At 43.2% G+C, this 121,450-nt stretch overlaps 1 protein-coding gene across 1 annotated transcript; it reads right to left on the bottom strand.

Moving 5' to 3' along the window:
* Positions 1–23,595: 23,595 nt before the first annotated feature.
* On the bottom strand, positions 23,596–113,547 carry si:ch211-250c4.3 (uncharacterized protein LOC100535981 homolog). The gene is given in 10 exon segments (XM_039739313.1): positions 23,596–24,370; positions 27,128–27,233; positions 30,487–30,605; positions 36,091–36,245; positions 41,422–41,557; positions 49,429–49,590; positions 67,156–67,808; positions 72,929–73,420; positions 73,423–73,668; positions 113,141–113,547. Coding segments are annotated over 9 exon segments (2,139 nt in total). The 5' UTR covers positions 113,220–113,547; the 3' UTR covers positions 23,596–24,370; positions 27,128–27,136.
* Positions 113,548–121,450: the final 7,903 nt, after the last annotated feature.

Raw genomic sequence — 121,450 nt, 5'->3', positions numbered from 1 at the left:
TTAGCTCCTCACACCATGAATAAATTAACCGAACCACAATCGTGAATGGTAATCAGGAATTCTCCAGCCAGTTCCCTTGTCGGATGGCGACTCTTGTGTGGCAAGTTTTCCTGAAGAACCTCCACTGTACCCAGTCGGAAAAATATAATTTCATAGGGTGGTTTCAGGGACACTGTCTTTCTATAGGAAGAATACCTCTGTCTTGAAGAAAGGACACGGATGTCTCCTTGCTAGTTGGTAGTTCCCAAATTTTCATTGTTCCAGGGTACACTCCACTATCAAAGACATAATGTGAAAAGATTAGTGGCAAGGAATTAACTGTCAACATGGCATGCTGCACAAGTGTGACTCACAGTGGAAGACAGTGGGGGCGGCATTCCCACCGATTTGCATCACGATAATAGAAACCCGATATAAATCCATTAAGTGGTTCTCTTGTGAAAGCGGACAGACATACAGACAGACGTTGGATTATATATATATATATATATATATATATATACAGTGGTGTGAAAAACTATTTGCCCCCTTCCTGATTTCTTATTCTTTTGCATGTTTGTCACACAAAATGTTTCTGATCATCAAACACATTTAACCATTAGTCAAATATAACACAAGTAAACACAAAATGCAGTTTTTAAATGATGGTTTTATTATTTAGGGAGAAAAAATCCAAACCTAAATGGCCCTGTGTGAAAAGTAATTGCCCCTTGTTAAAAATAACCTAACTGTGGTGTATCACACCTGAGTTCAATTTCCGTAGCCACCCCCAGGCCTGATTACTGCCACACCTGTTTCAATCAAGAAATCACTTAAATAGGAGCTGCCTGACACAGAGAAGTAGACCAAAAGCACCTCAAAAGCTAGACATCATGCCAAGATCCAAAGAAATTCAGGAACAAATGAGAACAGAAGTAATTGAGATCTATCAGTCTGGTAAAGGTTATAAAGCCATTTCTAAAGCTTTGGGACTCCAGCGAACCACAGTGAGAGCCATTATCCACAAATGGCAAAAACATGGAACAGTGGTGAACCTTCCCAGGAGTGGCCGGCCGACCAAAATTACCCCAAGAGCGCAGAGACGACTCATCCAGGAGGTCACCAAAGACCCCAGGACAATGTTTAAAGAACTGCAGGCCTCACTTTCCTCAATTAAGGTCAGTGTTCACGACCACCATAAGAAAGAGACTGGGCAAAAACGGCCTGCATGGCAGATTTCCAAGACGCAAACCACTGTTAAGTAAAAAGAACATTAGGACTCGTCTCAGTTTTGCTAAGAAACATCTCAATGATTGCCAAGACTTTTGGGAAAATACCTTGTGGACTGATGAGACAAAAGTTGAACTTTATGGAAGGCAAATGTCCCGTTACATCTGGCGTAAAAGGAACACAGCATTTCTGAAAAAGAACATCATACCAACAGTAAAATATGGTGGTGGTAGTGTGATGGTCTGGGGTTGTTTTGCTGCTTCAGGACCTGGAAGGCTTGCTGTGATAGATGGAACCATGAATTCTACTGTCTACCAAAAAATCCTGAAGGAGAATGTCCGCCATCTGTTTGTCAACTCAAGCTGAAGCGATCTTGGGTGCTGCAACAGGACAATGACCCAAAACACACCAGCAAATCCACCTCTGAATGGCTGAAGAAAAACAAAATGAAGACTTTGGAGTGGCCTAGTCAAAGTCCTGACCTGAATCCAATTGAGATGCTATGGCATGACCTTAAAAAGGCGGTTCATGCTAGAAAACCCTCAAATAAAGCTGAATTACAACAATTCTGCAAAGATGAGTGGGCCAAAATTCCTCCAGAGCGCTGTAAAAGACTCACTGCAAGTTATCACAAACGCTTGATTGCAGTTATTGCTGCTAATGGTAGCCCAACCAGTTATTAGATTCAGGGGGCAATTACTTTTTCACACAGGGCCATGTAGGTTTGGATTTTTTTTCTCCCTAAATAATAAAAACCATCATTTAAAAACTGCATTTTGTGTTTACTTGTGTTATATTTGACTAATGGTTAAATGTGTTTGATGATCAGAAACATTTTGTGTGACAAACATGCAAAAGAATAAGAAATCAGGAAGGGGGCAAATAGTTTTTCACACCACTGTATACAGGGGGTCCACGCATTACGACACAGTTCCTTTCCTACAACAGTGATGTAACCCGAATTTTCATGTAAGTCAAAACACACCCTAACCTAAGTCAACGACCTATTCTAACATATTTGCAAAATCATAATTTAGAACATAAAAACACAACTAAGCCACAGAAAAAGGAAAATGTTGTATGTCGAGATGTTGTAACCCGAGGACCCCCTGTGTATATATATATATATATATATATACAGTGGGTACAGAAAGTATTCAGACCCCCTTCAATTTTTCACTCTTTGTTATATTGCAGCCATTTGCTAAAATCATTAAAAAAAATTTTTCCTCATTAATGTACACACAGCACCCCATATTGACAGACAAAAAAAGAATTTTTGAAATTGTTGCAGATTTATTAAAAAAAAACTGAAATATCACATGGTCCTAAGTATTCAGACCCTTTGCTCAGTATTTAGTAGAAGCACCCTTTTGAGCTAATACAGCTATGAGTCTTCTTGGGAAGGATGCAACAAGTTTTTCACACCTGGATTTGGGGATCCTCTGCCATTCCTCCTTGCAGATCCTCTCCAGTTCTGTCAGGTTGGATGGTAAACGTTGGTGGACAGCCATTTTAGGTCTCTCCAGAGATGCTCAATTGGGTTTAAGTCAGGGCTCTGGCTGGGCCATTCAAGAACAGTCACAGAGTTGTTGTGAAGCCACTCCTTCATTATTTTAGCTGTGTGCTTAGGGTCATTGTCTTGTTGGAAGGTAAACCTTCGGCCCAGTCTGAGGTCCTTAGCACTCTGGAGAAGGTTTTTGTTTAGGATATCCCTGTACTTGGCCGCATTCATCTTTCCCTCGATTGCAACCAGTCGTTCTGTCCCTGCAGCTGAAAAACACCCCCACAGCATGATGCTGCTACTGTATTGGACAAGTGATGAGCAGTGCCTGGTTGTCTCCACACATACCACTTAGAATTAAGGCCAAAAAGTTCTATCTTGGTCTCATCAGACCAGAGAATCTTATTTCTCACCATCTCAGAGTCCTTCAGGTGTCTTTTAGCACGCTCCATGCGGGCTGTCATGTGTCTCGCCTCTCCTCGGTGTGTGGGTCTGAATCCGTACCCACTGTATATGTGTGTATATATATGTGTATAAATATGTATATATGTGTGTATATATATATGTGTGTATATATGTATATATATGTATATATATATATGTATATATATATATGTATATATATATATATATATGTATATATATATATATATATATATATATATGTTGTAAAAGACTTAACAAGAGACAACATAAAGGTTTGGGGTTTCCGGCCCCGTATATTGTAGACAACTCCACAATCAAATCTGGTCAAAATTATATAAACAAAACAGTTCATATGCGCGACGCCATTCTAGGTGTCGGCGGCCATTTTATAAGGGAGGAGCCGGAAGTGGAGGAATGCTGGGAAGGAACTGTGAGGGAGGATGGGACTGATGACGTCAGGAAAGATGGCGGAGGAAGGGCGGAAGTAGCGTACTGCGGGAAGGCTTATGGTGGCGGAGCGTCTTTTTTCCTGGAAGAAAGCAAAGGAGAAAGGTTAGTACCCCGCCACTCCCTGCCGGCGAACGTCTTCCGAAGCGTTTAAGGTCCGTCCGCGGTCTCCTATTCGCGCGTGCATGACAATGTATATATATATATATATATGTGTATATATATATATATATGTATATGTATATATATGTGTATATATGTACACTCACCTAAAGGATTGTTAGGAACACCATACTAATACGGTGTTTGACCCCCTTTTGCCTTCAGAACTGCCTTAATTCTACGTGGCATTGATTCAACAAGGTGCTGAAAGCATTCTTTAGAAATGTTGGCCCATATTGATAAGATAGCATCTTGCAGTTGATGGAGATTTGTGGAATGCACATCCAGGGCACGAAGCTCCCGTTCCACCACATCCCAAAGATGCTCTATTGGGTTGAGATCTGGTGACTGTGGGGGCCATTTTAGTACAGTGAACTCATTGACATGTTTAAGAAACCAATTTGAAATGATTCAAGCTTTGTGACATGGTGCATTATCCTGCTGGAAGTAGCCATCAGAGGATGGGTACACGGTGGTCATGAAGGGATGGACATGGTCAGAAACAATGCTCAGGTAGCCCGTGGCATTTAAACGATGCCCAATTGGCACTAAGGGGCCTAAAGTGTGCCAAGAAAACATCCCCCACACCATTACACCACCACCACCAGCCTGCACAGTGGTAACAAGGCATGATGGATCCATGTTCTCATTCTGTTTACGCCAAATTCTGACTACCATTTGAATGTCTCAACAGAAATCGATACTCATCAGACCAGGCAACATTTTTCCAGTCTTCAACTGTCCAATTTTGGTGAGCTTGTGCAAATTGTAGCCTCTTTTTCCTATTTGTAGTGGAGATGAGTGGTACCCGGTGGGGTCTTCTGCTGTTGTAGCCCATCCACCTCAAGGTTGTGCGTGTTGTGGCTTCACAAATGCTTTGCTGCATACCTCGGTTGTAACGAGTGGTTATTTCAGTCAAAGTTGCTCTTCTATCAGCTTGAATCAGTCGGCCCATTCTCCTCTGACCTCTAGCATCAACAAGGCATTTTCGCCCACAGGACTGCCACATACTGGATGTTTTTCCCTTTTAACATCATTCTTTGTAAACCCTAGAAATGGTTGTGCGTGAAAATCCCAGTAACTGAGCAGATTGTGAAATACTCAGACCGACCCGTCTGGCACCAACAACCATGCCACGCTCAAAATTGCTTAAATCACCTTTCTTTCCCATTCTGACATTCAGTTTGGAGTACAGGAGATTGTCTTGACCAGGACCACACCCCTAAATGCATTGAAGCAACTGCCATGTGTTTGGTTGATGAGATAATTGCATTAATGAGAAATTGAACAGGTGTTCCTAATAATCCTTTAGGTGAGTGTATATATGTGTGTATATATATATGTGTATATATACTGTATATATATGTGTATATATATATATGTATATATGTATTGTGACTGCATATGTTCCGGGGGAGCCACCATTGACAGCTCAATACCTCCCCCGGGACGCTTGGTGGCAGCCTCCCCGGCCATTATTAGTTTCCCCGTCTCCCACGTGGCTCCATGAGATATGGAGTCCTCCACAGCCTGGTTGGGAGATGGGGTGCTGCCAAGAGCCAACAACCCGGTTGGACGAGTTATCAGCCCCACCCGGAGATGTAATCAGGGCCAGCTGGTCAAGCACCTAGAACACTTCCGGATGGGCTATAAAACGGGCCAGCCTCCCTTCATTCGAGGCCAGAATGGGGAGGAAGAGGACGAGGTTGCCTGGGAGGAGTGGTGGTGCCAGGAAGGGTTGTTAAGACAGTGATTGTGTGCTTTTGGGACTGTGTTGGGCCTGTGGGACACGGGGAAGACGTGCACCCATGGATGAAGAAAAAATAAAAGCCTGTTTATTTTACACGTGCCTCTGTGTAAATCTGTGCCGGGTCGGGCGCTATATAGCGCCTTTTACAGTATATATATGTGTATGTATGTATTGTAATGGATGGCCGGCCATTTATCCCGGCCAATACCCCCAAGCCGCCAGGTGGAGCCCTCCTTGCAGCGAGGAGGTCCCCAGAAGACCAGCAGGGCATCATGGACATTGGAGTTTTTATGCAAAGCCCTGCTGGATGCCGTGGGGGCCACAGGAGGGAGCTGCAGGGAGGACCGAGGGCTTCTTCGTGCCCTGTGACCCGGAGGTTCGTCACAGGAAGAGCGACGGACTTCCGGGTTGAAGAAAGGGACTATTTACCCTGACCCGGAAGGGAAAAGGACTTGTGGACTATTGGGCAGAAACACTTCCGGGTCAGGGATTATAAAAGGACTATGGGAACTCCCAGACAACGAGCTGAGCTGGGTGGAAGGGTGGAAACGCGTCTGGGAGCTGGAGGATTGGTTATTTGTTTATTATTGTGGTTTATTGTAATTTAATGAGTATTGTGGAGGAGAGTGTGCTTTGTACACTGTGGGAGAAAAATAAAGTCAACTTGAGGACTTTTACCTGGTGTCTGGAGTCGTGGACAGGGGTTCAAGGGAGCGAGAGTGCCTCCTATCGTTCACAGTATGTATGTATGTATATATATGCGTGTATATGTGTATATATATATTTATGTATATGTGTATATATATATATGTATATGTGTATATATATGTTTATGTGTATATATATATGTATATGTGTATATATATATATATATATATATGTATATGTGTATATATCCATCCATCCATCCATTAGCTAACCCGCTGAATCCGAATACAGGGTCACGGGGGTCTGCTGGAGCCAATCCCAGCCAACACAGGGCACAAGGCAGGAACCAATCCTGGGCAGGGTGCCAACCCACCACAGGACACACACAAACACACACTAGGGCCAATTTAGAATCGCCAATCCACCTAACCTGCATGTCTTTGGATTGTGGGAGGAAACTGGAGCGCCCGGAGGAAACCCACGCAGACACGGGAGAACATGCAAACTCCACGAACCCGGGTCTCCTAACTGCGAGGCAGCAGCGCTACCACTGCGCCACCGTGCCGCCCTTTTGTGTATATATATATATATATATATATATGTATATGTGTATATATATGTATGTGTATGTGTATATATGTATATGTGTACTGCTCAAAAGAATTAAAGGAACACTTTTTAATCAGAGTATAGCATAAAGTCAATGAAACTTATGGGATATTAATCTGGTCAGTTAAGTAGCAGAGGGGGTTGTTAATCAGTTTCAGCTGCTGTGGTGTTAATGAAATTAACAACAGATGCACTAGAGGGGCAACAATGAGATGACCCCAAAACAGGAATGGTTTAACAGGTGGAGGCCACTGACATTTTTCCCTCCTCATCTTTTCTGACTGTTTCTTCACTAGTTTTGCATTTGGCTACAGTCAGTGTCACTACTGGCAGCATGAGGCGATACCTGGACCCTACAGAGGTTGCACAGGTAGTCCAACTTCTCCAGGATGGCACATCAATACGTGTCATTGCCAGAAGGTTTGCTGTGTCTCCCTGCACAGTCTCAAGGGCATGGAGGAGATTCTAGGAGACAAGCAGTTACTCTAGGAGAGCTGGAGAGGGCCATAGAAGGTCCATAACCCATCAGCAGGACCAGTATCTGCTCCTTTGGGCAAGGAGGAACAGGATGAGCACTGCCAGAGCCCTACAAAATGACCTCCAGCAGGCCACTGGTGTGAATGTCTCTGACCAAACAACCAGAAAGACTTCATGAGGGTGACCCAAGGGCCCCATGTCCTCTAATGAGCCCTGAGCTCACTGCCCAGCAGCATGCAGCTCGATTGGCATTCGCCATAGAATACCAGAATTGGCAGATGCACCACTGCATCTGTGCTTTTTACAGATGAGAGCAGGTTCACCCTGACCACGTGAAAGAAGTGAAAGGGTCTGGAGAAGCCATGGAGAACATTATGCTGCCTGTAACATCATTCAGCATGAGCAGTTTGGTGGTGGGTTAATGATTATCTGGGGAGGCATATGCATGGAGGGTCACACAGACCGCTACAGGCTTGACAAAGGCACCTTGGCTGCCATTAGGTATCAGGATGAAATCCTTGGACCCATTGTCAGACCCTATGCTGGTACAGTGGCTCCTGGTGCACGACAATTCCTGGCCTCATGTGGTGAGAGTATGCAGGCAGTTCCTGGAGGATGAAGGAATTGATACCATTGACTGGCCACCACACTTTCCTGACCTAAATCCAATAGAACACCTCTGGGACATTATGTTTTGGTCCATCCAATGCCACCAGGTTGCACCTCAGACTGTCCAGGAGCTCAGTGATGTCCTGGTCCAGATCTGGGAGGAGATCCCCCACAACACCATCTGTCATCTCATTAGAAGCATGCACCGATGTTGTCAGGCATGTATACAAGAACACAGGGGCCATACAAAGTGCTGCGTACAATTTTGAGTTGCTGCAATTAAATTTTGGCAAAATGGACTAGCCTGCCACATAATTTTTTCACTCTGAATTTTGGGCCGTCTTTGAATTCAGGGCTCTGTAGGTTGATCATTTTCATTTTCATCAAACGATGTGCCATCCTTTCGTTCCTAACACATTACCCAGTCTATATCAGTATAGATATCCAGGAGGATTTCTTTATCCCATTGAGATCTGATGTGTTTTCAAAGTGTTCCTTTAATTTTTTTGAGCAGTTTATATATGTGTATATATATGTATATATGTGTATATATATATATATATGTATATATATGTGTGTGTATATATATATATGTGTATATATATATATATATATATATGTGTGTATATATATATATATATGTGTATATATATGTATATATATTTATATATGTATGTGTATGTATATATATATATATTGTGGCCCCCCGGACGCCAGGAGGGGCGTGAGGAGGGCTTGTGCCTCCTCCAGACCGCGAGGCGTCCGTCCTGGTTCTGTTGGGGCCACGGGTTGAGGGCATGGAAGCCCTTCCTGTAGGGGCCCGTGGTCACCGCCAGGCGGCGCCGATGCGGTTTATCCGCGCGGTTGCCGGTTGGGGCTGGAGCCCGCCGGGGCGCTTGGAGGACGGAGGAGGGCAGTGCCTCCTCCAGGCGGAGTGGGGCGTCCGTCCTGGTTAGGCAGGGGACCTCGGGTACAGGGCTTTGAAGCCCAGCCCTGTAGGGACCCGTGGCCACCGCCAGGCGGCGCCCGGTGCCTAATTATCCCGGGAGCCCGGCACTTCCGCCACACCAGGAAGTGCCGGGGGGAAGACTTTGTGTGGCGCCCGGAGAGCTGCCAGGAAGGCAGCCGACACTTCCGCCACGCTGGGCGTGGCCAAGGAACAGATGGCGGAAGCACCTGGGGCTCATCCTGGGGCATTATTTAAGGGGCCGCCTCCCTCCAGTCATTGGTGGAAGTCGGGAGGCAGAAGGACTGAGCTGGAGAGCAAGGACAGGAGGCGGCCAGGAAGCAAGGCACAGAACTGTGGGCCCTGGACTTGGGGGAATCAGTGCAGAAGGCACTGGGGTTTTGTGAGTGCACGTGACTGTTTATATTGTTTGTAAATAGAATAAACGAGTGTGTTGGGTGCAAAACATGCTGTCCGTCTGTCTGTGCCGGGGCCAGCGTTCACAGTGGCGTAGTCGGCAGGATACTCCGCCCGGTTCAAGGCGGGGACCTGAGTTAAAACAAAATATTTCTGTGAACGGCCCGGCGCAGCAGCGGACCCCACACACTGGCCGCGGGGCGGCCGTTACCGCACAGCGGGGCGTTCGCCCCAGAAACCGCCTCCGGACAGCGGAATGGCTTTCCCCGAGTGCGGAGGAGAACCCGACATCGCCGGACCCAGCGGGCTCAGTCGCGCTGTCGGAGCGGACAGCCAGGCGGCGTGGCAGCACCGAAGGCCACACCGGCGGGGCCTCGGCATGACGGATCCGGGAGGTAAGTGCCCTGCCCTGCAATCGCCGGCCCCCGGGTCGGTCTTACCTCTATCCTTACAGGGAGGGACGAACCGGATCCACGCCCGTGGCAGGAGCACGCCGGACCACGGGCTGTCGGCAGCGCGGCGACGGCGGCAGCAAGGAAGGCTGCGGAAACGGAGCCGCTGCGGCTCGAGGAATCGCCGCAACACACGCGGCGAAGAGGCACGTCTCCGCACTCGGAGCAGGGAAGGCAAGATGGCTGCGGGCCGGATGTCCCGCCCGCTGACAGGGCGGGATTGGCGGTGTGTCTTGCGTGCCGCCGATGATTGGATAGAGGCGGGCCCAAGGAATGCCAGTCTCGTGCCAAACCGAGACCCGATTGGGCCAGAGGGAGTGGCCCAGAGGAGGCAGGCGTCGCGTGGAGCTGATGGACAGGTAAGCCCACCGGCGTCCTGTCTCTCTCCACCAGCGGCTCGGCGTGCGTCGGAGGAGTCCTTCGCCCGCCAAGCCGTCCTTAGAGGAGCTGCTCGTGTTCTCGCCGCTCAGTGTGAGCAGCTGATGGAGATGGCGGTCGCGTCGAGAAAGACACCGAGTGAGGCGGAGGATCGGCGCGGCGCTGGAACCGGAGGCAGGCAGAACACGGCGGGAATGGTGAGTGTTGCCGTTCCGTAGAGCAAGTGGGGAGGTTTGCGAACATGGCTGTGACCGTTCACGGGATGATCAGCTCAAGTAAGCAACCTCCCGACAGCAGGCGCCGCGGTGCAGGCGGCTAGCGGCGAGGAGCTCGAATATGCAGGGGCTGGTAGGATCGGGGCTGCTGAGTGCCCTGGGTCCTAGCGCCCTGCGCATCAAGCCTGCAGCTGTCTCCTGTCGCTCTGCCTGGACGCAGACGGGGCTGGATTTGAGCTTTCGCTGTGCTCAGACCCAGACCGCCAGCGCGTCCAAGAAAAGAAGGAGGAACCGAAGGGTGAATGCGGTTCCTCCGATAGGAAGACGCGGCACTGGGTGCGCGTCCGAGAAGGGCGTCCTCTGTGCGGGCAGAGGAGATCCCCTGGGCGGATGGGCGAGCTGCCTGCGAGCGGTGCCGAGGCCGGCGAGCGGACGGGCATGGAACCTGCGGCGGAGGACTTCAGCAGGCAAGTTGGGGGCTGTCGGAGGGGGCAGGAGCACGGTCGTACGGAGACCGGACGGGCTCGGGATGAGTGTCCTGGCTGTGCTTCTGGCCCTCTTTTCCTTTATTTTACAGGCCCAAAGCCCGGCGGCGCTGAGGCCGGCGTCGACGGGACCTGCCCGCCTGGAGCGGGCGCTCGCTGGAGTGCTCCACGCCGGGAGGCCTACAGTGACCCGCTGGGGAACAGCGGGCGAGGCGGCGCAGACCACAGGGGCGTTTGCGCGGCGAGGGTGCGAAGACAGATGTCCCAGGGTGCCGTGTTGGACCCTGGGGACATAGTAGGACCCTCGCTGGGGGCGTGCTGCCCTTTCGGGTTGTGCCGTTGGACCCGTGTCCTCGCTAGCGGTGGGGCACTGTGGCCCCCGGCCGGGCCCAGGAGGACGTGAGGAGGGCTTGTGCCTCCTCCAGACTGCGAGGCGTCCATCCTGGTTCTGTTGGGGCCACGGGTTGAGGGCATGGAAGCCCTTCCTGTAGGGGCCCGTGGTCACCGCCAGGCGGCGCCCGATGCGGTTTATCCCGTGCGGTTGCGGTTGGGGCTGGAGCCCGGCGGGACGCTTGGAGGACGGAGGAGGCGAGTGCCTCCTCCAGGCGGAGTGGGGCGTCCGTCCTGGTTAGGCAGGGGCCTGGGTACAGGGCTTTGAAGCCCAGCCCTGTAGGGACCCGTGGCCACCGCCAGGCGGCGCCCCGGTGCCTAATTATCCCGGGAGCCCGGCACTTCCGCCACACCAGGAAGTGCCGGGGAAGACTTTGTGTGGCGCCGGAGAGCTGCCAGGAAGGCAGCCGACACTTCCGCCACGCTGGGGCGTGGCCAAGGAACAGATGGCGGAAGCACCTGGGGCTCATCCGGGGCATTATTTAGGGCGCCTCCCTCCAGTCATTGGTGGAAGTCGGGAGGCAGAAGGACTGAGCTGGAGAGCAAGGACAGGAGGCGGCCAGGAAGCAAGGCACAGAACTGTGGGCCCTGGACTTGGGGAATCAGTGCAGAAGGCACTGGGGTTTTAATGAGTGCGTGACTGTTTATATTGTTTGTAAATAGAATAAACGAGTGTGTTGGGTGCAAAACATGCTGTCCGTCTGTCTGTGCCGGGGCCAGCGTTCACAATATATATATATATATATATATATATATATATATATATATATATGTATAGATGACTAGTTTTGAAACTTAAAATTTCTGGGCTAGCAATTCGATGCACAATGCTTGTCTTGGTTTTTAGCTATTTTTTTAAACATTTTTTTAGCATCAAAAGCTATGATTATACAGTGCCCTTCATAAAGGTATCTTTATATATAATACGCTACCATGGCTGTCCGTTTGTCTGTCCAGGATTTTAAATCACCTGTAGCTCTCAAACTGTTTGACCTATTGACCTGAAATTTGGTACACATACTAGGTGATGTCTACTATCCGCTTTCCGGGTGATGATTGACCTCTAAGGTTATTCCTCTTTTTATTTTTATTTTATTTTATTGTAGAATCAACTTTCAGCAGTGGCCAGCAGGGTGGCTGTGCGGCTCATGTGTACCAGCACTGTTCTCATTCCCTACCACCTTCACCATCACTTCCCCTACTTCTTCATATCTTAAATCATTCTTGAGGCAGACTGAAGACTTAAGTGCCAGCTTAAGTGAAAAATTAAAGAAAACATACTAAGTAATTGCAACACAAACACAAACTTAATCAGTTTTAACGTGAAAAGATGCCGACGAAAGAAGAGAAGAAGTGGGCCGCTAGGGTGGAGAAAAGAAGAGCTGCTCAGGAAGCAGCAAGCGCATCAACCTCTGAGCAAATTAATGCTAAACATACAGATAAAGAGTATGAAAACAATGAATGCTCAAGTCAAGGTGCAGTGCGCCGTTACTGGTCTTCATTTATTTTGGTTACAGCATGTAGAAATGACAACTCTTTTTCTACATGGTCCCCACAATTCAGGGCACCATAATCAGGTTAAGTCAGTTTAGGGAGCATTAACTGGTACAGCGCATTGCTACACCCACCACACAAAGAAACAGCTTGGGATCCCATTTGGCAACCCCCCAGGCAGACACACGGTCCGGTCCAGTCATTCTCTCAGGAAATGACCATCTATCTGCCACAGCCAGGTATTACATGGGTGTCCCCTTGGCCTGGACCAGGCACTTGGATCCTGAGAGCCGGATTATATTATTGGTGTCAGAGTTGTTTGTGATCACTCAGGTGTGTTTCATTGCTTCATGAGACACCTTGGCTTGCTTCTACACTTTGGAGTATGGTGTTGCCACTGTTCAACATGAGGACAAAGCTGTACCAGTGAATGTCAAGGAAGCCATTATGATGCTGAAAGACAACCATTATGGACATCATTAAAACTTTAGGATGACCTGAACCAACTATCTGGAATATCATGAAAATGAAACAACACACTGGTAAGCTCCGTAATCGCATAGGGACTGGTAGGCCATGGAAGACCACCACTGGTGATGACAGAAGAATCCTCACTATGCTAAAGAAAAAACCCAAACGCCTGTACGAAAGATCAGAAATAGTCTTCAGGGAGCAGATATATGTGCGTGTTAAAGACGACTATCAGCAGAGCACTTCACGATCAGCAAAACAGAGGCCACAGTGCAAATCACTAGTTAGCCCCAAAAACACAATGGCAAGATTATAGTTTGCAGAAAAGCACTCAAAAGAGTCTGCAGAATTCTGGATACAGACGAGACAAAGATGAACCTCCATCAGAGTGATGGCAAGAGCAAAGTGTGGAAACAAAAAGGAACTGCCCAAAATCCAAAGCAGACTACCTAATCTGTTAAATATGATGGTGAAGGGTGTTATGGCTGGCACAGGTCCTGGCACACTTCTTTTCAACAATGATGAAACTGCTGATTGCAGACGCTAAATGAATTCTAAGGTGTATAGAAACATCTGACCTACTCAAGTTCCAGTAAATGTCTCCAAGCATATTGGACGGTGCTTCATCCTACAGCAAGATAATGATTCAAACATACTGCTAAGGCAACACCGACAAGCCAGTCACCTAATTTAAATCCAATTGAGCAGGTCTTCCATATCACAGGAAAATTAATGGAAGGAATTATTAAAGGTAAGATTGAGCAGCACATGGCAAGGACAGGAGTTATTAGGAACAGTCAGCATGGGTTCAGAAGAAGGAGGTTGTGTTTTACTAACATGCTGGAATTCTATGAGAAGGCAACAAAAGGATACAACCAGAGTGGAGCAGATGATATTATTTATTTGGACTTTCAGAAAACATTTGATAAGGTGCCACATCAGAGGGTGGGCATCAAATTAAAAGAAGTGGGAGTTCAGGGTGATGTTTTTAGATGGGTGCAGAATTGGCTCAGACACAGGAAGCAGAGGGTGATGGTGTGAGGAACCTTATCAGAATTGGCCGATGTTAAGAGTGGTGACCAGCAGGGGGCAGTGGTGGGGCTGCTGCTGCTATTTTTAATATACTGTATATAAATGATTTAGATAGGAATATAAGTAACAAGCTGGTTACGTTTGCAGATGATACCAAGATAGGTGGATTAGCAGATAATTTGGAATCCGTTATATCATTACAGAAGGACTTGGATAGCATACAGGCATGGGCAGATGTGTGGCAGATGAAATTTAATGTCAGTAAATGTAAAGTATTACACATAGGAAGTAAAAATCCACCTTATGAGAAGGACTTAGGAGTCATAGTGGACTCTAAGCTATCGACTTCCCGACAGTGTTCAGAAGCCATTAAGAAGGCTAATAGAATAATAGGTTATATAGCGCCTTGATGTGTGGAGTACAAGTCACAGGAGGTTATGCTCAACCTTTATAATCCACTGGTGAGGCCTCATCTTGAGTACTGTGTGCAGTTTTGGTCTCCAGGCTACAAAAAGGACACAGCAGCGCTAGAAAAGGTCCAGAGAAGAGCGACTAGGCTGAGTCCAGGGCTACAGGGGATGAGTTATGAAGAAAGATTCAAAGAGCTGAGCCTTTACAGTTTAAGAAAAAGAAGATTAAGAGGAGACCTGACTGAAGTGTTTAAAATTATGAAGGAAATTAGTCCAGTGGATCGAGACTTGTATTTTAAAATTAGTTCTTCAAGAACACGGGGACACAGTTGGAAACTTGTTAAGGGTAAATTTCGTACAAACATTAGGAAGTTTTTCTTTACACAAAGAACAATAGACACTTGGAATAAGCTACCAAGTAGTGTGGTAGATAGTAAGACGTTAGGGAATTTCAAAACTCGACTTGATGTTTTCTTGGAGGAAATAAGTGGATAGGACTGGCGAGCTTTGTTGGGCTGAATGGCCTGTTCTCGTCTTGAGTGTTCTAATGATTACATATACTAAAGAGAAAACTTAACGGGGACAAGCCCCCGAAACAAGCAGGAGCTGCAGATGGCTGCACTAGTGGTTTGGCAGAGCATCGTCAGAGAAGATCCTGAGCACCTGCTGATATTTATGATTCACAGACTTCAAGCAGTCATTACAGATGAGGGATATATGACAAAAAATTAAATATGACACCTGCTTTATTAGACCTGCCATTGCTGTGTCTCAGACGTTATGGTGCCCTGTAATGAATGTAGAGAAAGTGTTGTCATTTTTACATGCTGTGACCGAAATGTATGCAAATCCCCTTAAATGAAATTCTGCAATATGCACTTTAATCTCGCCTGAATTATTTGATTTGTAATTTTAAACTGTGGAGCAGAAGGCGGAACCAAGGAAAAATGTGTATTTGTCCCAGTCATTATGGAGGACACGGTGTTTCTGAGGTTATGGCATAAGCTACACAATATACATTCAAGTTCAGATAAACCATGCAGGATAGGTTTTAATACATAAACATGTTTTAATACTTTATTTTTGAATTTAAATGTGTTAAAATGACATAAATATGTAAAACAAATTTATAGCACAGACTTGAAAAAGTTGTAAGGCACTAATGGGCATTCACTGCTGCTACACAAATGACACGGTCAGGCCGAAATAAGAGAAGCACAAATCAACATTAATTTGGTAGGTGTGCATTTCCAAGACTTTGCGATGAGTTGGATGAACTCGGGAGAGAAGTCCATTAACTAATACTGTGCCTATAAAATCCATTCACCACTTGGAAGTTTTCATATTTGTCTTAGTACAGCATTGAACCAAAGTGGATTTAACTCTACTTTTTTGACTTTGATCGACAAAAAAGGACTCTTTAATATCAAAGTGAAAACAGATCTGTGCAAAGTGGTCTAAATTAATTAGAAATACAAAACACAAAATAAATGATCCCATTCGTTTCAGTTCCTTTAATACAGGAGTGTCGAACTCCAGGGGCCTCATGTATAATGCTCTGCATAGAACTCGCACTATAACATGGCCTAAGCACAAAAGCTGAAATGTGCTGACGCACAGAAAAATCCAGATGCAGGAATCTGTGCGTACTCCAACTTCCACGTTCTTTCGCTACATAAATCCCGATCAGCGTGAAAACTAACGCTCGTGCACGCTTTATGTAACGCCCAACTCCTCCCAGAATTACGCCTCTTTGAATATGCAATTCAATATAAATCGCCCTTAAGTGCAGCCTTCTGTGAAAAGACAATGGGAAAAGCACGGGGGAAATATAAGAATTTCAGCGAATACCAAGTGGAGGCAAAGAAAAAACATACTATTTGTTCAAATAAACCGTGGTATAATCAACAAAAGGAAGTTGATCGAGTGACATAGCGTGGTTGGAGAAACTTGAAAGCTCACATTCACAAAATCGCACAGTGCCGGAAATAAAAAAGAAGTCGCATATCAAAGTTGCCGTGAAAAGGCGAGTTGTAGCCCACTGTCTGAGTGTCATATGAAAGCTTATTAGGGTACAGAGAAAAAAAGGCACACAGTGGGGGAAAAAGCACGAAATGTCAACTTCAATCTCAACATTTCCACTTTAATCACGTAGTTTATTTTGTCATTAAAGTAGAACATCATAAACTTCATCTTAAAATCGTTTAATTAACCAGTTTCTCAAATCACATCGTAATTAAAGTAGCACGTTAAATGCTTTGTTTTGTATTTGATCTTCTACTCGTATGTAATCTATGTGTGTGAATCACTACTTGTTTCTTAAACCGGCTCTCTTCCTCCAACTGGACACAGAATCCATTACATTCGTGATATTACAGCTCTCTGAATAACTAAAATACTGAGATGTATACAAGATATCATTTTCGTGATGATAGGAGTTAAAGCACGTTATTCAACATGTGTTTCACTTCGATGAAATAATTTATTGCAGCAGTACTCAGGGGCGGCTCTAGTCTTGTGGTGACACTGGGCAGAGGAAGAATCGGTGGCTCCTTCGTCCATCAATGTCAGTAAGGCAGCTTATGCACGGTGGATGGCCACGTCCGTTGCAGACACTGCACAGCCGCCTCGTGCTCATGACACAAGCATTTAACTTTTACCGAAATTTGTCGCTACGTTTTTAGCTGAGTTGTTATTTTCTCTTTCTGTTTTATATTCAATATATATTGGCGTAGCCGCCACTGCAGTCAGTGCTTTTCTTTCCCCAAGTAACCGATCGCCATAGGCCTACAATCAGCTCTGTAATAGACATTAAGCCATCTGTAAGCTTAGTGCCGATTCTTCAAAACGTTTAAAGAACATTGAAATATCTTCGTAGTACATGTTTAATTATTCTATTCTTAACGACACTCCCAGTGAAGAATATAGATTATTTAAATGAAGTTAAAGTTTTATCTGTATAATTTAACAAACATATTTTACTGCATTTCACCTTAAAAATGATATCGTCATCATATGTAAATACGCGCTTTATAAAGTGGCTCAGGTTGTGCGATATTATAACTATAATGCAAGTTTACAGTGGGGTGATTGTACTTATAAGTACAAACAGTTCTACAAGGAGCAATTGATTGAGTGCATTTAAAGTTCTTGGGATTAAACTGTTTCTGAACCGCGAGGTCTGTACAGGAAAGGCTTTGAAACGTTTTGCAATGGCTGAGACAGCGTGTCCTTGAAGCTGTGTACCGATAATTCTCTTTCCGATCAGCTGTTGCTGTGATTCACACTCAGATACAGTGATATAAATACTCTGAGTCGTGCAGTGAGAGTAATATGGAAAAAGATGATCCGCTGTGGCAACTCCTAACGGGAGGAGCTGAAAGAAGAAGAAGAAAAATAAGAAGAGGAGGAAGGTGCAGTGAGAGTAACAACGCTAAATCAGTTCTGGTATTTGAAATACTATGGCTGTTCCCTGGACCATTATATTGTTACAAGTTAATTACAATCAGATGCGTTACACTAATAAACAATATGCAGTTAGTTTCGGTGTATTTATAAAGCCACGTCAGGAAAATAAGGTGTAACCACACAGGAACAATACCACTGCTTTGACGCTGGGTGCCGCCAGTCTGCAAAACCAAGCAGAGAACTTGCGTACGACAAGGTATGAGGTACCGTGGAAAGGTGCGTGGCTTTATGCCAAGTGTAGGTTCTATACATCGCGATTTGAACGTGGAAAAGTTCTTACGCAACATTTCTGTGCGTACGCACCGTTTATACATGAGGCCCCAGGCCTGGAGGTCCGCAGTGGCTGCACATTTTCATTCTAAAACTTTTCCTAATCAGTGACCAGTTTTAACTGCTAATTAACTCATTTTCCCTTAATTTTCATAGTCCTGTTTTTAAGGATTCAGTCCTCTGAATTGATTTGTTTCTTCAGTAAATGGCAACCAAACAGAAATGAGATATGAAATGAGCCAATAGATGACCAGCTAAAATGGGATTTCAAACTCTATCCAATTTCACTCCAACCAGTTTCTTAATGAGAAGCCAATTCTTGCTTTTAATTAAGCCCGTTTTTTAACTCCATTGTTGCTGCTCTCAGTCTGCCACAGCTGACTGTAGATTTTCTGTTTCTTCTAAGACCATCATAAAGATGTTTTGGTGACATGCGAGATCAGTCTTACCGAGACCTTCACCTTTCTTTATTTTCAGATATTGTGTGATGGGCACAGGTGAGCTGGTCATGTGGCGGATCGTTTTGTGTCTCATTATTGTTTGGTTGCTAATTAAGGAAAAATAGGCAACAAAGGGGCCTGAGTCAAGTTAATTAAAATGAAGGCAAAAGAAGTTAATTAGCAGCAAAAACTACTTACTAATGAAAAAGATGAAAACCTGCAGCCAATGTGGCCCTCCAGGACCGGAGTTTGAGACCCTTGCTTTAATATGACACACCTAAATCATCAGTGGTGCAGCCATTTGGTTTTAGAAGGCACATAATTAGTTTAAAGGAGATCACTTCTCTGTAGCCAGAGGGTTTCAATTGATTGTTGTGTAAATGCCCATTTTAATTTATCTGGAAGGTCTGTCTTGTGTGAGTCAGTATCATGGCCTAACCTGCACAATGAATACAAAAGAACACATCCAAGCAACTCAGTGACAAGTTAATTGATGAGCTCCAGTCATTATGTCAATGAGTAACAGTAAAAAAGTGAACATATTACAATTAATACTTAAATGTGTAATCCAGACAATGAATACTCACTGAATTCATCCATATTCCTGCCTGTGTTTATACATGACTTCATCCCTGTTTATGTTTATTAACTCAGCAATAGAAATGAGCCACACTGTTGCCAACACTCTGATGATGAATCTTTCAGCCCCAAGGATGCTGGTAACTTCTATCAGGGGAACTTTGTTGTAGAATTAAACCCCAAACCAGTAATCCCCAAAGGCAGGAAATCCAAAAGCCTTCTGGTTTCAGTTTAGATTTTTATCTGTTTTCTGTCTGAGGAGAGAGCCGCTAGACCTTGGATCGAAGGCATTTTTATTCATTTCTTAACACAGATAAGATGCTTTGACACTCCTCATATACTAATGGACACCACCTACTGGCATTCTGCCATCTTTATCTGGTTATCCTTCAGTCAAGCCCACTTCTCATTAATTTCTGTCCATTCATGCCCCTTATTCATTATGACAATGATTAGCACCTCTTTGCATTTTTCTTGCTTTGTCTTTTACCTTTTTAAATTATGCCCCTTTAATATTAATCTTACACACATTCTTTGGCATTTCTTACAGGGTGTCAGTTTATTGGTGGAGTGGCCACTTCTAAGACTTTCTGCATATCAGTGCATTTCAGTATTTTAAGTTTCTGAAGTTTCGGTGCTATTCAGTGCTTAAACTATATTGGTAAGATTACATTATGATAATAATGTAAGATACAGAATCACTAAGTAAAACAAGTGCTTAATTTAAATAAGTGCTTAATCATATTATACATTCTAATTTCTATGCATACTATATTCTAATTGTCCAGTGTATGAATATATATAAACATCCAGTAAATATTCATGCAGATATATCTGCATACCTTTAGAAGGATCAAACCTCTATCAGAATGTTCCATTTGTGGACACAACAAGCTGGAGCTGTTCTGCCCAAATGCAAACCTGTGGCAAAATTAGGCACATCTGAGTTTATCTCACCCTGTCTACAAGCCTGGTATCAGACGACAGCAGCTCTCTTATTATCCAAGCCAGAATTTCTTGTATAATCCTTATTTTGTTCTTTAGTTTCTATAAAGTTTTAATTTCCCCTTAGGGACAAATATCTATCTATCTATCTATCTATCTATCTATCTATCTATCTATCTATCTATCTATCTATCTATCTATCTATCTATCTAGTCTGGAGTTTGTTTTTTTTCTGTCCACCCTGGCCATCGGGCCTTACTCCTTTTCTATGTTAACCAATGTTGTCTTATTTTAATTTCTTATTTTGTCTTTTATTTTTCTTTTCTTCGTTATGTAAAGCACTTTGAGCTACTTTATGTATGAAAATGTGCTATATAAATAAATGTTGCTGTTGAAAGTTTGTGAACCCGTTAGAATTTTCTATATTTTTTTGCATAAATATGACCTAAAACCTCATCAGATATTCACTCAAGTCCTAAAAGTAGATAAGAGAAACCAGTTAAACAAACAATTGAGACAAAAATATTATACTTGGTCATTTATTTGTTAAGGAAAATGATCGAATATTACGTATTTGTGAGTGGCAAAAGTATGTGAACCTTTGCTTTCAGTATCTGCTGTGACCCCCCTTTGCAGCAATAACTGCAACTAAACGTTTCCGGTAACTTTTGATCATTCCTGCACACCGGCTTGGAGGAATTTTAGCCCATTCCTCTGAGCAGAACAGCTTCAACTCTGGGATGTTGGTGGGTTTCCTCACATTAACTGCTCACTTCAGGTCCTTCCACAACATTTCAATTGGATTAAGGTCAGGACTTTGACTTGGCCATTCCAAAACATTAACTTTATTCTTCTTTAACCATTCTTTGGTAGAACGACTTGTGTGCTTAGGGTCGTTGTCTTGCTGCATGATCCAACTTCTCTTGAGATTCAGCTCATGGACAGATGTCCTGACATTTTCCTTTAGAATTCTCTGATATAATTCAGAATTCATTGTTCCATCAAAGAAGGCAAGCCGTTCTGGCCCAGATGCAGCAAAACAGGCCCAAACCAAGGTTCTTATGCTGGACTGCAGTGTTTTCCTTTCTCCAAACATAACGCTTTTCATTTAAACCAAAAAGTTCTATTTTGGTCTCATCCGTCCACAAAACATTCTTCCAATAGCCTTCTGGTTTGTCCACGTGATCTTTAACAAACTTCAGATGAGCAGCAATGTTTTTTTGGAGAGCAGTGGCTTTCTCCTTGCTACCCTGCCATGCACACCATTGTTGTTCAGTGTTCTCCTGATGGTGGACTCATTATCATGAACATTAGCCAATGTGAGAGAGGCCTTCAATTGCTTAGAAGTTACCCTGGGGTCCTTTGTGACCTCGCTGACTATTACACGCCTTGCTCTTGGAGTGATCTTTGTTGGTCGACCACTACTCCTGGGGAGGGTAACAATGGTCTTGAATTTCCTCCATTTGTACACAATCTGTCTGACTGTTGATTGGTGGAGTCCAAACTCTTTAGAGATGGTTTTGTACCCTTTTCCAGCGTGATGAGCATCAACAACTCCTTTTCTGAGGTCCTCAGAAATCTCTTTTGTTTGTGCCGTGATAGGCTTCCACAAACGTGTTGTGAAGAGCAGACTTTGATAGATCTTGTTCTTTAAATAACACAGGGTGCCCACTCACACCTGATTGGCATCCCATTGATTGAAAACACCGGACTCGAATTTCACCTTCAAACTAACTGCTAATCCTAAAGTTTCACATACTTTGTACATTTGCTACTCACAAATATGTAATATTCGATCATTTTCCTCAATAAATAAATGACCAAGTATAATATTTTTGTCTCACTTGTTTAACTGGTTTCTCTTTATCTACTTTTAGGACTTGAGTGAAAATCTGATGATGTTTTAGGTCATATTTATGCAGAAATATAGAACATTCTAAAGGGTTCACAAACTTTCAAACACATCTGTATCTATCTATAATATTGTGCCTTTCACATCTATCTATCTATCTATCTATCTATCTATCTATCTATCTATCTATCTATCTATCTATCTATCTATCTATCTATTATATAGTGCCTTTCATTATCTATCTATCTATCTATCTATCTATCTATCTATCTATCTATCTATCTATCTATCTATCTATCTATCTATCTATCTATCTATCTATCTATCTATCTAGAAGAAGAGGAAGGGGCCCACAGAGACAGCTTATTTATAGGGCCCAGAGTTCTATATTACACCCCTGATTGAAGGGCATTGGGAGATGGCAGGTTTTGGAAATGAAGTCTTACAAAGAGTCGGTAGCAGCAGGGAGGGCTGGATTGAATGGCAGTCGACTGCAGTTCTGTACACACTTATGAACTTCCCAAGCTAGGAAGCTTGTTCATTTAACCAATAGTGCATGTCTTTGTGATGTGGCAGAAAAATCAGAGTACCCAGAGACACCTTCACACGTACATATGTGGATCAGGTGCTAACCTGACACAGACGGTGACCATATAGGGATTTCAATCTATTCTTTCAGAGCCTTGAAGGAGTGCCAGAACACCACCACACCTTGCCTCCTCCCCAGCCAGACAACTATTATTGGAAGTTTCGCAACATTTGAAAAATGCTTTAAGGATCTGAATATTTTTTGCAGTTTGCTGTAAGTGTCGTCACATGCATGTGCACGAGAGGCAGTTTAAGGGCTTTGGTGACAGTAATTCTCCGCAGATCCCGGGGATGGCGCTGTGGGACAATGGCCTCACTTTTCCTCTCTCTGCAGGAAGGCAGACTGGCAGCTCTCCTCCTCAGATGATGTCACACCCGGACCCACGTCTTCTTGCCAGTACACATCATAACCAGAGGAGCCACCATTATAGTCAGTCACCTGAGAGGACTTTGTTGGTTTTAGAAGACTCAAATTTCATTTAACGCTTTTTTTTAATTTTCTTTATTCAAATTATTGACTCATTAATGCTGTCTTGTCTTATTGCTACGGTGTGGAGGACAGATTTGGGTGTGTAGGGCACGCAGGAGTATTAAAAACTACTGCAACGATAGAATGGGCACCTTCAGGACAGAAGAGCTCATGAGTAAATACTGTTAGGTATTTTCAGATCAGTTAGGCACAAATTGCCTGTTCATGCAGAGATGAGGTGAGCAGCATCAAGAAGGAGAAGCACACTTTTAGATTAGCTAACGAAAGTTGCCAGATTTCTGATTGTGGTGCTGAACCAGACAGTACCTCCTACTATATCATCAATGTGAATTTCTTTTCCATTCAGAATTCACTTACCTTGACTTCCAGACTTCTTTATGACTACTTTTTTTATTTACCACTCACAGATGTATAAATAAGACCCAAAGCCTCTTTACTTAAGTACATCTTTTATTATTAAAAAGTCCTCCCACCCCCAGTTACAACAGGAGCAGATTTTGTAATGTACATTGAATCCACTGCACAGAGAGTGTAACAGTGCTATTTCTACACAACTGATGCAAGTGACTTTACAAAATACAAATGAAAAGACATCTGAAAGTAGAGGTTTACCAAACAGAGCTTTTAAATTTCATAAAAAAAGTGTATGAGAATTTACAGCATGCATGAAAAGCAGCATACCTTTTCAAGATGTAAACCGGAGAGATGAGTTGAGAAGCGGACATCCATTATAAAAAATGTTTCCAGCATAATACATAAAACAAATACAGTATATAATTTATATGAGACCGTACGTGCAACAGGACCTGATAGTAGAAAAAGAAGATAAATCCAAAGTACACTGTATCATATTTTACATTTAAATACTAGATAAATACTGAGCAGAGGACATTTTCTATGGTCTTCTCACTTCCCACCCACAGAGGGCGCCAGAGACCGTTGTTAGGCAGCCATATTTTGTTGGACTTGCAGTTTGTGTAGCTTGTTTTCTACTTCACCCTACTCAACAGTCTGATGGTGGTAAGAAAATACTTCAGTTTATTTTTGTACCACCCCATAAAAAGAGCCTTCCCACCCTATCATTCAATCAGGGAGAACTTGTCTTTCCTTGTCTTTTGTTTCAACACCACTTTGGACTTCCTGCCTTGTATTTCATATCAGCAGCTCATGTAACGTCCTCTTCCTCACCAAGAACTCTTCATTTTATCTGAAAGGAAGCAAAAGCACATGGGGTTCAAAACTGGGCACATGTGACCACAAAACGTGCAGAATTACTTATTTAAGCTTTGCAGATCATGGGCTGGATAACAAAAATGGCCCAGTAGTTAGCACTGCTGCCTCTAATAGCAGGGTGTACTGTTTGATTCCTAACCAGGTCACTTGTGAGAGTGGAGTCCATGCTGTATTCACGTTTGCATGGTGTCCTTTGGAAGTTCCGGTTTTCTTTCGTGTCTCAGAGACATGCATGTTGAGTTATTTTGTGACTCTAAGCAGACCTTGCATACATTAATATGGTACCTATCTGTGCTACTGACATAGAAAGCAACATCGAGCTAGCCTGAAATGTAAAGAGACAGTTTGAAAAATGGATGATGGGTAAAATCGACTGAGATTTAGAGAGTCATTACGAAGGATTCTGCTTCATTGGGACTGAAAGAGCTGCAGACTGCGGCAAAAATTAGAAAATCTTTTAATATTCATTGGGCCTGTTTGTTGACAATTAATATTCCCACTTATTTTGTTTAGGTGCACTGTGTGGGCATTTACTTTTGACTAAATGGATGGAGCCTACGTTTACATTTCATTAAGTGGATGGCACCCTGATTCACTGTTTATTAAGTACAAAAAGCTCCTCCGGCTAAAAACCTGAGGGTGGACAGAACTTGCTAAGGAGCAGGTAGAGCACAAGTCCTCAAAGTCTGCCTTTGTAAAGCCGGCGCCAGTTCAGCTCACAGCGCCAAGAGGAGAGCTCTTGGAAATCGAAATCGACTAAGAAACTAATCATCATCGTCATCTCTAAATACACGCTGTCTTCTAATTCTTCTATTTGTGATGTCTTCTAACAACACTAAAGTGGCTGTGATAGTTGGAATAGTTTACAGAGTGATTACAATTAAGTGAATTACATTTGTAAATGATATGCAATTAATTTCAGTGTATTTGACAAATCTCATGTCATTGATGTGAATTTAAAAAAGAAAGGGAAACGAGGCAGAAATTGTAGGGCTGTTTTGACGCTGGGTGCCACCCGTTCACTAAACTGAGCAGAAACATGCATACGCAAGGTAGGGTACTACCGTGAAAATGTGAGTAGTGTTACACCAAGTTTAGTTTTTATACATCTCAAAGTGTGTGTGGAATGGCTTATGCAACATTTTTGTGCGAATACAATGTTTGAATAATGAGGTCCAAGAAATGTTGCTTTCTTCAAATAAAATAAAATAATAAAGAAATAAAAAGAAAAATTATATAATGTCATAATGCAAATCTATAACAAAAAATAACTGAGTAATTGAAATCTTTATATACAGAAAAATGGAAAAAGGTTAGAGAAGTTGACAAAGGGGGTGGCATGATGGCGCAGTGGGTAGTGCTGCTGGCTCGCAGTAAGAAGACCTGGGTTCACTTCCCGGGTCCTCCCTGCGTGGAGTTTGCATATTCTCCCCTTTTTTGTGTGGGTTTCCTCCCACAGTCTAAAGACATGCAGGTTAGGTGCATTGGTGATTTTAAATTGTCCCTAGTGTGTGCTTGGTGTGTGGGTGTGTGCCTTCATATCTCTCTATCTATTATATAGTGCCATTCTTATCTATCCATCTGTCTATCTCTTATATAGTGCCTTTCATATCTTATATAGTGCCTTTCCTCACCTATCTATTATATAGTGCCTTTCATGTCTATCTATCTATCTTTCTTTCTATCTATCTATCTCTTATGTAGTGCCTTTCCTCATCTATCTATCTATTATATACACTCACCTAAAGGATTATTAGGACCACCATACTAATACAGTGTTTGACCCCCTTTCGCCTTCGGAACTGCCTTAATTCTACGTGGCATTGATTCAACAAGGTGCTGAAAGCATTCTTTAGAAATGTTGGCCCATATTGATAGGATAGCATCTTGCAGTTGATGGAGATTTGTGGGATGCACACCAAGGGCACGAAGCTCCCGTTCCACCACATCCCAAAGATGCTCTATTGGGTTGAGATCTGGTGACTGTGGGGGCCATTTTAGTACAGTGAACTCATTGTCATGTTTAAGAAACCAATTTGAAATGATTCAAGCTTTGTGACATGGTGCATTATCCTGCTGGAAGTAGCAATCAGAGGATGGGTACATGGTGGTCATGAAGGGATGAACATGGTCAGAAACAATGCTCAGGTAGCCCGTGGCATTTAAACGATGCCCAATTGGCACTAAGGGGCCTAAAGTGTGCCAAGAAAACATCCCCCACACCATTACACCACCACCACCAGCCTGTACAGTGGTAGCAAGGCATGATGGATCCATGTTCTCATTCTGTCTACGCCAAATTCTGACTCTACCATTTGATTGTCTCAACAGAAATCGAGACTCATCAGACCAGGCAACATCTTTCCAGTCTTCAACTGTCCAATTTTGGTGAGCTCGTGCAAATTGTAGCCTCTTTTTCCTATTTGTAGTGGAGATGAGTGGTACCCGGTGGGGTCTTCTGCTGTTGTAGCCCATCCGCATCAAGGTTGATATCTATCATATCTATCTATCTATCTATCTATCTATCTATCTATTATACGGTATAGTGCCTTATCTATCTATCTATTATACAGTATAGTGCCTTATCTATCTATCTATCTATCTATCTATCTATCTACAATAGCCCCAAAAATCAGCTTTGCCCATATTCTTTATTTAAAAAGCCATTTCTGCCTGCTTTCATTTACCAGTTTGGCAATGCCAGCATTCCTTCCCTCTTAAGTATACTTACCAGCTGACGTTAGTGGGGCCAAAGGTACTCCTGTCTCACATTGTGCCCAAGTGCAATCATGGAATTCCTGTCCCTTTTAGGAAGGTCATATGATCCTAAATCTGGTCTGTGGTAGGAAGAAAAATGGTCTAATTAGATGAAGAATTTACACTCAGATCACATGAAAGAAATACTGAACGGGTTCATCTTTGCATGTCCAAGAGACGGAGGAAAGAGGAGTTTGGAAGAGAATGGGTATGCCAGTCTCAAGCACCTCTCGTTTTATGCCCTTTACCTGCATTGTACTATGCTGCTGATGCTCTTATCATATAAACACATTACATTTTCTAAACTGACCTCTACCAAAGCTCAGAAAGCCTTTGATAAGGTGCCCCAAGAGATGTTGGGCATCAAACTAAAAGAAGTGGAAGTTTGGGGTGTTTGTAGAGGGGTGCAAAATTTGGTCAGACATAGGAAGCAGAGGGTGATGGTGCAAGGAACCCTATCAGAATCGGCTGACGTTAAGTGGCGTCCAGCAGGGGTCAGTGCTGGGGCCGCTGCTATTTTCATTTACTACACTGATTAAAAAATGAAGGGAACACATAAATCATACATTGGAGCTCAGTTAATGAAATATTCAAGTGGAAAATCTTTATTAATTAATATTGTGTAATTTGTTGAGAACAAAATGCTGTACAAAAGTCAATGGAAACCAAAATCCCCAACCCACTGAGGGCTGATTCAACATCACACCAAAATTCAAAGTCAAAAATTGAAATCGCTGGCTGATCCAACTTGAGTGAATTTCATCACAGCAACTCCTAATGTGACGAGGTAGTGTGTGTGGCCTCCAATGTGTCCATATGCACTCCCAACAATGTCTGGGCCTGCTGCGGATGGCGTCCTGGAAGATTTTCTTCCAGACCTTGATCAGGGTATCAGTGACTCCTGGACAGTCTGTGGCACAACTTGGCGGCGTCAGATGCACTGATACATAACAAAAGAGATTCTCAATATCATTCAGGTCTGGGGAACTTGCAGGCCATTCACTGGCATCAGTGCCTTCGTCACTGAGGAACTGCCTACACACTCTGGCCACATGAGGCCGGGCATTGTCCTGCACCAGGAGGAACCCCAGGGCCCACTGCACCACCATGACATCTGACAGTGGCTCTGAGGATTTCATCCTGGTACCTAACAGCAGTCAGGGTACATTTGTGTAGCACATGGACCCTTCAAGGATATGCCTCCCCAAACAATCACTGACCCACCGCAAATTCGATCATGCTGGATGATGTTGCAGGTTGCAAAATATTCACAATGGCATCTCCAGATTCTTTCATGTCTGTCACATGTGCTTTGTTTGAAGATCCTGTCATTTGTGAAGAGAAAGGGGCACCAGTGACAGAGTTGCCAGTTGTGGTATTCTCTAACGAATGCCAATTGAACTGCACAGTGACGGGCTGTAAGCACAGGTCCCACTAGAGGACGCAGGGTCCTCATGTCACCTTCATGGAGGCGGATTCGGACAGTTTGGAGTAGCCAGCCGGAGGTCATTTTGTAGGGCTCTGGCGGTGCTCCTCTTGTTCCTCCTCGCACAAAGGAGCAGATACCAGTCCTGGTGCTGGGCTGATGCCCTTCTAAGGCCCTGTGCAGCCCTCCTTGTGTAATGGCCTGCCTCCTGCAGACACAGTAAACCTTCTTGCGATGTGCCATCCTGGAGGAGCTGGATTACCTGTGCAACCTAAATCAGCTGCAGTATACCAGTAGTGACAAGGACACTAGCAAAATGAAGAACTAGAGAAGACTCAGTCAAGAAGGATAAGGAGAGAGCAAATGTCTTTGCCCGTCATTCCTTTTTTGGGGTTGTCTTGCTGTTACCTCTCCAGGTCACCTGTTGTCACTTTCATTTGCACCAAAGAAATGTTAGGTCTGAAAATTGAGTGTACAGCTTATGAGAAGGACTTGGGAGTCGTAGTGGAGTCATCACTAACATCTGCCAGTCAGTGTTCAGAAGACATTAAGAAGGCTAACAGAATGTCAGGTTATATAGCGCCTTGATGTGGGGAGTACAAGTCCAAAGAGGTTCTGCTAAAGCTTTATAACTCAGTGGTGAGGCCTCATCTGGAGTACTGGGTGCAGTTTTGGTCTCCAGGCTAGAAAAAGGACACAGCAGCACAAGAAAAAGTCCAGAGAAGAGCGATTAGGCTGATTCAGGGCTACAGGGGATGAGTTATAAGGAAAGATTTAAAGAGCTGAGCCAAATCAGCTGTTGTTGTTGTAAGCAAAAGAACATTAAGAGGTGATATGACGGAAGTGTTTAAAATTATGAAGGAAATTAGTCCAGTTGATCGAGACTGTGATTTTAAAATGAGTTCATCAAGAGCACATGGACACATTTGGAAACTTGTTAAGGGTAAATGGTACACAAACATTAGGTAGTTTTCCTTCACAAATAACCATAGACACATGGAATGAATGACCAAGTAGTGTGGTAGACAATAAGACTTTAGGGACCTTCAAAACTCTACTTGATGGTATTTTAGAGGAATTAAGTGGATAGGACTGGCAAGTTTTGTTGGGCTGAATGGCCTGTTCTAATGCTCTAAAGTAATGTGCTTTCTGTTATAACGTTCTCATTATAAGCACCTTGAAGCTTTCACTTCTAGCTGTTAACTTTAGTTTAATAACTTAGAGACATCTCCAACTATGCCAGTCAGATCTAACTGTTATATAATCACTTGTGACAACTTACATGTAATGTATTGGCAGGCCCATTAATAATGTAATACAACTGGAGTCTTCTGTTTGTGTACATTCTGTAGTTTGCCTGAGTTGTTGAGCCAAAGACTTTTGCACAAGTGACAGCCAGACTGCAATATAGTGGCCAAGCATTACAGGTGACCGGGGACTATGCATGTAATGCTCTATGTTTGATTTTTCCAAGCAGCTGAGCTTAACATTTGTCATTATGCCACCATTTTTATATTTATCCTTTAGTTGTTCAACTATGAAGAATTATCAAAAGAAACTTGAACATCACTATAGTGCTTTGAAAGAGATAATTTAATAAAGAACCAATCAAAATGTTTCAGATTTAAAAAGAGTTCTACCAATATGTGTGTATGTGTATCATTGTCCCCTGTTATGGACTGGTGTTTCCTGTAGGATTACTTCCTGCCTAGTACACAATGCTGCTAGGATAGATAGATAGATAGATAGATAGATAGATAGATAGATAGATATGTGAAGGGCTTTATATGATAGATAGATAGATAGATAGATAGATAGATAGATAGATAGATAGATAGATAGATAGATAGATAGATAGATAGATAGATAGATAGATAGATAGATTAACTCAGAGGGGAGATGCGTACCTGTAAAGTTGTGGGCATGAACTCTTCAGTGCACTGGATGACAGACCTAGACGGCTCTGGTTTCTCAGACGTGTCTTCTTCACCAGGTCCTTCACTTTTCCCCATGGGTGGTTTTCAATCTGCAAATACAATAAAGCAGGCTGGCTGAAAGGGTTATTGCTGACTCTTCTCCCTATTGCTGGAGGTTGGAGGATTGAAAGGAGGTGACCAATGACCGCTATCTGCCTGTTTTTTATACATTATATGTATTTGCAGCAAATTCAAGCAAATCATAAAGGAGACGCTCTAATTTGAAGTGTCCCACCACTAGCACCATTGACTGACAAGTGTGCAAAGCTGTCATGGTCATTTGATCTAGAGATGAATGATGGAGTTGGACTTGAAATGTGAGCAGCAGAGAATCCAGGATAAACTGACAACAGTAACCAGAGTGAAGCAAGGTTCAAAATATTAATGATATGAGAACAGTAAACTCATTCAAAGGACAAAACTGAAATTGCTTAAAAAAAACAAACGTCCTGGATCAAGGAGAAGGAGACCCCATGATCCTCTTAGCTGTCCTCACTACATGCTACAGGATCTTGTGCTCATGGGCTTTGCTGTTCCCAAACCACACAGTAATGCAGTTTGTCAGGATGCTCTCACAGTTCCTCTGTAAAAGGTGATAAGAGTGGAGTATGGCAAGCTGAAAAAGGCGTTGTTGCCCCTTCTTGACAACAGAGTTGCTGTTGATTGCCCAGGTGAGGTCATTAGAGATATACACACCAAGAATCTTCTTGCTGCTGACTCTCTCCATGGCACAGCCACTAATTAAAAGTGGGGATGTTCTCCTAAAGTCGACAGATATCTTGTTTGTCATATCAACATTTAGAGGCAGATTATTTTCACTACACCACCTCTGCAGATGTTCAACCTCCTCTCTGTAGGACGTGTTATCATTGTTGCTGATGAGGCCCACACTGGTTGTACCATCTGCAAACTTGACGATGACAATGGACTCTGACTGGGCGGTGCAGTTGTGGGTGAATAGCGTGAATAATAGCGGGCTCAATGAATCAATGAAGACATAGGGAGAACGTGCAAACTCCACACAAACGACAACCGTCAAAGATGTTGGATCCACGAAGCAGCAGTACTAATTATAATGTGCAACAATATTTTTTCAAAAGTTTTGCATTCTGATTTTTATAGACAGCTTCAAGACAAACACAAATATAATTTCAGACTGATTGTATCACATAGAAATGTGAAAAAAGATGAAATTAACTTTTATTGAATCTAGAGTGTTTAGTCTCTTAATGTTGCTGACACTTTGCATTAGTTCAGCTAAAAATGTTTTGCTGCTGATTTCCATTTGTGCTTGGCATCTGATAACTTCTCATTTCAAGGGTCAGCAATAGTCAGCTGGCACTCATTGATTCCTCTTGCCCCAATTCTTCTTTTCCATCAATGCAATATCCTGGTAAAGCCAGTAATTAACCTTTCACCATGTTTGTCAATGGCTGCACCAAGGCTAGCAGGGAAGAAGTCCCAGTGAATCTTTAGCGATGTGTTGCACATCATAGTTTTGTATTCCTGAAGCATGTTGTCACCTAGCTGGACATGGTTTAGGCGCCGAGTAGTTGTCAAGAAAATTCTCAACAACATCCTTGAATGCCTTCCATGCAATTTCCTCTAGCAGATCTTCAAACTGCTTGTCCCTGATGACATGTCTGATTTGTTCACCAACAAAAATGCCTTCCTTAATCTTGGTCCACGTCTGCTTGCCTTCATCTCATAGTGTCATCTCTTCCCCACATAAATGATGCACACGCACCCAGCCATCCTCACAATCTAAAAGAAAACTTTATTCATCAGAACAGGCCACCTTCTTTCATTGCTCCATGTTCACATGCCCGTGGTAGGGACTTCCAGCAGTGGACAGGGCTCAGCATGGGCACTCTGATTGGCTTCTGACTCCTTTCTCTCATGGCCAGCCTTATGTTTATCAGCAATATGCGCTACAGTAATTATTTTGTGGGATTGTGCCATATGGATCAGCCTTCACTCCCTACACATACCAATGAGTCTTGGGTGCCCATGACCCTGTCACCATTTCACCGGTTGTTCTTCCTGGGACCACCTTTGGAAAATACTAACCACTGCATACCGCAAACACCCCACACGAGGTGCCATTTTTGAGATGCTTTGAGCCAGTCGTCTAGTCATCACAATCTAGACCTTATCAGATCCTTGCACTTGGTATTTTTTCCTGCTTCCAAAGCATCACCTTCATGAACTGACTGTTCACTTTACTGCCTAATATATCCCACCCCATGACAGGTGCCATTGCAGTGAATTAATCAGTGCAATTCATGTAACTTCTCAGTAATATCAATATTGTAGCTGATCAGTATACATTGTGGTCCCCACATTGGGTTGCCCAGGAGGACCAGAGGAGGGCTTGTGCCTCCTCCAGACCGCAAGGGGGCGTCCGTCCTGGTTATGTTGGGGGCCTCGGGTACAGGGCTTGGAAGCCCAGCCCTGCAGGGACCCGTGGTCACCGCCAGGCGGTGCCCCGATGCAGGAATATCCCATGTGGTGCCTGAGGAACCCTGGAGCCCAGCACTTCCGCCACACCAGGAAGTGCTGGGGGGAAGACGACAGGGGACACCCGGACAGCTTCCGGGTGCGTAGCCGGCACTTCCGCCACACTGAGGTGTGGCTAGGACTGATTGCCAGGAAGCAGCTGGAGCCCATCCGGGTTCCTATAAAAGGGGCCGCCTCCCTCCAGTCATGGGCGAGAGTCGGGTGGAAGAGGACGGAGCTGAGAGAGAGAGAGAGAGAGGACGGGAGGCAGCCAGGAAGGCATTGAACTTGTGAGGCCTGGACAGTTGGGGGAACGGTGCTGGAGGCATTGGGAAGTGCACTGAATGAAAATATTGTAAATATAGTGTAAATAAACAAGTGTGTGGTGGAACCAACGATGTCTGTCTGCCTGTGTCCGGGTTCAAGTTCACAACATTTATAATGTGAAAGGAAATCACAAAAATAGGTGATTGCAATAAAACATATAAAGGTCATGTTTGTGATCAGTGCGTCAAAATCCATAAGTTTCTCCCAAATGTGTTCAGGAACCAAAGTCTTCATTGTCCTGTATTACCACACCATCATACTATCTCTGCTTTTAAACATGAAGTGTTTTTAGTACAGGTAGTCGTTGACTTACAATCACATTCGGTTCCAACAGACCGTTCACAAGTCGATCTGGATATAAGATGGACTGGTATATGTATTCAAACCTGACCGGTATGTATAGTACTATACGGGGTGGTCCAGATCTAATTATGCAGATCCAGATCGTCTGGATGACTTTGATTTATACAGGGATGATTCCAATTTGGCGCAAAGATGATTCTTCATGTTGTCAGTTTGCACACTTCTCGATGGTCTGGGATTTTTCAGGTGATTTTCTATGTAATAATCTTAATAAGTTATAGCGTAATGAAAATTGCATAATTAGATCTGGACCACTCGATATAATAAGTCCCTTAAGTCATATTGTTTATCTCTTTTTATCATCAATCTTAGCACATTGTGTAGATTTTCAAAAATTTTATTATTTTCTTTCATTACTTACTGTCGCTCGTATGGGTGCCAAACCTTTAACAGTTTCACGAATCCTTTCTTTGTCTGTGTCATGTTAGGTCATCAGTGCGAGCCTCTCCCAGAGTTCATTGTGTTAACTGGGAGAGGAGGAATTGCACCGGCAGAGTTTGAGCACCCATATATTTTCTGTTTTAACATTTCAGTCTGTTAATAACTAACATTAACAGATAAAGGAGTTCAGTGTGCTTTCGTTACCCCTACATGGTGGTCCACACGAAGTGGCACATCGTGAGTCACAAGATAGAAGTTTCAAATTCAAAACCACAGCTTAGTAGTACAGCGTGTGTGGTGAACACTGGTTACCATGGGATAAACTGAAGCCACGTGCATTCACATTTGCTTTCTTTCCTCCCTTAAACTGTTTGATCTGCTTCATTTTTGTGTTGCGATCAATTGCCTTTTTTCCTGTAATTGTAAGACAAATGTAACTGAACATAGTCGAAACTGCTGCAAGTAATAAACTCGATCGAGATGAATGAGTCACAGCATACGGAGCTGGCGTGGTGAAAACTGTCATTTGCCTGTGAGACACGGTAGGGGTTATAAGTCAAATGGTTATAAGACACATAGGTTATAAGTTGTATAGTTAATTACATTTACAGTATGCAGTGCTTTTCTAACCCACTCAAAACTTAGATGGGAGTCACTTCAACCACCACCATTGTGTAGCATCCACTTAATTAGCTATTAGGTGGTAAAGGATTAAGGGAGACAGTTAGCCATTAAGAAACAGGGGATAATCTGGTGGCCAGAATGACCAGGCCATGGTGGGTAACTTAACCAGTATATCGTTGTACACCCTACTCTTTATCAAAAGATACCCACGGATCTTTTATGACTACAGAGAGTGAGGACCTCACTGTTCCGTCTGATCAAAAGGATGGTGCCAATTTTTACAGCACAGTGTCCTCATCACTGCAATGTGGCATTAGGATCCACACATAGACCACAGAGCAAGCGTCCCCTGCTGGCCTCACCACCACCTCTTCCAGCAGCAACCTAAGCTTAAGCACTTTGCATTGTGTGTATGAAAATATGTTACAGAAGTAAATGTTTTTGTTAATCTCCCATGGAAATACTGGCAGGGTCCAAACATGCTTATCTTCAGGTGGATTACTGGTTCTGAAGTGCAGGTGGTATGGTTGCTGGCAATATGCAAGTATTAAAACATACCATAAGTATTATATTAAGTACCCTAACAGTGTCACACATGTGTGATTAGGAGACAACCACAGGGCTCATTTGATAGTAATTACCCTCCAAACCAGGGGATGGCACTGTCATCTAATACCTCTCTTCTACCTCTCTCTACAGAAACAATGATTGATGGACTGGCCTCTGGCGATGTCACTTCCAGTACCTGGTCTACTGCACGCACCTCTCCTATGAGTGTCCTATTTAAACTGCCATCTTGGTAGAGTATGGAGCAAACCGCCTGAAGAAGTTCTTAGTTTTCAAATTTTTTTCTATCATAATATACGGGGATCTGTTTGCCGCCCCAAACCTTTATGATCTCACTATTTATTCTTTCACAGGTACTATTAAAAAAAATATTTTAAATATTAAGTGCTTACAGAGCACTTTGGTTTAAGATAACTATATTATGTTTAATGGAGAATTTACCAATGTAGAGGCACTTAGCATTGAGTTTTTCATTTTAAGTATATTTTAAAAATAGGAGATTCTGCCAGATGTTTCAATTATTCAACTTCCAGCTTTATTCAGCTTTTGTCCATCTTTATTTTGATCTTTCTGTAACCTTTCTTCTAACACTGAAGATCTCCTTTCTCCCCCCTTCCTAACCCCTCCTAAATGTACACTGGGCCTCTTACTTTTTTTGCTCGCTCATGATGCGCCGGGTGACAACAAAGGCTTATTTTGTTATCTCAGGCATGTCAGCACTTCCTTATCGCCTTTGCCTGAAAGTCTTTTTCCATTGCTGTGGGAAACACTCACCCGTCTCAGCATCTGAGGCTGGAAAGAGGAAGCCAGGCCTTCCATGCTGTCCCCGAGGAATCGCCCAGTGCCCTCCACACAGCTTCGGCGGTTCAAATTCTTCCTGAGGAGGGGAGGTAGAAGACCACTTCCCTGCTCTCCGTATTCATTAGTCCCTGCGGAAGAGAAAATGTCACCAACAGTGAAGCCCAATTCCACAGGAACAGGAAGACAATGGACTCTTATCTATGGGATTCCAGCAGGTTCAGATTTATACCCAAACCAAACAGTCCCAGGGGCTAAACACTCCAAGAGACATTTTCTAGTAACAAATGAAAGTTTACATTAACTCCGTCTACAGCTTGTTTTAAGTCAAAAAGTTCATCACATAAAAACATATAAAAGCAAATAAAATGAAGCAATGTATACAGAGTCAACCTCCTTTCTAGGCCTGTTAACTCATTTAATAGATGTAACTGAAAGGGGGCGCCACTGAGCCCCAAACCCCAGGCCCAATAATGCCCAACACTGTCACAGATTAAAATAATGGATTTCAAATCCACCAGACACTTGAACACAACCAATAATCACACAAAACAAGGAACCTCTTTCCTATCCTTTGGCCTCCAAGTGAGAGACCCTGCTGCCTCCCAACTCTGACTTCTTGAGGTAAGACAGAGGGCTCCTTTTATGCTGGACCTGCTTCCAGTGACTCAGCATGACTTGTGGGGAACATTTGTGGGTTGTTTGGGAACCATGGACCCTGACAGGGCAGCACTTTCAGACTCCTCTACCCATCAGCCTGTGCAGGTATCCAGGTTGGGACACCTCCAGAGGACATAAAGTATAGTGGATGGAACTGCTCCTAGCCCCTCGTCCATCCCCTGGCAGCTTCCATCTTGGTAAGAGGTCAGGCTTTTGACAAGTCTGGATGCACATCTGTCCTCCATGGCACTCACAAAGATTAGCTGCATCTGTCCATCCATCCATCATTTAACCAATCTATTGCAATTTAGAGTTCCAGGAAATAGAGCCAATGGTGGCAGAACTGAGCACGAGGTGACAGTGTAGCACAGGGAACATTTACACTCACATGGGGCCAATATACAGTCTTATGAAAAAGTTTGGGGACCCCTCTCAGCCTCCATAATAATTTACTCTACTTTCAACAAAAAAGATAACAGTGGTATGTCTTTCATTTCCTAGGAACTTCTGACTACAGGGTGTTTTCCGATCAAAGATTTTTAGTGACGCAGAATTTAGTTGTATGAAATTAAATCAAATGTGAAAAACCGGCTGTGCAAAAATGTGGGTCCCCTTGTAATTTTGCTGATTTGAATGCCTGTCATTGCTCAGTACTGATTAGTAACACCAAATTGGTTGGGTTAGCTCGGTAAGCCTTGAACTTCATAGACAGGTGTGACCAATCATGAGTGGTAAAAGGTATTTAAGATGGTCAATGGCAAGTTGTGCTTCCCTTTGACTCTCCGCTGAAGAGCGACAGACAGCATGGGATCCTCAAATCAACTCTCAACAGATCTGAAAACAAAGATTGTTCAGTCTCATGGTTTAGGAGAAGGCTACAAAAAGCTGTTTCAGAGGTTTAAACTGTCAGTTTCAACTGTAAGGAATGGAATCAGGAAATGGAAGGCCACAGGCTCAGTTGCTGTTAAACCCAGCAGGTCTGGCGGGCCAAGAAAAATACAAGAGTGGCATATGAGCAGGATTGTGAGAATGGTTACAGACAATCCAAAGATCACATCCAAAGACCTGCAAGAACATCTTGCTGCAGATGGTGTATCTGTACATCGTTCTACAATTCAGCACAATTTGCACAAAGACCATCTGTATGGCAGGTGATGAGAAAGAAGCCGTTTCTGCACTCACGCCACAAACAGAGCCGCTTGGTGTATGCAAATGCTCATTTAGACAAGCCAGATTCATTTTGGAACAAAGTGCTTTGGACGGATGACACAAAAATGGAGTTATTTGGTCATAACAAAAAGCGCTTTGCATGGCGGAAGAAGAACACCGCATTCCAAGAAAACACCTGCTACCTACTGTCAAATTTGGTGGAGGTTCCATCATGCTGTGGGGCTGTGTGGCTAATTCAGGGACTGGGGCCCTTGTTAAAGTCGAGGGTCAGATGAATTCAACCCAATATCAACAAATTCTTCAGGATAATGTTCAAGCATCAGTCACAAAGTTGAAGTTGCGCAGGGCTTGGATATTCCAACAAGACAATGACCCAAAACACAGTTCAAAATCTACAAAGGCATTCATGCAAAAGGAGAAGTACAATGTTCTGGAATGGCCGTCACAGTCTCCTGACTTGAATATCATCGACAATCTATGGCAGGGTTTCCTAAACTCGGTCCTGGGGGACCCCTGTGGCTACAGGTTTTTGCTCTAACCTGATTCCTAATCAGTGACAACACCTGATAGCACTGATCTCATTTCATTAGCTGGTATTATTTATCTTTTATTCTACATTCAGAAAAGCACAGCAGCATGATTTTTACATTTATAAGAAGCTTAGAAATATTTCTGTTTTTGCTATAGATTTAAATGCTTAACTCTCTTTTTATTATATTTTGCCCTTTCTCTGTGCAGTTTGCCCCCTTCATTGAATCTTAATAATGACAATTAAAAAGAAGCAGAGCAGAAACCCAAGAAAACAACACTCAATTGTGAAAGGCTGCAACTACTTTAGCGTCAGCCCCACAAAGTAGTAAATAATGGATTAATTAAACAATTAGACCACCTAGAAAAGTAGAATGACAATCAAGATGAAAATACTGTTAAAAAGAAAAAAATATATATAAAATGCTTAGTACATTTTATTACTTTTTTTTTTTTTTACCAAACTCAGTTTTCTAATTTGTATATTGTTCCCAAAACAGGGAATCTGGGAAACAACAGTTCACTTAATTAGCCCAGGAGTCAAATTAAAAACAGAGGGTGGTTGGAGCAAAAACCTGCAGCCACAGGGGTCCCCCAGGACCGAGTTTGAGGACCCTTGATCTATGGGATGATTTGAAGCAGGCTGTCCATGCTCGGCAGCCATCAAATTGAACTGAACTGGAGAGATTTTGTATGAAGAATAGTCAAAAATACCTTCATCCAGAATCCAGACACTCATCAAAGGCTAGAGGAGGCGTCTAGAGGCTGTTAGATTTGCAAAAGGAGGCTCAACTAAGTATTGATGTCATATCTCCGTTGGGGTGGCCAAATTTATGCACCTGTCTAATTTTGCTATGATGAATATTGCATATTTTCTGTTAATCCAATAAACTTAATGTCACTGCTGGAATCCTACTGTTTCCATAAGGCATGTCATATATTAATAAGAAGTTGCTACTTTGAAAGCTCAGCCAATGATAAACAAAAATCCAAAGATTAAGAGGGGTTCCCAAACCTTTTCATATGACTGTAGAGTCTCATTTACACTTTATTTTACAGATTGCCTTTAATAAGACATATTTATAGATAGATACACTCACCTAAAGGATTATTAGGACCACCATACTAATACAGTGTTTGACCCCCTTTCGCCTTCAGAACTGCCTTAATTCTACGTGGCATTGATTCAACAAGGTGCTGAAAGCATTCTTTAGAAATGTTGGCCCATATTGATAGGATAGCATCTTGCAGTTGATGGAGATTTGTGGAATGCACATCCAGGGCACGAAGCTCCCGTTCCACCACATCCCAAAGATGCTCTATTGGGTTGAGATCTGGTGACTGTGGGGGTCATTTTAGTACAGTGAACTCATTGTCATGTTCAAGAAACCAATTTGAAATGATTCGAGCTTTGTGACATGGTGCATTATCCTGCTGGAAGTAACCATCAGAGGATGGGAACATGATGGTCATGAAGGTATGGACATGGTCAGAAACAATGCTCAGGTAGCCCGTGGCATTTAAACGATGCCCAATTGGCACTAAGGGGCCTAAAGTGTGCCAAGAAAACATCCCCCACACCATTACACCACCACCACCAGCCTGCACAGTGATAACAAGGCATGATGGATCCATGTTCTCATTCTGTTTACGCCAAATTCTGACTCTACCATTTGAATGTCTCAACAGAAATCGAGACTCATCAGACCAGGCAACTGTCCAATTTTGGTGAGCTCGTGCAAATTGTAGCCTCTTTTTCCTATTTGTAGTGGAGATGAGTGGTACCCGATGAGTGGTACCCGGCTGTTGTAGCCCATCCGCCTCAAGGTTGTGCGTGTTGTGGCTTCACAAATGCTTTGCTGCATACCTCGGTTGTAACGAGTGGTTATTTCAGTCAAAGTTGCTCTTCTATCAGCTTGAATCAGTCGGCCCATTCTCCTCTGACCTCTAGCATCAACAAGGCATTTTCGCCCACAGGACTGCCGCATACTGGATGTTTTCCCTTTTCACACCATTCTTTCTAAACCCTAGAAATGGTTGTGCGTGAAAATCCCAGCAACTGAGCAGATTGTGAAATACTCAGACCGGCCCGTCTGGCACCAACAACCATGCCACGCTCAAAATTGCTTAAATTACCTTTCTTTCCCATTCTGACATTCAGTTTGGAGTTCAGGAGATTGTCTTGACCAGGACCACAGCCCTAAATGCATTGAAGCAACTGCCATGTGATTGGTTGATGAGATAATTGAATTAGTGAGAAATTGAACAGGTGGTCCTAATAATCCTTTAGGTGAGTGTATATATGTAAGGTATTATAATTGATAGATAGATAGATAGATAGATAGATAGATATGTAAGGTATATAATTGATAGATGATAGATGGATAGATATTGAAAGGCATTTTATAATAGATAGATACAGTAGATAGATAGATAGATTTACTTCTTCAGTTAAATATCTACAGACAATTGTTGACTTTGGAAATGTAGTGTTATAGCATAGCAGTTGACATTAAAAGACTGAATGGATACATTCTATATGTGTATAAATCTTTTGTCATGCAGAACATTATGATGACTTTTAATGAGGTTGAATACTTTTGCACACCATTGTAAAATAATTGCTAATTTCTTTGTATTAAGGCTTATGTTAAAGAATATAATAAAAAATGAAAAGTGATTGCTCATTAATCTGTATGATCTCCATTGTAAGGATCAAATACTAATAATTCTAAAGATAGATAAAATTGTTTTAGATCTTCAGATGCTAAAACATTACTGGTGAAATATTTTGCTGGGAGCCATGTTAAATAATACCTGCCAACAATAAGCACGGTGTCTGCAGAGAACATTTCTTATCATTGCTTCAGGATGAAGGCCAACAAAGGAACAGAAAAATAAAGCCATTTTTCAGTTGGCCATAGAAATGAGCAAATTCCATTGCCAAACCTTTCCTCCTCCTGGTAACTTCAGGAATCGTGGAGAGGTCCGAGGGGGTGCTCTCACTCCGCTGCGCCAGCTGCCACTTGGACTCAGTGTATGACAGGCCGGCAGCCCCACACTTGCAGTGATGCATGAAGTACTCCTGAATGAGAAGAAACAGCAAAGAGGTTAGTGAGGACATTTAGATAAAAGGACACCAATGGCTCCCTACCAGATGAGTACTACAACATGACAATTTTCATTAAAAGCGTTCCTCATCAAAGAGGCACTTCATTCTGAGTCAAGAATCTCTTCTAGCTAATCCTATAGGGTGGTCCAGATCTAATTATGCAATTTTCATTACGCTATAACTTGTTAAGTTTATTACATAGAAAATCACCCAAAAAATCACGGACCATTGAGAAGTGTGCGAACAAACGACATGAAGAATTGTCTTCGCGCCGAACTGGAATTGTCTCCGCATAAATCAAAGTCATCCAGACGATCTGGATCTGCATAATTAGATCTGGACCACCCTGTAGACAGGAGAAATACTGTATACATAACCTCCACCTTCTGCAAAGGGCAACAATAACCTAGCAAGACATTTATATTTACAATGTTAGAGAGAATTTTTCGAAAGCTGCTTTGTTTTAAGCTGACTGTGAGAGATTCTGCCATGTTAAACTTGGTAGACACTTTCAAAAAATTACTACTGGCAATCATGACAGACAAGGCAACATCCATAAGTTTTTCCTCGAGTGTTGTAAAAGTTCAACAGTCCACAGGGAAATACCATCAGGGATCAATGAGACCACCATAGTAGTAATATTTGTTCTGAACGGGGAGTTCCAAAAGGGCATAAGCCTTAAGTTCCAAATACACTTCCAAAAAGGCCCACTAGAGGGGGATATCACCATCAAACTCCGGCTGGTAATAAAGGCAAATGCAGGATCTTTATAAAATAAAACGACCTAACTGTTAACACAGTGCTCAGTGGCAAAACCAGACTCCATAGAGCGCATAAGGTGAAACGAGGCAATCCAAGTCGAATAAAGTACTAATACTGAAATCCAAAATAAGGTGAAAAACGGAGCAAACAGGTTGCTACAACTCTGTGATGACAAGAGTTTCTACACTATGATGTGCTGGGCTTGTAAAATCGCTTCAAGAGAGGCCCATGAAATAAACAAACTAATTAAACATTCAGGCTCAGTTACAAGGATGCACTCTGGACCCCCTGGACTTCATAACAAAGGTGGGAATTAAAACAAAACTGAGTACCATTTTGAACAAGAGGATAAGGAGAGAAACATGGTGCACAACATCTCTATGACACACAAACACTGAGGACTTTTAGTCAATAAAGTGTGTCAAAAAACAAAACTGGGGGTCCTTTATACCAGCAGCAATTATCCTGCATAATGCTTCACTGCGGACTGCGACTGCCAAGTCAGAAGTCTTCCATCCATCCATCCATTTTCTAACCCGCTGAATCCGAAGACAGGGTCACGGGGGTCTGCTGGAGCCAATCCCAGCCAACACAGGGCACAAGGCAGGAACCAATCCTGGGCAGGGTGCCAACCCACCGCAGTCAGAAGTCTTCTTTCTTTGTAAATTTTCTTCCTTTTTATTCATTCTGGTGTGTGTCCAGATCATAGTGTGTGTTTATTTATTTATGTACTTATCTACCTATCTACGAGGTGTGGCAGAAAAGTAATGAGACTGGCAACACTGCAGGCGATCTGGCAACGCTGCGCTGTTGTCCTTGATAGAGCACGTGTATCAGTCCCCTCCCATAGCTCAGTGCGAGTTTCAACTCCTTCCGTTAACTACGTGATTTTTGTGACTGCTATTAGCGAAGTTGTGTTTTTGGTTGTGCGTCACGCAAAAAGGAACAGCGGAATTTGGAGCAACGTTGTGCCATTAAACGGCAAGTGTGACGTTTGAAAAGTTAAAACAGGCCTATGGGGAACATTCTTTATCCCGAGCACAAGTTTTTCGCTGGCACAAATCATTTTTGGAAGGCAGAAAACACGTTGAAGATGAACACCATTCAGGGAGGACTTCAACTTCGAAAACCAATGAAAACATCAAACGTGTGAACACTCTTGTGAGATCAGACCGTCGTCTAACATTAAGAATGTTGAGTGAACAATTAAATTTGAACAGATTTACCGTTCATCAAATTTTGACTGAACATTTGCACATGCGAAAGGTCTGTGCCAAAATGGTGCCGAAAAACTGCCCTCTCTATAACAGAATTTTTGACCTCAAAAGGCATTCCTGTGGTTCCCCAGCCCCCTTATTCACCTGACCTCAGTCCGTGTCCTCAAAGGACGTCATTTCGGGACTTTAGAAAACATCCAAAAGAGTGTAATGGACATGCTGAAGACCATACCGGTTGAAGACTTCCAGTGCTGCTACCAACAGTGGGAACAACGTCTCCATCGGTGTGTAGCTGGCCAAGGGAACTACTTTGAAGGGGATAACATTGATGTTTGAAAAAAATAAAAACTTTGGTAAATAAAAAATCAGTCTCATTACTTTTCTGCCACACCTCGTACGTATATATTTATTTAAGCAGCACTGATAGCAGATCCAATACCTCTGTGTTTAGCATTAGCGTAACTACATATTGTTGTCTTGTTCTATCGATTAATGAAATGTGAGGATGCCAATGCTCTTCTGGGAATTCTGGGGATGCTGGTCCGTGCCTTTAACATCTCATCTGGCCTGGAATTTTCTCTGAGGCCTGCAGCCCACCTCCTCAAGGTTGAACCTCTGAGACATGGATTAGCAGCGTATGGCCACAGGCCACCTCCCAGATGCAGATTAACTTTCTCCATCTGCTTCTCATTGTGCCTTCACAGCGCCGTCCGAGAGAGGAGGAGAGAAAGAGAGACGCTTTTGGCTTTTGTTTTGAAAAAAATATTTCCATCAGCATTCTTTCTCTGCAGGAGCTCCAAGTTTGAGTGGGCATTTGGCTTTCTAAAAGTAGCATTTCTAGTTTGTGACTCGAATCTCAAGATGAAAGTCAGATATCAAAGATAAAAAAAAAAAATCCTGGCTGCCCACTTGGAGTTTTTACACAAACTGTCTTTCAAAGCAATTCAGCTTCTGGGAAGTCCGAGCCTGGGTATTCATCTGAATGTTAGTGTGCCCCCAAAGTGGCCTCCCTGAACAGAACCAGTCAGGCATAAGGTGGGTACAGCAGTGGGCTTGTGTTTGACCCATCCAGGTATCCCTGAATCTACCTGTAGGGGGTCCTCTCGATGCCCCACCCATTGTCATATTTACTCCCTGCAGGTCCCAATGCTTCTATTTCTTGAACTTGGAAATTTTTATTTTAGCTTTCCTGGGTTCTGGATTTGTGGGTTATCGTTACTCTGAGATAGTTGCTAATAGGGCATTGCACACCTATATGAGATAAAGCATCCAAATCTGCTCTTGAGCTCATTCAGTTTGTATCTGCTATAGTGTCATTCATGGAGACCTTCATCCTATCAGCCCCAGCACACCCTACCGTCTGACATGGAGGATATCACATGATAGGCTCAGGCATCCTGAGATAACGGTGGAGATGTGGAAGAGGGTTTCATATTGGGCTACATCTACACTGCTCTCTTTTTGTACACTACTCTGTTTTCACCTTTTGTCCACTCTTCCCTTTTAAAAATGCTCAACAGAACTGTAGATTTCTGTAAACACCGGCTCAGTGTTTCAGTGTGGATGGGGGAAAATGTAGACTTTTGAAAACGCAATCTCTAAATTTGCTCTCTGATTGGTTTCTGCGTATTACATAGCCCTTCCCTGATTGGATGCTGCTCATTATATTTTCTCAGGCACTTTGCTTTGGACCACTTTTGGTAAGTACTGACCACTGCATACCAGGAATACCCCACAAGACCTGTCATTTTGGAGATGTTCTGACCCAGTCGTCTAGCCATCACTGTGACGATGTGGGTTCTGGCTCCACACTCCCATGGCTGTTTGGGAACCCTTGAACCCAACACCGTCGATAATGTTACCGAGTGAGCTAGTCAATGGAGGCAAATTACTGAGCAAGGGGAAGGTAGAAAGTGCAACAGTGCTTTTATTAAAAACCAACAAAAACAGTGTTCCATAAATAGTGCAGTTTCAATAAATAATCCAATGAAAAAAAACGTGGAGGTAAAACAAATAAATAGAAAAAAACAATCCTTTAAAACTAGAGGTTAAAATCTTCTCTAGGAAGCAGTCTTAAAAACAACAAACAAATCCGGTGCATCGTTTATTAGCGTCTCACCTGCTTATCCCGTTTGGGCCAAGCAGCAGGCAAGACGCTCTCTGCAGCTGCCCTCCTCTACACACAGACACACGAGACTGGAGACCTCCCGATCCCTGGCTCCGGTATGGCACTCATACCAGTCCCGGAGAACTTGGTTTCCCACAACGGCCAGGTCGCCCACGTTGGGGAATCCAGCACCAAGTCTCCCGACTTCCGCTACCTTTCAATGGCCTCTCTGCGGCCAGTCGCCTTCCCTTGGTCACTCCCGCTACATGGTCGCTCAGCGGGAGCGACATCAACACAAACACCTGGGCATTGGCCTAACACCCAGCTTCCACGCAGCTGTCCATGAGCGCTCGATCGCGCACTCACCACACGCACGCTCCACGTGTCTATCTCTCCTGCACCGCATGCTTCCTCGCTCCCTGTAACCTCCGTCCTCTTTCCTTTCTTTTCCTTTTTCTCTCCGATCGTTTCTTACACCCCTCCACACCGACTCGCGCTTCTTTTTAAAATGTGAGGGGCCATTACAGCAGTAGCATTAGCCACGGGAGCAATCACGAATGTGGGCAGTTCCCCACCTGTGCACACGGTGAGAAACGCCTACATCGACGACCGCCCCGCGGCTCGCTACAACAACGCCCCCCTCACGAAGCCGCCTCGGGTGCGGTGATTATTTAAAATGAATGGCCCTTTCTCAACGAGCTGTGGACCCATAACACCACAATCACGAGTTGGCTTTTGTCAAAGTGACTCAGATCCTCACACTTGGCCATTTTTGCTGCTTCCAACACATCGTCTTCAAGAAATGTCTGTTCTCTTGCTGCCTAATATATCCCACCCCAAAACAGTTTAGAGTCACTAATAAATCTAACGCATTCATTTTTGGGATATAGGAGGAGAAACCACGACAGACACAGAGAAAGACATGCAAACTCTGCACAGAAAACAACCAGGCAGAGATTCCAGACTCAGAAGCTATGAAGCATCATTGTCATCCTGTCCAGACATCATTATTTTACCTTGCCCCCCATTTCTTGGGTACACTCATTGGAAGCAGAATCCTGTCAGTCATTTTCTAACCCACTTTGCCCTGATCAGGGTTGCAGGGGGGTTCTGCACAGGGTGCAATGCAGGAACAATCCCTGGACAGGGCACCAGTCCATCCATCACACACAAACCCCAAAACACCCCCCCACGGCCAATTTACTATCGCTAAACCACCTAACCTGCATGTCTATGGACTGTGAGAGGAAACTGGACCATGTGGAGGAAACCCACACAGACAAACATGCAAACTCCACGTAGGGAGGACCTGGCATGTGAACCCTGGTCTCTTTATGCCCAGTGGGGACTTTTTTCTCCAGCCGTCTGGAGTTTTTTTTTGTTTTTTCTGTCCACCCTGGCCATCAGACCTTACTCTTATTCTATGTTAATTAATGTTGACTTATTTTATTTTCTTACTGTGTCTTTTATTTTTCTATTCTTTATTATATAAAGCACTTTGAGCTTCATTTTTTGTATGAAAATGTGCTATATAAATAAATGTTGTTCTTGTTGTTGTTTATTGTGAGGCAGCGGTGCTACCACTGAGCCACTCAGAATCCAGAGAAAAAAAAACAAAAACTCCACATCGTGGATGGACTGCTTGCTCAGAGACTAAAAGTGTCCCAAATCAAATTTCAGCCGCAGAACCTAAGTAAAGAAATGAACGAACCAAGCTATAATGTGCTAGCTAGTCCTCACGGCGGACGTGCCGAACACCTCGCGCTTCGCTTTGATTGACATTTCATGATCTGTCCACCATGAGACATTAAGCCAGTGTAAATACTCCAGCAGCGCAACAGTTACCTGTGCTTGCCCTCATATGCTGGCCACCTGTTCGAAGAATGAAAAGATCATCTCAGAGGAATAGCAAGGAACAGATGACAAGAGCCAGCTGCATAAATGGATCAAGAACATCAAAATCCTGTCAGTCCTCCTCCCTCCTGCTGCTGCCTTATGAGCCCTTCTGTTTGCTTGTGTGCCTGCTGGAATGATTGAGGGCATGGAGATCTAACCCTGTGTAGTGGACACCATTACTGACTTCCATAAGCACATCTTTATGTTAACATAGCAACTCTCCTTGTGAATAAACCCGTGAATTGCTTTAATTAATCCGCTTTATAATGACCTCTGTTTTGAACAACACCTTTGTGTGTGTACGGACGGTCCCTTTGCTCCTCCCTTCAGTCGGTTAGTATGTCATTTTATCGACTTCCTGTAGTTCATGTTATTGAGCAGCACTTGAAGGTGGAGAGTGAAGCTAATTGTAGGATAAATCTCTTATGTACCTAATCAGCTAACTGGTGTCAGCTTGCCTGAAGGACATCACAGCTCTCTTGCTGGACCCCCTTCAGTTTCGTCATTGAGAGAACCGTTCAGTGGATGGTGCAGTCAACATAGGTCTGCATTACATCCTGCAACGTCTTGACAACCCAGGGACAGATGCAAGGATTCTGTTCGTGGACTTCAGCTCTGAATTCAATACAATAATCCCGGAACTACTCCACTCGAAACGCACCCAGCTTTCTGTCCCTGCCTCCATAAGTCATCAGATCACCAATTTCCTGACCAATAGGAAAACAGCAGGTGAAACTGGGGACATTCACCTCCACCAATCGTACGATCAACCCGGGCACCCCACAGGGATACAATACAATTTATTTTTGCATCGCCTGTGGCGAGTCGCTGGGGCTACGACCCGGCCGGGATGCCTGGAAGGACCGGAAGGTGGCACATACGTCCTCCGGGCCATGAGGGGGAAACCGCCCTGGAACAGAGGAGGACCACAGGAGAGGAACAAGGAGGCTTACGCCTATTTTAACCTGTGGCCACCGCCAGGGGGCTCCCCGAGTCATAGGAGGCCCGGGATGGATTTACTTCCGCCACACCTGAGAAGATGGAGGAGAATCCCTCCAGGGTTGCCCGGAGTGCTTCCGAGTGCTCTTCTGCCACACCAGGAAGTGATGTCGGAGGGAACACCTGGAACACATCCGGGGGAGAATAAAAGGGCCCGCCTTCCTACAGTCGGGGAGCTAGAGTCAGGAGTGGGAGCAGGACAAGGCTCCCACGGAGAGACAGAGGAAAGGTGGTTCAAGGGACAGAGTGAGAGAGGCCTGGTATCAAGGTGATTGGGGCAAGAAGGCCCAGTGGACTGTGCGGGACTGAGTTGTGTGTTAAAGATGGAGGAAAAAATAAGGCCACTCATAATATTCAGCAACTTTGGGAGGATCCTGTGAAGTCTCAGGATGTCCCACAGGGCAACTGAGTTGAACACTTTATGAAAATCGACAAAGACTGCAAAGAAACTGCGCATTTGCGCTCCATGAGAACCCTCAGTTCAACCTTCTGTCAAACTTATCAAATATATGGACAACATGACCATCATTGGGCTCATCGGGAACGTGTGCACACTTGGTCAGTAAATATGACTCTGATTCTGATTAGTAGTTCAAATAGTGTTATTTTTGAAATGTCAATTGACAGTTTCTTTTATCGTCTTAATATATATTTTGCTGATTTTGAAATTTACGTTACAGTGACTAAGACAAATCAATCAAGGATAGATAGATAGATAGATAGATAGATAGATAGATAGATAGATAGATAGATAGATAGATAGATACTTTATTAATCCCAAGGATACAGTCAGCACCCGTTTATGTTTCCTATCAGTCTCAAGGGTGATAAATTGTAAAACCCTAGGGGGCGCCATTGCTTACCTCCTTGGCGGTCTTCATATTGCCCTCCTTCTGCAAGCTGCAGTTTTGCTTCTGCAGTCGAAGGTTGTGCTCCTGAAGCTGCGCGATCTTCTCGATGAGTCGACAGATGTGCTCCAGGTAGCCTAGACCAGCGTTCACTTCCTTCACCTTCCCCTGGTTCACCTGCCATTGTAACAGAAAGTGGGTTTAACATCTCAGCAAAATGGAAAAGTTGTTTTTTTTTTTTGTTTTTTGTTTGTTGATGTTTTCTAAAAAGAGTTTGGTTTTAATTTTTCATCAAGCTGTTGGTATGCTAATTTACTGTTGCTTTTCTTTTAGTTTGTCGGCTGCTGCTTTTCTGCTGCTATACTCTTCTGTTTCTATGCTATCATTTGTCTTTGTGTTAAAGTTTGTTTTGGGTGATTTATTTTTACTGTCAGTAATGTTATATTGCAGACTTGTTTGCTTGGGGAAATCGGTTGTTGGGTTCATTGAATTTATTCACATACAGTGAAACCTCGGGCCACAAACATTTCGGACCACGTACAAATCGGGTTACGACCAAAAAGTTTGCCAAACTTTTGCATCTGTTCACGACCACACACTCGGGTAACGAACAAGCCAGTTTCCCTTCTGGTTCGTACGCGCCGATGATTTCCGCACGTGTTCAGTCTCTCCCTGTGCATTCCCTGTGGCAAAAAGGCAGTTAAAGAAGGCAGTAAGGCCGAGAAGGCAGTTAAAGAATGCATCGGGCTTATTTTTAAAGAGACTGCTTCGAGCATTGTTTTAATCTTGTTGTATTCAATGAAGACTTTTTTCTATTGGATTTTAACCTCCACTTCACTTCTGTTTTTATGGGATCATTTATTCATTGAAGGATTCTGAAAATACTGCACTTTAATTCGGACTTTGTTTTTGATTGTTGTTTTGTTGTTGATTTTAATAAAAGCACTTGGCACTTTTTGCACCATCCGATTGCTCCATTGTAGTGCCTCACTGTCTTGCTCATCGGTAAAAGGTTTAAGGGCTCCCGGAAGAGAGATGGGAGCATGCAGCGAACCCGCATCATCACAGACTTTACCTCAAAACTGTAATCTCCTCTCCACCCAGTTCCTCCTCACGACCTTCATGCCAGAACTCGACTCATGCAAGGTTAGTTTTTGTATAAATTACTGATTTTTCAAAAGTTCATCTTTTTCCCTGTGCTTAAAACTCATTAAAAAAAGTGTTTACAGAGAGCGGTTCCTAAGGCTATAGCGTGAACTCTTGCAGTGTTAATTTTCTCTGCTCAAGGTTTTCTCAGTGTTATTCAATGTTTTTACATTTAGTTTATTATTACACTGTGCATTCTATGGTATAATTAACAATTTTTGTGCTTAAAAATCTTTAAAAAAATATAGTTACATACAGTTCGTATGGTCCGGAATGGATTAATTGTATGTACATACAATCCTATGGGGGAAATTACTTTGGGTTGCGACCAGAGTTTTGGAATGAATTACGGTCGTGACCTGAGATTCCACTGTAAGTATATTTTCTTTTTTACTTTGCAGCCTCCCGCACCATAACCTATCATCTATTGGGGAGGAGCGAAAGCTTTAGATTTGTCAAAAATTTCAATCTCTGGTTTTCGGCAGCTCTTAACATTTCAGGGTCCCCTGATACCGAAAACATTGATATAAGATGGCTGGATGGAAAAAAAATACCACACTCGTAACTTAAGCCTTTTATGAGATGATGATGAGCTGATTAGTTTTTGAGCCAAATTGTGCAAGAGAAGGAGGCAGCACTCTAGAGGAACCCTCAAATACTGTAATTCTACAATTAATTATGAATTCTTCTCATCAATTGCTATCGTAATGACCTATTTTATGATCAGAAAGATCAGCATCAGAGCGGTAAATAATTATTGAAATGTAATCTAATAGTTTAAGTAACTTGGCTCCTGGGGACAAAGGCTACTGACACTCAAGAAGTTTCTTTTGATATTACTTATGTGTAGTATGCTCACTACTTTATAATTTGATCGGTGGTTTTTTTTTGTGCTGGCCTAGTCACCATGAGTGGGGTTATAACCAAGTACAGGGTAATATGCTTGACAGAGGCCCCGAATATTCTATAATAACTCTCGCTGGGAGGCAGCAATCTGAATGAAACAATGTACAATGTGCTCCTCGGTATATGGAGCTTCGAGCATGCCGGGATGCCCCTCCATGAGAGTGATGAGGTAGGCGCCGGACAGCCGTCGTGACTTTCTACCTCCATTTGCAACTTCTGGGTGCATACCACCTGTACCCCTTCACTCAGTCACTCGACTTCTCATCAGGATGGTGGTGTATTGAGCGGCGCGTCTTCATGGGTCACCAGTTTGTTTAAGCGATGTCAGAATCAACTGGATGATTGTGAGTTAACAGAAGGTTACTTCCTGCAAGATGGAGCAACATGTCAGACATCAGCAAGGAGCATGGCAGAAATTGAGTTCTTCTTCGGCAACAGGCTAATTTTAAAGGGGCTTTGGCCACCACGGCCACCAGATCTGACACCACCAGACTTCTTCCTTTGGGGTATGCTCAAAGGAAAAGTCTATCGGAAAAGAAGCTTTGCACTGTGGAAGATTTGAAGGAAAACATCCAAGTGAAATTAGAGCGATTCCCCCTGAGACACTCACAGTTATGTTCAGGAACATGGAGCGCCACATCGAAATGTGTCTGGCAGAAAACGGAAACCACTTCCAGCATCGCATGCAATGTAATCGATTACACATACTGTACATCAAGGTATTAGTTCAGATTGTATCAGCCTAACAGGAGTTACAACAGAATATTCTGGGCCACTCGAACATCCCAGTATAACAAGCAATTGCATTTTATGCCCCAGTGCACATGGCAGCACGGTGGCACTGTGGTAACACCATTGCATCTCACGTCCTGGGTCCTCTCTGCGTGGAGTTTGCATGTTCTCTCCGTGTCTACATGCATTTCCTCCGGGTGCTCCAGTTTCTTTGCACCAAAATCAGTCCAATTCAGAATGACACAACATACACAAAACATCATCCAGTGAGTGTTTTTCTTTGTGCATTCACTTCGCTTTCTCCCCAGATGTCGATGTAATTTTTGCCGTCGTTTGCTCTTCGCTACTCACGCACACACAGGGATTAAACACCAAAAGTCACCGAATGTAACATTCCTATAACCAAAGAGAGTCTACCTTTATCATAACGTTACAGCTGATTTCTGCCCTCACTCTTCTTGTCAACAAAAGTCAACACCCACCTTAAAATCTTGAAAAGTTAAGGTTGCGCATTATATGTGAAATCCTTTTTTTTCCTGAAAATCTTGGGCTAAATCAGCATGCACATTATACACAAGTGCGCATTATGTGTGAGATTTTACAGTACATACAGGGTGATTCTAATGGGCGGGGCCTGAGTTATGATGTATTACTGTCATAATAATGAAACAATCCAAACGAAATAAAGATCACGGTGTTCCTGGATAAATGCACGAACGGCGCTCTTCTGTCGAGCATCGGTGTGCCGGACTGGCACCTACAGCGAGCTCCCGTGCACACAAAGTTAACACATTGGCAGTTCCCCTCGAAATTCAGTTCAGGGAAGGATGGCATACATGATTGAGCAGAGGAACATATTCGACTTATTTGTGAAGGAACTGAATGACTGTGAGATCACCTGTCACACGTCATGGCACACAGCACGGCACAAATTGAACCGTTTTTTGCCAATCGGGACATTTCAAAAGGGGCTATGGCCACCTCGTTTCCTAGACCTGTCACCTCCGGATTTCTTCCTCTGGGGAACGTTGAAAGGAAAAGTGTACAAGAACAAGTCTCGTACGCTGGAACAATTACAGAGAAACGCTCAACAGGAAATTGTTGCCGTCACCCCTACAATGCTTACGGATACCGTTCCCAATATGGAGTGCTGGGTCGATCTGCGTTTGCAAGAAGACAGCGACCATTTCCAATACCGAATGTGACTGGATGGTTTACATATCTATCTAGGTATGCACTGTATTTATTTTGTCTCTATTGCTTCTTTATTACATGAGGAACACATCTAACTCGGGGCCCCACCACTTAGCACTATCAAATGCTACCTTTTTCTAAATGCATTTTTTGTACTAGCCCTCAATTTGCAAGGCACCATATACAGTAAAATCAAATCTAACTGCATTTCTTTTTCTCAGAACGTCAGGCACAAAATGAAGTGATTTGACTTCATAATTGCAGTCCATCACCCAACTACTGCACCATTCCGAGCAATGGCATCCCAGCAGAGGGTAATTGCAGACCGCAGTACCTATGAAGTTAGTCATGTAACATCGCAAAACACCCTCAACGTTAGTCACGTAACACCCAGCGCATTAGACTACGATTAACATTAGGGCCCCGTGGTTAAGATTAGGGTTGTAGAAGGGTTATCTGAGTCAAAAGAGCATTTCATGACTGACGTGGTGGGCATTACTTGACCTGTGTCATACGTACTGCAAGCTACAGCTAGACCCTCCTCAACGGCACCGAAGAGTGGGTCCTTGTATGGAAAGCCCTACTCATTAAATGACATTCAATCCAACAGGTGGCGCTGTTTCCATAAGTAATCCTCACAAAAAGCATCTGAAGAGGTCATGTCAGTGTCATGGACCCCTGCTTACCCTCTCAGTTTCAGTATGGAATGGTTTGTCCATTAGAGGAGGAAGCAAGCTGCTATTAGAGAAATCGGTTATTTGCTATTTTATGACGCCTTTTGAGGTTTATCATATTCCAAAATGCTTTAAATTAGCTGCATAACACATTTCTCCAATGTGATAAAGGGTTGAACTGGAAGACGGGCCACAAAAGGGTTAATTTGAGGGTGATAACAGTGAGCCTACACTTGGATTTAAACCCCTGACCCCGCTAAGCCCAGCTTCTCACCCTTTTGTTGACTTTTAGATGAAACTTTCCTCTAAAGAGATCTGAGTTTCACTTGAAGAATGTCAGGAACCCTGGGGAGAACTGAGCAGTGCTTGTGTGTGGGCGAGCTGCTTAATCCGAAGTTGCACTCTCGACGTATTCGCTTGTCACGGCCTCACACGCAGGAGTCGTCCTTGGCTCTGTGGCAGCGTCTGGCATCCTGTTTATTTGTTACTCAGTGCCTGGCCTTCTTTGTGTGAAGAGCTCCCTGTGGCACACACGCCTCTCTACACTCCACATGGCCCTTTCACAACAGGAGATGGAGTACAGGAACGTGCTAATCCTGTTTAATTAACTTTCTCTTGAGATTCAAATGGCTGCATTCCTCAAGTGAGACGTTGTGGGCACAGTGGTAGAGATCTGTCTTAGTTACTGGACTATGAGGGAACAGAGGAGGGGCTGCAGTTGGGGTCCCCTCTCACACTTGCCTACTTGGCACCACTTGGCTTGACTAAAGTCATGGAACGGAAATCTATTTTGACTTGATTGTAAAGTGCACGGGAGAACTTTGAGTCTTGTTTTTGGTGGAAGGGCTTGGGGTGGTCACCCTAATCTTGCTTTGTTATGTAGACCCACAGATATGTTCTGTTCTCTGTATTGTATCGTATTGACCCCCTTTTTTGACACCCACTGCATGCCCAGCCTACCTGGAAAGGGGTCTCTCTTTAAATTGCCTTTCCTAAGGTTTCTTCCATTTTTTTCCTTACAAGGGTTTTTCTGGGAGTTTTTTCTTGTCTTTTTAGAGAGTTAAGCCTGGGGGGCTGTCAAGAGGTAGGTTGTGTGATTTTGGGCTATACAAAATTGTATCTGTCCTCCACCCCAACTCTTGCACTCATCTGGAACCTTGGAAATTGAAAAAGAGGGAATAACACAGACACCAAGAAGACCCAGGGGGTGAGACGCAGCAATGTATCCTTAGGAGACCAGAGCCACACACATTGGCTGCGCCGGCTGGGATATCAATAAATAAGAGAAAAGCACGGCATCAGCCAATTTCATAGTCCTAGACGTAAGTGCCTTGTGTCTGAGGATAAAGGAACAAGAGGTGAGGTGGAGGATGTATCTGTAGGTCTACATAACAAAGAATTTGGAATAAAATAATCAATTGCATTAGGATTGAGTCCTAAAACAGCTCTACGTAACGGCCGACTTTATGAGGGGCCACTAAAGGACCACTGAGAATGTGCAGTGCAGTGAACCTGAGGAATAGACAGAGACTATGGGAAGAGCAGGGTACAGGAAAAGCTGTGGTACATTTTGGGGCCAACCATTCAAAGACCCAAGGCTGTGCATGATGGGAGTCCCCTTAATATGAATGAAATTACTGCAACGCACTCCTCTCAGGATAACCCACAAAAGACATAAATCAATTGCAACAAGTGCAGAATACAGCTGCCAGAATCTTAACTAGGAAAAGAATATCCGAGCACATCACCCCAGTCTGAGCGTCACTGCACTGGTTACCTGTGTCATTTAGATTTGACTTTAAAATACTGCTTCTGGTTTACAAAGCCTTAAATAATCTGCTCCATCTTATATTTCGGAGTGTCTCTCACTTTACACTTCAAATCGTAACCTTAGATCTTCAAATGAGGGTCTGCTTATTATTCCAAGAGTTAAACTTAAAAGAAGTGGTGAAGCAGCCTTCTGCTGTTATGCACCTAAAATCTGGAATAGCTTACCAGGCTAATATGGTGGAGCACTTTAAAAAACTTCTAAAAACTCATTACTTTAACATGGCTTTCTCATAGCTTCATTTTAGTGGAACTCTGATATTCTGTATATGCATTTAATTATCATTTTATTTCATGGCTCCGAAATCCGTACTATCACCTACTTTCTCTGCTGTTCCTTTACTAGTTTTCTGTGGTGCTGATCTGCACCACCACCACCTGATCAGGACACCATGCAGTCCCTACATTGATGGATTGAAGGCCAGAGGTCCACATGACCATCATCATCTAATTCTTCCATGTGAAGCCTGAAAACCATGAGGACTGATTGAGGTCATTTATGTGAGGTAGAATGTCCAGAGGGGGCTGGGTGGTCTCATGGCCTCAAAACCCTTGCAGATTTTTTTTTTTTCTTTTTTTCTGTCCTCTCTGGCCATTGAACCTTACTTTATTCTTTGTTAATCTTGTAAAGTACTTTGAGCTACATCATTTATATGAAAACGTGCTATAGAAATAAGTATCGTTGTTGCTGTTGTAAATGGTCAGGCCCTCAGTTGAGTGAGACGTCACAATAGCAAATGATGTCAGCCTTAATATAAATTAAACATGCTGGGTCCTATGATAGGTTAAATGGGAATCTCTTTAATATAATTGACGTAATTTGTTTCTTTTATTTAATTATACTATGAGTGGTGGTCCATGTCAGCCTCCCTAATATGACACATTATTGGGGCCACTAATCAAGAAGACTTTTGATAGGAGGTCACATGAATCAATTCAGTTCAAAAGGGAAATTTGGTTTGTCAGCTTGGGGTAACAGACAAGGTCCTAGTTCAAGTAGATGATGTTTAGGTGGGCAATACATCTCAAATTGATATCTACAGAAATGCCCAGACCCAGAGTTTCCAAGCAGAACATTACCTAAAGCATCACACTCCAGGCTTCTCTTACTCCCACAGTGCCATCTCTTCTCCAAGTATATGAAGACACATACCCAGCATTCCACATGATGTGACAGAAAATAGTATTCATTGGACCAGATGATCTTCTCTTGATTCAAGGTCCAGTTTCAATGCTTGTGTGCCCATTGTAGGCACTTTAAATGGTGGGCACTCAGACTGGCTTGAGGTCACACAGTCCAATACACAGCATTACCCATGTGCCATCATTAAAATTATCTGCAGTTTTGGTCCCAGTGGTTCTTCAGTTGGTTTGTACCCAGAGCCGGTCAGTCCATTAGGTGATCTAGGTGGCAGTCTTGGGCCACCGTCATTAGAGGGGCACCATTTATGTAAGGAAAGGTAGGAGCATGCTTTGGACATGAAAAGGGAAGCAGCCCCCTGGGTCGAAGAAGTATAATAATATGTATGATAATAATGCCAAGTATGATAATAATGTCAGCTATATGTACACAAAAGGGTTTCTAAAGGCAAGGGGGCTCTGAACACTGAGAGGGGAGGTCATCAAACTCTGATGACACTGAGTGGCCGCCTTTACCCACTGGGCACCATTTATGAAAGTAAAACAATGCATGCTCCATACACCAAGGGGTGCGTGCTCTATAAATTCCAAGGTATATGTACAAGGGGGGCCCTTTTGTGCTATTGAAGAGGCGGGGGCTTTGGACACCAAGGGGAACCCCAGTCTGAGGTCACCAAAGAATTGTTAATACAGACTACTTGCAATGGACATCCGTCAGCCCCACATAGGGCTCCAAATGCTGACCTCTAACATCAATGAGTTTTGGTTGCCTAACACCGCAGTTTGTGGGTTTTTACCTTGTAGTGGATGGCCGGGACGCCTCGCTAGTGGAAGGACCGGGGGAGAAAGCTTATTCTGGACATTATCTCTAATGGAATGCTAGTTGGCAACCCCCCTGGCTTGCAGTGGGGCCACAGGTTTGGAGCATGGAAGCTCAACCCTGCCGGTGCCCATGGCCACCACCAGGGGGCACCTGGATATTTGTTGATTCCTGTTTGGCAGCAATTCCGCAACACCTGGAAGTGCTACCAGAAGAAGGTCATTGGACACCTGGAGGGCTTCCAATTGTCCTGTAAAAGGAGCCAATTGCCACTACTCAGAGAGCCAGAGTCAGGAGGACAACACTTGTGAAGCTTGCCTGTGGAGAAGGAAGGGGGCTGCAAGGCTCTGGAGGAAAGTTTTACTGTCCATGAGACTTGGTATCAGTCTTTGGAGACTGTTCTGAGTGAATAAAAAGCTTTGTGTTGGACTGAACTGGTGTTGTTGCCTGTTTTTGTCAGTTTGGGGTGGCTGGTGCACCCCTAGTCAGTCACCACAACCTCCTTTGACCACAGCAGACCATGAACACCCCACAAGTCTTGCTGTTTTAGAGATGCTCTAACCCAGCTGTCTCTGCTCGTGACGAGTTGGCACTTCTCAGAGTTACTCAGGTCTTTACATCCTCCCATATCTTCAACTAAGGGTGCGTAATGTCAACTTATCATCTGATCTTGACAGACGGTTGGTCTTATTAGATAGTTGATGTCATTTGCTGCAATGGGAGTGTCATGATGTGCTGGCTTATCAGTGTAAATGCCACACTCTACGGACCAACATAATGTGGGGTGTGCAGACATGTTCCAGGAATTATATCCTTGCTTTTACAGATGATATGTGTGCTGTCTGACGATGTTCTTGTGGATGCCACGTGTTTGTGTGTGCACAGCTCTCTGTGCAGGGGTTTACAAACTACACGTGTCTCTGTAGACTGGTGGGTGTCTAGTTGCAGAGGGTCCTAGCAGTTGTGTTCACATTACATAGGTAGGTAAGTTTGTGTGTGAGGACACATCTGTAGAAATGTACAGCTGTGAGTGAATGTGTCAGTGCTCTGAACAACCCCTCTGTGTGCAAAACACTCCACTTCACTTCTGTTTTGTTTTTTTAGCCAAAGTTCTTCCATATTGGGTTCTGGAAATATCCAGGGTACGCACACCTGTGTGAGATCCCCCAGTATGGCGCATATGCTCTTTCCCTCAGGTCCAAGGGCTTCACCTCCTTGACTTTATGAGCTTCACGGATGAACGATGTGAGAGGGCCAGGCTCGGCAGCCAACCTGTCGACGGGGCTGTCACCATCGCCCACTAATGTGGCAGATGAGGAGCAGGGCTCTTGAAAAGCCGCCAGGCACCGGCATGAAAGAGGGGCTGCATGAAAGGGGCTTTATCTGGCTAAAAATGCAAGTAATTTGAACAATCTGACACTCGCACGATAAAAAGGGCTGCTAATTATTCCTTGTGAACGGGCAATGCCGCCCTCTGAACGGTTGCCATGAGGCCAGGGGCTTTGGGACAAATCACTGATGGCATCTTCAGATTTATGAGCAGGTGCTGTTAGATGGGCCTTGGGATGAAAAGAGCCGTCAGCACCTCCTTTTTAGATCCAGTGTCTCTCACTCCCCTTCACGCGGGTCTTTCATCTTGTATGGTGTCATGCTGTGGTGGGCTACCCCTGTGGGGGATGGGGCAGTTTCTATAGATGCTGGACCTCTTGCTGCTAGTAAGATTTCAGAATTCCCACAGGAGTATATCAATCAATCCTACTGAGGACTGGGCTGGCTTATGGGTAATGGTGCTTGGCAGCCACAAGAGGGCAGCACACAATCAAGTTTTCCCTCAACGCCTCCTTCTGCCAACAGCTTTGAAAATATGGAAGGGTTGTCATGTAGGGGTCAGTATACCCGCAAAGCCTGCTGGTGTGTGTGCCTGCAGGGTGTGGCAGGAGTATTTTCTGAAGCTTCAGTAAAAGCTGCCTGAACTCTGGAGCTGGGAGGAAGCTGAGTGAAGCTAATGACATGGCGGCTGCAGGAAGAAGAAGGTGCAAGAATTTTTTGGCATCATTGTACTTCCCTGGGATGGGTGGCAGAGTTCACTTGGTCATTAGTATCGACTTATTTAAAGCAGTTTCACTTTTGCTACCCATTGGATAAAAGCCTGGAACAGTGGTCTCTGAGGATGGGTGTGGGGTCCAGAGAGACTCAGCATTGTGACATCACAGGCCAAGGAACAAATTGAAGAACATAGCAATAGGCAAGAAGGGAATGTGTTATGGTTCAGCCAGGGGACTTTACTTCTTGTATGTTCAATATTTTTGTGTTTATGAAGCTTTCACCTTCTGCTCATTGTTTTTTGGTTTGCCTTTCTGGAAAATTATTGTTCTTTAATCATCTTTTCTTTATTTTATTTTAATTTGTAAGAATTGTTCTTCTATGTTCTTCAAAGACATACCTTGTGTTTTGTGGGAGGCCCAAGAGGCGGGGCCACCTTGACATCACGGTTAAAGGACCGCCCCCTGCCTGTATATTGTGAAGTTCAGAAGCAGATCCTTCAGTAGCTCTTTGATGTTCCTAGACTGCATTGTGATCCTCATTTTCTTTTGATGTTACAAAGACCTGGGTGGTGTGTGTGTTTATGCTGAGGGGATGAACCAGCTGGGTGCACATGGTGCCATGAAAGTCCCGGAGGTATGTTGATAAAAACCTAAGGTCCTTAAAGGGCCACACAAACAGTCTGCTGTAAGGTGACTAAATCCATTCCTCCGTCTCTCGCTCCCCCAGGATCCTACACTGGTGTCAGAAGTGGGATAGAACTGACTAATGACCCCAACACAGAGGATTGGTTTAGCTCTAATGCTGGTGGACCCGTCGACCACAGTCACAATGGTTTGTTTTAAGTTGGGCAGACTGGGTCGCCTCACACCCTTTATGCATCCTGGTGGATGGAGTTCATGTTACCCTTGAGGGCTCTGAGACGGAGGACAGTGTAGTGACACTGGGTCTGGACGTGAGAGGGACACATTCTCCTGGAAGCCACAGACTGGGATGCCTAGAGAAGCCGGCTATTTGGTCCGTGAACAGCACATCGGGGGGGTTGCTGGTCCAGCACTATAAGATGCACTTCATTACGTGTCGCCCTACTGCTGAGGACCACAGGCCTGTGTGCATTGTACACTTGGACAGAGCCCTCTCTGCTGATGGAACCTGGGGGATTGAGTGCCAGTCAAATTACCTCTCACCCAGGAGTGGTGGCTCTGAGGCTAGGGATCTGCTCTTGTAATTGGAAATTTGCTGGTTCGAATCCCATAAATGACAGAAGAGATTCTGCTCCGTGGGCCCTTGAGCAAGGCCCTTAACCTGCAATTGTTCCATCCTGGGTATGACATTAATCTGCATCCAGCCCTGCAAGCAGATCTTCCAATTTACAGGGAAAACCTAGGGGCTGGTGGCAGAATTGGCACTTCAGCCACCGTAAGAAACCTCACACAGTTCCAGTGTGGTGCTGAGGTGTCACCAACTGCACTCGGGTCCTAATCCAGGTGGTTTGGCGTGTGGTGGATGTGGCAACGTGATATCAGCGCAGGCTCCCAACCTCAGGATGAGTGAAGCGAGGCAGTGCTGGGTTATGTGTGGGCAGAGGAGTTGAAGCAACTGGGAGCGAATGGTGCTGCAGAAGACCTGGGTGTGTGGCAGAAGAAGAAACTAAAAGTCCTTTTCAGGGTCCCACCAGCAGCCTGGTATAAGGTGGCTAACTCCATTCCTCCATCTCTCACCATATTTCTCTATTTCCTTGGATGTGTTTGCTTCTGCTCCTGGTTTTCATTTTTGGTTAACATATTGCAACCTGTTTAATCTGGAATGCCATTTTATGCAAATGCTATTGCCTTATTATTTGTCTTTTTGCCATTTTGTGCTTCGTTTTGTGATTTCAAAAAAATACCTTTATTGGTAAGGTGCTGTTTGTTATGGTTTCCTCCTCACCCTTGAGGGTCATTTGTTCGGACATTTAGCATTATTTTAAACTTTAAAATCACTTTATTCTGTATGGGCCATTGTAGGCCTAAGCCAGCCTGTGGAGTTGGGAGGCCAGGCTGCCTGTAAAGAGGCCTATTCTAGGCAATCCAGAGAAGGCCAAGGCCCATTTTAGGGGTCTTTCCATGGCCTCTCACCATGTTTGCTATTTTGAATGCACTCGTTTAATAACAGAATGAACGTTTTCATCAATACATACAGCAAAACTGAAAGAAGAAGGGCATGTGGGCACTGTATAGTGGCACAGAGGTGACAGGCTCTCAGGGGAGTAAAGAGCTGATTGGTTAGTGTTATATAATAGGGTGGCATTGAGCTTGAGGCAGGCCAACAAAACAAAGGGGCAATTCGGGGCTTCGCCTAATAGTATTGAGCAGGTTTGAGGTAAATTATAACAAGTTAAGGGTATGGACTTTAGGGACTTGTACTGAGCTGAAATGGGTGGGCTTAACAATGATATAGTAGTGCAAGCTCAAGATTCAGAAGAGTGGATTACACATCTTTAAAATGTTCTATTGCCACAGACCTAAGGCAAGTAAACTGAAGGTGGGAGAGCCACTGGTCTTATTGGCATTAAGCTGAGATAAACCGGTAGGTAGCCGTGGCACACATGGCTGTCAGGCATTCACTGAGGCACAGTTTTATGGTGTTACTTCTTGAAATGAAGTGAGTAGATTACGGAAAGAGAGAAAGACATGTTTATTTATTGAATGTTAAGATGGACAAGTTAATGTCAGGATTGTAGCTAGGAGCTGAGGTGGGGTGTTTAGAAAAAAGTTTCACACATTGGCATTACTGTTGGCAATTAACTGACATGGAAACAGAGAAACCCAGATAAGCAATACAATGAAAAATTAAATCAAGCATAAAAAAATAGGGACACACATGAGATACTGGCAAAGATATGAGGCGGGTAAACTAAAAGGAGATTTTTACTGCTGTCACACGAGTGCACATAGGGGACAGTTTAAGGGCTCGGATAATTGTAATCTTCCCCCAGAAAGCCAGAGGGTGCTGTTGACTCATGCCTCTTCTCTTCCTCTCTCTGAAGACTGGAAAATTGACAACCATTATGCCTCTGCTGTCACTTCCGGGTTCTGCCTGCCAGGTCCCGCCTCTTCCTGCCAAGATCCTTTTTTTTTTTACCAGAAGCAGCGCCATCTTAGCCAGTCTGCTTTGGGGACTTGCGTCGTTCCAACATTTCTTTTTAAAGCACTTTACCCACGTTTTTCTTTGAATATATGGGGTTAGCCTTCTAGGTGCCCCAAAGACCCTTAATCTCTTTGTGTCCTTTTGTTACACTGCCTTTCAAGTGAATAACCAGTCTAGCACTATCTACTGCCATTGAACTGAGGTGGGCAGACTGAAGACAAATGGCACACATTGGCTTTATCTACTAGAGTGGAGTTGGATGCAGTTTCATCAAAAATAATCTCCTTTACTGGAAATGGACACCATGGCTTCCTGTTATCCTGTGAGTCAATATTCCAGCAATAACATTAAAACAAAAAGACCCACAGGGACGCCACATTTCTACCAGTGGGATGGTGGCATGGAGAAGGAAGTGAATTCCCATTTCATTAGTCTTACAGCATCTGAGATACAATTGGAAGCATTTTTTTTTTCATTTGGAGCCCAGGTACTTGAAGTGACTTGCTTTTGGTGTCAGAAGTGGGATTTGAACCCACAACCTCAAGGTTAGAAGTTGAAAGGTTTAACCTCTATGCCACACTCTCTACCACAAAAACTGTTGTACTGGATAAGTGACTTCTTCGTATGAAATAGTTCAAGTTAACCAAATCAAGGAATAACTATTATAACATATAAATTATTATAAGTGATAAGTTAAAATCCGCATAATATGCAATAAAATGGGGCTATGCACAAATGCCCCACAGAGTGTGTGCGGGAGACTGTGGCTGGTGTCCACATTTATATAGCACTCTTCTCACTACTCAAAGCACTTTACATAGAGAGTGTGGAGCCACTTCAACCACCACTGATGTGCAGCATCCACCTGGATGATACGACGGAAGCCATTTTTGTGCCAATATGCTCATCACACATTAGCTGTTAGGTGATGAGAGAGTTAGCCAATTAGAGACAGGGGATGATTAGATGGCCAGAATGACTAGGCCAGTCAGTCAGTCCTTATCCAACCTGCTATATCCTAACACAGGGTCAGGGGGGTTTGCTGGAGTCAATCCCAGCCAGCACAGGGCGCAAGGCAGGAAACAAACCCCGGACAGGACGCCAGCCCACCGCAGGGCACACACACACACACACCCACACCAAGCACACACTAGGGACAATTTAGGATCGGCAATGCACCTAACCTGCATGTCTTTGGACTGTGGGAGGAAACCGGAGCGCCCAACGAGTGATGCCCAAGGATCTTTTATGAACACAGAGATGGGGCCTCGATTTCACAAGGTACAGCACCATTTTTATACTACTGTGTTCCTGTCACTGCATTGGGATCCACATTCAGACCACAGGGTAGGTGCTTTGCCAACACCTCTTCCAGCATCAACCCAAATCTTTCCTGGTTGGTCTTCCATCCAAGTACTGGCCAGGCCTGAACAGGCTTAGCTTCAGATGGATAACCTCTTCTGAGGTGCATGTGGTATGACTGCTGGACACTGGCACTGCTGGTGTCTTAGAACGTCTTATATTAGCTCTGTTGGATGTAGCGCCTGGGACACTGCTACCTAACAAAGGGTCCAGATGTCACAAGTTCACCCCTAGAAGATGCCGGCTTTGGTTGGGAGCATGTGCTGATTAAAGTGCATCACCGCACCCACCACATGACAAACCACCCGGATTATGATCTGAGTACAGCCGCGCAACGGGTGACACCTCAGCACCACACTGAGGACTGTGAGGTTTTTTTTACAGTGGCCGGAGTTCCAATCCTGCCACCAACCTTGCAAGTTGGAGAACCTACTTGCAAGGCTGGATTCAGATTAACGTCATACCCATACAGAGTGATTGCGTTGCTGTTGGAAAATGGCACCAGGCAGGTTTATCAGAAAAGGTTATACAAAGGGTAGCCCGACTTCCGATATTTTGTGCAATCAAATTGGTCATAGCGATCAAAAGCAGTGAATAAATTACAGGTGATGGTGCCCACTGGTTTAGTGGTGTACCACCCCAGAATGTTGTACAAATTGAACCATAGTCTTCATTTGTTAATTTAGTGCTAAACTTGCACCAGGGCAGTCATGGGGTTCATTACTGAATATGACCCTGTTTCGTCTTGGTAGAGTTCACTATTGCTCTGCTTTCCCCTTCTGTATTATTAATATGTAGCCTTTATCAGAATGCCTCAAATCTCACAGACTTACCACTGTTTCTAAGGTATTGTACTTTATAACTTCTCTCCACCTTCCCTTCTACTTCTATATCCTCAGGCAATTAGATGTAGTAAAAGACAAGCAGGAGTTAAGTTACACTTTAAATAATGCATTATTGATAATATTCATAAACAAAGAACAAGTGAATAATAGCAACCATACAACATGATAAATGCTGATGTGTAGTTTCAGGCGGCACACAGACTTGTTTGTTACTTTAAATGTTTCTAGTTAAGGCATAATTTTCGGTCAGCTTTCTTCAGAACAAGCCACATGCCTGTCTCAATATGGCTGCTCCTCATTGTGTTGTCATTTTCAGTTCATGGTGTGTGAGATGCTCCTTCATAATGGGGTGTAAGAGAGAGAGAGAGAGACAAAGCAAGCAAATTGATAGGTTTTTTGTCCAACCCCTGGAGCCAATAGGGCGTCATGGTACTTAAAGGATTTTGATTGAAGACAGTTCCAAACAGCCATACTTAAGGCCAATGGGGTAGAGAATACCCTCACACCTGCCCCCTAAACCATGTGTTAAGGTGAAGCTTGCCAGTTAGGCAGTCTGACTTTCCTGTGGGGGTTGATTGAGAGAGGCCTGCAAGGAAACATTTGGCAAACTTGTTTGAGTCACTTCACCCCAACCCTGTCATAGAATTCGCTATCCTGACTTAGTCCCAGGGGGTAAACATGAATCCTTCTCACTGACGAAATACTAATATTACATTTGCTTTGCCTAAGTTACAAATAAAGACATACAGAATATTTATCAACTTGTATGCAGAATTTCACACCACAACAGACCCTCGCCTAGGCCATCTGCTCGAACCCAACTTCACTGCAGACTCAGACAGTATTGTAATGGATTCTACAAAGTTTCTCAGATCCTTTCTGACAGGTGTGGAATATATATATATATATATATGTATATATAAGGGCAGCACAGTGGCATAGTGGGTAGCACTGCTGCCTCGCAGTTAGGAAACCCGGGTTCACTTCCCGGGTCCTCCCTGAGTGGAGTTTGCATGGGTTTCCTCTGGGTGCTCTGGTTTCCTCCCACAATCCAAAGACATGCAGGTTAGGTGCATTGGCGATCCTAAATTGTGCTTGGTATGTAGGTGTGTGTGTGCCCTGCAGTGGGCTGGCACCCTGCCTGGGGATTGTTTCCTGTGTTGGCTGGGATTGGCTCCAGCAGACCCCCATGACCCTGTAGTTAGGATATAGTGGGTTGGATAATGGATGGATATATATAATCCAACGTCTGTCCGTCTGTCCACTTTTCATGAGATAACTACTTAACGGATTTAGATTGGGTCTTTTTCTATAATTTGCTTGAACATTCCAGTTGATTTTGCAACTTCTCTCATTGTGGCATGTATCATAGTTCACTTGCAGTACCGATTTATTTGCGCGAATCCGAGAGAGATGCAGAGGGCAAAGGGTAGGAGGACGGGGCCCTCCTCACTTACGCGCCAACCTCAGGACATACCTTACCTCCACTTAGCTAGCGAACGAGAGAACTACTTCACGGATTTAGATCGGGTTTTTTTGTATAATTTGCTTTAACATTCCAGTTGATTTTGTGGCTTCTCTCATTGCGCTAAGAATAATATTTCGCTTGCAGGAGCGATATATTTGCGCTAATCCGAGTCAGAGGCTGCAGGCCGAGGGGAGGGGGAAGCGTGACATCAGGAGTGGGGAGCCAGACAGGACCCTCCTCGCTGTCCTGTTTCATTACTATGCAGGTGGAGCCATGGGGGACAGCTAGTTACTGATATTATCACTGCCAACCTCAACCCGCTGTCACATTCATATGGCCAACTATTTCCATAATAATTTTATCTGACCATCCTGCTTCACAAACACATTGACTCTGTAAGACACACTAATACCCAAAAGGCCAAGCATTGAGCCCTGCGCTCTTTTTCTTTCTTACCTCGCTCAGTCGGCAGCACTCATCCATGTATTCATCCAGGCTGTCACTTGTTGGAAACTTCTGAAGCGGCTGCTCTTGAAAGTCCACCTCTGTCATGTCATCAAAAGCTGGCAGCAGCACCTGCTTCTCCGCCTTGCCAGCGTGATTCCTATCCAGATCCGTATCTTCGCCTGCCTCCTGTGGGCTGACATCGGTGCCAGCTTTACATTGGCCGTCTTCACAGTCAGTACTATTAAGCAGTTCTGATTCCACCATTTCAGGAGACTTGCTCAAGGAGAACTCCTCCTCTGTGACAGGCACAAAGGTGGCAGAGGTAGTCAGAGCCCCAGAGTCGCAGGAGGAGTCTCTAGTGTGAATGATAAAGCTCTGCTCAGAGCCCGTGGGTGTCGATGGCGAGTTAGCTCCGCTTGGCATTTCAACTCCTGAGTCCTCAGACTCAAACTTGAAAAGTCCAGGCAGCCTGCAGAGCGACTCGTTGCTTCTGAAGTGACAGCAGTCGGGTTTGGGCTGCTGCTGCTGCTGCTGCTCTGACTCCGTCTCTGGGCCTGCTGGTGTAGACTTCTCAGCACTTCGGCTCTTCAGATGCAGGTTACCAGTAAGCAGTTTCATCTTGGTCAGCACCACGTCACTGTCCGGGAGCTTCTCCACTTTTCCTATGGAAAAAAAAGGAGGTAGAGTGAAGCTGGGTAATGGGTGAGAGTCAACCCAAACCACATCGAACTTACCAGTAGATACAAGAAAGGGAAGCAGCATTGTGCCATATTTGTAACCAACTCACTATGAAAAGCTCTCTATTAAACTAGGAGGAAAGGAGAAGAATACCCAGCAGCCTCCTCTCCGGCCTGGAGTCAAGGTCAATCACCTGTCTTGTGTCTTCTCATGGCATGGCAGATATGCATACCTGTGGGTCAAGCAGCCCAGGGTATGTGTGCAATGTTGGGTTTGCATATCCTGTACATGTATGTGCTGCATCCAACATTGACGTGCGGTGAGGTTCATGGCTGGTGAGGCGCTGACTCCTTCAGAGTCACATTTACAAATACATGAACCCAAAAGTGTAGTTTATTGACTATTCAGCTGGCAGCCTGCACATTGGCTACAGGTTATGTTTCAAACCTCATCAGCATTCTTTACACACACACAGATAGGTAAGGCGCATATTTGGATAAGAAAGAATATTACATTAATAACGGCGACAGAGAGCAGAGAGAGTACTTTGCTCCTCACCCTCCATGTGTTCTAAATTCCATCCATCCATCCATCTTCCAACCTGCTATATCCTAACTACGGGGGTCATGAGGGTCTGCTGGAGCCAATCCCAGCCAAAACAGGGCGCAAGGCAGGAACCAAACCTGAGCAGGGCACCAACCCACAACAGGACACACACACACATACACATACCCACACACCAAGCACACACTAGGGACAATTTAGGATTGCCAATGCACCTAACCTGCATGTCTGTGGACCGTAGGAGAAAACCGGAGTACCCGGAGAAAACCCATGTAGACACGGGGAGAACATGCAAACTCGATGCAGGGAGGACCCATGAAATGAACCCAGATCTCCTAACTGCCACCGTGCCGCCTGTGTTCTAAATTCACCATTGCAATTCCTCAATTCATACTCATTTAATACAAATAAAAGTATAGAGTGGTGTACAAAACAAAATAGATTTCAATTTTGACCTTCATTGAAATATTTAGTTGTTTTTAAAAGCTTTGAATTCTGATGCTTTTTCAATTTTAATACAGACTGTTCAATAAAAGGATAACAAGAAATACAAAATATTTTATTTAAGGTCAAAATTTAGTTTGTAAATTTTTATTCTAAGTATGATAGATAGATAGATAGATAGATAGATAGATAGATAGATAGATAGATAGATAGATAGATAGATAGATAAGGTGTTATATAATAGATAGATAGATAGATAGATAGATAGATAGATAGATAGATAGATAGATAGATAGATAGATAATTAATTTTAAAATGACCTTTATTATGAACATTAACAATATACACAGTCATAAGATAAACAGCCCCAATATTCAAGATAAACAAAAGTAAATATCAGACAACTACCACTACTCCCCTTTACACTCCTCCTACTCGCATAAATAATATAAAAATAAATTAACAATTCATTTTAATACAAATACTACCACTACTCCCCTTTACACTCCTCCTACTCCGCATATAAATAAAAATTGACAGTTCACTATGATACAAAGACCACCACTGATCCTCCTTTACACTCCTCCTACTCCGCACATTAATTAAAGCATATTGTTGAAGCCCACCAATGCTTTTCATTCCCAGTTGATCACCAGTTTGCCCCTCCACAGCACACAGTACCTGTCGTGTCCCCCACATGTCGCTGAACATTTCTAAATTGTTTGTTAGTTTATGGTACATGAATTCGAGTTTTAGTCGACTTTTAATTAAAACTTTGAACAGCAGCAGAGCGTCGGTCCCCATGAGGTTTTCTCTTTATTCCTCCTTGTTTTAGGATTGCCAACTTGGCCTGTCCTAAGAGGAAATTCCCAAGAACAGACTTATTCCTATTTTTTTGATTATAGTTAATACCAAAGATAAAGTTAATTTTTGAGAGACCAAAACCAAAACCACTAAGAATTAAATCCAAGAAAATAAACAAAGGCCTCAGCCGTTCACAGTGAATGAACATATGAAAGATGGTCTCCCTTGTGTCACAGAACGGGCACTGGTCAGTCTCTGAAGCGTTAATTATATTCAGAAATGAGTTTGTGGCCAAGGCCGAGTGCATTATCCTCCACTGCAGATCCCCAAGTCTTTTCTGTAACGGAGTTTATAAAAGCTCTCCATGAAGGTGTTATGTTCTCTGAGACCTGCAGTTCTTTCCTCCACAAAGTATCTGGCAACCCTTTCAGTTGGTTATAAAATGTCACTTTGACACACAGTTTATAAAGTTCTTTTTTGTTAAACAGTTCAAAGTCTTTCTCGACCAGAGTCCCAAATCTGAGAAGGTGTCCAGGTCTGTCAGTGTGGTCAGTGACGTGTGGTCTTACAATGATGGTGGGTGATGTCATCTCTGCTTCTGGTGTCCCTCACCTGTGAAGTACTCGTCACACAGTGAACTCGCTCCTGACCTCCGCAGTGCTGTTTGTACTTGACTAAGAAAAATGTCAACCAAGCGTACTGATCTGATCCCCAGGACTGTCGCTAGGTGGGCAGGGGTGTGCCAGCACCTCATATTTGTATTAAATAAATGTCTTATTTTTAAAATTCTTTTGTTTAAAAGAATTGATACGAATGAGTCAGAAAATAATAACGAACAATCTAAAAGAGGATTCCAGACTAAAGGTTCTTCCAAGAACCAAAAATACTTTCCAGATTTAGCCTGGTCCTTCTGAACTTTCTGTGCCAAACCTGAAGTGCAGATTTATAAAATTCGCAGGTCAGACCCAACAACGTTGGCAGAATGTAATAAAAATAATGTTCAGCAAAATTTAAATTCCTTACCCCACGAAATAAGGTAAAGGCCAGCTGTCTCCATGGTAGGTGCTCAGGGCCGTATAAGAGCCGATGTAATGCCTGTAACCTAAAGGCCTCCATCTTGCTCACCAAGTCAATGAGTCCCTGACCGCCCTCTTCTACAGGCAGATACAGGACACTGCGCTTTACCCAATGCAGGCCATCCCAAAAGAAATCTAAAAGTATTGCCTGGATGTTCTTGATGACCGATATTGGAGGGTCTATACACTGTAACTTATGCCAGAACATGGAGGCTATTAAGTTATTAATAATGAGGACCCTGCCTCGACAGGAGATCTCCTTTTGAAGATACTTCCATTTCTTCAGTCTGGCTTGAACTTTTTCCCCAGTCTGCCCAGTTTTCTTCAGCTACTCCTCCTTGTCCTAAAACACCCCAGGTATCTGAAGACTCTTCTGTTCCACTTAAGGCCACCAGGTAGGCCCGGTGGGTCTCCATCCCTCCAGTTGCCAATTAAAAATGCGGTACTTTTGTCCCAGTTAATTTTTGCCGATGACAGTTTTTCAAATTCATCCAGGCAATGTTTCAGCTCCGTGATGTCTCCAGGATGACAGATGAACACGGTTAAATCATCAGCATACGCGACCACCTTGAGCTGTAAATTCGGGCACTGAGGGATGTTCAGACCTTGAAGGCGGATGCGAATTTGTTGTAGTAGCGGCTCGATGGAGAGCGAGAAGAGCATACCGGACAGAGAGCAACCCTGACGTATCCCTCTGGTGACCTTGAACGGGGCGGTTAGTGTTCCATTGAGTTTCACGACACTAAAAACGTTGTGATATAAAAGTCCAATGTGTTTAATGAATGAAGGTCCAAAGCCAAAGGCCTTCAGCACTGCTAAAAGGTAATTGTGGTCCACCCTGTCAAACGCCTTCTCCTGATCCAGTGATAAAAGACCAGCATCAAACCCAAAGAGCCTGGCAGCATCAATCACATCCCGAACCAGGAAGATGTTGTCCAGAATACACCTGCTGGGGACACAGTATGTCTGCTCGGGGTTCACGATACTCGCCATGACTCTTCCTAACCGGTTAGCCAGGGCCTTGGAGAAGATTTTGTAATCCGCACACAGCAGGCTTACTGGGCGCCAGTTCTTTAGCTCCGTGAGGTCTCCTTTCTTTGGGAGTAGTGTGATAACCGCCCTGCGACAGGAAAGGGGCAGTTCACCCACTCGCAGACTTTCACAGAAAACCTCTGCCAGATCAGCGCCAAGGTGACACCAAAAAGCTTTAAAAAACTCAACAGGCAAACCGTCAATTCCTGGGGACTTCCCAATGTTCAGCCCATTCAACGCTGTGGTCAACTCATCTAGAGAGATCGTAGTTTCCATGAAGTCTTTCTCTCCATCTAGAACCTGAGGTAAGTCCTGGAGAAAAACTGACGACTCTAAATGTACCTCTTCAATGTCTGCAGAAAACAGTCGCTGGTAAAATTGGTGTGCCCAGGATCGAAGGGCTTCAGGCTCCAGCAGGTTTGACCTTTGTCATTTTTAAACAGTTGATGGTCTTACTTTGGCCAATTGTTTTTCCAGTTTAAAAAATTGCGTAGGAGCGTCCATCTGGGTGAGCGACTGCATTCTCGAGCGGACGAGTGCGCCGTTGACTCTCTTGTCTATAAGGTCCATCAATAATTGTTTCTTAGTTTTGAGGGACTCAAAATGCTGCCGTCAAAGTTATTACATAAAACTGAATGAAGTTCCTCAATATCCTTCTCCAGTTCAGAAATGGCCGCATTCACATCCCTGGTGGTGTGCTCGGTGTATTGTTGGCACAATACGCGTATCTCAGTTTTTGAGCAATCCCACCATTGCCTCAGTGAAGAGAAGGTCTTCTTTTTGTATCTCCATTGTGTCCAGAAGTATTTGAAACAGTTGATGAAGTGGGGGTCTTTCAGTAGATTATTATTAAAGTGCCAGTAGGATTTAACAGAAGGAGCAGAGAAAAGAGATTTGAAGGGAAAAAAAAGAAAAAATTTGGGAAAAAGGGGGAAACAAGGGGGCGGTTTTTCGCTTGCAGGAGCGATATATTTGCGCTAATCCGAGTCAGAGGCTGCAGGCCGAGGGGAGGGGGAAGCGTGACATCAGGAGTGGGGAGCCAGACAGGACCCTCCTCGCTGTCCTGTTTCATTACTATGCAGGTGGAGCCATGGGGGACAGCTAGTTACTGATATTATCACTGCCAACCTCAACCCGCTGTCACATTCATATGGCCAACTATTTCCATAATAATTTTATCTGACCATCCTGCTTCACAAACACATTGACTCTGTAAGACACACTAATACCCAAAAGGCCAAGCATTGAGCCCTGCGCTCTTTTCTTTCTTACCTCGCTCAGTCGGCAGCACTCATCCATGTATTCATCCAGGCTGTCACTTGTTGGAAACTTCTGAAGCGGCTGCTCTTGAAAATCCACCTCTGTCATGTCATCAAAAGCTGGCAGCAGCACCTGCTTCTCCGCCTTGCCAGCGTGATTCCTATCCAGATCCGTATCTTCGCCTGCCTCCTGTGGGCTGACATCGGTGCCAGCTTTACATTGGCCGTCTTCACAGTCAGTACTATTAAGCAGTTCTGATTCCACCATTTCAGGAGACTTGCTCAAGGAGAACTCCTCCTCTGTGACAGGCACAAAGGTGGCAGAGGTAGTCAGAGCCCCAGAGTCGCAGGAGGAGTCTCTAGTGTGAATGATAAAGCTCTGCTCAGAGCCCGTGGGTGTCGATGGCGAGTTAGCTCGCTTGGCATTTCAACTCCTGAGTCCTCAGACTCAAACTTGAAAAGTCCAGGCAGCCTGCAGAGCGACTCGTTGCTTCTGAAGTGACAGCAGTCGGGTTTGGCCGGCTGCTGCTGCTGCTGCTCTGACTCCGTCTCTGGGCCTGCTGGTGTAGACTTCTCAGCACTTCGGCTCTTCAGATGCAGGTTACCAGTAAGCAGTTTCATCTTGGTCAGCACCACGTCACTGTCCGGGAGCTTCTCCACTTTTCCTATGGAAAAAAAAGGAGGTAGAGTGAAGCTGGGTAATGGGTGAGAGTCAACCCAAACCACATCGAACTTACCAGTAGATACAAGAAAGGGAAGCAGCATTGTGCCATATTTGTAACCAACTCACTATGAAAAGCTCTCTATTAAACTAGGAGGAAAGGAGAAGAATACCCAGCAGCCTCCTCTCCGGCCTGGAGTCAAGGTCAATCACCTGTCTTGTGTCTTCTCATGGCATGGCAGATATGCATACCTGTGGGTCAAGCAGCCCAGGGTATGTGTGCAATGTTGGGTTTGCATATCCTGTACATGTATGTGCTGCATCCAACATTGACGTGCGGTGAGGTTCATGGCTGGTGAGGCGCTGACTCCTTCAGAGTCACATTTACAAATACATGAACCCAAAAGTGTAGTTTATTGACTATTCAGCTGGCAGCCTGCACATTGGCTACAGGTTATGTTTCAAACCTCATCAGCATTCTTTACACACACACAGATAGGTAAGGCGCATATTTGGATAAGAAAGAATATTACATTAATAACGGCGACAGAGAGCAGAGAGAGTACTTTGCTCCTCACCCTCCATGTGTTCTAAATTCCATCCATCCATCCATCTTCCAACCTGCTATATCCTAACTACGGGGGTCATGAGGGTCTGCTGGAGCCAATCCCAGCCAAAACAGGGCGCAAGGCAGGAACCAAACCTGAGCAGGGCACCAACCCACAACAGGACACACACACACATACACATACCCACACACCAAGCACACACTAGGGACAATTTAGGATTGCCAATGCACCTAACCTGCATGTCTGTGGACCGTAGGAGAAAACCGGAGTACCCGGAGAAAACCCATGTAGACACGGGGAGAACATGCAAACTCGATGCAGGGAGGACCCATGAAATGAACCCAGATCTCCTAACTGCGCCACCGTGCCGCCTGTGTTCTAAATTCACCATTGCAATTCCTCAATTCATACTCATTTAATACAAATAAAAGTATAGAGTGGTGTACAAAACAAAATAGATTTCAATTTTGACCTTCATTGAAATATTTAGTTGTTTTTAAAAGCTTTGAATTCTGATGCTTTTTCAATTTTAATACAGACTGTTCAATAAAAGGATAACAAGAAATACAAAATATTTTATTTAAGGTCAAAATTTAGTTTGTAAATTTTTATTCTAAGTATGATAGATAGATAGATAGATAGATAGATAGATAGATAGATAGATAGATAGATAGATAGATAGATAAGGTGTTATATAATAGATAGATAGATAGATAGATAGATAGATAGATAGATAGATAGATAGATAGATAGATAATGAAGGGCACCATATAACAGATAGATAGATAGATAGATAGATAGATAGATAGATAGATAGATAGATAGATAGATAGATAGATAGATAGATAGATAGATAGATAGATAGATAAGGTGTTATATAATAGATAGATAGATAGATAGATAGATAGATAAGGTGTTATATAATAGATAGATAGATAGATAGATAGATAGATAGATAGATAGATAATGAAGGGCACCATATAACAGATAGATAGATAGATAGATAGATAGATAGATAGATAGATAGATAGATAGCTAGATAGATAAGGTGTTATATAATAGATAGATAGATAGATAGATAGATAGATAGATAGATAGATAGATAGATAGATAGATAGATAAGGTGTTATATAATAGATAGATAGATAGATAGATAGATAGATAGATAGATAGATAGATAGATAGATAGATAGATTAGGTGTTATATAATAGATAGATAGATAGATAGATAGATAGATAGATAGATAGATAGATAGATAGATTAGGCACTATATAATAGATAGATAGATAGATAGATAGATAGATAGATAGATAGATAGATAGATAAGGCACTATATAATAGATAGATAGATAGATAGATAGATAGATAGATAGATAGATAGATAGATAGATAGATAAGGCACTATATAATAGATAGATAGATAGATAGATAGATAGATAAGGCACTATATAATAGATAGATAGATAGATAGATAGATAGATAGATAGATAGATAGATAGATAGATAGATAGATAGATAGATAGATAGATAGATACTTTATTAATCCCAAGGGGAAATTCACATACTCCAGCAGCAGCATACTGATAAAAAAACAATATTAAATTAAAGAGTGATAACAATGAAGGTATAACACACAGACAATAACTTTATCTAATGTTAACGTTTACCCCCCAGGGGGTGGAATTGAAGAGTCGCATAGTGTGGGGTCTCCTCAGTCTGTCAGTGGAGCAGGATGGTGACAGCAGTCTGTCGTGAAGCTGCTCCTCTGTCTGGAGTGCACTTGACTTTCTGATATCGATAACTTATCGGCACACAGTACAGACCAGTGGAGAAATTTATTTTATGTTATTATTATTAGTTATTTTACTTTTCATAAGAGCCTCACCTGACTCCCCTGACCACATGTCCCTGGCATCCAAATGCCATTTGAAACCATTAAATGCATACTGTACATAAAGTACACATGTTCATTCACTTGCACATCCATACAATATATAGAATTTACAGAAATACACATGGATACATCCCAGATACACCAGATATCCAGATATGCAGGTTTGGAAATTGAATCAATGGATGTATACACACATACTATACGCTGTGAAGGCTAGGGGGCACCACCGAGTCCCAAACACAAATGTAGAAACACAGTCCTGGGTTCAGATAAAGTGTTTTTTTATTTCAAATCCCTTGTATAAAAACAGACATGCAAGTGGTCTCTTCTTCTTTCTGTTTTCTCTCTCTCTCTTCACCACATTGCCACTCCTCCGAGGCAATTATTCCCTGTCTCCGCTCCCGTCTCCAACTCGTCTGGACATGGCAGTGCGGTCTCTTTTATGGAGGACCCTTGGAGCACTTATGGTGCCAGGGCTTTGCCCATTGGAACTACTTTTAGGGTATATGAAAATCCCAAATAGGGGGGAGTGTAACTTCCTGCAGAATGCCTTGGAAACACCCATGTATCCCCAGAGGGATGCACTACTGGACTACAATTCCCAGCATTCCCTGTGGGTGTCCAAATGGGCATTGATATCCAAGGCTGCTGCCTTCTAGTGCAAGAGTTCCCAAACTTTTTCCGGCCACAGACCCCTTTACCAAAATCTTTTAAAACCGTCGACCCCCTAGTCATTTACTTTACTTACTCAAAATAATAAATTTGTACAGTACTCGATATTAAACATTTCACTAGATATCAAACTTTTTCATTTTAATCACTTGTAATTAATGATTGAAAAAGATAAAAGGAGTATGGAATATGGCATTATCTTGTGCAACATTTAAAATCGAAACCTGCACTAACGAAAATTAAAGCAAAAAATAATATACAGAGTTTTTTTTACATTTTTGACATTTATGAAATAAATATGTAAATTCAAAATAATTATATATACTCACGGATAAGTCGGGGCTTGATTTTATCATATAATTTCTGGTATTTTATAATGTCGGTTGTATAAGTCGAATGCAGAAAACTCACGCTATTGGTCCAATAGATTACGATATGCTAGCGCCCACCTGAGAGAGTAACCACGGGGCACACCGCCTTTTTTTTCTATGTATTGTGCCTACGTGACCACACGGTGATACCCAAACTATTCCAAAGAGACGTTTGCACTGATTTGTGTTTTTTGTATCTCACCCCCTCATACACCTTTATCGTAAGAGCATCCCTTATCTACGATGGAGCATTCGATCAGAAGAAAATATGAAGCTGGTGTTAAATTGAAAGTCATTGATGTGGTGAAAGAAATTAGGAACTGCGCTGCTGCAACAAAATTCGATGCGTCTGAGAAACTGATGTGAGATTGGAGGAGGCAAGAAGATGTAAAAAAATACAGGGTGTGGCAGAAATAACTCCCACATTTCAAAGTGGGATTGAAAAAAAACGGTACGAGGTATCACCAAAAACTTTTTATTTCCCAAATGTAGATATAAAAAAGTTGTTTTACTTTAAGTTTTAAAAATTATATCATCCAAATGGTGGCCTTGACGGCTGATACACATTTGGAGCCGTTCTTGGAAGTTTTCCATCACTCTCACTAGCTTGTCGGTTAAAATTCCTTCAATTTCTTCTTGAATGGCCTCCTTTAGTTGGTCCAAGGACCGAGGACGATGTTTGAAAACCTCGGCCTTGAGGTACCCCCACAGAAAAAAGTCACAGGGACTTAAATCAGGCGAGCGTGGTGGCCACGGAACTGCCTCACGTAAGGAGACTACTCGACCCGGGAACATCTCCTGCAAAAGATCCCATTACAGCAATCCATACGTCTTCCCCAGTCTACTGGAGACTACTGGAGACAATCCCTGACCAATCATAATCTTGTATGGGTGTAAATGAAGGTCAGTATGCCAAAATTCGCCTCACAGTTCTTTCCGAAATCTGAAGGGCTGAGGCATGGTTCCATGCTGAATGTGTTGGAGACAGCTCAATCGAAGCCCTCACTGCAGCAATGTTTTCGGGTGTTCTCACATTTTTGGGACTTTCGGGAGGTTTTCTCTTCAGTGCAGATCCTGTTGCCCTTACTCTTTGAACCCACAGCAAAATTGTTTTCTGGTCTGGAACACTTTCATTAGCAGTAAACCGAAACAGATTCACCATTTTTGAAAAAAGCCTCCACTACAAAACCTCGATGCTCACCCGACCACAGCATGGTGACGACTGACAACTTCATTATGTACCTAACGGAACGGACCACACCCCTCTACCTGCTTTGGGAACCCCACAGTGATTTTTCGAAATATGGGAGTTATTTCTGCTGCACCCTGTAATAATAATGTGTTGCATTTCTGAACGGGCAGATAAGTTGGGGTCTGATTTTATGATCGTTTTTTTGGGTTTCAAGACCTGACTTATACATGAATATATACGGTAATAAAGAATAAAAAAGAAAAGGTCCAATGTCCAGGGAGGACAGAAAAAAAAAAACTCCAGTCAGCTGGAGAAAAAAAAAAAACAAAATCTGCAGGGATTCCAAGGCCACAAGACCACCCAGCCCCCTGCACTGGACATTCTACATATGAACCCTAACCCTAACCCTAACATAAATTACCTCAATCAGTCTTCATGATTTTCAGGATTCACATGAAGATTCACAGAATTAGATGATGATGATGGTCATGTGGACCTCTGGCCTTCAATCCATCAGTGTAGCGACTGCATGGTGCCCTGATCAGGTGGTGGTGGCACAGATCATCACCACAGAAAACCGGATAAAGAACAGCAGAGAAGTTAGGGTTTAGTCCGGATTTCACAGGAGGACTTGCACTACATGTTTTATGACAGGACCGCAAGAGGGACACGGGGAAAGAAGATAAACTATTCTTAAAAGGATGAAGCTGACGTGATCCTCCTTGTGAAACATGCCTTTAACCTATCATCTGCATGGAGGAGCCCACAGATGAGCATACACACAAGCGCACACTGGCAAATAAATGAAAACGCTCTGCCCGTGTGTACGTATGTTGTCACTTAGGGGACAGCTTAAGGGCTCTGCTGACTGCAATTCCCATCCGCTCCAGGGGTTGGTGCTGTGTCCTAATGCCTTATCTCTTCCTCCCTCTGCAAACCAGAATATTGATGCCTGTAACATTATTGATGATGTTGCGTTGGGTGTCCCACCTCTTTCTGCTGGAAGAACTTTAAAACCGGAAGATCTGCCATCTTAAGTCAGGCTCACATCAGAGAAGACGTTACTGTGGCTATTTTTGAATTCATGTTTGTTGTTTTGTCAACAGTTATACACGGTTTCCCACAGTGCCTCAACTCTTTACGATCTCTTTTGTCTTTTGTTAGAGTGGCGTAGTCGGCAGTAACTCTCAGTAAAGACCACAGAATGCAATGCATTGCCACACTCTGTTGGACCGGACTGGCTTCTCCAATGGACGACTCACACACTCTGGGGTCATGGAGAGCAGGCCGCACGTGTCTGAACACAGCAATTTAAAAGCTATGAAGGAGCCACTCCTTACCATTACAAATTCATATCTCCAAAAAAAAGAAAATCCTTTAGATTTCACAGTGGAAGAAAAGTTAACACACAGTTAGTTTAAGAATGTCTTTGCTGAGTCCAAGCGAGACAAGAGATGAACCAGAAGGCCACTTGGGTACTTGTATCCCAGCGAGCTCTGCCTGATAATTTCCCATTTGACCTCATAAATTGAGAGACGTTTGAAAAGCAGATAGCCCTGGTGTGTGTGTGGGAGTTGTTGAGGCTGGAAAGTGTTCTTATGTTCCCTCCCTGAGCCTTAGTTGAAAACTTTATTCATCAGTAAAGATAACCTCTGACCCAGTAGAGCCCATCAGTAATCTGCTTCATATCATGTGAAAAAAGAAAGGAAGATGACTAATTCAGCAGACAGGAGTGAATGCACTGCCATGAAATATGACAGTCTTCCACACACCACCCATTCCCTCTATCCCCCCATTCAGGTACCTCGCTTAACCCCTGGGCAAATCCTGGCATTCCCTGGGTGAGAGACTTAGGCACACCTTTCTCAAAAGGCCTATTATCCAAACCCGCTTACTTCTGTGGTATAAAGGGGTATGGGGCAGTTGATACGTAACACTGAGTGGACCACCTACATGCTGCTCACATTGTATTCTATTTCTTATGTCTTGCCCAAGGAAAGGCTGATTAAAATGGGCATGATGGGGAGAGAAAACATTAAACTTAAACAAATCAGAGATCTGTCCCATTGTTCACGACTACCAAAAGGTTAATCAGAGAATCGTAGTAAGAGTCAGGAACCAGGGAAGAACCAACCACACATGCATTAAAGACTGATTTCTGAGGATCTCCATGGAAGCAGCTTCCTAGCTTTGGGCAGATAACACAGATGGGGAAGGATGATGGTGAGACTCAGTCGCTAATCACTTCTATGTTGTGTCCTTTAGAGTGGAGGAAGACTTAGTGGCCAAACAATGATGTCACTTCTGCCTCTGGCTCAACACCTTCTGCTATATACCCCCTATAAAAACCAAGGTGCCACCAGAAGTTGGTTCAACACTTATGAGAAGAGAATGTAATGGCATGTGTGGATTATGCATTTTACTAGAAATGGTTAAACAGAGGCATAAGGAGGAAGGCTGAGGAGAGGGAAACCAAAAATCAGATACTTTAAAATTATATTATACTGTAGATAGATAGATAGATAGATAGATAGATAGATAGATAGATAGATAGATAGATAGATAAATAGATAGATAGATAGATATGAAGGGCATTACATGATAGATAGATAGATAGATAGATAGATATGTAAGGCACTATATAATAGATAGATAAGGCACTGTAGGATAGATAAATAGATAGATAGATAGATAGATAGATAGATAGATAGATAGATAGATATGTAAGGCACTATATAATAGATAGATAAGGCACTGTAAGACAGATAGATAGATAGATAGATAGATAGATAGATAGATAGATAGATAGATAGATAGATAGATAGATAGATAGATAGATAGATATGTAAGTCAGTATATAATAGATAGATAAGGCACTGTAAGATAGATAGATAGATAGATAGATAGATAGATAGATAGATACTTTTTGTGTCCCCAGGGGGAGATGTGGCTTTTTACAGAGGAGGCAGATACACTAAGTATTATTAGTAGTGATGAAAACCTGTGTCATGAAGAACCCACTGAATGATCCTTAGGGTTTGATATTGCAGGCTGTTCTTGAAAGAACTTTTAAATCCCTCATGTCAGTCTTGTTAGTGATGTTCTCATCCTGTAAAAATTAAGTTAAGAAAGGGCAGCATCTGTGACTTTGGAGATGAGCTGCACTTTACAGCTCCGCGTTGGCACCGTTCCTTGTTTTCGCATCAGTGTTAATCCACTCTTTAATTGCCCTACCGGCAGTCCAGATGGACCCCATTTTATCTTTGAAGGACTGAGAGTAAACACCATGAAGACACATAACAATCAGTATGTTCTGTAATTGTGAGTCAGAGTATTGTGTTGCTCCCAGTCCTCTAACTCTAACTGGCCAGGCTGCTCTGACCGCTACATTAATTCAGGAATGTTGTGAGCAGCCCCTTATGCTTTTGGTTAAGACTGCTCATTTCTTTTTAATGTATTTTGATGGCTCACAGGTGTCTCTTTTATTAGAGTGCAATGCTTGGAGAAACTTTAAGAAATACCATTTAGAGCTCACAAACCTCCACTCAAACTCCCAGTGACATTCCACAGGCCTTACCCCACCCTGGCCAAGCAGCCCCCAGACAGGTGGGAACTTTAGCTTTGATCAGCTGTTTCCAGATGCCTTTGATGTCAATCACTGTCCACCCTTTGCTTTGGGGCGGCTCCTTCTAATTTTCTGCACCACAAGATGGCATTAATCTGTGCTTTGTTGGAAACAAGTCATCACAGTTTGTCAAAAAGCAAGCAAGCTTTGCTTGCCATCACTGTCTCTATTATATCTTTATGTTATATATGGCACCTTTCACAGCTTCATATTATCTGCCAGACAGTGTGGACCAGTGCTGAAAACATTTGATTGTAAACCACAATGTGGCTGGTCCAACGCACAACTTTAACTCCTATGTGACCCTGCCTGCGTTCCAAGTGTATAAATACCTGCTAACAGCTGTGCTATACTGCATTGTATAAAGACGCTATATAAAATGAACAATTGGATTGCATCTGCCCAAGAATTTTATTTCTGATGTTTTCATACAGAGGGGCAACATTCTACCATCAAACGTACTCCCAGGTCCTGCATAAAAGGGGCCACCTCGTCTCATTCATGGAGGTTGGAGTCGGGAGGAAGAAGACTACACTTGCCTGGAGGAGTGGAGAGAGGAAGGAAAGGAAGAATTGCTTATTGTGAGCCCTCTAAAACGTATTTTGTTTAATAAAAAATATTTATTTCAACCCAAGACTGGAGTTGGTACAATTGTGTCTGCAGTTTGGGGGGGGAGGTCTGCAATGCCCCCTCCAGACTACACCCCTTACAATTAAGTCTACAAGACCATAAAGTGCGCAGAAAGTTAAGAGGTCGAAATAACTCTCTGAATCCACTGTGTAACACCGAAGGTGCTGCAGAAACAGAGCGATGGCACTCAGCTGAGGCGCAGAATTAGTGGCTCCTCAGACAAGAGTGAAAGATGGAGTCTGAAACTGACAACTGAAAGGGTCCGCTGTCATTCAACTATGTCACCCTTCCCGCTTACAACACAGCGTTTCTTTTTTCTAAAACTGTGAAGCACAAGCAGATGGCCAATCAGCCTCCCACAGACCTGAAGACCAATGCTGCGGGTGCTTCCTTCTCTGTAGGTTAAGCTGCCTGCTTATTCTTGATCATCTCATTAACCGGTTCAGGGCTTCAGCAGTACTTTGTGGATATTCCAAATGGACTTACCCTTGTCACCTGTTGGAGATGATCTCCAGTTTTCTCTGCTCTAAGCCTGGCTGACTCCATCCCAGCCATGTTTCCCTGCTGGTCAGGCACCCACTGGACCTGAGTCACACGTGCCACCTCCTTGGCTCAAAGTGTCAGATCAGGTTAATGAAGATGTGAAGCACATGTGACTGACAGTCTAGTGACTGCGTGGTGATGGGAGGCTCCTGGCTAATCCCCCTTTAGGAGGCACTGGATTGTTAGTGTGCACAGTAGGGGCCACAGCTGGCTTGATTTTTCTGAAGGGGTAGCTGGAGGGCATGTGGAGGGTATAGTTACCTCAATATATTAATTAGAATTTATCACCTTTATCTCATGAGATGTCAAACAAAATGACATCTTTTATACAATATACAAGCTTTCGAGGCCCCTTCTTCAGAGTTGCATATTGTAATCTTTTATAGTTACCGTATATACTCACAGATAAGTTCTCCCGCAGATAAGTTGGGGCTTGATTTTACCATATAATTTCCGGTATTTCATAACATCAGTCGTAGAAGTCAAATGCAGAAAACTCACGCTATTGGTCCAAGAGATTATGATATGCTAACGCCCACCTGAGAGAGTAACCACGGAGCACACGGCCTTTTTTTTCCTATGTATCATGCCTACGTGACCACACGGTAATACCCAAACTTCAGTAGACCCCCGCAAAGTCACAGTTCAGAGTTCGCAGCCTCAGATTTTTCCTAGGAACCTAACTAATAACTGCTAGCGGAAACCACAAATATCCTCTTCAATTTTTTTATGGCTTTTTTGTGGCAATACTGTACTGTAAAGAGAGCACAAAGCAACCATAGAGGAAAAGGTGGCTTGTGATGGTGAAAGTAGCCAATCCGAGAGGGTTATTCATTTCTCCTTACTGCTGATTGGCTGCTGCCCTGTGACGCATCTCCGGCAGATGCAGCCCAGCATTCCCATATCATAACAGTTTACCGTGTGTAGCTATCTCGAGTGTTTCGCTGAACGTTCTCGTGTTTTTCGTTTTGTTCTTCTTAAAGCCCTAAGATGCTGCCCAAACACCCTGCACCTTCTAAGGCTTCTGGCAATGAACCTAAGCTCCAGAAGAAGTTTAAGACACTGCGGGAGAAGGTTGAACGACTGGATTTGCCCCTTGAATTAAAACATTATGCCGCAGAAGCCACCCAAGGAGCTGTAAATCCTCTGCTTTGCTGTGCAGTCATTATCTTCATTACATACCTTCATCGTACTGCACAGCTAATTCATCATCATCATCATCTTCAATCAATATCATTCATTATTGGTGAGTACCCGCACATTTTACTGTATTTTTAATAAATTAAGTTATTATGTTTTTACCCTACTTATACCAAAGAAAACGACATCACATACCAAAGAAAACACGCCTGCATGAATTACAGTACATAGTGGTAACATCGGTATTTTACATTCTAGTAGTGTGGGAGTCATAGCAGTACAGTACTGTACAGTATACGGGTTTTCCTTTACATTCTTTTTTTAGGGTAATGTATTGAGCTGAGTTTGAAATGAAATTAAAATGTTTTGGAAGCATATTTAGGGTTTAATAAAAATATAAAAATAGGCATTTATAGGCATTTTTTGACCACATTCAATATTTGCAGTTTCTCACAATTCGTGGGTGCACTAGGAACGTAATCCCCGCGTATTTCGGGAGTCGTCTGTATTCCAAAGCAAAGGTTGTATCAGGGATGCCAGGGGCCATGACCCGGCCGGGACGACAGGAAGGACCGGATGTGGGTCTGCACCCACCCTGGATCACGTGGGGGTTGCCTTCCGGGTTGCTTTGGGGGCCACGGGTACAGGACATGGAAGCCCTACCCTGTAGGGGCCCGTGGTCACCGCCAGGAGGCGCTCCAATGCCTTGGGGACCTGTTACCCCAGCACTTCCGCCACACCAGGAAGTTGTGGGGGGAAGATTTATGACGGCGCCCGGAGAGCAGCCGGGAGGACAGCCGGCACTTCCGCCACGCTGGGGCGTGGCCAAGGGAGGAATGCCGGGAACACCTGGTGCTCATCCGGGTACCATATAAAAGGGGCCGTCTCCATTCATTCGAGGCTAGAGTCGGGTGGAAGGAGGACGAGGCAAGAGGAGCTGTGGAGGTGGCCCAAAGACAAGGCATTGTGAGGCCAGGACTGAGTGATTGGTTTGGGGTTTGTGCACGTGACTAGGTCTGTGTGACCATTTAACTGGGTCTTTGTGACCATAATTTATATTGTATATAGTGTAAATAAACGTGTGGTGGTTGAAGAATAACATGTCCGCCTGTCTGTGTCCGGGCCGTGTTCACAGTTGCACTGTTTTGTGTTTTTTGTATTGTACACCCTCATACAACTTTATCCTTTATCTACGATGGAGCGTTCAATCAGAAGAAAATATGAAGCTGGTTTTAAATTAAACGTCGTTGAAGTAGCGAAAGAATTGGTAACTGCGCTGCTGCAACAAAATTTGATGCGTCTGAGAAACTGATGAGATATTGGAGGAGGCAAGAAGATGTAAAAAAACAAAAAATTAAGTGCTGCGTTTTTGAACGGGCTCTGATTTTATGATAGATTTTTCGAATTTCAAGACCCGACTCACACGCAAGTATATACGGTAGTCGATAAAAGGTGTTGTTTTGCTTGACTTCTCACTACTGTACATCCATAATGGCTAACAGGGTACAACACCCTTGCCTGTATCTCTAAATGCTCCTCCATTTCTTGTGTTTCAGGCCACTCTGAGGTCACTAATGCTAGGCCTTTATAGTGGTTGGGGGGGGGCAGGTGGGGGTCCTAGCAGTGGGTCATTAAATTTGATGGAGTTTTCAAATTTGTTGATCTTCTGGGATTGCGGACTTTTCACTTCTGTATTTGGATTTCTGAGCTTAGAATACGTATTTGGATTTGTATTGATTTGGGTTACCTTTTTTGTCTTGTTGTGTTCTATTTTTTTCTCAAAGATACTTTGTTTGGACTGTCATATCAGTTGAAGTCAGAAGTCTACATACACTTTGAGTGAATTCTTTAAAACTCACTTCCACAGATTTTATACTAACAACCTACAAATATGGCATATCGTTTAAGATGTCTAATTTGTGCAGGGCAAAATACATTTTTTCCAGCAAAGATCACAGCAGAAAGAAGCCTCTGTGACCAGCTAGTATATAATAATGGAGGAACCATCCGAAGCCTGAGTTAATTTGGGGTCCTGTACTTGGATGAGATGCTCATAATGTGTAAGGACGGTGGAGAGCAGTAACTCCTGCCTATTGTCTCCCCCCATATGCTAGATGGCAGCCACCCTGGATATTGGTACCTGTAGGGAATGCCAGGAATTGTAGTCCAGTAATGCACCCCTGCTGGGGTATGGAGGTGCTGCCTGGGTGGTGCTGTAGACAGTTACACTCCTAACTATGTGGGACTTTCGTTTGACCTGGAAGGAGTAGCAGTGTGGTGGAAAGAGGGGGAGAGAGAAGGAAGAATAAACACTGTTTTTTTATTATAAGGCATTTTGTAATAAACACCACTTTAATTTAAACCTGGGACTGTGTTTGTGTGTTCGTGCTCCTCGTTTTAGGCCTGTGTAGGCCAAAGCCTGCAGGTGGTAGTTGGGGTGATGGCTGATTGGGGTGTAGCCTTATCTGGGCAGGATGGTGAAGATCCTTCTCATGATAGTCTTCCAATATTCTGTCTGTTAAATATTCAACTTTCCACTATGTGTTTTTTTTCTGAGGTTTTCTGGAACCATTTGTGTGATTTTACAAACTGAGATTCTGAGTATGTCAGACTACACGATTGCAGGTCATAGGAAAGCACAATGGCTTCTTTCTTTGACTTGCTTATGTAAGTGACAAAGGCTGGAAAGATTGTGTAATGTGAGAGGACCTTCAGATGACCATAGAAAAAGACAAAAGAGGACAGAGTGAGGCGACCACCCATCTTTACACACTTTCCCATCATGGGAACTTTGTTTTCAGGAACAAACGGGTTCCTGTGTGATGTAGACCCTGAGACACTTGTGTTCTCTGCTTACTTTTGTGTGTTATGTTCCCACCGCACAACAGGAACAAAGAAGAGTGATATGGTGCAAAGTGAGGGACTTTACGGGGACCCCACCCACTACCCCTAACCCCTTATTGCTTCAATGTGGTGTATGGTGTGACGCACCAGAGAGGTGGCTATGAAGATTGATGTGATGCGAAGTGCAGCACAATCGGGAGTTCATGAGGGACCCCCGTTCCTTATTACTTTGAAGTGATCATGACTTCGAGGATGGATTGTTGCTTGGGGAGCAGCTATGAAGAATGATGTGATATAAAGTGCAGCACAATCGGGAGTTCAGGAGGGACTATCGTATTGTATTGATCTGAAGCGATCACGACTTCATGAGGGAGATTATTGTATTAAATGTGATGCATGGGGAGGAGCTCTAAAGAGTAATGTGGTATAAAGTTCAGCACGATCAGGATCCCCACTCCTTATTACTTTGAAGCGATCGTGACTTCAAGGATGGATTGTTGCTTCAATGCAGGGCATGGGGAGCAGCTATGAAGAGTGATGTGATGTAAAGTGCAGCAGGATCTGAAGTTCATGAGTGACCATTGCACTGTATTGATTTGAAGTGATTACGACGTCATGAGGAAGATTATTGCTTGGATGCGGGACATGAGGGGCAGGTATGCAGAGTGATGTGATATAACATGTGGTACGATTGGGAGTTGATGAAGGACCACGACTTCTTGAGGTAGATTATTGCTTTAAATGTGATGCTTGGGAAGCAGCTATGAAGAGTGATGTGATATAAAGTGCAGCACGATGAAGCGTTTGAGAGCGCTTTGAAGCGTTCACGACTTCACAGATGGATTATTGCTTCACTGCAGGGCATAGGAGGCATATATGAAGATTGATGCGATGCAAAGTGTGGCACGATCTGGAGTTCACATGGGACACCCCCCTCCTTACTGCTTTGAAGCAATCAGGACTTCATGAGGAAGATGATTGCATTGGAGTGATGTGGTGCGAAGTGCGGCACTCCATCTTCACCAATAACTCTCCAAAATCCAAACTACTGATCGATTTTGTAAGATGGCGCCAGTGCTCGAGGTCAACCCATCAGCACAATTCATTATACTAGTCCTACCCATGATAGGTTTTGGTTGAATGAAAAGTGCATACCTTCTGGAGTAGGAGCCTTAAAAACTTTGTGGGAACCATAAATAGATTGCGTTCCTGCGTTGGGAATGCTACAAAAGTTCTTGAGTTTCTAAAAAGTCTGTGGTTCCTAAAGCAAAAGTTACCGTGGTGGGAAGACGTCTACTGTGGAAGAGCATGCTGTACCACTTGTGTGCCAAGTAGCAGGGCGGTCATGGAAGATGAGCACATTAACCTTGATAATAGAGATTCGATCATTCATCCTTCATCACCATCATTTCACAAATGGATGGTGGGAGATGACAGAAAGCATAAATAAGGTGACCACTTGATTGTGAGGTCAAATAAATGGTGACGGGATTGATAGGAAAGGTTCAAGTTGTCTACTCCATCTAGCGATCCACTCTTTCTCTTCTCAAACACAGGCCACTAATGGGCTCAAATGAAGGTAATTCCACGCCAGACCAGGGGGTGCGCTAATCCGTTCCCTCTTTCCACTGCAGACCATTTACTGGCAATTCCACCTGGCCTCAATGACATCACTTCCATTTCCAGTCACGATTACCTTACTTCCTCTGTAGCGGACTGAAAAACCCAGCTAAGATTCATACCGTTGATACGACGATGATTTATTTATTTTTTTTAATGGGGATCCCAGGAATGCACCCAGCCTTGGCCCGACTCACACACACTCCCTCACAGAGATATCCAAAAAAAAAAAACAACTGGTAATAAAACAGATAAATAATAATAAACGAAATATAGGAAAACTACAACGATATCACCCCAGTTCTCTTACGACGATTATACAATAAACACAAATTAAGCAACCACAGATTACTAACAAAAACCACACACAATGAAAACGGTAACTGATAAAATGAAATGATGGAGGTGGATAGTCCAGAGATCTGCAAGCTGTATGTGAATGTAAAGATCAGTCCTATCGGTATTTCCTGATAAGATGATAATGTGTGAACGGGATCAGGAGCGCTCCTTTCTTTGCAGGACGACAACAAATCCTCAGACAGCCCTCATGCAGCAGGAAGACACCAGACAGTCCATACACCCAAAACTGGAGACGACCCAGGACAAAACAAGAATCCACAAGAATTAAAAAGACAGGCAACTCCAGACACAAGACACTTTTCTTATTGTAGACCTGGCCTCCTTTTAAATCTCGAGCTGCCTACTTGTCCCCAGCAGCCCCTGCACCCTCAGCAGACGACAAATCAGAGCCGCCGCAGGGACTGCTGGGAGTTGAAGTTTCATTCCCCAGTAGCACCACTACACCTCTGTCTTATGGCGCTTTTCCACTGCATAGTACGACACGACACGGTTCAGTTCAGCTCACTTTTGGGGGTTTTTCCACTGGGAACAGTACCTGGTACCTGGTCCTTTTTTTAGTACCACCTCAGCCGAGGTTCCAAGCGCGCCGAACCGTTACCAAAACGTGACGTGTAAACTCTGCTGGTCACCGATTGGCCGGAGAAAATCGTCATTACTGCGTCACTGGCTATTCTTTTCTTTAAAGGTATACACACGCGGAAGTTTGTGTCCCGTCTCTCCATCGCTGGACGCAGTTTGTTGCATAAGTGGATGAATGTTTCTTCAGACATTCGAAAGTTCTCCAGCCACTGAGTGTTTGTAAAACTGGGAACAATCACATCCCACCACTCTGAAGCACGGTTAAATGTCCAAACAGATGGTCTGTTGCGGCCACTTTTTTGCAAAATGTGGAAGATCTGTAATAAACAGAATCAGCATTTTAATGTTACACTACACTGGCAGTTAAGTTCATTTTATGCTTTGCAACAGTGATAAAAGTTAGCTAGTGATGTGCTTTTTTTAGATGCTTACCCTTGCGCGTCGTCGAGCTAAAGTGTTGTCGTTGTCTGCGTGTTGTTGTAAAAGTTCCACGGTGTCACGGCAGTAGAGGCGGCGCAACTATAACGACACGTGAATAATCCCGTCCACTCTAAAGCGGTACTAAACTGCAGTCGAAACTAAAAACCGAGCCGAACTGAGCCGTGCTGTGCCGTACTATGCAGTGGAAAAGCGCCTTAACTTGAAAGCTGCCATCTTAACCTCAACCCAGATGGTTCTCTTTTGGACTCTGTAAACAACTGCACAACCAATTTAACGTTTTCGCAGCCAGGTTCAAGTATACAGGAGGCTGCCCCAAAAACCTTTTTGTGCCTCTTAGTTTTTTTTTTTGGCACTGTCTTAAGACCAATGTTGTGCATGAACTAGTTCAAAAGAACAAACTCATTCAGCTAAGAACGGTGAACTTAACGTAACGTATTTGCAAGTGAAGAACTTGAACGTGAGCGAGGTCAGTTTTAGGTGATATTCTGGGCCTGGTTTAGATCCACATTAAATGTTTTGCCTTACCCTGTAATGTAGGGGTGGAGCCGAATCCAAATACGATATTTGGATAAGCAGAAATAGTGGCTTTTTACGAATCTTTATTTCATATAAATTTTTTGCCATTTATTTGTATTCAGAAAAAATAACATAAAATCAAATCGGCCCTGTCTGTGTCTGCCTGCTTGTGCTTAAGCTGTATACCCGCTGACACGAGCACGAGGTGAAGCTCCACTTTCGCTGTTAGGAAAACGTTGTACCTCATGAGGCCACTTTATATTTTTCTCCGTTGGACATGCAATATGTGGCGTGAATTTTGACCGGCAGTGTGATAAGTTAGTTCACCTGCACTCTGGTTCCACTGTCACCATGTGTCACACGGTTGAAAATAGAGCGGTAATTTATATATAAACTAGGGGGCTCTGCCACCTGCTCGCTAAGCTCGCCCACCCCCGGGTTTGGTTTTACAGGATATACAATTTAAAGAGATTGTTATTTTCATGGGAATTGTTACATATGCATTATTTTCACTTTTACTTTAAAACTTTAGTAAAAACAATAATTGGAATTAACTTTACTTCAACATCACATTGAATTTTGATTCCGTGTTTGGACTTATATCGTGACAACGTAACATATAACTGCCTATGAGTGAATATCGTTTCTTTCTCTCTAATAAATAAAACAACTTTCTCAAATGTTTTTTTCTATGCCCTTTCTTCTTCGCTTTGTCGTTGATGTGTCATCTAGAACGTATAAAATTATCATCCTGATAAAATTTATAAGAGCTGAGAGCGCAGGATGCGTGTCTGCCATAAGCATTCACATGACTGAGGTTAGATGACGGTGGTCTTGTTTTAAAATAGTTGTAAGTAGGGTGTGACTTGAAAGAATCTCATGTTCAAACTCTCCGTCTCACAGGACTTCATACTGCGCCACGTTTTTGGAATCTTTTAATTCTCGCGGATACACCTCTTCATTGGGAAGAAACACTCATTTTTTTCCGTGACGGCAATACAAATTAGTTGATCTACAAGTTTAAAGTTTAAATCTGAACTAGATATTCGATCTCTTTTTGCTGTTCCGTTATTTCACCGAGTAATATTTTCTGTTTGTTTGCGCTAATGCGATCTTTACTATCCTTTTTTTGAGACTTTCGAATTTTCGTACTTCCATTATCTCTAACCTACTGTGCATGTGTACCGCGCCAACATTTTTGAATTCTTTACGACGTTCTACTTTGTCATCTTTTCTTTGTCCTTTTTTTCCGGTCCCGGGCTGGTTAAAACTGTTTCTCACGGGACGTATAAGTATCTTTCTGAGAAAATCAAGTCTCATCCCCTTCCTTAAAAGATTTTTTTTTTTTATAATAGAGTGTCTTGCATCTTTTTAATTTCTTTTTTGACCAGGAGAATATTAGTATATATGGTTATACATGTTTGTTGCTTGGTATAACTCAATGAAGTGTATTTAAATAAAAAAAAGTTTTTGTAATTATTGTATTTTATTCAAGAACACTGTAATAGCCTAAAATAAGGCATGCAAAATTGAAAAAAGTCAACTCAGGGGTCATTTGTTCTCATTTCTTAAAAAATACAAAATGAACTGAACATGAACTAGTTCAGAATAGAAACGGTGAACTATGAACGTGAATCTTTTCATTGTGTGAACTGAATGTTGCGCTAGTTCTTGTGAGATGTGAACTTACACAACGCTGTTTAAGACTGAGAAGGAATGGTGATGCAGGGTCAAGATGGGGGTTTGACCTGAGGGATGATGCCGTGTGAAAGTTGGCCTCAGCTTTGTGAGGTGACCATGAAGTTGGCAGAAGATGTTCAAGATAAATGAGAGGCCCTTTGCAGGTTTAAAGCAAGAGACAAAGATCTATCAAAAATAGAAAGGTCGTCTTCTTGAAGGGGTCAAGGGCTCGACTTCTCCCAGACTTTCCTTTCTAGTTGCTCTCAAGCCGAATGACCCCTCTTCCTGCTTTTTAAAAAAGGATATCTGGTGATGGGGGAACACGGTTCTTCCCAAGCAACCTAAGACAGACCCTGAGGTGATGTCAGCTTTTTCTGAGAGTTTTTTAAAATGTTTCCCATTGCCTTCTCATTGTTGATCACAGGAAAATGACCGGCGTAAGACATCCTGCAGGACCGTCTGTTGTTGTTCCAGCCTCAAATTCCCTTTCAGTGATCTAATAAGGAAACTCGCGACGTTAGGGTGGTTCAGAACCCCTTCTTATTGTGTGGAAACAATGCTGGAAAAGGCTGTTTCGCACAAATAAGAAAACTTGGGCACTCATTCTGGAAGTTAGTCATTTCCTCCTGGAAAGAATAGGTGTCTGTTTTTCTCATGTAAATGATTGTTGAGGCATTCCAGCCAATGCTGGGAATTAAGCCAGGCGATAACAGGGGCTTAAATGATGGAAAGGTCACCCATTGTGCCTCTGCATCTAACGTAAACGCTTCGCTTATCACAAATGATGTCCTCAACCCTTCAGAGGCACTCCTTCGACATCTACCTTCTGCTGACGACCCTCGAAGATGAGAAACACAAGGCGGGATAGAGAGACGTGTGAAAAATGACTTTCCTGGTCAGGAATCAAAAAGAGCTTGGGTCCAATTTTAAATAAGTAAAGCTTGAGGCCTGAGAGGGAACAGCAAAGGGGGAAGAAGACCACAAACGTCCATGAAAAAAAATCATATTGTACATCTAGCCTGACCCATTTGGTACCATTTACTGCACTGCCACATAAATAAAAAGAAATACTTGAGAACAACAGTGTAGATGTTCTATAGAAAGACAGTGTAGCTGTGAGAATAAAGTGAGACATAAACATCTGATGAGTAGAAGAAGGAAGCAAGTCATTCATAAGAGGAATTTAAAGAACACCATGAAGAGTAAACCCCTATGTGATAGATAGATAGATAGATAGATAGATAGATAGATAGATAGATAGATAGATAGATAGATATAATAGATAGATAGATATGAAAGATAGATAGATAGATAGATAGATAGATAGATAGATAGATAGATAGATAGATATGAAAGGCACTATATAATAGATAGATAGATAGATAGATAGATAGATAGATAGATAGATAGATAGATAGATATATTTTTTTAATTTTAAACAGACCTTTATTAACAATTATACCATAATTGCAGTCAAATTAAAAGTCAAAATTAAACAACATTTAATAACACAGTTTTCCTATTCATACTTTAATACTAGACATTCATCTTCCATGGAGCATAAAACATCATTTACAGCCCAGATTTCTCTAAATATATCTAATTGATTAATAAGTTTAAAATATGCAAATTTGATTCTCAATCTCCTTTGAAGGAGGACCTTAAACATTAACAGAGCATCAGTGGTTTTCAGATATTTATCTTTGTTTCTTCTCGTTTTTAATGTTGCCTTCTTGGCCTGGCCTAACAAAAAATTGCAAAGTAAGCATTGTCTTTTACAAACTCTTGACACCGACATTCCAAAAATATAAATGATATCATTAAATACAATTCCCAAATCCATCAACAATAAATCAAGAAAACGCAGCAGTGGTTGTAATCTGGTACAATACAGAAATAAATGATATAGATAGATAGATAGATAGATAGATAGATAGATAGATAGATAGATAGATAGATAGATAGAAAGGCACTATATAATAGATAGATAGATAGATAGATAGATAGATAGATAGATAGATAGATAGATAGATAGATAGATAGATAGATAGATAGATAGATAGATAGATAGATAGATAGATAGATCAGTAAGGCACTATATTCTAGATAGATAGATAGATAGATAGATAGATAGATAGATAGATAGATAGAAAGGCACTATATAATAGATAGATAGATAGATAGATAGATAGATAGATAGATAGATAGATAGATAGATAGATAGATAGATAGATAGACAGATAGATAGATAGATAGATAGATAGATAGATAGATCGGTAAGGCACTATATAATAGATAGATAGATAGATAGATAGATAGATAGATAGATAGATAGATAGATAGATAGATAGATAGATAGATAGATATTGAAGGCTCTATTTCATACACACATATATTAACTGAAGGTCACTATTTCTCCTTTTCCTGTACGTTTTTGGACACCAGACATGTCATATTTGGAACAAACAAATTGACTCCAAGCAAAAAGTCAGGGCTGGGCATTAAATTCTGGTCCCTGGTTGCTGTGACGCAGAAACACTAACCACTGAAGCGTAGCCACAGTTTTTAAACATTCAGAAGTAATTGTATGTAATGAATCACGCTTTCTATTATTAACCCTGAATTAAATATACTTAAGCTTATGGAAACTTCTTTTTTTTCCTTTCCCAAAGTCATAGCTCACAGTCCAAGCAATCTTCCTGTTTGCCTTCCTGTTTGACCAGTTGGCTGAAGTGCTGCTATTTCTTCTTGCTGGTCACATGTCATTTTGATTTTAAGGTTTAGACGATAGGAAGCGACAATGAAGGTGACAATAAAGGAGAGTGTCTGCCAAGGTGAGGTGTCCTCTTCTCTGCTCTCTTCACAGAAGGTTTCCCTCTCAGCTGCTCATCTAAGATTTCCCTAACTTCGGTGAGTTTTGTTTTACTAGTCAATCAAACAAACCTCCTAGGAGACGGGGTTCCTCCAGCTTACTCCATTCTTTAGCAATGCAGATTACAGACAGACAGATGTTAAAAAATGAAATCATTATTCTATTTTTAAAAAAGCAGAAATGCATGAAATTCCTGCACCGCCTCATCATTATGTCACACGTGTGACCTCCTACCGCATTTCCACTTCATTTACTTCTTCTTTCATGAGGTCTCCTCCTTTCTATCAGCACAAACAAAGCATGACGGTGTCTCTTTCACACCATTTTCTTGTTGTGATCAGTACAGATGTAAGTCATCATAAAAAAAAAAAACTAAAGAGATCAGAACCAGAGAATTGAGAAGAGCAACAACAAACTAATGCTACGCATTTTAGGTAAAATCAGCAAACTTGGACAAACCAGAAGTATACAATCCTGACCTTTAAACCAGTGACTGTCACACGCCAGTTACTTAAGAACTGCTTGGCTATCAGACCAAATAAAACGCAACCTCCACATCCCAAACAAAACATAAGGATGGGTGCAAATATAAAAAAAATTGAATGCATTGTGTTCCTTGGTCAATCAAATCCCCATAACAATGCCCTGGATAGATAGATAGATAGATAGATAGATAGATAGATAGATAGATAGATAATACAACTGCTAAAAAATACAAAAAGAAACCAAATCATGACAGATAAAATAAAGTTTGACTGACTTGATTTTGGATAAAATTGTCAATTAACTAAATAAATGTTGGGAGCATGATCTGATAGCATGTTGTTGCACCCACCACACAATGAACTACCTGGTTTGGGACCTGAATGCAGAAGGTGACACCACAGTGGCTGGAGTGCCAGTCCAGCCACCAACCCTCCAGTTTTCCCTGCAAGTTGGAGGAGCTTCTTGTGGAGCTGGATGAACATTAATGTCATACTCAGGATGGAGCAATTGCAGGTTAAGGACCCAGTGGAGTAAAGTCACTTCTGGTGTTTACGGGATTCAAACTGGCAGCTTTCCAATTGCCAGTGCAGATCCCTAGCCTCAGAGCCGCAAGTCTACCTCAAAGTCTTACTAACTAAATAAATGTAATCCTTAATAAAACAAACCCAGTGCTAAAATGATTACAGAAAACACGCATCACAACATTTAAAGGCTATGAACTAAGGAGTTCCCAAGTGTAAAAGTCTTGAAAATTACAAAATTCACATTAAAGGGTGAAATACTGTCAAAAAAGGCAACATAGATGAAAAAGAAGATTTAATTATACACAAATGCTCTAATAAATCACACAAATATCAAAAGAGCAAAACACAAGAGGACTCACCAACACCTTAGTGCATTCACAATGAACCGCAAGGGACTGTGGGATTTTCTCAGCCTTTATAGGGCTGTGCTGCTCAAAGTCCTGAACAGTTTCAAAAAATGAAAACTAAAGGGGAAAATCCCATTGAAAACCACAGTTAGTAACACAAAGAAAAGTCTTTCGTAAAATAAAAGATATAGTGTTAACGAAAAATGCTCCGAAATACATAACTCTCCATAAAACAAAAAAAGGCAAATAAAAGGAGCTATCTAAAATGCAATCCATAATGAACAATTTCAAAAAAGCACAATCCAGAAATCAGAATCTTTAAACAGAGCAAAAAGGTCAAAATTGTCTATAAATCACAAAAGCACATGAAAAATCACAAAAAAACACTCACCAACTCCCAAGTGCATTTGGGGTGAACCGCCAGAAATTGTGTGTGGGAGACCCTCTGCATTTGCAAGGCAGATGGAGGGCAGGTCCTGGTGGTGATTGACAGGTGACCCCACCTCTTGTGATCCACATAGATCTGTCACATCTCAGCCAGGAATCCTCTCTTGGCTGGAGTTCTACTTTACATTTTAGGTCTCTTTTGTTCATTCATAATTCTTTAATTGATATTGATTGTATGCATCATTCTTTATTTTTAATTTTGCTTATGTATATAACTGAATTTGTTATGTTCAAAGTTTTTTGAGGGTAGTCGCACCATTGGCAGGGCAACTGAACAATCACCACAAGGAGATGCTGAAGGTCTTTGATGAATGCACGTAGGAGTGGCAAGTTCTTTTGCTTTTGTAAATCCAATGTGCTTTATGTTTACAGGATTTTTGATGTTTCGCTCCATATTTTCAACTATTCTTCAAATTTCGTATCTGGACTTTTGATTGTATTGGATTGTCTTATTGTTTTGAGCCAATCCTATTGTCTTTGTGCTCTATGATGCTGCATTGTTATCAAAGAACCTTTTTGTGAAGAATTTTTGTCAAAATTTTACAAGGCTCTTTTTGTGTCTCACCAGGGTTTTTGAGTGGATTTCCCCCCTCTAGTGGGCATTAGGACCTTGGGACTCCTAGTTCATGACTAAAATATAATAAATGATACATGGAAACAGAGAAACTAACAGAAATGAAATAATCAACAATGAACAAAACAGCTATAAAACAAGACTTTGAACTCCAGCTGGAGAGAATCCTGGCTTAACATTACAGACTGAGGGTCGTCCCTTGACAGTGATTGTCAGGTGGCTCCACCTCTTGGGGGGGACAACCCACAAAACAAGTGGAACATAAAAGAAAACACATCTCTCTATATATAAAATCCAACATCTGTCTGTCTGTCTGTCCTCTTTTCACGAGAGAACTACTTAACGGATTTAGATCTGTTTTTTTCTATAATTTGCTTCAACATTCCAGTTGATTTTGCAACTTCTCTCATCCTGCTAAGTATCATAGTTCACTTGTGGTGACGATTTATTTGTGCAAATCCAAGAGAGACGCAGCGGGCCTTGCCTCCTTATTCACATGCCAGCCTTGGGGCGTATCTTACCTCCACGTAGCTAGTGAACAAAAGAACTACTTAGATTGGGTATTTTTCTATAATTTGCTTGACCATTCCAGTTGATTTTGCGACTTCTCTCAGCATGCTAAGAATCATAGTTCACTTGCAGGAGCAATATATTCATGCTAGCCTGAGATAGAGGCCGTGGGCCGAGGGGAGGGGTACGTGTGACGTCAGGACTGGGAAGCCGGGCAGGACCCTCCTCACTCATGTGCCAGCCTCCGTTTGAATCGCTCCATCGCTCACCACGTTTTGGAGCAGACCTCGCCTCCGCTTAGGTAGTGATACCTATTTGCTTATTGACTTTTAAAGTTTGTCCTGTTTCATTACTATGTGGGTGAGGCATCGGGGGACGGCCAGTAGATACATAAAAACCAAATGACCAACAATATTCACGTGAGCAATGGAATCAAAAATCAAACAGGAAGGACATATAAACTGTATTTGAATCCCAGCCAGGAGATGAACCCTGGCTGAAATACAGAATTGTCCTCCACAGGGCCACTAAGTCTGCAATAATGGACACAGGGCAAGGGATCACGTTGAAATGGGTCTGCCTCCAGTAAACCTAACCATCTGTGTGTGGATGGTAAGAGTACCCTGGATAAACCAAGTGGGCACACTGATTAAAGACATTAATGTCTATAAGCATAACAGGCAGACTAGCCTCCTTTATGCACCTCAGTTTTGCCCTGAAAGAATTGGATTTTGCACCATTAACTGCATGACTGGTAGGTGGGAAAGCTGTGTGGTCTCCTAGTGTCTTACGCACTGAACCTGAAACCAGCTGTTTACCAGTTCAATCCCACCAACCAAGCTTTACCAACACATATAGCGCCTTTCCGTTCATGACCACCCCATCAAGGCAGACTAAACACCCACATACATTGCACAGATGTTCACATTTATTTCTATGGCAGAGCACAGGCAGGTGTCTTGTTCAGAAGGTGAGGTCTGAAGTGACAAGCTAGTTGTGTGAAGTGCAGCTACTCGGCCACTATGCCACACTGCCACTGTGCAAGATGCTGAATATATTGGGAAGAGGAAGCTAAGAATGGAGCTGCCTGGTGTGGCAGGCGACTGGTGTCCATGCCCAGCCGGGTCGCCCCTGCACACTATATTCAGGGGGAGCAGCCCTGGACAGTGCAATACCTCCCCCTGGACGCTAGATGGCCGCCCCCCTGGGCTGGAGTAGTGCCTCGGTTTCTCACAGGGCTCCCTGGGAATTGAAGTTGGGTGCAGCCCTGTTGGGTACCGCAGATACCTCCAGGGGGTGCTGTGTTTGGGACTCTTGAGCCCGTATGGGCGTCAGATTCATCACACTTGGAAGTGCCGCCGGAACTCGGTGATCAAACACCTGGAGCACTTCTGGGTGAACTATAAAAGGAGCCAGCAACCACCACTCATCGGCCAGAGTCGGGTGGGGGAGGACAAGGTTGCTCGGGAGGGTGGTTGTGCCAAGGAGGAGAAAGTACTTGTGCTTTACTGGTGGATGCTAATGTTTGGAACTGTGTTGTGGCTGGGGGGAATTACGGGGAAGATGTGCCTTCCAGCTGAAGATAAATAAAAATCTTTTTATTTTACACGTGCCTCCTGTGTCCAATCTGTGTCGGGTCAGGCGCTATATAGCATCCTCTTACACTGGAATGATGAAAAGAGAAAGGACTAAGAGAAGGTTTATGGATGTGGTGAGAGAGGACATGCAGGTGATGAGTGTGACAGAGCAAGATGGAGAGGACAGGAAGATATGGAAGAAGATGATCCACTGTGGCAACCCCTAACGGGAGCAGCCGAAAGAAGAAGAAGAAGATAGATCACTGATATAAATGTGACTCATCTTCATAGCACAAAAAGACAAAAATATTAATGATGAAAACTTCAGTCTTGGGATGGGGGGGTCTATGGGGCATCAAGAATAGTGTCAGAGTGCAGAGCAGGAGCCTGCCGTATATGGCTGAAACATCCATAGGACATCACGGAAAAAACAGGAAATGTGAATTCAGAAAGAGGGAAGTAAGAGTCAGATGATGGCAAGATAACTCAATGAGATGGCATGAAAAAGGTCTGCTAATAAAAATTACCCAAAAAGAAAATCCAATGTAAATCTGAACGCATCAATGCCCTTCAGAGTGCCACTAATTCAGAGTGCGGAGTGAAGTCTGTCTGGATGGAGCATTTTGTAATTCTCAGGATAGAACTGAGGGTGTAGAGGTGATTGGACCACTTAGGGTAAAGTGGGCATAATATGATAAGAGTAAGGCCTTGTTCACACGGGCGTTAAGTTTTTGGATAAACGAACTTGCTCTGAACATCCTAGACGTTTATGTTGCATTTTGTGGTGGCGATCGATTGACTTCTACACCGGCGTTCGTTTGTCTCTGTCTAACGCCAGCCTGCAGCCCAAATTGTAGTTTGTGTGTTAACCTGTGGAGGCAGTGTCGGGAACTGGATATGAAAGCCCTTGTCGTTTTATTTGAGGTGCCTCCTTTCAATATGGACCATTTTGCTATGTTAGATATTAATCTTCTTGTTTTAAAAATACTCGTAATATGGCGACGTAGGGAGAGAAAAAATCGCCGCCGCTACTGGGTTCATCCTCTGACTGCACAACGTCGGGTTAAAGCAGTGCTTCTCAATTATTTTCTGTCATGCCCCCCATAGGAAGAAGAAAACATCTCGCGCCCCCCGCGCGACTATAAATAGTATCATTTGTCTATAAAATTGTTATAAGTACACCTCTGCTTAACACTGTATCCTTATTAACGTATAAGAGAATAAAAAAAGAAAGAAATATGGACCAATTTACAACAAAGAATAGCTTTATTAAATGTAACAGAAAAGATTTAAAGTGCATTCTAAATTAAAAAAAAATTTAAAAGAACGCCGATCAACCAATATGCGACTTGGTGTTAGCCCCGAAGAGAGACTACTTGTCACTTTGAGGTAAGGAAACAGTAGTCGAGTGTGCGCTTACACCGGTGTTATGCACTGAAATGCCCCCCCTACATAATCGTTATCAAATATTATATTAGAACATAAATTAATAGGTTCATGGTTTACAAATTACACGAGACAATAAAATAAAATAAGCAATATGAAAATATAAATGTTGTATATGAAAAAATAAAAATATTAATATTTTTTCATATACAACATGTAAACTTATATATATCCGGTCCTCCGAAGCGTAAAATAAACGAGCAGAAAACAAACTAGAAGCGGTTTCCTTGCGTTCGTTGGGTTTTGAATGCCAAGAAAAAGCTGCATGCAACGTTTTTGATGCGTATATACGCGCTGCCGGAAAACGCGACGTCACCAAAGCCCGTGTGAACACTCTCATTGACTCCTACGTAGAAAACACTCGGCGCTTGATCCGCGCTCACCGGACGCTACAAACGCAAAAAAAAAAACGCTCGATTTTAACGCCCGTGTGAACAAGGCCTTAGAGTGTGGAAGTAAAGATTAAAACAATTAAGTTTAACTTTGGTAGGGCAAATTTTGAGCAGATGTGGTAAAGTCTAAGGAGGAGAGACTGGGATAAGCTTTTAAGTGTGGAGACAGCCATAGGTGGGTGCAGAATTTGGCACAGACACAGGAGGCAGAGGGCGATGGTGTAAGGAACATTATAAGAATTGGACGATGTTAAGAGAGGTGTTCCACAGGGGTCAGTGGTGGGGCTGCTGCTATTTGTAATATATATTGTGGCAGATTGCCTGGGTCATTACCTGGCCGGGATGCCAGGAGGGACCAGAAAAGGACAATAATAGCTTCCGGGTCACGAGAGGGCAACCGCCCTGGATAAAAAGAGGACCACGGGAAAGGGACAAAAAGATTTTAACCCGTTGAGACCTGTGGCCACCGCCAAGGGGCGCCTTAAGCCTCATCAGACTGGGCGAATTGTCACTTCCGCCACACCAGGCAAGATGGCAGATGAACCCGGAGATGCCCGGAGTGCTTCCGGGGCAAGGGGCAGCACTTCCGCCACACCAGGAAGTACTGCCAGAAGATCGTCACCAGCCACCTGGAGCACATCCGGGCGGGATTAAGGCGCCTCCTTACAGTCTGGGAGTTAGAGTCAGGAGTGGGAGCAGAACGAAGCTCCCAGGAGGAGATTGGCGGCTAAGGACTGAGTTATAGAAGAGTTAATTGTGGGAGATTATTATTGTGTGCTTTGTGTGGTGTTTGGGACTGAAACCTGTGTTTATTTGTGGATGAATAAACGTGTGACTTTTATAAAGATGTGGTTTCTGACTGGTGGCGTCCGGGCAAATATCACAATATATAAATGATTTGGAGAGGAATATAAGGAACAAGCTGGTTAAGTTGGCAGATGATACAGATAGGTGGACTGGCAGATAATCAAGAATCATCACAGAGGGAAAAGGATAACATACAGGATTTGGTAGATTTGTGGTAGATGAAACTTAACGGAAGTAAATGTATGATGTTACACTAGGAGGTACACCATGAGATGTCTGAAAATTGAAAGTACACCTTATGAGAAGGATTTAGGAGTCGTAGTGGACTCAACACTATCAACATCCAGGAAGTGTTCAGAAGCCTTTAAGAAGGCTAACAGAATGTCAGGTTATATAGCGCCTTGATGTGTGCAGTACAAGTCACAGGAGGTTCTGCTCAAGCTTTATAACACACTGGTGAGGCCTCATCTGGAGTACTGGGTGCAGTTTTGGTCTCCAGGCTACAAAAAGGACACAGCAGCACAAGAAAAGAGAAGAGCGACTGGGCTGAGTGCAGGTCTACAGGGGATGAGGTACGAGAACGTTTAGGAGCATGCGTTGATTTTACAGCACCACACCACCACATGATGAGCCACCCAGATTGGGACCTGAGTGCAGCCGTGTAAGATTGAAAGAGCTGATCCTTTACAGTTTAAGTAAAAGAAGATTAAGAGGAGACACCATTGAAGTGTTTAAAAGTATGAAGGGATATTAGTCCAGTGGATCGAGACGGTGACTTCAAAATGAGTTCATCAAAAACACGGAGACACACGGAAATTTCACACAAACATTAGGAAGTTTTTCTTCACACAGAGAACTACAGACACATGGAATGAGCGACCAAGCAGTGTGGTAGACAGTAAGACTTTAGGGACTTTCAAAACTAGAGGTAATATTTTTAGAACTAAGTGACTAGGACAGGCGAGCATTGTTGGGCTAAATGACCTGTTCTCGTCTAGATTTTTGTAATGTTCTAATGAACTAATGTTATAGTTAAATAATTTAAATTATGTCCTAATTAAATAAACAAAAGTAGAAATATTCATACTCATTCCTCCTCTTTTTCACAATCCATATTTGTGTCAGGGGTTATACCGTTTTTAATTATTTTTCCTTACAGATCAACTGGAATATCTGTGTTATCTAACCTTATATGTAAGGCTGCTCTTTGCAGACTATGGTTCAGCATTTTAATAAAATAATCCCTGAAAAAAACGGCCGGACAGAAAAATACCAAACTTGAAACTTCAGCCTGTTGTTTGCTGATGATGTGCTGATTAGGTTTTGACCCAAATCACGAAAGAGAAAGAGGCACTCTGGAGGAACCCTCAAATACTGTAATTCTGCAATTAATTATGAATTCTTCTCGTCGGTTGCTATCATAATGTCCTATTTTATGATGAGAAAGATCAGCATCAGAGCGGTAAATAATTACTGTAATGTTATAGAATAGTTTGAGTGACTTGGTTCCTGGGGTTCAAAGCCGACTGACACTCACATCCGATTTTGTTTTCACTGTCGTAGTGTCATTTGCTTGTTGTACTCAGTTGGCACTCGTAATTTTGTTGTCATTTTTTTACAATGGCAATAAAGGCTTTCTATTCTATTCTGCTCTATTATGATCACCATCCCATGATGCTTTGCAAGTCCAGTATGACTGTTTCCATTGCTCTACTACATGGGCCCTTACTAGTGAAATGACATACACAAAATTAGACAGTAACTTTAAAGCAGGGTTTGAACCAAAAGCTGCACGCCAGTTTAAATCCAGGTGGCACAGTGGTAATGCTGCTCTCTCACAGTAAGTAGACCAGGGTCCGTGTCCCCAGTCCTTCCTGTGCTGAGTTTATTTGTTCTCCCTGTGGGTTTCCTCCCCCAATCCAAACACATGCAGGTTAGGTGAACTGAATATATGTGTGTGTGACTGGTGTCCAGTGCAGGGTTGGTTCCTGTCTTGTGCCCTATGCTAGCTGGAATAGGTTTTGGCTCTCCCCGTGATGCCAGTCTAGATTAGGAAGGTTAGAAAATGACTTGACATTTTAAATCGCTTCGCTCACCAACCCCCTGGCCGGCACTACGCGCCAGACACTTCACGTCTCTGTCGCTCACGTATGTGGATTTCATTTTCACCAAACAACAAATCTTTTAATTCTCACGGATACACCTCTTCATTGGGAAGAAACCCTACTCTACCCTGATGGCAACACGAATTAGACGATCTACAAGTCTCTGATCTCTTTTCGCTGTTCCGTTATTTCACTGAGTAATAATTTCCATTTGTTTCCGCTAATGCGATCTTTACTATCATTTTCTCTGAGGCTTTCGAATTTTTGTACTTCCATTATCTCTAGCCTGCTCAGCATTTGTATCATCCCAACATTTTTGAATTCTTTACCACGTTCTTCTTTGTCATCCACTCTTTGTCTTTTATTTCCGGGCCCAGGCGTGGTTAAATCTCTTGGCGCAAAGTCTTGTCTCGCGGGACAATGAAAGTATCTCTCTGGAAAAGATCACGTCTCGTCCCAGAAATTTTTTATTATAATAGAGAGATAAAAAGTATTCAACCCCTTGGAAGTTTTCACATTTCATTTTTATACAACTTTGAATCCTAGTGTTTTTAATTTGTTTTTTTTTTTTTACACTGATCAACAGAAAAAGAGTCTTTAATGTCAAAGTGAAAAGAGATCTCTACAAAGTGGTCTAAATTAATAACAAATACAAAACACAAAATAAAAATACTAAATAATGGACCACATAAGTATTCAGTATGACATCCCTAAATCGTTACTTGTAATGCCTGCTGGCTTTAGACATCCCATAACTTGTTCAATGGAGATCACCAGTCTAGGGTTTCACTCAGTTGTTGTCTAAATGCACCTGAATGTGGAAGGTCCAACTTGCGGTGAGTCGGTATGGTGGTCTAAACTGCACAATGAAGACAAAAGAACAAACCAAGCAACGCCACGAAAACCACAAGTCAGGCTGATGAAGAGTCACTGAAGATCCTGTTAAGTCAATCATGTAGACATGGAAAGAGTAGAACAAAGCTAGAAATCTGGTATAGCAGGCTATCACACAAAACTGAGTGGTCATGCAAGAAGAAGATGAGTGAAGGAGGCCACTAAGACCCCTCTAAGAACTCTGAAGGAGTTACAAGCTACAGTGGATGAGATTGGAGAGGCTGTACAGACAACAAAAGTGCTGCACCACTGGAAGACAAAACACACAGGCCATCTCAGCTGGAGTTTCCCAGAAGGCACATGGGACACGCTGACATCAGTTGAAGGAGGTTCTATGGCCTGATGAGACCAAAACTGAGCTTCTTGGCCATCAGACTAAATGTCATGCTACATGGCACATTACCAACAATGCATCATCCCCACCATGAAGCATCATACTGAGAAAACTACACCTGGCCCAACTTCATCACTGGTGAAGCCAAACTTCATCCTGATGACCTTCTTCCATCGACAGCATCCTCTCCCACAGCAGGACTATGTGACACACCAGATGCATGAACACTGACTGGAAGGATCAGCATAGTGTTGTGAAACGGTGGCTCAGTGAATCATCAGGACACACCACCCGCATCAGGACGGTGTCCATGTTAGCCAACTGATGAAGACGGCTAGCAGCACCAGCATAAACACAACACACCGTGGATGTTCCCTGTGTGACCCTCGGCCTTCTGGTAAGCAGTATACGGCAATCCAATACCACACATAAAGATGGAAGAAGAGCTGTGGCCTCCATAATCCCCATGTTCATCTGCTGAGATGTGAGTTAAATCCCACCTTGGGTGGTTATTATACACACACACACAAAATCCAGCTTCCCAAAAGCTGACTCAGTTTATCTGTTTATTTATTGCTAGTTTTTGGAGTTTTCTTACTACTCTTTCTTTTGTATAGATGTAAAACTGAGTTATTTTCTATTAATATATTTCTGCTTTTATGAGAGATGTTATACCAAATGTAACTGTCGAGAGACCACCATAATGAAATAGATTTCTGTTCTCTTCATTAGGGAGCCTCTCTGAGTGTCACTAAACACTTAGTGGAGTAGAGGAGGTCTCACTAAAGTGCAGGAAGAGAAATGAAGACTTGAGCAGGAGGGTCAACTGTTGAGCGGCACATTATTTAGTTTGTCAAAGCTCTCATTGCAGGAGATTTCATTTGCCTTGCCAGTTACAGTTCATTATCACAGCCCCTAGGGGGCTTCACTTCATGCAAGCCAGTCAAACGGCCCACCCAAGGTGTTTGTCAGTTTCATCTGCTCCAAACAGTAGAAAAAGGAGACTGGTCATTTAGCATCCGGAGATGACTTCTAGCAAGTGTCATCTCCCAATGTCCGCGTGCTTCTGCTCTGGGCACCATTCCTCGCTATCCTAAAACACGGCAGAGCAGCGAGCAGGAAAAGTCTGAACATCTTATCTGAGGAATGTGTGACTCAACATTTGTTTGCACAATTGTGTTGCCGGCCCACCTTGTCTTAATCACTTGTTTGGGGTTTGTAAGCGTCCCGGCGGCCAGAGAGCATCTGTCCTTCATTAAGTTGGACACGTGAGAACTGCGGCCAATGCGATAAGAGGATGCAGCAGGCTACGAATCAGCGAGCAGAAGGAGTGGCTCAGGCAGAGTGCGGCCAGCTTCAGGCGGCAGGAGGAGGACACTTGCAGGAGATGCTCCGACTCAACTGCTGTTCTCTTGACACCTAACACCGTGGGGTGCGTTAGATTAGGGGGTTATCGCTACTTTTCATAGGTACGACGTCACTCTTAAAAATAAAACAATACAATGGTTCTTGAGATCGATGCCTTTAGGCAGTAGTCTCCAACTCCGAACCTTTAATGCTGCTGTGCCTTAACGGTAATACTAAAAACACGTTGGGATTCTTTCAGTGCGACAAGGAGATCAGGGTTCAAGGAAGCTCCATGTATGGGATTTGCATGTTCTGCCGGTGTTCGAGGGGATTTCCTTCGGTTGCTCCGGTTTCATCCCACAGTCCAATGGAGTTAAGTTTGAGTGGAGATGCCAAATTTGTCCTTGGTGTCCTTGTGTTCGCCTGGCAATGGGCTGGCACCCTGTCCAGAGATCGTTGCTGCCTTGCCCCCCTCATGGCTGGGATACCAGCTTTCCCGCGACCATGTGAAAATGATGGATGGGTGCTTTATGCTAAAACAACTTCAGTAAAATTATTCAGTGTCTTTTTATCTGTTAAAAGGTTTTGTGGCAGCAAAGGTTGGGACGCTGGTACGTGGACGTGCAGACTATTAGCCAAACTAACGTCCCCAGGTAACTGGAAGATGGGTAGCAGGGGTGGTAATATCGCAAAAATTCTCACACGAAGAGAATCTGGGATTGAATCTAAATCATTGTTTCTTTGGGGAAACAGCACAAGCCAATTCGCCAAAAGGTGTTAAAATACCATTAACATTATCTGAGATTCAAAAGTACTATGTTACTGAATGCTTTGCATTCACTGCATTTTTGTAATCGATTTCACAAAATGTCTAAAAGTGAAAGTATATATGTTTGGTCTGTAACTTGTGTGGAAGTGGGCTTCTTCTTCTGCACTTCAAGGTCTCTAATGCTGGTAGGAGCATTGTCTGGGCGGTAACGTTACAGCCATCTCCACGTACACTTTCTCTGGGTACCTCCAATCCCGACGTAAATGTCCCATTAACAAAAGATGATACTAAACTGATTGATCTGAATGAATGTTCGCGCGTGCGCAAACTGAGCCTCGATATCACCCTAGCAAACCAGATATTCAGTTTGCCCGGAAACTTGTAACCTGATCGATTTTTTTAATCAGTCCGCTGAGCTGACGTTATCTGACTGACTGAGGGCCCACCGGCAGTTTATGGATGCTTACAAGAGTTTTTTTCTTTTTCTTTTTTTTGTGATTTTGGGATACCAGGGTTCACTATCCCATGCCGCTTCAATTAACTAATGGTCATACAAAAATGAATACGCATTTACTGTGCGTCATTAAAAAGAAAGATTGGCACAAAAAATGCATTTTAAAAACTCTGCTTTAGGCTGATTGTCTGAACTGGCCCGGCCCGGCATACTGAGTGAATGTGGGTGAGGCTGCCTGCGGGCGTTTGGCCTGAAATTGACTTAGCGTCCCGACCCGGCAGGTCAACCTCAGCATATAGGTGCTTAAAATGGTTAGAAAACTGTTGTTACCTCGTGCCATGTTGTGCTTATATGGGCAAGAATCGAAATTAGTGTTGTTAACATTTTATCGAAGTTTTCGTTTTTTTCGTAAAGTCATATCTACCAACTCGCTTATTCCAGTCCAGAGTCGCGCTGGCGCCTATCTCATCCAGCATAGGGCTCAAGGTAGGAACAAACCTTGGACAGGACTCCAGTCTTTAACTGGGCGAACGGAAACACCGAAATGAAACGCACAAACACACCCACTAGGGCAAATATAGCGCCATCAATCTACCTAACCTGCACGTCTTTTGACTGTGGAAGGAACTCCATGCATACACGGGGAGAACATGCAGGATAGACCCGGGACGTGAACCCTACTCTTCTTATTGCGAGGCGGCCGCGCAGTGCAGCTGTTTTTTTTTTTAATCTAAAAGTATGATTTTTAAAAGTAAATCCGAGACTGCATTAGCTATCCGGTGCATGTAAAATATGTCGCATCTCCGTCTGTGTTTCTGCATCACCGCACGCAGACTGCAGGCGTGGGACTCACTCAGGGAAACTTCCCCCTGACACACAACATTTAAAGATGCTGGCTCTTAAATGGCGCTAAAGGGTTGTGTGGTTTCTAGCTGAACAATAGCTTGACACTAAACAATTTAATTCTGTGAAGAGTTCTTTGCATGTTAGTCTTTGGGCATTGAAAATGTCCTTAATATGTGGACAAAACAATAATATTTCATACAATAGGCAACCTAGTGGGATAAGACAAATGAATGAAAACCTTATTTTATGTAGCAGCCCTTATAACATGAGGAGCCATATTGAATTTCACAACATCTGTATTAATTTATTCCAAGCTGTTTATGGAACCCGCTATGGGTCTTAGTAAAGGGCTCTTTCTGGGACCTATGATAGCCAAAAATGGTCCCCCTGTTGCATCGCTCTGAAGATCCTCTTTGGCCCCTTTATTTTTAGGAGTGTGAGGCAGCAGGAGTTACTGAATACACGCCGATCCCCGTCATCACATAACTACCTTACTTGAAGGGCGATATAAACATCAATATATTTTACTGCACAAATACAAATACATCAGCACCACAAGAATGTGTGGTCTGATTTGTTACGCACAATATTTAAAATGCGTTTGCTGGTGAGATGCACCATGAAAGTCGCTATATTAAATCAGGGTTGACTTAATCGCGTTGTAAATGTAACGCGGGTAGTTTCACCAATCATTTTTAAAATATTTGATATTTAGAAAAAAATTATTAATCAGTATTTTAAAAGTAGGTGCTGTTTTGATGCGCCTGTTTAACTGTAATCAGAAGGGGATGTGCGAGCTTGTGGCGGGAGCCAATCGCAGAGCGCGCATTTCTACGGGTGGCACAGCGCGGGTCGGTCTGAAGGCTTCTGGTACGGAGGCGAAAACCTCAGCTCCGTGCTTAGGGCTAAAGCGCCACGACCCGGACGGTGATAACGAGTGGCTTGCCGACACTGTTAGAGTGTATTGTATGTACAGAAAGGAGTTGGATCTGCTGAATAAACACTTTGAACTGGAATCGGTTGTCGCGTGAGTATTTTTCTTACTATGAGACAAAAGAAGCGCACGACAATACTTTAGATTATCCATCCGTCCATCAAACCCGCTTGATCCTGAACAGGGACGCGGGGAAGCTGGAGATTATAATAATTTCATTTTTGCAGAGCAGTTCCCCAACACTGAGCATAAACATCTTAGAAGCTAGAAGACACAAGAGTACCCCCAAGCAGAGGAATGCGAAAAAAATAATACAAAGTAGAGAATTCCTGTTTGTATCTGCCTAAATGTGACGAGTCTGTGATTCTGGTCGCTTGACAGCCCCAGCCACAGCTTTAAGTTTTAGCAAAATAAGAAAAGACGCAAGGAACATCATTTACTAGCAGAAAGAAAAGGTTAACAGTCAGTGTGCCCTCGAGTCAAAATGGTAACGGCTGAAGTGCCCGCACCTTGATATTGAGATGGGCGGCTCAGACCAATACATGTCATACTCCATGCGGCCACTAGAGTGCGTTGTATGTGATATCGGTAAAGCAAAGCAGTTTTGGCTTCAGTAGTTGGAGGCCAGTTGTGTGCACAGGGAGTGACGCTCACTAAATAATTAAGGCAGTGGGAGTAAGGATATAACGTGGGCATAAGAATTAGCTGCCTATGCATCACATATCCTGGCAGCACTGGGCATAAATCAGTAAACAACCTTGAACAAGGGGCCAGTCCGTCAAATGGCACACATGTCCATGTCTACTCTACACTCACTCACGTTTGGGCCAATTCAAAACTGTGAACTTATTTGGGGAAAACGGGCAAAGTCTACTCAGGCAACAACCAGGCATCGCCAGATAAATAGATATATTGTCACACACGCATGTCAGAGGGTCACCCTCCAAGTTTTTCCCAGGCATAAGGTACCACCCTGGACAGAGATGGGGTTCTACCACTTACTGCCTTCCTTGTCTTTTTCTTCCTCTACAGTGCAGATAAGCCGCCCAGCGAGGGCAACTGACTCTGCCCCTTCTGGTCCATGGGCCATAAAAGCACGACCGCCTGGAAGAAGCCGTCACTTCTTTCCAGAGTGACCAGAGCAAAAGAGCTTCTCAACCATCTGAGGGCAGATGAAATACCAATTGTTGGTCTAGCCACGTCATTCTGGTGGCCACAGTTTTGGTTTCATTTACACACCATCGAGCGTTGTTTTATTTTTTATTCAAACCATTAAGTAAACAGGGACGGCTGGGTTGAATTTATCCTTGCTTGAGCCTTTCAGACCCTCAGATGACCACTATATATATATATACATACACATACACACACACACATATATATACAGTATATATATATATATATATATATATATATATATATATATATATATATATATATACTATGTAATATATACACTACAGCATATACTGTATAATATATGCAGTGTGTATGTGTATAGAAACATATATTCACAGTATGTGCATATGTGTAGTATCGGGGCTAATCACTGTTTCACAGGTATATCTATATATATATATATATATATGTATATACAGTATAGAGAGAGAGAGCATGTGTTTACAATGTCTATAGAAATTAAGAGAGAGTTTATTATTTATATTAAGTATCATATCACTCCTGTAAAGTCACAGTGACTACATGGTTCAAAGTATGTGTATATGTATATTAGTGTATGTATGTATATATGTGTGTATATATATATATATATATATATATAAATATATATACATATATGTGTGTGTGTGTGCTTGAATACATGCATGTGGGGTTGTATACATGTGAATGCTTGGGTTTCCAGTTGTGTGTAACTGAATTTGTGTGCATTTACGTGTTTGTCTATATATACTGTATATATATATATATATATATAAGGTGTGTTTATCTCTATAAGTGTGTGCATGTAATATTGTAGGATCTGTATGTGTATGTAATGTTTGTAAATATGGGTTCTGTAGGTGAAAATACATACATATGTGTACGGAGAAGTAGATATTTGTGTGCGTGCTGGTAAGTGAGGTTACACATGTGCTTAGGTTGGTAGTAACTTTAAATAGTAACTTTAGTAACTAATAGTAACTTTTAAATACTGAGAGTATTTAAAAATAACCCAACAAAGCCACAAATCATTAAAAACTACAAATCAATTAAAAGTGCAAATATATAGCCCATGCAATTAATACAATCTGAATATGTGTACCCAAATCTCCATGATTGCTGCACAGTCAGTGTGTATTTCTATTCCTACATGTGGTGCACATACAGTATATGCATATTTCTATTTGTATGCCTATGTAAGTTTAAGAAGTGTGTGTACATATGAAGGCTGCATGTGAGGTGTAGGTGTCAGAGTGTACAAACAAGTATGTGTGTGTGTTAGAGAGTGTACTTGCAGCTGTATGTGAACGTGTGCATACGTGTGTGTAGATGATTCAGTTTCATTGTATATAGCGCCTTTCACAGTTGGTTGCCCCACAGCACTGCCAAGAATATCAACAAGGGGCACAGTTTCACAGAATAACACACATTACATGCTTAATGCCGTCAAAGCCAGGCTGTTATGAAGGAGGGCAAAGCAGATATGAAATTCAAAGAAAACTGGCCCATCACAAAATACTCCACACCAGTTTGTGAAGTTATTGAAACGTTTTTATTCTCTGTAGCACCTTTCATAGTGAGCAATATGGCAATATGTTTTATAACCTAAGAAGACACAAAGAATTGAAAGCCTACAAAAATGAACTGTGCACCTTTCTGGAGCAGAGGTTCACACGGTATCAGGGGTTCCCCTACAGCTTCCTTGTGCCCCCATTTTGATTTGTTTTCTTTTACAAAGTTGAATTTCTCCAGTCAGAGTGCCCCAGTTGCGCTCACCCACTCATCCTCCTTGCGTCAGGAGCCCTCAAAAAAGCAGCCGAGACCCACCTGCACTTCTAAACTTAACATTACAAACAGACACCCTACGGTGCACAGGAAGCCCCCAGATGTAGCGCCCCCGACAGTGCCAGTCTCACAGCAGCACAAGCAGATAACCCCCCTTGACGACACCAGTAAACAGCTGATGTTTCACCCACCTTTTCTCCATGGGACCAGCAGTGCGAAGGTTTTTTGCCAGCCAGACATTATACTGGCTCTTTTAAGTTTACGGCTCATGATTATAATCCTTTAGGGAGACCTGCTGCTTCTGCTCATTGGTGACCCCTCTTGATCCCAGTCTGTTCCTCCGTTATGACAAAGCCATGGTCCTGGAGTGCCAGCTCTCCACACACAAGTGGATCATCTAGAGCGTGTGCCAGTCTGTTCACCACCCTGCCTCTTCCAGCTAATGCCCAGTGACTAGACAGGAGCCTCATCCAGCATGTTGCGCTTGTAGCCTGATCTTCAGGACAGACTGAGTCCTTGGCTGCCAGAGTGCAGCCCTTTGAGAACCGCCAGCGGCAGAGTGCCAGCCGTGAGTGATTAAGGCAGCGGCCGCGAGGAATGCACATCTCTCTCTCTCTCTCTCTCTCTCTCTCCACGTAGCTTGAGTGAGCTAGCAAGCGACTGAAGAGGGGAGGGGGTGGACTGGGGTGGAGTTGCACCTACAATACGTCTCCATTTAAATCACCAACAGCTAGCACGGCACGGGCCAGTGGTCTTCTCCTACTTATCACAGAAATGCCATTTTCAGGAATGCACAATTCTGCCAGTTGTGAGATGACCCTGCCAGGCCTGTGAGAGTAGTAAACAGAGGGGCACTATACAGAACCAGTTGTCTTTTTGATGGGTCTTTCTCCACATACAAGAAGAAATCTCTCCCTCTAAGAACTTTGATTCTGAGTGATGTTCTTGATTCTTCTGGAGGCTGCCATGACTCTAAAATATTCGCAAAGAGAGCATCATCATTTTAGTGTGGCGTAGTGGTTAACGCTTTAGACTTCATACCCTGAAGTGGTGGGTTCACATCCTGCTTCTGTGACCACGAGCAAGTTGCTTCACCTTCCTGTGCGCCCGCAGTGTAATCGTTTGTACCCCAAGTGTTGTAAGTAGCATTGTGGCAAAGATTTTTGACAAATATGTTGTGAACCCAAGAGGGTGCGCGAGAGCCCCAAACCACAGTCCTGGCAATACACCGGACATTTACTAGAATAAAATAAAGGATTTTATTCTTTTTCCCAGGCACCTTCTCACAATCCTCTTGTCCAATCACAACAACAACAATAATAATAATAATACTGCGGTGGGTTGGCACCCTGCCCAGGATTGGTTCCTGCCTTGTGCCCTGTGTTGGCTGGGATTGGCTCCAGCAGACCCCCGTGACCGTGTGTTCGGATTTAGCGGGTTGGAAAATGGATGGATGGATAATAATAATAATAAGCCATCAGCTATACAATAAATGATCTGTTGGGTGTTCTTATCCTTCCTACTCCTTCTTTTTCTTCTTCTTCTTCGCCTCCGCTGAGTGTTGCCCGCTACCTCCCAACTCCAACTCCAACTCCACCATCTGTGGCAGCGGGCTCCCTTTTATGTCTGATCCGGCAATGTTTCATTCCGTCCCTTCTAGGAAGCACTTCCGGGTCATGGAAAAAGTAGAGTGAACAGCACCCTCTACTGATCCCAAGGGACTCCATTTCCCTAGCACCCTTGCAGGAGTCTCAGCTGGGCTCTTACACAAGGACCACTGCCACCTAGCGTATGAGGGATGGACCCCCTCCCAAGATCTGACTTCCTTTGGTCCCTCCATTGTTTTATATGATCTTTCTGCCCAGCTGGTCAATAACACCCCCCTAAGGCTATCTGTCCAGGTAATAATCCATGCTCTTCCCTGGCCGGGATGCCCGTTCATATGCTACAAAGTAAATGTAAAGAAAAACTCATCAATTTGGCCAAGCCTTATTTTATACATCATTTTTAGAGGGAAAAAAAGAGCTTTGCAATCAGTTAAATGCATATTTCTTATTGAGTCTTTCTTAGTGTTTACCACCAAAAAAATCAATCAAGCTTTATTTCATCAAGTGCCATTCACAAGATGGCATGACACGACCAGGCTTCATTTCATATCATACAGCAGGCCGGGGCCCAAGGAAGACACCAGTGAACAGATGGGTTGTAGATCTATCACAGAGCACACTCCTGTCCAAACTCTCAGCCACCCAATTTAGACAAGTAGATGTTAAGGAAGAGGACTGCACAAATAAATTGTGCCTCGACATTAAATAGTGCAGCGTAGTGGGTAGTGCTGCTGCCTCGCAGTTAGGAGACCTGGCTTCTCTTCTCGGGTCCTCCCTGCGTGGAGTTTGCATGTTCTCTTCCATGTCTCTTCCTCCAGGTGCTCTGGTTTCCTCCCACAGTCCAAGGGCATGCAGGTTAGGTGCATTGTGCTTGGTGTGTGGGCGTGAGTGCCCTGCCCAGGGTCGGTTTCTTGCCTTGTGTTGGCTGGGATTGGCTCAAGCAGACCCCCATGACCCTGTAGTTAGGCTATAGCGGGTTGGATAATGGATGGATGGATATACTCATGTATGAAATTCTGATTTGACACCCTGGGCCTATCCCAACAACACTGGATGTGGAAATTACTTGCAAATAACTAGATAAAAAAAATAATGGGGCCTCTTTTATAAATGCCTGCCAAAAATGTAAAAAACTCATAGTAAGTTTTGTCCAGACAACGCAGACAATTGCAATTTCGCCAGGACATTGAGATACACCCTGCTCTTTATGAAGGATGCCTAGAGATCTTTTATGACCACAGAGAGCCAGGTCCTCGGATTTACATCTCATCTGAAGGACGGTGCCATTTGTACAGCACTGTGTCCCCGTCACTGCAGTGGGGCATTGGGAGCCACACACAGAGCGCAGGGTAAGCGCCCCCTGCTGGCCTTACCAACACCTCTTCCACCAGCAACCCCAGCTTTTCCAAGATGGCCTCCCATCCAAGTACTGGCCTCACCTGAACAGGCTTAGCTTCAGGTGGATGACCTTTCCAGAAGTGCAGGTAATATTTATATAGTGCCTTGCAGGTAACACAGCTTGACACAATTCTTTCTACACATTTTGCTGTAATTCTGATTGCATTTCATTTGCAATCTGATTGCAATCTTCTGTTGCTGCAGTGTGGCTTAGTGGTTACAGTGTTGGACGTTCGGCCATAAGGCTGCCAGTTCCGTCCCTAAGCTCACTCATGTTGAGGGTCACTTACCCCACCAGTTCTCATTTTAATAATAAGTTACAAAAAATCCTGATCATCTAAGTCCTCTTTGCCTTTTAAATAATTTACTGCATTACAAGTCTATATTTCAGATTTTCTTAAAATAAATATATATTTTTTTGAATTAATGAAGCCAGTACCATGATGTTGTGCCTGCTTTTGATTTTTTTGTACAGAACTGTAAGAATGAATGAAGGCAGGAAGACATGCATGTTTGTGCCCATCACTCATTCGTCTTGTGACCCTCCCTAATGGAGTCAGTTGGTGGGAAGTGGTGGTGGGGGGTCCTAGTTTGTCAGGGAGCAGGGGGGTGGGGGTCCTGTGTAGCTCCTGTTTTGTGCCTCCGAGGAGGAAATGCTTGGAATGAGTTTTCAGGAACAGGCCGAGATAGAAGTTCCCGTCTCCATTTCCAGGTTGACATCACTCAGAGACGGGTATACTCAAAGCCCCCCCAACGAGGGGCTGGAAATCAGGACTTAGTCACTCTTTAAATTAGATTGATTTGCTTAAGGGGTCAGTGGCACAACCTCGCCTACCTCAGACTCCTTTTCATCTTGGACAAGATTTGTGTGTACGCTAGTCACGCATGGCTGGACAATCCCTAAAAATGGAAAACGCAAACATAGGGGAGGCAAGCGGAGGGTGCTGGGAAGAAGCCCCTGGGCTCTGATTCCTCCCACCTGTCAAAGAACAGACACCTGAAGAACCGAAGGGCATGCTGAGACACAAAGGGGCTCAAGGAGGAGGAGGTGGTGATGCTACAGGCAGTATAGTCAGACCCTCTCATCACCATCGAGACCACTGGGGGCCTTGTGTTAGTATTTTAAACAAACCCATGTGATAAGGGAGAAGTAAAGCACTTTTCTAATATTCTCCACATTTTTTTTTTACATTCCTCCTCCAGCATTTCTAAAATTCCCTCTCAGTTATGTGAGGGCCTGCTGTCAGGAGAGAAGATATCACAATACATGAATCAGAGCCCTGACTGGTGGTAACAGAAAGAATTCTAGCCGGAGATGTGAGTAAGTCAGACCCCACGTCCCTGGTGGGTGCCCAGAGCTGTACAGTTAGGCTGCACCTCCAGCTCTCGGTTTATAAAGAAAAGTTGATAAAGTAGGTGTGCTGAAAAAAAGAATAAAATTATACCTTCTGATTTTAGGAGGACACCAATAGACAGACAGGGAGATGGGTAGATTTGAAGATGCCATGTAATAAAAAAATGCAGATATGGAAATCATCTTATTGTACTGCACTCGTCTATTCTGTAGACTGGACAATTACTTTGGGCTCACAGGCATCATCCATTGATTGGTTTTGTTCATATTTATCAAATCGATTTCACAAAACTCTGCTGATTGTATTCTGTCATTATGGGAGGTCTGAATACACTGGTCAACAAGCATTTTGCTACTGGGATTCTTTCAGAGGGCGGTACGGTGGCACAGTGGGTAGTGCTGCTGCCTCGCAGTTAGGAGACTCAGGTTCGCTTCCCGGGTCCTCCCTGCGTGAAGTTTGCATGTTCTCCCCGTGTCTGCCTGGGTTTCCTCCCACAGTCCAAAGACATGCAGGTGAGGTGCATTGGCAGTCCTAAATGGTCCCTAGCGTGTGCTTGGTGTGTGTGTGTGTGCCCTGTGGTGGGCTGGTGCCCTGCCTGGGGTTTGTTTCCTTCCTTGCACCCTGTGCTGGCTGGGATTGGCTCCAGCAGACCCCCATGACCCTGTAGTTAGGATATATTTATTAAGGTGAAGCTTGCCAGTTAGGCAGTCTGACTTTCCTGTGGGGGTTGACTGAGAGAGGCCTGCAGAGAAACATTTGGCACCCCAACCCTGACATAAAATTCGCTATCCTGACTTAGTTCTAGGGGGTAAACATGAATCCTTCTCTCTAATATAATACTAATATTACATTTGCTTTGTCTAAGTTACATGCAAAATATTTATTAACTTGTATGCAAAATTTCACACCACAACAGACCCTCACCTAGGCCAGCTGCTTGAACCCAACTTCACTGCAGACTCAATTAGTGTTGTAATGGATTCTACAGTACAAATAGAATTCCACAATTACGTGGGATGTTATCTGGTGATTTGTGAACCAAGGCTCATCACTACTGATGGCAGAAAGTGCTGTTGAAGGTTTTGTGACATAATTGCTAGACGGTCCATGGTGTTAATGCACCAAGTTTCTCAGATCCTTTCTGACAGGTGTGGAATATATATATGTATATATATAGGGGCGGCATGGTGGCGCAGTGGGTAGCGCTGCTGCCTCGCAGTTAGGAGACCCGGGTCCTGTCTGTGTGGGTTTCCTCCCACAGTCCAAAGACATGCAGGTTACGTGCATCCTAAATTGTCCCTAGTATGTGCTTGGTGTGTAGGTGTGTGTGCCCTGCGGTGGGCTGGCGCCCTCCCTGGGGTTTGTTTCCTGCCTTGCGCCCTGTGTTGGCTGGGATTGACCCTGTAGTTAGGATATAGCGGGTTGGATAATGGATGGATGGGTGGATTTTTCAGAAGAAAATATGAAGCTGGTTGTAAATTAAAAGTCGTTGACATGGCAAAAGAAATTGGTAACCACACTGCTGCAACAAAATTCAATGTGTCTGAGAAACTGGTTCTAATTGTTCTACTTATACTTCAAAATGAAATCCGGCGTCCCTGAAGGCTCAGTACTCAGACCTTCACTTGACATGCTTCAGTCGCCATTAGAAAACATAACATTCATTTTCACCCGTCTGCAGATGACACCCAGCAATACTTTTCTCAAAGAACGAATGACATTTCTCTAATGGCGTCCTTAATGAATTCTTAGACTGGATAGATGAGAACTGTTTGTCTCTGAATACAGGAATGTTAGTTATTGGAGCGGAATAATGTAGACCGTAACTGCATTCTGTCACTTTTTTAAGTCAGTTAGACTAACCATTAGTTTTACTGAACCGACACGCAGACTTCTAAGCCTTCATTTACACAATCTTAGCGAGACGGAGGCAGTCAGAGTCGGCAGTGCGTTCCAACCACACTCGTCACTTCATCTAGTCCGGTGGTCTTAAACTCCAGTCCTGGAGGGCCGCAGTGGCTGCAAGTTTCCATTCTAACACTTTTCCTAATTAGCAACCATTTTTTTCAGCTAATTAACTTCTTTTGAACTCATTTTAATTGACTTGCTATTGAAGACTCGGATCCCTCAATTGGTTCTTTTTCTTAATTAGCAGCTAAACAATAACGAGATAAAAATGAGCCAAAACGTGACCAGCAACCTGTGACCATCATACAATATCTGAAAATAAAGAAAGAGGAGGGTCTCAGGAATGCTGATCTGCTCACGTCCCCAAAACATTTTAACAGTGGTGTTAGAAATCAACGATTATGGAAATGTCTGCCTTTGCACAAAAAGGGCAGCAACAAGTCATGGAATTAAAGAACGGGTTTAATTAACAACAAGACTCAGCGACTAATTAAACAAGTGGTTGTGGTGAAACTGGTTGGAGTTTGAGGCCCTGAGTCGGTTGGTCATAAGTCAGCTCCCTCACTTCACATTTCATTTATGTTTGGGTGCCATTTAAGGAAAGAAATGAAGAAATTCAGAGGAACAAATCTTTAAAAACAAGTCAACTAAAATGAAAGGGTTAGAATGAAAACCTGCAGCCACTGCAGCCCTCCAGGACCAGAGTGTGAGACCCCGATCTAGTCCATGACTTGCTCCAGCAATATCAAACAGGTTCAGTTTTGTCTTTGGTTGTGAGGGTGGGCTCTGTGCACATGAGAGTTGCCAGAGGTACCGTGCATTAAAGGTGTTTTATTTAGGCTAAGGTTCCTCCGCTGACTCGGGTTCATATTCTTATCTCATGTATGTTTTTGTCCACGTTTGGGTCATTGTTTTATGTTAATATTCCTTTCATGTATTATGTGCTTTGTGGACAATGCCTTGGTGATGTTCAATGTGTTGTGTGGGTGGTCCTCTGGGGGCTTGGCACCTGCCAGTCCCTCTTAGAGAAATGCCCTCCACCCTATAAATCCAGAGGGTCTCCCACAGTTCCTAACAGTTGATTGTGAATGCGCTCTGGACTTGGTGAGTTCTTCTGTTTCTGTTTTTTTGTTTTTGTTGTTTTTGGCTATTCTCTGGATTGCGTTTCAGGATTGTAATATTGTTTAGACCAGGTGTGCCCAATGCGTCGATCGCGATCGACCGGTAGATCATAAAGGTAGTGCAGGTAGATCGCGTTGCATTCAAAAAAAATTTTTTAAACGTTAGTCTATCATAGCATTTGCCACTTGATTGACATACAGGGCGGCCAGTCTGAGATCTCTTTTCTTCTAACGCACTGGTCATCCCGCACGCACGATCAAACACTGCAAAACTCTGGCTGTGATCTAGTTAGCCTTCCAGTTTATATCAACTAAAGAAGGGATTTTAAAAAAAAATAGTTTGGGGAGGGTATGGGCTGGATGTGGAATTGGAAGAGGATTTTTTTTCTCACACAATGTCACAATCGAAGTGCGTTTGTCTGATCTGTCAATCTATCATTGCTATTCCAAAGAAGGAAAATGTGGAAAGGCACTCTTGAACTGTTCACAAAAACTACGAAACTAACGTCCTTCCAAAAAGCGATTTGAGAAAGAGAAAGGAGAGGGAACTAAAATCGCAGTTAATTGGACAGTCGTCATTTTTCACTCGGCTGAATTCAAAAGCTCCTTGACTGCATTATTCGGCTCTACTTATTTATGTGAGTCAGCCTTTTCCCACATGATTATTGAATCCAAATACTGTAGTGACCATAAATGTATTGAATTGTTATTGAGCTATAAAGGTTATTCAGTTATGCAAGGTATATTTTATGTATAAACTATACTCAGTATATATATATATATATATATATATATATATATATATATATATATATATATATATATATATATATATATATATATATACGTATATATATAGCATTTTTAATGTAGGTAGATCATATCGACCTGGTCATTTTAAAAGTAGCTCGCAAGCCGAAAAACTGTGGGCACCCCTGGTTTAGGCCTTTGTGCTCCACGGAGCTTTATTCTTGATGCAGAACGATTTTGGAGAATAAATATTTCCTTCATAAAGGTTTGGGATTTGCCCCACAAATGATGGTTCAACCGCTCTGGTAGACATTATCAGAAGTACTTTTTGGGACTTGGCCACAATATAATGAGGCGGTCAC

This window comes from Polypterus senegalus, chromosome 1 (genome assembly GCF_016835505.1).
Source record: "Polypterus senegalus isolate Bchr_013 chromosome 1, ASM1683550v1, whole genome shotgun sequence".
Lineage (NCBI taxonomy): Eukaryota > Metazoa > Chordata > Cladistia > Polypteriformes > Polypteridae > Polypterus > Polypterus senegalus.
The sequence above is the reverse complement of the archived record's forward strand: the minus strand, read 5'-3'. Positions and strand labels throughout refer to the sequence as shown.